We start from the raw sequence: 122,006 nt of genomic DNA, 5'->3' as shown, positions 1-122,006 counted from the left end.
AATAAACTATTTCCAGCAGTGCAATATGAGTCCTAAGCATCCCAGAAACGACACAGAAAGTCAAACATAACTTTTAAAAACACCAGTATAGGCTCATAAGTTAAAAATTATTGCACTAGCTTACATGGTTGCAGAGCTACCGGGATTTAAAAATAGTTACGCAAAACAGAGTGTGCCCGCTCCTACCGGCTTTAAAGGGTTAACCAAAAACGTGCTTTTATTGTGGATGACAATGTTCAGAACACAAACTTAACAAAATTCAAAAAAGCACTGGATAAAAAAAGACACCAACACAGTAACATGCAACAAACAAATGCAAAATTACACAAGGTAATGAGGGAAGTGGAAACAGGAGGGAAACTAAACACAGCTGAACACAATAAAGGTGAACAGACAGGAAATCAGACCTCAATCAGGATTTTGTTCTTAAGTATTTTTATTCATCTTTAGGCATGAAAAAAAAAAAAGATTTTTGAACTTTATTTTTTAAAAAACTTTTCAAAAGTGTATTTTTTACATGTCCACTTAGATGGATAACATCACCTTTGGAGTGGGTGGCAGGGTATGGAGTGACACATCAGTGTCCAATGTAGTGGTGTGTGCAAGTATACCATCGATACTGACACAAATACAAGAAAACAGCCTTTGAATAGCTGTTCACTGTAGTGACCACTATGCGTAATAAGTGATAATTAATCATTCAGCAAGTTCAATTCAGACCTTGGAAAAGTGTCACACAAAAACGTTTGAGTTTGGAGTTTAACTAGAGACAAAATGTTTGATACTGTATTGTATTAACCAAAAACATTTGAGCAGGCTGTAGCTGCATGCAGGAAAACAGCGTGAAGTCCGATATTTGAGAAAACAAACATCTGTCTTGTAGGTTTTCTTCATTTTTTTTCCAGTTAAACTTAATCAGAACACTGAAACTATAAGTTGGCCATGATGTTTGCACACAGTACCAAGTTATTTTACTGTAAACATTCTCTTCCTCTTATTTATGGTAAATCAGATAGTTGTGTCAAATGCTGCTGCATTAACAAAACAGGAAACCTGACACACTGTGTATCAGAAAACAACATGGTTGACTGAGCTAACCACACGTTAAGTTATCACAAAATCTTAAATAAGCACAGAAAGAGGTAGCCCCTCCTTTCTTTTGTGTTTCATCTTTGTTGGACTAAATTTGATCAGATAGAGAACATTTTAAACTCATATGGCAAAACACTGATTGCAAAATAACTTCCTGTTGACTTTGAAAGGTTGGGAGTTCAGCTTGAATAACAACTTTGATTTCCTTTGTTTTCAGCATCACTGAGGTCATTTAAGACCTTGATGATGCTGACTTGCTGCACCCATCTGTTCCATCTCTGTCTGTCTGTCTGTTTGCTTTTTAAAAAATTCACTGATGTACATTTGTCTTTTAAAACAAATTTAATCTTATTATATAATATTTGTTTTATTAAATATCATAATATTTGAAACACCATAGAGAAGTAAACACACATAAATGCACAATTTTAGAGCTAGAGTTTAGAGTTTTTGTAGTAGAATTTTTAGACACACACAAAAACACACACTCACACACTCAAACATTACGTTACTTTTAACTGTTAGCTTTAATGTTGTGTTTATACTACGGTGCAAAGTCACTGACAGTTATTGTTTTATAGAAAGAATGCAGTACCATAAATGAGTTCTGTTGTGCTGTCATTGACCCTTGAAGCACATTGTAGCACAAGCAAGTGTTTTAATAAAGAGCTCCCCCTACCAGCTTAGGGTTGAACACCAAGCTCCCAACTCTGTGGAGCTTCTTTGCTAACGTTCCTCTACATGCCGCTATATATATATATATATATATATATATATATATATATATATATATATATATATATATATAAACAGATGAAATAGTAACTGTAAAAGTTGGTAACTTCAACTCTGGAAATGAATACACTATGAGCCATTAAAAACACAACAATATTTTTGTATATATTTGATAAGATTTAATGGAGTATGGAAGACACACACACACTGCAGGCATCAGAGGTTTGGAGTTTCACAGTTCGACTTCCTTTAACATCAGTAGTGTGCGTGTCTAGTTTTGACTGCTAGGAGTGCCTGGACCCTGTGTGGCCTTGAGGTCACCACTTTGTTGATCCTCTAAGGCAGGGGTGTCAAACTCCAGGCCTCGAGGGCCGGCGTCCTGCAGGTTTTAGATCTCACCCAAAGTCAACACACCTGAATCAAATGATTAGTTCATTAACAGGCTTCTGGAGAACTTCAAGACATGTTGAGGAGGTAATTTAGCCGTTTAAATCAGCTGTCTTGGATCAAGGACACATCTAAAACCTGCAGGACACTGGCCCTCTAGGCCTGGACTTCGACACCTGTGCTCTAAGGAATCTGATCCCACATGGCAGATACTGTATGTTATTGCACATGGTGAATACTGGGTGGGTGATCATACTGGCCAATGTGCAAAACCAGAATGTCCTGAAGGTGCACTATAGTATTCATTTTAGGCGAGTAAGGAGGCTGGTCTAATGGCCCGTTATTGTTTAGACAGTTGTAGGGCCATGGGAAGTTAACTAAAATACTGTTCCCGTGTATTTTCATATGTCTTATTTAATATTTGTTAGGTAAATTTTCACAGTCTTTAAACCTTGTGTTCAGTGGTGAGCCATAAATCTACAACTACCTTCTCTTTTCTGCAGATTCTGTCAGTTCTTCTCAAATGTCACAAAGAAAGCAAAATATTATATCTCACAGATATCATATCATCAATCTACAACTATCTGAAAGATTTTTCAAACATTCTTGAACATTTGAATAAAATGTCTTCTTGGAAAAAAAAGTGCCAGTACTATGGGGAAGTTTGCTACTTGCAGAGAGTGCAAGGGAACATTCGGGAAATGTTCTGTGACTGTTTGCTGAGGGTTGACTGAATGTTCAATCAACCCCCATCAAAAAATAAAATAAAATAAATAAATAATGAAAATAATAAAATAAAATAAATAGTGGCATAGCTTATGTATCTATTAATTTCTCTTAGTAGTACACCCTTTTTTGTTTCAGCCTAACACAACAAAAGGAGGATGGCACCACCTAGTGGCGCTATTCTGCAACTGTAATTGACAAGGAGGCATACAACTACGTTTTCTGTGATGTTATGTCAAAAACTGCATGTTCAACTGTTTAATACGACTTTTTAAGGCAGAATGAGATGGTGGGTCACTGTGGTGTCCAGTCTGGCCTCAGTCCAACACAAGAGACAAGAAGAGACCAATCTTTTCTTTTATATATTCTGTGATCATGACCTCCTGTCTTTCATAGTGAATGATTGGAAGTCAGTGGAAAAAATGGAAGTCAAATTAGAATGATTGAAAGTCAGCCACCTCCTCTTCCTGTGTCTCCACTGCTCTTCCAGTGTCCTCTCCTTCTTATTTGAGAAGGAAACGGCGCTTTCTCACCTCTACCAGAATCTGTGGCTCCATCTGTGGCCCATTCCGGAGCATCAGAATACTGCTCTGGGGTAAGTGACAACAACTTTTCTCCTTATTATCTCCCCAAGCTGGAGAAAATGAAAAGAAAGACTGTTGATGTTTCCCAGCCTGCTAACCCAGAAACTCTCAACTCTTAAGGTCATTACATTTGCTTTGCTTGACTCACTTACAAAGACTGCTTATTATGTTCCCAAGCTCTCCACTTCTGAGGCTGTTGGAAGTGCTGCTAACCTGGTTCTGCCAGAGACTGAAACTATGTAATGGCCTACACAGAGACTTAGTTTGAGGCTCCAGCCAACCACCGGCACTCTGAGGGCTGTGGACCAGTGTTGCCTCCTGCATCAACTGGGAGCTCAGCCGTGCCACCCCAGCCTCCTGTGTCAGCTTGTTTCCTGGTGTCTGCTGAGTTCTCAACGCTGCCACCTGCTGTGGGCTCCACACTGCCAGCGTCTTTGTTCGAGACTATGCTTGCTCTCTTGTGCTGAGAATCAGCCACCACCAGAGCCTGCTGTGTGCCCTGCGCAGCCCCACCCTGAGCCAGATTTTAGTGGGACCATATTTTTGGTCTTTTAGTACCAAACAGAATTGAAATCAATTAATCAGTGCACACTCTTGTACATGTGCATTCGAATGTGCACGTGAAACTGGTCGCATGACACCCAATGCACACAATCACCACTCTGGTTCTTCTCATCAGTGCAGGTGAAACCTTAACTTTCCATGACTGGGGAGGATGGGGTAAAAAACCTCTCAGTGGTAGCACGGTGCATTTAAACATGCCTAAATCATTTTCAGCACTTTCAAAATTTTTGTACATACATAAATCTGTATATCTGCTGTGCATACAGATTTATGGAAAAAATGGGCCCTTTAAAACTTGACTTTTAATTCCTACAGTAAAACCCATCACCCATGCTGAGAACCTATTTATTTACTTCTAGGCTGGAAATTGTAATCCACTATTATTATGTTCTTCTAAAAGCTCACTGAAAAGCCTTCATTTGATCCAGAATTGTAGTGAGAGTACTGATGAAGTAGAAAAATGTGCTTTATTTTCCATATTAGCTTAATTTCTTTCCCTTGGACTCTACAGACAGAGGACTCTGCCAGTAGTCCTTGGTTAAATCCAGAGTTGTGAAAAAAATAGCAGTGCCTAACTGGTCAATGAGCTTATTGGCCCGGGGAATGGGATAAGCATTAAATCTCATTTACCTTGCGGTAGTAGACATAGAAATGTATAGACCCATTTTTCTTCATCACAAGAACTATGGGGCTACACCAAGCCCTGTGTAACTCTTTTATTACCCCCATTTTCAGCATTTTAGCCAATTCTCTCTGAACAGTTTTCTCTCTGAACAATTTCCCACAGGCACAGCCCTACAGACCCTACAGTTTAGACCAGGGGTCTCCATCTCCAGTCCTTGAGAGCTATTGTCCTGCAGCTTTTAGACGCATCCCTACTCCAACCAAGCTGAATCAAATGGTTGAATTAGCTCTTTGGAATGCCATCAAGTTTGGCAAAGGCCTGGTAACAAGCCATTCATTTGATTCAGGTGTATTGTAACAAGGATGCATCCAAAAGCTGCAGGACAGTAGCTCTCTTGAACTGGAGTTGGAGACCTCTGGTCTAGACTCTCTGTTGTACAGCCGCTGCTGACATTCTTGGGCCTGCAGCAAATTTTATTGTGACAACATCCCCAAAGTGTGTGGCTTTGCTCTCATGTCCACAAGGTATTGAGTCTCATTTTTTGCTGAGCTTAAACCTTCCTCCCAGGTTTCTTTAATTCGGTCCTACAACCCTTGCTGCTTCTGGCCAAACATTAACTCAAAGGGAGAAAATCCCATGGAGGCCTGGGGAACCTCCCGCATTGCAAACAACAGAGGGTCTAACCAGCCATCCCAATTGCGTTTGTCCTCGTGAATGAATTTATGAATCATGGACTTTAAATTCTGATTCAGCTGCTCCAACAGCCCATCCTCTGTGGTCTTCTTTACCATGATATCCAGGCCAGATGGTGGCAGTGGACCCATTCCGGTGTCTGCCAGGAGCCCTTCCACAAGCACTGCCATATCCAGCAGACGAGCTTCTCACTCTGTGGGACCGGGCTGCAGCCACCTGGCCACTGTGTTGTGCAGCTGCCTGGTGTAGGCAAAGGGCAGATCCTCTGACCCCATCCAATCTCCCTGGAAATTGCGGCAGTGGTCCGCTGGGGACACCCCCAGCCGTCTTAAACACCGGCCCTTGCTGTTGCCGGGAGGTTGAAGGCCACTACCATGAAACCAACCAATTTACATTAAGTCAACCAATTCTGCATAAAAGAGTGGTCAAATATCAAACCACAATTATGACAGAAGGCTGGTGATGTTGCTCTTTTAGCACATAATACATGAATAAGAAAATCAGACACAGAATAATTATTAAAATGTATTTCATTATAAACAGTGTATATAGTATTTTTTTCATTAAACATTTCTGGATGTCTTTAAATGTTTGCAGCATATCGTCTGCTCATACTGTTGTTCCTGAACTGAAATTTAACCACACAGAATCAAAGCCGGTTTCTCACAAATACTTCTTTGTGGTACTTTGCAGGAATTATCAAACCAATACATTGGCCCCATCCCCACACAGTCGTCTCCATCGGGATCTTCTCCACTCAAATCATCTGCCTTTTGATCCTTCCAAAATGTCAACCTAAGGGATGAAGAACAAAAAGAGCAGTCACAGTAAAACGGGGTCACCCAAATGTCGCTAATAGATTGTCTGATTGTTGGATATCTTAGTGTCTTTTCCTTACACTATAAAGCACCTTTAAGGTGACTGTTATTGTGAATCTATCTATCTATCTATCTATCTATCTATCTATCTGAAATGTAATATATAATATAATGTAATTGGATTGAATCAAACCTTTCGTTCAGTGGTGAGCCGTCCACCCACAACCATTTGCCCTCTTCTGCTGAGCCTGTCAGGCCGATCCAGAAAAGGTCGTCATATCCCGCCGTTTTTTGTTGAACATTTTCCCCAAGAAACTCTAAATGAAAAAAAAAAGATTCAATTATTTTGTAAAACTTTCTGTTCTGGGATGACGAAACATGAGGGTGAGAACATGAACCTGCAGCAGTATTTAATACCTGCTCCTCGCTGCTGTCTATCTTAACCAGGCCTCCTCCTTTAGTGCTACATTCAGTTTTGCTCTGATCCCAGGATGATTTTCTTGTGGAGAAATAATAGCACTTTCCTCTGTGTTGCTCCCAGCCATCTTCACATTTGTAATATGGTTCAACTTTGAAGAAATTACATCAAAGACAGGCAGGTGGAAGAAATCATGTTTATGGTTGTAAGTATGAAAATATTTCCTGCTTAGGATGTTGTGAAAAAAAAAACAATGAGCAAAGTTTAATAATACTAATATTTTGTGTTGTGTGATTAAATTCCAGAGGTCACAAACAAACAAAGGTTTAGTACAATAAGCAGGAGTCTCATATTCTTACCTGTGACATCAGTTTTTACAGTTACCTGCTTCAGTTCAAGGTTTCTGAGCATTTCCCTGGTTTTCAAAAGCTCAAACACTTATAAAAAAATACAAAAAGAAAAAATGCAAATCAGTCAGTAACATTTTTGGTTTCATTAGCATTTAAGTTTGCAGAGTCTATAGCCAAGGAGAAGATCTTTGTTACTAGAACTTCTCTTATGTCAGTAAACTTGTCCCAATTTTGATCACATCTATATAAACAGAGAGTAGAGTAACATGGCTACTGAACTGAACCCACAGCACAACCATTTAAAAACTGTTTCATGAACTGTATAGTAAAATGATGATTATTTCTAATTAAATATAGTTGTTATATATATGTAGTATACTGAAAAGTCATATATTTAATTTGTTTAAAAACAAATGTCAGATATTCTTCTTCCACTGACGGCGACAGCACACTAAGACTTATAAAGAAGAATATCTGAGCTGCAGTTTAATTATGATTTTTAATTTCTAGGTTACAAATAAAAATAATCAATTACATATATTTAACTTATGAATTACAAAAAAACCCATTGTGTTAAAATGCATAGTTCCACCTCAGAGTAAAACACATTTATGAATGACTTTCCCATACATCCAATTTATTAATGATGTTATAACTCAAAATTATGTAATGTTATGGATTTATTAACCTTAAATAAATAAATAATTAACTGTAATAAAGTGCACGTGTTGGTTAAGATGCAGGTGATTAAGCAGGTGATTGTATAGCTCACTGGACTTTAACAGCTAAATTACTGTTAAAATTTATTTTCTTTTCAATTAAAATTCTGGAAAATTTGTCCTGAAGCCTGGATTTTAAAATAAAAGGATTAAATATGATGCAGATTAATTAAAAAGTCACAAGTTAAGGTTTTCTTCACAATTTTATAGTAAACATTCTGATAATCAATTTACAGTAGATCAGACACTTATCAGTAAAGCTACATGAATAGAACTACAAACTCACAGAGATAAATTACCACGAGAGCCGATACCAGGAGAACACAGACAACCAGCACGGCCACTCTGAGCTTTAACGCATTGTTTGATTTTGCATGTTGGGAGTGAAGAGCTTCACCTGATTCAGAGGAGACAGAAAGTGAACACACAAGTACGTAAACATTTAATAAATAGTGCTAACTGTAGTGCAGTTGAGGAATGCTGTAAAGATATGTGTTTGTGTTTGTCTTGTTTAAAAAGATTTTTTTTTAAACAGGTGAGAATCAGAGCTGGATTAGACCAATGAGAAACATGACACAGTTTATGTTACATAACAATATGGTTGACTTTCTTATTCTTTTTCTTCATAAATGAGGTTTTTATATTTTTCTGTGATAAAACCCAGAATACAGACTTAAGATATTTCACCTAAAAGAGTATTGTTTAATTTCAGAACACGTTGTTCTATGAAAACAGCATTGTTCATAAAAAGTGTAGATTTTCTCCTCCCTGTTGATTTACCACCCCATTAATGTTCTTACCTTCTATGTATTTCTGTGGACGGCTCATCATGCTGAGGCTTCAAGCTCCCGACTTCAGAGTTAGTCCACCTGTGTCTGAATCACAATAACAAAACAGCAAACTGGTGCGAATCATTTAATCAATTCCTTCAATATCTATAGAAAATTAAGCATCAAGCTTCACCTCTGCGACCCTCACCTCAGGCTTTTCAAAAAGAAATGAAGCACAACACCTTTCACAGCTCTCTGTTAAAAAAAATCAAACTTCCTGGTGACTTTAAAGGATGGGGAGGAGGGTCTATCTACAGCGCAGCTCATCTATTTCAAGACAAATTCAAAATTGTATCAGTGGTATTCAGCCATCTTTTATTTTTCTATAAAGAAAGAAAAAAACTGAAACACAAAACAAAGCTGTTGGTCAGTCTTGACTAACTCTGTAAAATCACTGTTGGTTCTCATCAACTTTGTTACCTGTGATCTCATCATTAACCCCTGATGGTTTCATTTAATTTCACTTGAAAATATATAAAGTGAAACAGGAGAGTAGTTTCTGTATGTTTAACAATAAGAGTACATTTTATGGCTGTTGTTGAAAACATGTTTCTGTCTTTCTTGTTTAGCACTATACACACATTTAATATATTCCTAACATACTGTAGCGTTGTGCAGCTGCAAGGACATTAACCCTTGTGTCATACTAGGGTTGTGTTTTTCAAGTATTACAATTTTTCTCACATTATCGCATAGCAGTTTCTCACAATACCAAATGTGAGAACCACAGCCACAGGAAACAAGACCTTTTATAGATAAAGACCAAATGTGAAAATATCACCTAATCTAACAGGTGGTTCCTCCTTTTTTTTCCTTTCTTCTTTTTTGGGTTAAATATTATCACATTCACTGCTATGTCGAAAAATTGAATGTGGCTTTAAGTTTTAGGTTCAGTGTTGTTTTATTCCTGCATTAATTTAACACCACACTGATATTCATACCTTATGTGTAGCTCTGCAGACGGCTCATCATGCAGATGTGATATCATGAAAATATTTATTCTGCAAATATTCATGTTTTGAGCTTTAAAAAAAATGGCAGAAAAACATCCTTCTGTGGTATTTTCTGGATATTTCATGAAAGTCTAGTAGACAGTCTCTTTAAAAAAACATTTATTTAGTAAATAATTTAATAAATAAATGTTTTTACTGTTTTCTAATAAATTAACTTCCTGTTAAATGTAATAGGATGAGGATTTTTCAGTAACAGTTTTATTTTCTTTCATTTAAAACGATGAAACTAATTATTTTCAGTATCACTGAGCTCACCTAAGCTATGCTAGTCCCATATTTAGTTAGTCTGATTTCATACAGATGAGATCTCAAATGCTGGTTTGCTTAAATAACTTGCTCATCTGTGCTATCTGTGTATCTTTTTGGGGGAGTTTTGAATGTTTTATTAATCTGTGTTTGTCCCTTATTTTTTTTAAATAGATGTATGTTTTTCATTATTATTATTTTAGACATCTTTAATTTCAATAGACTCAGGGCAGGAAAAAATTATCACAGTGTTCACCATAATTTCTCAAACTGCACATCTCCAGCTCACAGTTGTATCCATGACCTTTCTGGAAGTTTGCATACACAATTTACAAATATTGTTCACAATTATTTTATTATATTTAATTTATTTTTATTAAACAGTTTTGGAAGGAAGGTTTAAATGCACTACTCAACTTATTTTACAGTTTGAACTGACTTTTAGGCACATACAGATTTATGATGTCCAATTACTGCTGATTTACCACAAATACTTCCTTTTTCAGACTTTATAATTTTGCAAAAAGCATTTTTTCCAGACATGGGGTTGAAGTGACTACTCAAATCTGAATGAAGCTCCCTCTTCTTCAGGTTCCTGTTGATTTATCACCACATTAATGTTCGTACCTTGTATGAAGCTCTGTGGATGGCTCATATTGCAGAAGCTTCAATATCCTGACTTCGAAGGTAATCCAGATGTTTCTGCACCACAAAACATTTATTCTGTAAACATTCATGTTTAAATTACGCTTTGACAAACAGCAGAAAAAATATCTTTGCATTATTTAAAAGAGATTCCTCAAAAGTCTTCATCATCACTTCATTTTAAATAGCAGTCTTATTTTTTATTTTATTTAACATTTGCTGCCAAACTGCTGTGAAAGCTCAAGGCATGAGCTCCACTAGACCCCTGAAATTTTGCTGTGGTCTCTGTCACCAAGATGGTAACAACAGCTAAATTGGGAGGCGGATCCTCCATGCATTGGACTTAATGGTCCAGCACATCCAACAAATGCTTGATTAAATTGAGATCTGGGGAATTCGGAGGCCACGTCCACCTCGAATTCATTTTTGTGCTTTTAAAATCTTTGCTGAACTATTTTGGCTTTATATCAGGGCACATTATCCTGTAGAAAGAAGTCACAGAAGTTTCATTAAAGAGTGTACATGGTCTGCAGCTGTACTTAGGTAGGTGGTATGTGTCACAGTATCACCCACATGGATGGCGGGAGCCACGGTGTCCCAGTAGATCAAAGCATCACACTGCCTCTGCTGGTTTGCATTCTTCCCATAGTGAATCCTGGTGCCACATGTTCCCCAGGTAGGCGATACACTTGATGTAAAAGAAAATGTGGTTCATCATTCACCTTTTTCCAGTGCTCTGTGGTCCAGTTTTGAAGCTCACATACCCATTGTTGGTGCTTTAAGTGGATAGCGATCAGCATGGGTACCCTGACTGGTCTGTGACTATCCAGATCCAAACAAAACAAACTGCAATGCACTCTGTATTCTGACACCTTAGTATCGGAACCAGCATGCAACCTACAAGAGCTGCAGTTTGGAGATGTAGTCATCTAGCCATCTTGCCCATTTTTCCTGCTTCTAAATGCATGTTGTCATGTGTCAGTTGACCACCTGTCTGGCCATAACATTATGCCTGATCAGTGCACATTCCCTTTAAACATGGACACAACATCCTTCAACATATTTATCCTTGTTTGACGTATTTATCCTCGTGAGCCAAATGGCCGACTTACTCACACGAAACAAAAACGGAGTATCTTCCTTCCTCCTGGGCACACTGGTCTCTGCATAGAGGTCTCAACAGGAAAAACACAAACAACAAAAACCCTGATCCTCCCACACAGAACCTTAAGTTTTAAAACATGCATTTCCCTGATTGCAAAAAACAAGAGAATATACCCTCATCCCATTCCGTACCAGTTCTAAAGCAGTAGGTATGCCACATTGTCTTAAGAGTTTGGTGGAAGTACTCTAGTGCCTCCTGGCTTTCTGGATGATATGCACTAAAGACTTGATGCTTCACAGCCAGGAGCTTCAGTATCTAATCAGATACTTCAGACATAAAGTCAGTACCTTGGTCTGTTTGAGTAATCTTGGGCAAACCGAAACACTGATAACACAACGATGATGAGTTATGGCAGTAACGATGACGCTGGCACAGCTGAACGTGGAGCCGGAGTCTGTTTACACACCGTGAAGAGCAAAGAGGCGGACCCTTACCGAGACGCTGAGCTCAGGCTGAGTGAAAGAAAACGTGTTTTTAGCGTCCAAAACAGCAGCGCTGTTCCTGTAATCATCATTTAAATCTTTACTGACAAAACCCGAGCGTGAGTCCTCCATCAAAGCGCCTGATCAACACACTCCGACGCAAAGAAAAGCGAACTTTGCAGCTGCTCCATCCACCGCCGTTTGTTTTATATAGAGAAAAATCTGCAGCAAGTCTCCCGAAGTTGTAATAAAATATGCAGGTGAACTGTTAACTGATACGAGACTGGTTAAATTATACAGCTCGCTAAAGGCTGAGGCAGCCGTCCTATTTTACATGGAAGTGATACCTGCAGCAAACAGGGGTGAGTCTAAAGGGGGGCATGGGGTGTACTAGGCCATATTAACTTCAAGGGTTTTGTAACATGTTTTGAATTGAATGTGAAATAATAAAATAATATAAAGTATTTTATTAATTAAATTGCATTAATATTTTAAAGTATAAAAATAAAAGCTTTTTTCACAAGCCAGTAAAAATGTAAATGGGCCATTAAAACTCTGAGCCACTGACCTGAAGGCTGTTAAGTTGGACACTGAATTATTATTAATATTAATTAATGTCTGCACCATTATAACATCTTTTTTTTTTTAGCAGCATAAAAACCTCCTATCAATATCAGAAAGCCTTCCAAGAAGACAGAGTTAGTTTAGGTTGCTTATGCATTTTATTTAATTTGACTTTGACTTTTGACTGTACTTTAGATTATTTATATATTTTTGCATTTCAGAAAATGTTTTCTTTAAAAAAAATAATTTCAGTATAGCATGTACATACAATCGAAGGGTTTAGTTTTTGTTTTTTGTTTTTTGACAGATGTTGTATGCAGTTAAACTTTAAACACTGCAATTTCTAAAATGGAAACCAATGAGCAGTTCATTTTGAAAGACTTGTGTTTTTGCCCATTTGAATATTTATTATTGGCGCATTGGCATGACCATGGGCAGCTAGGTATACACAGTAGCTGTAACAGGCCTGCGATTGGTTGAGATTTGCTCTTACTTCTTGTGCAAACTGAGCATTCTGGATTGTGTTCCTTTATAACCTTGCCAATTGAGGATGAAAGAATGTGGCTTACTCCTGGATGGCAGGTAAAGTTGATGGTGTGGACCTAGTGGATAACTTGTGAGTGGACTGAAGACAGGACATACAGTTGGTTTGTGAAGCTGATTCTGGAATCATGTTCATTCTGCTGAGCCTGTTGAATGACATCTTCATTTTCCCAGGTCAGCTCTACAGAAATACAGGAACCAGAACGGTAAGTCATTGAATTTGCCAAAGAATATTACAGTCTAGGTTGCCTGGAATTGAGATGTTGTAGGTGACTGAAGATATGACAAATTTGGATGATTCTTCGAAAGCTAGTTGAACTGCTAGCAGATCACTATGAGTAGAATGTGCAGAATGTGCACGAGTGTAGTTTACTTTCTTCTTACAGTACGGTACTGTAAGAAGATTGCCCCCACCCCAGAGTCTGAAGCGTTGACCTTTACAACAAACTATTAATGGGGGTGAAGGCTTGGGGTGAAGGTTTTCTCCTGAAAACCTTCTTGAAACAGAAGTAAGGTGATATAGATCCTTGAAAACAATCATAGTATTGTCAAGGTAAAACAAAAACAAAAAACAACCACATTCAGGAAATTTCTGAAGACCTCATTAAATAAGGCTTAGAATACTGCAGCCACATTTGTTAGACCAAAAGATATTACCAAGTACTCAAAGTGTCCTCGTGTTTATCAAAAACGTCTTTTCACTTCTTGTTCCTCTAGTGATCTGATTTAGTCAAATACATGGTCTAAGAGTTTTATCTTTCTACTCAACAAAAAGCCAGCTATTGGGCATGGTCCTGCTGAGGATCAGAGAAAGATTAGGTGACTCACATTCAGCAGGCCCAGAGACTGAGTTAGCAGGGCTCATTGTAAGCGGTTTGACTGGAAAAACAAACTTCAACTTAGTTCTTTCTTCCGACCAACTTATATGTGGGTTGTGTCCTTCTAGCCAGGGATTTTCTAGGATCAGATTTGTGAGGTGCAGAAAAAACAAAGAACTCTGCGTACTCAGGGTGGTTTCCATAGATAATGAAATGAATTGGCTCAGTCTGATGTGTAATGGTAGCCAGCTGTTGTCTGTTTAGGGCAAAGATTGAAAGATGAGTGGTTAATAGTTTGGTGGAGATTCCCAGTTGATGAGCTAGCTTTGTTCTACACCAGAGTCAGCAAGGACTTCAGAGAGAGTGCTCTGCTTAAAGTAGATAGTTGCAGGCAGTGATCAGCGAAGAAATAACTTAGCCCTGGGAACACCAACAAGTATCCCAACTTCTACTGCAGACTGTTCTGTTTTGGCTGCACTGGAAAGCTGTCCACAGTAAAGCAACACCTTAGCCTCAAACCATCTGTCTCTCTGCAAGGGATAGTTTTGCTCAGTTGAGCTACATCAACACATCTGGATTTTCTCCCAGGAAGACAGAGAGGAAGAAGCAGGGTGACTGAAAAAGCAGTGGTCGTTGTTCAGGATTTACTTTTTGTTTTCTTTTCACAGGCTCTTACCCTAAGATGACTGACAGCTTTAAATGCTAGGGAAAATAATGCAACTATAAAAGATGGTTCATCACAAGTAACTGAGCCTGAGATCTCTGGATTGGGTGAGTTCTTTTAAAAAGAAAGTAAAAACTCATCTTTTTAACCTTTTGGCTGACTTTTTGTTTTGATGTTTTAGCATTTTTATTGTGAAGCATTTTGTAATATTTATTCTGAAAGCTCTATATGTAATTTACCTTTACTTTAATCAATGTTTCTTTAACCATAATAAGAAAAAACAAATGTTGTATAATTCTCAATCATGGTTACTTCGGGAAGCTGTGAACATGTGGGCTTTATCATGTTGCATAGTTAATTTCACTCTCTATTAAAATAAAGTAAAAAAAAAAAAAAAAGAGTAAACAACAAAGTTCTTTAAATCAGTCATTCAGCAAGAACATAAAAATGTGTAACAAATTTTTTTGACAAGATACAGCAAGCATGGCATGGTAACAACAACTGTGTGCCATCAGAGTAGATGTACTGATAATCCAAATTTAATTCAACTTTGCAGTATATGAGTCTCCTATCCTTACCTGTGACATTGCCTTATGTGATTTTCCACCTTAATTCAAATTATTTGAGTGTTTCCTAAAACTACAACAACAAAAACAACAATAAGGCAGTCTGTTTATTTGTAAATGTTATCTTAATTAATAATAAAACAAAGCACACTAAAAGTGAGGGCTTGACATTAATTGACATTGTTATAGTTATGTAATTTTTAAAAAAAACCTTTCTCTTTAGATGCCACAGTCACAGTTGAAACAGTCGCCCATCGTTTTTGTATAAGCAGTATTCACAGTCATACTGAAAACATTCTCCTCCTCTAATTTATGGTAAATTAGATAGCTGTGGGAACCGCAGCTGCATTAACCAAACAGGAAACACAGCAAACTGTGTATCAGACAACAACGTGGTTGACGGAAAAAACCACACAGGAAATTATCACAAAATCTAAGCGTCAACCCCCCACTGTTCTTGTTTGTTTCTTCTTTGTTGGACTAAGTATTACCAAATACACTCATGTGTTAAAGCATTTAGTCTGGTCTAAAGTTTTGTTTTAACTTAGGTTTAGATAATATTGTTTTATCCTTGCATACCTGTTTCAATCTGCAAAAAGCTGTTTTGTTTTTTCAGATTTGACTGCATCTCCCTCTTTATCACCACATGAATATTCTTACAGTCTATGTACCTCTATGAACACAGAGGCTTCAACATCCTGACCTCAGCCAGTCCTGCTGTTTTGCATCACAAACACACCCATTTTATTCTTTATTATTTATTAGCATTTAATACTTTGGCAAACAGCAGAATTTTTTGGTATTATCTGCAAATATTTCTTTGGCTGTTGGTGGGCAGATAAGCCTTAAAACTGTCTCATTGCTTTTCTTAGAAGAAACACTTGTGACAGCTTCCTTTTTTACAGGTTTACATTAAAAGAACTTTCTCTTAAATTTTAATGGATTACACTTTATCATAACTTTATGTTTATGGTTTAAAAAAAACACATGTATATGTAAATTCCCCTCACCCCTACAGGCGGTCTATCTGTCAAGCTCGGGTCCTCTACTAGAGGCCTGGGAGCTTGAGGGTCCTGCGCAGTATCTTAGCTGTTCCTAGGACTGCGCTCCTCTGACAGAGATCTCAGATGTTGTTCCTGGGATCTGCTGGAGTCACTCGCCTAGCTTGGGAGATTTTTGAAAGGGAGCTTTAATTGTTTGTGACTTTAGCTTTATAAAAGTAGCCTTACTGTACTCCCTGTACTCTCAACTTATTTTATATTTGACTTTCAGAAACATACAGATTTATGGGGTACTTTGCAGGATATATCAAGCTAACACTTTCTGACTGGAGGATATATTTCTAACATTTCCTCCACCCAATCATCTGGTTTATCGCCTCTCAAAAATGTAAAACTAAGAGATGAAAGATATCGTCACAACAAATCACTGTTCATGTTTTTACAACTTTACATTACATCAAAATCCAGTCTGCTGAAAAAGACTAGAGGTTAAAAAAAATTTGACTTTGTTGTGGCAGACAATGTTCAGAACTACAAAAAAAAAGGAAAATCAAAAAAGAACTGGAGAAAAAAGAGAGGAACACAGTTTGATGCAACACGACAGACAAATTGAGACTATAAAGTCACATGACGTAATGAAGGAATTAGAAACAGGAGGGAAACTAAACACAGTTGAACACAACAAAGGTGAACAACAGTCAGGAAATAAAACTAAACACAATGCATGGGAGACCAATAAAAAAAGGAACTAAACAAAAACAATGAAGATCAGTGAACTTAACACAGGATAAAGAGATCAAATAAACTCTAATGCAAGTAGAAGCTGGAACTAAGAGCTAAAGACTAAAAATACTAAAGAAAACACTTCAATATAAAGTAGTACGTTCACTCTGTTAAAATAAAGGATAAGCTCAATCATGGTGATGTCATCCTGGGGAAGAATAGGTTGTTTTTTGTTTTTGCATGACTTTTTCAATCTTTGACAGTAGAGTCATTTATCTTTTATATTGTGCTTTTAATTTTTTATAGCTATTAGTGTTATTGCATGCTTTTATTGTGAATTTTGTTTTTAGTTTATGTTCCCCCAGACCCCCCCCCCCATTACTAATTTTCCTCTCCTGGGAGAGGTCATGCCATGGAATGAACCCGCCATTAACCAATCAGGGTGAGCCTTTCAACCACCAAAGACCAATAAGAGGGTCTGGCGGTACGGATGGTCATAGCAGCCATGAAAACAGCAGTAATGGACAGAAAGAATCAACCATGATGATGATGATGATGATGATGATGATGATGATGACGATGACGTGGCCATGGAGACACAGGCAGATGTTATTGAGGGAGGTGAAGCAGAGGGACACCTTTGAGTGGAGCGTCTGGATGTGCCAGGAGATCGTTTTGGTTTCGGCTAGTGTTGCGAAAAGCTAACGGCTGCTGACAAGTGACGAACAGTGGCAGGCAGAGTTCTGAGCTCTGTACCAACTACTGACTAAATCTCAATTGTCGGGTCAAGTACCGACCCAGCCAGACAATTTTTATATTTTGTTCCTGTATATTAATTTTTATGCCCCCTGGTCATGGCTGTTTTTAATTGTTTTTATTGTAAATAAATACATTTTTTAGCTTTCTTAAAAAGCGCCTCTATTGCTTCTTGGTTAAACACTGCTCTCCACTCAGTCACAAGGATCTTCCTTCTTATTGGGACTTTTCCTTCTACATGAAATTGAAATCAAGACAAATACAAAGGAGTTGGTAACATTTTGGTGTCACTTTATCTTTTTAAAAAGACATTTCTATAAATTTGGAGTTTACCTGGGGATTTTTAGTACCGTTCTAGTTTCTGTTTTCATTCTGCCTGTAGTGCTAATTTTATTCACCAGTAACATTTGAAAAGGTTGTGGTTGCATTCAGGGAAACGCTATGAAGTATGATATTTGAAAAAAACACCATCACAAAAACCCAACGCTATTTTCTGACAACATTTTGTGAATTCAGTCAGCTTTGACTGAATTTACTATATTTAACAAACGATTTTCTTTATTTTAAAAAAGTAAATCACTTTAAATCCAACATTTGTATCTTCAACTCCAGTAAATCTAAACCTTTCACAGAAAACTATAACAAAAAAGGCAATCTTTTAATTATAAATGAGGTCTTAAGTCATCATAAAACAGAATCTCTTTATATCATTGCGGGGGGGGGGGTTAGAAATGACTGAAAGATTATTAGGCTCTGTTTTGACTTTTGTTCAAAAAAGAATGACTTCATATAGGGAAATATATCACATATACAGGACACCTTAAACTAGTTTTTTAATTAAGCAGCAAGGCAGAACAAAGTCAGGGCTGCATCAAGACACACGGACTAAACCCCAATTCAACCAGACCCAGAACTGATCCAGAATTAAAACAGGACTACTTTAGGACTTAACCAAGACAGAAGCAGAATCATAACTAGATGATAGTAGCACTAAAAATCATCATAGACCTGCACTACACTTATTTTTTTAATTCTACCAAAGTACACTATTTAGATTTAGAAAAGTTTATATAATTATTTAGCCTTGTTGTGCAAACAAGCCTGCATAACTTAATAAATATAGAATTTGAAAAATAACAAACCTAAAAAGAAACACTAGGTACATGAGATACATGAGGACCTATGATACGGTGATACTTTTGGTAAACAACCATTTGACTAACATGTGTGTCTCACCTGCTCTTGTTCCCTCTCTGTTCCTCTCTCTCCCTCTTTGTGCTGACAATCATCAAATATACAGTTGAAACCAGATATTTACATACTCTTCAGATAAAAACACAAACACTTTTTTAATTGTAACATCAAATCAGACTAAATGTTTATTTTTTTTAGGTTGATAAATATAAAAAACACATTTGTTAACTTTAAGAGTAAAGAGAGAAACTATCTGTATTTCTTAATTGTAAATGGCACCAAATTGTATTCAAAATTTTGCCACACTTATGGAGCTCCACAGTTCTTTTCCTGGTGTTTTGGTTGACATCTCTTGATTTTCCCATTTCAAAAAAACAGGCTCTATGTTTTGTCTTATATGCATCCACAGGTGTGCCACCAATTTACTCACATGGACTCTACTAACCTATCAGAAGCTTCTTCAGCTCAGAATAGAATCGTCTGCAGTTTTCTTATTAATTAACAATAAACTTAGTGTATATGTACTCCTACATTTGATGAAAGTGATAAAAAATAGACAGCTCTGTCTCCCGTTATTCTGACATTTAACTAATTCAAAAGATATTTCAATATTTATCTAAAACAAAAGTTTACTCTAAATTGATGTTGTACAGTAAAAAAAAAAGTTCTTGTGTTTTCCATAAAGTGTATGTAAATATCTGGTTTCAACTGTGAATATACTGCTGTGTATTGAAATTCCTCTTGTTTTGCATAGAAATATACTAAACAACATACAAAGCATAATCAATAAAATAACATCTACCAGAGTTTTTTCTTTGAAAGAAGCCCCTTATGTCCATTCTTGTATATCAGTGCATTACTGAAACCGATTTATTTAGCTGTGGAGGGAAACACCTGAAAATATGAAATAAACACACATCAAAAAAACTAAGACTCTCTAAAAAACAGTATTGTTGTTGTTCAGCTTTTCATTTCGCCATTTGTTGATTCACTCAAAGAGCAAGTAACGTAATATGGGTCAAGTGATCAGTTTGATATCAATCTTTCGTGATTCACCGTCATATTTACATTATTTGTACAGTACGAATGATTTGCTTTGGTACCTGCTCAAACTTCAGTTCTCCTCTGTCTGCCTGGCTGCGTTTCTCCAACAGCGCACTTGCAGGCAGCAGCTCCTCCCGCCCCCTCGCTCAGTTGCTTGTTGTGTGAGCTCGGATCATACCAATATTAGGGGGAATTTAAGCACAGTCGTAAATTCCCACCGTGTGCACTATGTGCTTCGAATATTGTGTGTAGTTTTTGTTTTATACAGTTGTCAGTCAGGCATCTAACTATGAAACAAATTGCACTCCAAAAGACCCCGGGCTTCTGAAAAAACAACCTGGGCTTAAGTCCAGGAAGCCACCCCCCCCTCCGCCACTGCTGAAACTGTTTTTCCAAATAAACATATAAAGAGACCATGATTTTTCAGGGAATACATTTTGTAAATTCAAGATCAGAAAAACAAGAGATTTCACTGGTTATGTTGCTGTCTTAGCACAATTATATTTTATTTGTCAGATTCAGATTTCTGTAAGGGAGTTTCAAATGTAGATAGATTTAGAAACGCTACCTTTTAAAAATAGCATCATTTAAGCCCATGTGTCTCCTTGTAATTGTGTTCTAGGCTATGGCTCAGCTGAAAGTGTACAGTCACTTCTGATTTGTCAAGCAACATAGCTTGCTAACCTATTAATCTCTTAGTAGTACACTCTTAGGGTCTCCAGCTTAACACAACAAAAATGAAGAGGGCACCACCTTGTGGCGCTTTTCTGCAATTGTGCTTTAATTCACAAAGGAAGGAGGTGCTGATAGGGGAGAACCTAGTGAGAAATTCTAATGGGGATTTGGAAAAAATTCTGGGATGTTTTCACTGAAGTTGGAATTAAGTTAATGCTGCAGAAATATTTAGACGGAAATGGTGAATGAAATGGGTGACTTTGGTTTGGGTTTGATGGTGCCTGTCCAGATGTGCTAGCTACCAATTTCATAGGCACTAATTCACTTCCAATCCTATCAGAGATGCAAACGTTTGAACTGAGTACTGATAAAAAGCTAGATAGTCATTGTCATATTTAGATCATGGACATCCAATATTGATTTTCAGCTTTGTGCTTTCAGCACAGAGATTGCTTAAGTTTATCCAATTTGTTTTAATGATAATATATACTTTACCAAGGTCTTCTGAATTTAACATTGAGGAACTTTATTCTCAAATTGTTTCACAATCTGTAGATAGGTTATTAACGTAACATGGCAGTTTCACTACCTCACAAGATCAAAATCTTGATTGTTCTCATTTAAAATGATGTAAATGGTTCTATATTTCTTTTTTCTACATGGTTCTGTTTTAAAAACTGACTTGACATTCATTTTTTAAAAAACTTACTGCCAAATCATAATTGTCCTTTGGTCTAACTGTCTCAAACATGATTCAATAAATATTACCTTTTATAAAAATAAAGAAAGCTAATAAATATTGCTAAACACCTGAGCATAATTGTGTAAATGTCTATCAGTCACATTTATCCCTGTACATACATTCTAGAAGTGTATCATGTAAGTCTTGATACAGTTTGTAAAAACTGTGTTGTGGTGTGATGCTGTATTGTGTTTTCAAATTAGGCAAATCCTTTGTATGAAATACAATACTAAATATCAGTGGTGCATAGATGAGGGTAGATGTATGCATGAAATTGAAAACAATAGTGATCGTCCGTTTGAAGCTGAAGTTCTGGCATGTAACAAAAGAAAAAACAAGGCTTGGCTTGACTAAACAGTTATGTGATCTGTGACAGCCGAAGCATCATTCAGTACATCACTGCCTCAGTACCTGATTCAGTGGTTTACATAAGGAAGTGAATAGTCTGTGTGATATGGGTTTTTGTTGTTGTTGTTGTTTTTAAAAACATTTTTTTTGGTGATTTTGTGCGAGAGAGTGAACAACTGTAGAACATCTTTAGAGACATGGAGCCAGTGAGGAAGAGAGGGTGTCCTACCTACGCCCAATTTTTCCAGTTTTTCTTTTTTAAATTGAAAATGCAGTTTAATGTCTTATTGCACTCTGAAATAAATGCATAGTACAAATAAGCAATTGGGGTCAATAACCCCCCCTGAAAACAAATACACCTGAGCACACCAGTTATTAGCAGTTGGTGTGGTTTCTCTGGTGTGGTGTCATGGATTTGCTTCCTTTTTCAGCACAGGTAGGCGGGGCGGTGTGTCACGGGATGCTGGCACACTGGCGGTACATCATACATCATTTGATGGAGCGTTATTTAGGAGCAGCGCGACAGATGTCTTGTGTCGGAGTATTGTCGCCTCCCTGAGTGCCAGATCCATCACCCGCTTGCCTGTCAGCTGCTGGTGAAGCCGTATTTCCGGGATCACTGCAGAGATAAATCGCATCTTTACCTTCGCATCCCGGAGGTTCTCCCCCGAGCCTGTACTACCAGTGTGACAAATCCACCCTGCGTGCGCCGATTACCCCTTTCACTCCGAGTGCGTGTCAGCCCTCTTCCCTGGTTTCCCTCTTGTTTGTTTATCACTGTACACAATCTCCCACCCTGTGTAAATAATCCAGACATTGTAAATAAAGAGCACTTTCTGCATTCCCTGCGTTTCTGTGTGCTCTGCCATAGAGTCCGTTCGTTGAGCCTAACACCCGTGGCATTCTTTCTACAATAGAAATCAAATATTCTTCAGAAAGTGCTTCGCATATCTGTTGCAGAAGTTCCCATAAATGTGTGGCACTTGTAGGTTGCTTTGCCTTTACTCTTCTGTCCAGTTCATCCCAAACCAGCTCGATGGGGTTTAAGTCTGGAGACTTTGCTGGCCACTCCATGTTTTCAAGCTTAACATCTGGTTCTTTTTTCCCGAGGTAGTTCTGGCATAGCTTGGACTTATGTTTTGGGTCATTATCTTGCTGTAGGATAAGCCCCCGATCAACTAGATGCATACCAGAGGGTATTGCATGACGCAGAATGCTTCAGGGTTCAGGGTGCCTCTCGCTCTGTACAAGTCACTGACCACACTTCCTCCTACATGTTTGACATGCTTGCTTACTACGACCACTATAGGGCTTTGGAGTTGACGTCACGCCGCAATGCATTGTGGGAGCGCAGCTCCATTTTCGGGGTCTACGAATCAAAACAAACACACTGTGTTGGAACGACGACGACAAGAAACATGCTTAAAAGCAGCTCAAAAGAAAACGGACGGTATAGAGACCGATTGCGTCCAGAGGCGAAGCAGCGGTACTTGAAAAAAAATAGAGTGCATCGCAAATCTGGACCCATTTGAAATACGGCAGTGGAGTAAAGACCCAGACGACTTACCGCCACTGTCCTACCCCGATATCTTCACGTATCTTGTTTGTGGAGTAAGCGCTTACACAGCGAACCAGTTTCGTAATTACAAGTCACTGGAGGCGCACATCCAATTTACAAATGGCTGGGTGCAAGATTTGGCTATTTTCAAGCCGCCAAACTCTGAGTACGTCGTCAAAGTAAGTCAGCTGGAGTGCACCGAGTGAAATAGCCATTTTCCACCCCCACCATAATTAATGTTACACATTTATCATTTAACTGCTAAAATATCGTTATCATATTATATGCCCATAATTGTAAAGTACATGCAAGTTAACACATTGATAATCGGGTAAATTATTAACGCCAATTTGTGTCCTTCCTGTCTCATTTCATTTATTGTCTTTACATCAACCAATCAAGTCACTCCATTCTATGTTTGATCGCAATTTCTATAACTTCTGAGACCACCAACGATGATATTATTCAGCTATAAAGTGTGATGTGAACATATTTAGAACTTACCGGAATGAAAATGTCTTGAACACACCAACTGATATCTGGAGACGTAACAGAACTTGATATCAGCTCGTCTCACGGCTGCTATCCAGGCTAGACGCCTTCGTTTGGTAATATCCGATACATGAGCTCCTTCATGTTGCTTCCAGGTTGGGAAAGCATAAAAAGACAATCCAAACTTATTCCCGTGCCGGTCGTAAGATCGAACATTGCAGCCGACCGCACAGCAAGTACGAACCATGGCTATGCTTTCGCTCCTTACTTAGACCCCCAAAATGGCGGATCGGGCCAAAATCCTTTCCACGCCCACCCCCGTGACATCACGCTCCAAAGCCCTATTAAGCTGTGCGTGAAGCTGTTGTACTTTGAGCCGCCTATGCTGTTAACTCTCAATTGTTAATTACTACTTGCTCAATGGAATAAGCTTATAGCAGGGATTTAAGGGTTTGATGGAAGCGTTCAATGGCACTCTGACTCTGGATGAGGAGTGACTGGGCATGTTTTACCTGAAGCTGTTCCAAAATCTCACTAAACATGGGGAAGGAAGTCTGTTCTTTGATCATTCTTGAGAATGCCGAAAACAGACATAAACTGGGTCAGTGCTTAAAACCGAGCCGACAGGCTTGCAGATGACTCCGGCAAGACCAGAGGTGGAGGTTTGTGCATTTATATTAACAATGCTTGGTGCATGAACTCCACTACTACTGAGAGTCACTGCTCACCTAATGCGGAGTTTTTAATGGTCAAATGCAGACCTTATTATCTCCCCAGAGAACTCACTTCGATCATACTCACTGCCGTGTATATACCCCCCGACGCTAATGCTAGGTTGGCCATGAAAGAACTTTCTGCAGCCATTAACAAACACCAGAATAAACACCCCGAGGCTGCTTTTATTGTTGCTGGCGACTTCAACCACACCAACTTAAAGACAGTCCTCCCCAGATTCCACCAACATGTCTCCTGCCACACCAGAGGAGACAAGACTTTAGACCATGTGTATTCCAACCTGGCTGGAGCCTACAAAGCCACACCCCTCCCCCACATTGGACAATCGGACCATCTCTCCCTGTTCCTCACACCTAGGTATTCACCACTCATCCAACGTGTGAAACCTGCTGTGAGGACAATTAAAGTGTGGCCTGAGGGGACAGACGCAGTGCTCCAGGACAGATTTAAAAACACAGACTGGAATATGTTCACCCACACAGACCTGGACCAGTACGCCTCATCTGTACTGGATTACATCTCCGAAACCACAGACAGTGTCACCACCCAGAAACGGATCACCATGTACCCCAACCAGAAGCCTTGGATGAACCGGGATGTTCGTCTCCTCCTGAAGGCCCGCAACACCGCCTTAGGTCAGGAGATGCACACGCCTACAGTATAGCCAGGGCTAATCTAAAGAAGGGCATCAAAAAAGCCAAACACCATTACAAAAAGAAGGTAGAAGAACACTTCTCCAACTCCAACCCCCGACGCATGTGGCAAGGACTCCAGACCATTACAGACTACAGGACCACCAAACCCTCCCCCGCATCCTCTGATGTCTCCTTCCTCAACGAGCTCAACAACTTTTATGCTCGTTTTGAGCAAGGGAACCCCACAACCACAACCAAAGCAGACATGACGCCAGACCACCAACCTCTGACTCTCTCCCCCACCGATGTAGGAGCGGTGCTGAGCAGGATCAATGTCCACAAGGCTGCAGGCCCTGATGGCATCCCCGGGCGTGTTCTCAGAGCGTGTTCTGGGGAGCTTGCAGGAGTACTCACAGACATATTCAATCTGTCCTTGGCCCACGCTGTGGTACCGGCCTGCTTCAAATCCACCTCCATCGTCCCGATACCCAAAAACTCCAACCCATCTTGCCTCAATGATTACCGCCCAGTAGCACTCACCCCCATCATCACAAAGTGCTTAGAGCAGCTGGTCCTAGCACACTTCAAATCCTGTCTCCCCCCCACCCTGGACCCCCACCAATTTGCATACCGCCAGAACAGGAGCACAGAGGATGCAGTCTCCATCGCACTGCACTCTGTCCTCTCACACCTGGACAACAACAACACCTACGCCAGAATGCTGTTTATAGACTTCAGTTCAGCATTCAATACAATCCACCCCTCACAACTCATCAGGAAACTGACAGACCTGGGCATCAGTTCCATCATCTGCAAATGGTTACTGGACTTCCTGACCAACCGCCCCCAACATGTCCGGCTGGATAACCACTGCTCATCTACCATCACAATGAACACCGGTGTACCACAAGGCTGTGTGATGAGCCCTTTCCTCTACTTCCTCTTCACCCACGACTGCAGACCTGCTGATGGTTCCAACACCATCATTAAGTTTGCAGATGACACCACGGTGATTGGCCTCATCAGTGACAACGATGAGGCCGCCTACAGGGAGGAGGTGGATCATCTGGCTGAGTGGTGCGACAGAAACAACCTGCTGCTTAACACCGAGGAGACCAAGGAGCTCATCGTGGACTACAGGAGGAATGCTGACCCACATCCACCCATCCACATTAAGGGGACGGCTGTGGAGCGTGTGAGCAGCTTCAAGTTCCTGGGAGTCCACATCTCCGAGGATCTCACCTGGACGACCAACTGCTCCAAGCTGGTCAAGAAGGCTCACCAGCGCCTCTTCTTCTTGAGGACTCTGAGGAAGAACCACCTGTCCTCAGACATCCTGGTGAACTTCTATCGTTGCACCATCGAGAGCATCCTGACCAACTGTATAACAGTCTGGTACGGGAACTGCTCTGCCTCGGACCGGAAGGCGTTGCAGAGGGTCGTGAAAACTGCCCAGTGCATCGCCGGAGCACCACTTCCTGCCATAAAAGACATCTACAGGAAGCGGTGTCTGAAAAGGGCTGGGAAAATCATCAAAGACCCCAGTCACCCATCACATGGACTCTTCACCCTCCTGCCCTCTGGGAGGCGCCACAGGAGCCTCCGGACTAAGACCACCAGGTACCGGAACAGCTTCTTCCCCACAGCTGTCAGACTCCTGAACTCTGCCTCCTGACATCTGACCCACGTTAAACTCATGGACTGAACATACACACACCCACAATGGACAACTGTACCCTCAAACACACAATAATAACATGGACTGAACCACCACTCACAACCACTAGCACTTTATATAGCCTCTGTAGAAACTATCTATACCCTCACTTATCTTAACTGCACTACTGTATAGCTCTGTGTAAATAATCATTCTGTACATTCGATAATCTTTAATCCTACAACTTGCATAGTTCTCATTTCTGTATAGCTGTATATCTCAGATTCTGTAAAGTTATTTATTTCATATTCTGTATAGTTTTTCATATTTATATCCTGTTCATAATAATAATAATAATGGATTGGATTTATATAGCGCTTTTCAAGGCACCCAAAGCACTTTACAATACCACTATTCATTCACTCTCACATTCATACACTGGTGGAGGCAAGCTACAGTTGTAGCCACAGCTGCCCTGGGGCAGACTGACAGAAGCGAGGCTGCCATATCGCACCATCGGCCCCTCTGGCCAACACCAGTAGGCAAGTAGGGTAAAGTGTCTTGCCCAGGGACACAACAACCAGGACAGAGAGCCCGGGGATCGAACCGGTGACCTTTCGGTTACAGATGCGATTCCCAACCCCCTGAGCCACGGTCGCCCACAAGCCTCATAGCCTGTACATAGCTTGTACTCACTACAGCCTGTACATACTTATAGTTATAGAATATTCACAACATACTTCATACCGTGTACATTATAACATACCATAATAGACCCATTTCTGTAATATACTCACATATCTATATTATTGCTAATATATATTGTAATATATCTATATCATTAAAGCACTTCTGGATGGATGCAAACTGCATTTCGTTGCCCTGTACCTGTGCATGTGCAATGACAATAAAGTTGAATTCTATTCTATTCTATTCTAAAAGTCTCCAAATTACCACGACATTCATGCCCCTGATGAGTGTATGCAAACTTGACCATAACTATGTCTACAAATTCTGAAAAGAAGTCTTGGCATGATGAGCTCTTGTCTATCTTTATGATTTCAGTAAGAAATAATTACAAGAACTTCCTTAACTTCAAAGTTTTGTGCAAAATTTTAAAGGATAAATAGAAGACTTTATCTTTAATGTAAACTGCATGCTTTAAAATGAGTTGCATTGTAATTGGATTCACTTAAAACTACTTATTTTGAATAATATTGAAATCTCGCTATGCAGTTTAATTTTTTGACAAGCAAATTTTTTGATGTCGACATGCAGCACCCTCTATTTGTGTTTCTGTTTTACTCAATTTTTTCATTTGTCTTTAGGTGTAGTACTTTTCTTTATTATTTATACACAAAATATCTACAGTTTCAAAAGATCATGCAGCAGGTAAAGGTATAATAACATCCCTGTAACTATTTAAGCGGCACAGAAAAACAGACTGAGGTCTTTTTTTTCTTCACACATTTTCCAGGAAATTGTTTTTGTAAATTCTTAAAGATTATGAATAAAGAGAAAAAAATAAGGAATTCACAGGTATCATTGGTGCTTTAACCCATAATACATGAATAAGAAGACCAGGCACAAAAAAGCATTTCACATTTATTTATTTGCAAACAGTATAGATAGATAGATAGATATAGTTTTTTCATTAAACATTTCTTAATGGAAACTTTAAATGTTTGCAGCATTAGCTTTAGAAAAATAGCTCATTGTGTCCTCTACTCTCACTGTTGTTCCTGAACTGAAGTGAGGACACACAGCAGCAGCTGGTTTCTCACAAATACTTCCTCCACGTGCTTTGCATGATTTATCAAACCAATACATTGGCCCCATCCTCGCACAGTCCTCTCCATCAGAATCTTCCTCAGTCCAATCATCTGGCTCATGAAAGAACCAGAATGTCAACCTAATCGATTAAGAACAGAAAGAACAGCAACAGTGAAAGCTGGTAACTTTGATTGTGAAAATGAATAAAAAAAATTTCAGAATTTGTTCAATTTTTTAATATGCCACTACTGCATGTCATGAAACGTGTCTCTTCTTTCCCACTGTTTGTGTTCCCCCCCCCCCCCCTGTCTCTCTGCCCTTCTTCTCTCTCTTCTTTTCTCTCCTCTCTTTTCTCCTACCTCCTCACTGTCACTGGCGGATAGAGGAGGTGGCTGATATCCAGAAATCCTACTAGTGGCTGGATAAAGCTGGACTGAAAGACAGCACAGAGGCACTAATCATAGCAGCACAGGAACAAGCTCTGAGCACAAGATCCATAGAGGCTGGGGTCTACCAAACCAGGGCTGGAAAGTCCCAAGGTCAAAATGGGAGACGCCCCCTAGGATGGTCGAGAAGGCAAGTGGCTCCAAGTGGAGATCCAGAAGAGCGCAGTCCTAGGATCAGCTAAGATACTGGGCATGACCCTCAAGCTCCCAGGCCTCTGGTAGAGGAACTGAGGTCGAAGGATAGACTGCCCGCATGGGCGAGTGGGGATTTTTAAAAAATATATATAATACATATAATATAATATAATATATAATACATTTTTTGAGTAATTTTGCACTTTTTTGTTTACTACATAATTTCTACTTTTTTTCTACTTCTGCTGAGTCTGTCAGTCCGATCCAGAAATAAATAACAGGGGTTATTTGTTGAATGGTTGTCCTCAAGAAACTCTAAACAGGAACATTTGATTAACTTACTTTGTGAAACTTCCCATCTTTGGATGAAATATGAGTTTGAGATCATGAACCTGCATAAATGTTTTATACCTGCTCCTCACTGCTGTCTATCTTAACCAGGTCTCCTCCTTGAGTTCTACATACAGTTCTGCTTGCATCCCAGGATGATTTTCTTGTGGAGAAAAAATAGCAATTTTCTCCATGTTGCTTCCAGCCATCTTCACATTCATAACATGGATCATCTTTGAGGGGAATACATTAAAGACTTCAGTCATGTGGAAGAAAACATGTTCATTTTTATGTATTAGGACAGCAGTCTCCAACCTTTTTTGCGCCACGGACCAGTTTATGCCCGACAATATTTTCATGGACCGGCCTTTAAGGTGTTGCGGATAAATACAACAAAATAAAACTAGTACCGGTACCGAAAAAAAGAAGATTTATTCATAACACACGTGAAAAGACCCAGGAAAACCGAGTAAACGATAAAAACGATAACAAAATAACGCTGAAGACCGATAAAAACCCTGAAAACTATACATTTCACACCTGAGCCTCAACTCTCGCGGCCCGGTACCGGTCCGAGGCCCGGGGTTGGGGACCGCTGTATTAGGAGACTGGCCTGCAGTTGAAATCTAACATACTGATTCTGTCAGTCCATCATTGTTTCTTTAATCAGAGGATTAACAAAAACATTTCAGTGGCAAAATATAAAACTTACTCGTAGTTATTTCAGAAGGTTGTGGGGTTGTAGTCGGTATCATGGTGTATGATTGTGTTACTGGTATGGATAAGAGATAAAAACATTTTTGTAAAAATTTCAGCAACATCATCTATTTTTTTTATTTGGCTGCAAGACAATTCTCCTTTTATCCCGTTTCCTTAATCAGAGGATAAAACAATGTGTCAAAAACAAAACAAAATCTAAAACTTACTGGTGGTTATTTCAGTAGGTTGTGGGGTTGTAGGCTGTATTATGTTGCACGGTTGTGTTACTGTTTTGAAAAAGAAATTAAAAAATAATTGATTTTCATTAAGTTTTCAGCATGCTGCTCCTTGGGTCCTGAAGCTATATATTTTTATATATTATATATAATTTCATATTTGTATTTATTTGCTTATTAAATCTCTTTTGGCAATTCATAACGTACTAATTTTTACTTCAGGCTCTGGACATGTGGGCTGCACTGTACTACATGGTTTGATTTCAGGCAGTCTCTCTAAAAAAACAATACAAAGAGAAAGATTAGGATTAAAAAAAAAGAATAGCAATTATTCATCAGGATCAATAACAAGTATGAAAATGTTTCCTGCTTAAAATCTTAGGAAAAAACAATAAGCAAAATTTAATAATATTATATGTGTTACGTGATTAAATGAAAGAGTTTAGTATAAAATTATATTACTGGAGTCTTATATTCTTACCTGTGACATCGGCTTTTATGGTTTTCTGCTTCAGTTCAAGATTTATGAGATTTTCCCTGGTTTTCAAAAGCTCAAACACTTATTAAAAAAATAAAATAAGAAAAAATTAAAATAGTCAGTAATATTTTTGGTTTCACTTAATCTCTATGAAGTGTATTTGCATTTGTATCTGTAGAGTCTATAGCCAATGAGAAGATCTTCGTTACCAGAACCTTTCTGATGTCATTGTGAAATGAATGCATAGCGCGACCACTTATAAAGTGTTTTATGATTTAACTGAAAAGTAAAACAATGCTTTTAAATGCTTTCTTTTTAATTGAATATAATTTCATTAAAAATCATAATAAAATCATAAAATCATAATTAATCTGCAAGTAATCAACTAATATATAGATATGTGTATCACAATAAAATAAAGCATTAAAAAGCATAGTTCCACCTCAGAGTAAAACACATTGATGAATGACTTTGCCATTCATCCAATTATTTATTATGTCATTACTCAAATTATGACATGTTATGAATTTATATCAGGTTTTCTTAACCATAATAAATCAATAATTGACTGCTATAAACTGACTGCATGTGTTGCATAAGACAGAAGCAAGGACTCGACACTGAGTGTTATAGGAAAGCAGGTGATAATATAGCTCACTGACCTTTGTTAAGAGCTAAAATACTTTCAAAAATTCTTTTTATATTTAGTTAAAGTAGTGGACAGATTTGTTCTGAAGCCTGTTAGAACTTTAAAATATAAGTATTTCATATGATGCAGATGAATTAAAAGGTCATAAGTTGAGTTTCTTTTAAAAAAATTTAATATAAACATTCTGATTCTCATTTAATTTATGATAAATCAGACGCTTATTTAAGTAAAGACATATATATAAAACTACAAACTCGCAGAGATAAGTTACCACGAGAGCCGATACCAGGAGAACACAGACAACCAGCACGGCCACTCTGAGCTTTAACGCATTGTTTGATTTTGCATGTTGAGAGTGAAGAGCTTCACCTGATTCAGAGGAGACAGAAAGTGAACACACGAGTACATAAACGTTTAATAAATAGTTCAAACTCTAGTGCAGTTGAGGACAGATGTAAAGATATTTCACCGCTTAATATAATTTCACTGTTTGTCTACTATATAAGTTTAAAACAGGTGAGAACCACAGCTGGATTAGACCAATGGGAAACATGACACACTGTATATTAGACAGCAAAATGGCTGACAAATTTTTTTCTTCATAAATTTCTTCATAAGGTTTTTCATAATTTCATGTGACAAAGCCCTGCTTGAGATATTTTAACTATAAGAGTATTGTTTAATTTCAGGAGCTGTTACATTCTATGAAAACAGCATTGTTCACAAAAAGTGTAGCTTTTTCTCCTCCCTGTTGATTTACCACCACATTCTTACCTTCTATGTATTTCTGTGGACGGCTCATCATGCTGAAGCTTCAAGCTCCTGACTTCAGAGTTAGTCCACCTGTGTTTCACAATAAAAAAAAACAAAAAGAAACTGGTGCTTATTATTTAATCAATTCCTTCAATATTTACTGAAAATTTAGCATCAAGATTCACCTCTGCGACCCTCACCTCAGGCTTTTCAAAAAGAAGTGAGGCACTTTTCACAGTTCTCTGTTAAAAAAAACCTAACTTCCTGATGACTTTAAAGGATGGGAGGGTCGCAGCTTATCTATTTCAAGACAAATTCAAACAGATACTAGAGTAGAAAAAAAATATTACCGTCAATGACGCTTCTCAAACAGCAGTTAAAAAACCTGCTTAAAAGTAATGAGCTGTACAAAAACTCATTTCAAACATTTGTTTAGCTACAAGTATTAGAAATATTATCATTAACACATCAATAGTTGTGTTTATTTACCTTAAATACAACATTAAAATGTAAAAAACAAAGTGGAACAGAAGACCAGTTACTGTATATTTAACAATAAGAACAAATGTTATATTAGGAACTTTTAAGCCTTTCATGCAGAATGGCTTAGATTGTTGGATATTAGTGTAATATAAGATGCTAAACATTTTCTTGTGCATGAAACAAGTTGTGTTTGGATTTTTGACAGAAATTTTGAATTTTAGTTTTTCAAAATACTCTTTCAAATGTTTTTGAAAACATAATTTGTCATGCTTGTTTACTATTTTATCCTATCCTCTCCTATTTATTCCTAACACAGTGTAGCTTTGTTCAGCTACAAGGACATTACATATGTTTGTCAATTATAGCGATTTCTCTCACTGCACTTTATCTGCACTCCATGTTTCAAAAACAATTTAATTTGTCTTTCATTTAAAATTATAAAGCTAATTATTTTCAGTATCATCGAGGTCACCTAAGCTCTGCTGGTCCATTTTTAGTTAATATAAGATAAGATAAGATAAGATAACCTTTATTAGTCCCACACGTGGGAAATTTGTTTTGTCACAGCAGGAAGTGGACAGTGCAAAAGTTATGACGCAAAAATTAGAATACAATAAGAATAAATACAGTACACAGCTGTACAGAATAGAATAAAATAATATACTATATACAGTAGAATAAAATAGAATAAAAATATACAATAAGATAAAAATAGAATACGAATGCTATATACAACTGAGTAAAAATACAACGATGCCAGAAAAGATTATTGCACTTAGTGTTATTGCACATGTGTGGATGTGTGTGTTTGTTCAGTTAAAGTCTTTGTTGTGGAGTCTGACAGCAGTGGGGAGGAAAGACCTGCGAAATCTCTCCGTCCCACACCGTGGGTGCCGCAGTCTCCCACTGAAGGAGCTGCTCAGTGCTGTCACAGTCTGCTGCATGGGGTGGGAGATGTTGTCCAACAGGGATGACAGCTTAGCCGCCATTCTCCTGTCACTCACCACCTCCACTGGGTCCAGAGGGCATCCTAGAACAGAGCTGGCCCTTCGGATCACCCTGTTCAGTCTCTTCCTGTCCCCAGCAGAGATGCTGCCGCCCCAGCAGACCACACCATAAAAGATAGCAGAAGCCACCACAGAGTCATAGAAGGTCTTCAGGAGTGGGCCCTCCACCCCAAACGACCTGAGTCTCCGCAGCAGGTACAGCCTGCTCTGCCCTTTCCTGTAGAGGGTGTCTGAGTTATGAGTCCAGTCCAGTCTGTTGTTCAGATGAACACCAAGGTACCTGTAGCTGTCCACAGCCTCAATGTCCATACCCTGGATGTTCAGTGGTTGCAGTGGAGAATGCTTGTGCCTGCGGAAGTCTACCACCAGCTCCTTGGTTTTACTGGCGTTGATCTGGAGGTAGTTCAGCTGGCACCAGTCCACAAAGTCTTGAGTCAGTCCTCTGTACTCCTTGTCGTCCCCATCAGTGATGAGGCCGACTATTGCAGAGTCATCAGAGAACTTCTGCAGGAAGCACTGGGTGGAATTGTGGGAGAAGTCTGCAGTGTAGATGGTGAAGAGGAACGGAGCCAGAACCGTTCCCTGTGGGGCCCCCGTACTGCAGACGACCCTGTCCGACACACAGCCCTGAGTCCTCACATACTGTGGTCGGTCGGTGAGGTAGTCCAAAATCCAGGTAGTGAGGTGATGGTCCACTCCAGAGTTCTCCAGCTTGTCCTTCAGAACCGAGGGAAGAATAGTGTTGAAGGCACTGGAGAAATCAAAGAACATGATTCTCACAGTGCTTCCAGCGGTCTCCAGGTGAGCGAGGGAACGATGTAGGAGGTGAATGACGGCATCATCCGCTCCAATGCCAGGCTGGTAGGCAAACTGAAGTGGGTCCAGTGATGAGCTTGTTAGGCGCCGAAGCTGAGCCAGGACCAACCGCTCCAAGGTCTTCATCAGGTGGGATGTCAGAGCCACCGGCCTGTAGCTGTTGAGGTCCTTGGGGCGTGAAGTCTTTGGCACTGGTACAACACAGGAGGTTTTCCAGAGCTGTGGGACTCTTCCCAACCTCAGGCTCAGGTTGAAGAGGTGCTCCATCACCCCACACAGTTGGTCCGCGCAGGACCTGACGACCCTCGAATATGATTTAATAAAGGCAAGATCTCAAATGTTAATTTAAATAACTTGCTCATCTGTGCCATCTGTTTTCATCTATTTTTAGGAGCTTTGAATGTTTTATTAATGTGCATTTGAATCTTAATTTTTCTTCTTCTTTTTTAATAGATAATAGTTTTAGACACACCACATCATTAATTTCAATAAAAAATTCACAGTGTTCACTGTAACATCTCAAACTGCACATCTACGGCTCACAGTAATAACCATGACTTTTCTGGCAGTTGTTTGCATATAAAATTCACAACATATTGTTTCCATTTATTTTAGGATATTTTATTTTTTTATTAAACATTTTTGGAAGGAAGCTTGACATGTTTTTGGTGTTAGCTTAATAAAAGTAGCCTCACTGCACCCTCTGTTCAACTTATTTTATAGTTTGAACTGACTTTTAGACACATACAGATTTATGTCCAATCACTGCTGGTTTCCTACAAATACTTTTATGAGGTGTTTTGCAGGATCTATCACCATTATGTCTGGAGCATAAACGGATGTTTGTTTAGACTCCTTCTCTCTAATTGATCTTTCTTAGTTCATTTCAGTAATCCCTTTCTCCAAACCATCCCTCTGTCTTTTAGATCCCATTCCTACAAGACAGCTCAAAAATGTCCTATCATTAATTTAAGCTTCAATCTGAAATATGATCTATCTCTGTTAATGAGCTATGTACCATAGGTCTCTACGGTTGCAGTAATTAAACCATTACTTTAAAAGCAATGACTTAAACCAGCTATCTGGTTTAAGTTAATTATAGACCAAACCCCACCTTTCCTTTTATTTCAAAGAGTATTTGTAAAAAAAGCTAACTGATCTTCAACAGAAGAATGCTTTGTTTGAAGAGATCTCTGTGCAGTGTTTGAGACTATATAGACACACACCAACTACTTAAACTGCAGGAATGTCTTAACAATATACAGGCCTAGATAATCTCTAATTTCCTGCTTCTAAATTCATATATAACTGAGGTTAATCTGGAATGTATTACCTTGGTCTCCAGTAACACTGTGAAGACTAATGTGCACATTAATCAAATATTTAGGCTTAGACAGATTAGGCTTAAAACTTTTCTTTTGATAAAGCTTGTAGATAAGGCTGGATTAGGTGAGTTTGAACCCTCCCATACTTATGCTGCTATAGCCCTATAGGTTGCTGGGGGCTTTCAATGATTCACAATGTTTTTTTCTTCACTGTTATGTTTCTTCGCTCAAAAATCTGTCAAAAAATGTTTTAGTACGACTTTGGTAAACTACGAAGCTGCACTGCTTGATGGTTTGTCGGAGCATTACAGCTACCGTAGTCAGGAGCCTCGCGGCGTAATCTGGGTCCAAAACTCTGTCTATTTCAGGTCCCAAAGTCAAACAAACACTGAGAGGTAAAAACTGTCTGAATTCTTTCATCTATGATAAAATGATCAGCATTGCTGCTTTACGAGGTGTAACAATTAAGTTTAACATCCAGGCATCAATGAAAATAGAATTTATTAAATTTAACAGAGGTAACAGAAAGTTTGCTTGCTAGTTTCCTCCTAAACATGATATACCATGTTCTGACTGAGAGATTTCTGAAAAAATTAAAACGTACAGCTCTGCTATCACTTCCAGCATAAATGAAGACAGAAAACTAAACAGCAGTGACGTTTGTAGGGTTACTCAAGTTGGACTAGCTGGTATATAATGATGTGCTATGTGATTGCTAGCTACACAGCTATGTTAGCATAACAAACAGTGAAGCAGGAGGATGCTCCATCAGGAACCTCCAGATCTCAGGTTAGCCATTCTACACCGTTCAGCTCACTCCGGATTCACGTCAACCGTCCCCATGGCTTACTGCCTCCACCTGCAAGTAAGAAAAGTTATACAGTATACTCACCATCTACAGAGCTCCTCTCTACTACCTCCCTAACTCAGATGTCGTCTCTCCTCAATGTGACTGCTTAACTGCCACGTTCCAGTCTGCATCTCTGGGCCAATTCCCCCCTCAATCCACGTCCACCGAGCCATGTTAACTAGGCCTCACCAGGTCAAGTTCTGTGTTTTGTTGCCTTTGTTCTTATCACACTTTGAAGTTTTGAGTTTCACAAATGAACATTGTAAAATGTTCCACTGTCTCTGCTCTGGGTTCCTGCACTCGAGTCCAGTTTTTGTACCAGTCTTTTGGTTCTGTGAAACACAGAAGTTAACAGAACTAACTTACGTGACAAACCACTGACACTTCCCCAACATCTCTCTCCCCCTCTTTTGCAGTGACTTTGAGCACACCCACCTGAACCACAACCTACACCCCAGATTCCCCTTTAGCTCCCGGTTCATGTCCACCACTCCTAGAGTCTGATATCCACCATAGCTCACAGCTCATCTTTGGTATTCTAAGCATTAAATCATTGTATGTAAATAAAGCATTGTTGTCATATTTAAATCAGTGCCTCCGACTGTATCTGCGTTTGGGTTCACTCTCTCGGCCTGGCCACACGCTGTACCATTCACATGCCCATTGGTGGCGCTTTAAGCAGTGGATAGGGATTAACACGGGTACCCTGACTGCAGACCCATATACAACAAACCTTGCTATCAGAACCAGCATGCATTTTTTGGCAGCTTGTTTATTGGATCACCCACATGGGCCAGCTTTCCCTCCCCATGTACATTGGTGAACATTGGCTACCCATGACACAGTTCCTGGTTCACCTTGGACCACTTATTATAAATAATAACCACTACAGACTGCGAACACCCCTCAAGAGGTGGAGATGATCTGACCCAGTTGTCTAGCCAAAACTTAGACCTTGTCAAACTTACTCAAATGCTTATGGTTGCCTATTTGTCTTGCTTCCTGCTTCTGTTGTTCAGCTTCTGTCTAATATATCCCGCCCTGGGTGCTCCAGGCAGGAGGTGAATTTCGCATTCATAAGGATGATGCTATAGGTTACGGCACTCCTTAGGAATGAGAGAAAGATTAGGTGAACAACACTCAGCAGATTTAGAGACTGAGTTGGCAGGGAAGATTGTAAACAATTCGACAGGCAAAACAAACTTATACTTTTAGTTCTTTCTTCCGACCAGCTTATGTGTGGGTTGTCTTTATGTTAAGATGAGTGTGTTAATGGTTTGGTGGAGAGTCACAGTTGCTGATTTAGCTTTGTACTACACCAGAGTCAACAAGGAGCTCTTTTGGAAGGAGATAGTTGTAGGCAACGATAAGCAGGGCTTGACACTGATTGACATTTTTAGTTATATTTGTCTTGTAGGCTGTCTTAACCGTTTGAGTTAAAGTTTTGCATTTGTCACAGTTGTGAGCCATACCTTTGGGTACACAATAATTTTACAGCCTTACTGTAAACATTCCCCTCCTCCTTTAATTTATGGTAAATTAGATAGCTACATCAACCAAACAGGAAACGCAGCACACTGTGTATCAGACAACAACATGGTTGGTTGAAGAAACCACACGTCAACTTATCGCATAGTCTAAGAGTTAACCCCTCCTTTTTCTTGTTTGTTTCTTCTTTGTTGTACTAAATATTACCAAATACACTAAAAGGTTAAAAGATTCAATGTGGTCTAAGTTTTGTTTTAGCTTGGCTGCAGATAATATTGTTTCGGGGTATGCATCTCTGCATACCTGGAACAACTGCAAAAACTTTTGTTTTGCAGATTTGACAGCATCTCCCTGTTTTTCACCACACAAATGTTTGTAATGTCTGTGTAACTCTGTGAACCGCTCATCATGCAGAGGCTTCAACATCCTGACCTTAGTTAGTCCCGCTGTTGGTGCATCACAAAAACACTTTCTTCAAAAATGATTTATTATTTATTAACATCTAATGCTTTGACAGTCAGCAGAAAAACATCTGTTCTTACTGTCTTATTGTATCTATCTATCTATCTATCTATCTATCTATCTATCTATCTATCTATCTATCTATCTATCTATCTATCTATCTATCTATCTATCTATCTATCTATCTATCTATCTATCTATCTATCTATCTATCTATCTATCTATCTATCTATTCACAAAAAATCATCTGTCAGTCCATTTGTTTTTGTAATTATCACAGGATATAAACATTTTAAGTGGAAGCTGGAACTAAGAACTAAAGTCTGAAAATACTAAAGAAACACTTTAATATAAATTGAACTAATAGGTTCACTCTCTGTTCAAATAAAGGATAAACAAAATATATGTATTTTGTTTATCCTTTATTCAGTAAGATGAATTCAGAACTTGGAAATGTGACACACAAAACAGAATAAGCAAGTGCAAACAATAATAATTGTTGTGTGTCACCAGATTCAATTACGCCAATGGTCCAAGTTTAATCCAATTGTGCAACATAAGAGTTTCCCAGTCTTACTGGTGAGAATGCTATTTACAATTTTTCACCTCACTTCAATCTTCTTATCTGTTTCTGTGATTTTCATAAGCTCAACCATGTGAAATTGAAATCCAGACAAATTCAAATTAGTAACTTTTAGTAACTGTTTATAAATTTGGAGTTTACCGAGGGACAATTTTTTTTAGTACTTTTTTAGTTTCTATTTTCATTCTGCCTCTAGTGCTAATTTTATTCACCAATAACATTTGCACAGGTTGTGTTTGCATTCAGGAAAATGGTACAAAGTATAATATTTGAAAAAACGGCATCTTAAAACCAGCCACTATCCTCTGACATTTTGTGAATTCAGTCAGTTTTGATTGAATTCACTATATCCAACAAACAATTTGCTTTATAAAAAAAAAAGTTAATAATTTTACCTTCAACATTTTCAGACATGTGTACCATCAACTCCAGTAAATTGAAAGTATAAAACTATAATAATAACAACAGGGCAAACCTTTGATTATAAATTAGATCTTAACTAATGAGACTAACAACACTACAAGGAGGGGCTTGGCAAATATTGCAATGTAAACTCAGATAATAGTAGATATATATTTTTATCTTAATTTAGATGCTGGATTCATCTGTCTTGTAGCTTGTTTTTTCCTCTCATTGGAATTAAAGTTGTGCCAACTGATTTAAAACAAAGAAGTCATAAGCTGGCCATGATGTTTATGCACACAGTATTTCACAACTTTACCGTAAACATTCACTTCCTCTTATTTATGGTAAATCAGATAGCTGTGACAAACACAGCTGCATGAACCAAACAGGAAACAGAGCACACTGTGTACCAGACAACAACGTGGGTGACTGAGGAAACCACAAGTTAAATTATCACATAATCTAAGAATTAGCCACTCCTTTCCTTGTTTGTTTTTTCTTTGCTGTACTAAATGTTCAGATACACTGAACGCGATCTCAAGTTTTGTTTTAATTTGTGTGCGGATAATATTTTATCCCTGCATACCAGCAAAAAGCAATACCCTGCAGCATTGTCCAGATTAGTGGTTGTTTGATGATCAGTCCATTTTGACTAAAGTGTCGTCTTCTTCAGCTGTCAGTTGATTTTTCACCACATGAATTTTATTACCTCCTGTGTAGCTCATCTTGGATGGCTCATCATGCCAGGCTTTGACATCCTGATATCAGAACTGGACAAAAACCTTTATTCTGTAGAATTCATGTTTTACTCAAGCTTTGACAAACTATAGAAACAAAACACTTTGTATTAGAGAGTATTTAAAATTCAGGGAATTTAAAATAGAAAGTAGCTCGTCCACAGAAGGACTGGTAGCTCCCCTTACGATAAGGGTTCAGATCGCGCGAACAGGTGTGAATGTGAATGTGTGTGTTTAGTTAGTTTGTTTGTTTGCTTGTTTTAATCAATTTTAAATCATGCTTTTTATTTGTTTTTGTTTCTAATGTCTCTGTAAAGCACTTTGAATCACCTTGTTGTTGAATTGTGCTATACAAATAAATTTGCCTTGCCTTGCCTTGCCTATTATTGCAGATAATTATTTTGGTAGACAGATGAGCCTTAAGACTGACTTTAAATATTTGTCAGTTTTAATATAAGGTTCTTTATGTAAAATAGCTTTCTGTTAAATGTTAAACATGAAGATTTGACTTGAAGAACACTTTCTGTTTCCTTTCATTTGAAACGATGAAACTATAAATATAACTTTTAACATCACCAAGGTCACTGAAGATATGCTGGTCGACTTTTAGTCCAGAGCCAAATTTGGAAAAATCAACTTTCTGCACCTCTCTGTTCCATTTCTGTGTTTTTTGTCATTTTGAAATGTTAAGTGAACACTTGCACCTTAAAACACATATTTTATAGATGTATTTTCCATGGATTGTGCAGTAGGAAAAAAAGTATAAGATTCAAGATCCTTTATTTGTCACATGCGTAGTTATACAAGTACAACATGCAGTGAAATGTGTCCAATAAAAGGCCGCGGGTCGGACTCGAACCAGCCACTCTCAGCTATGCGCCATACGATTGCATGCTCATCCATCTGAGCAAAACTTGCTTTCAGTTTGAGAAATAAACAATTTCTCAAACTATATAATAAAATATTTGAACTGCCAACTGTGGTAGAATCAAATATAAATAGTAGACAGCAGAAATAAATAGCAATAATAAGAGACACATACATTAGAGAATGAGTTGCAAAGGGCTCATGAGTAAAGACTTGGTCTGAATAGAGTCCGCGTGTGAGTGGTCTGGGTTATGAGGGTCACAGACTTGCTCCTGTAACATCTATGAGAGATTTCAATCTGGTTTTCGCTCATGTCACAGTACCGAAACTGCTCTACTTAAAGTCACTAACGATCTCTTAATCGGAGCTGACTCTGGTCTTCTCACCATTCTCGTCCTTTTAGATCTGAGCTCAGCCTTTGACACCATTTCTCACTCTGTCCTTCTAAGCAGACTTTCCTCTCTCGGCATCTCTGACACACCCCTCGCCTGGTTTCAATCATATCTCCTCGACTGTTCCCAGTTTATTCAACTAAGATCATTCCGCTCTCGTCTATTCCCCGTCACCTCTGGTGTACCCCAAGGCTCAGTTTTAGGCCCTCTTCTCTTTATAATATACATCCTCCCTCTAGGTACCATCTTCCGCAAATTTGATCTTCAGTTTCACTGTTTTGCTGATGACACCCAGTTATATCTCTCTTGCAAACCTGATTCCTCCCTCCCACCTTCTTCCCTTACAGAATGTCTATCCGAGTTAAAATCCTGGTTTACCTCTAATTTTCTAAAGCTCAATGAGGATAAAACTGAGATCCTCCTTATTGGCACCAAATCCAACCTTTTGAAGGCAAACCATTTCTCACTCACCATCGATAACTCCACAGTTCTCCCTTCTTCTCAGGTTAAGAGCCTTGGTGTCATCCTAGACAGTTCACTTTCTTATAAATCACACATCAATAACCTCACCCGTTCTGCCTACTTCCATCTACGTAACATTAACAGATTGCTTCCTTCTCTTTCCACCCAGTCTACGTCCATTCTTGTACATAGTCTTGTTACCTCCCGTATTGACTACTGCAATTCTCTTCTGCATGGTCTCCCCCAAAAATCCCTCCATAAGCTTCAACTGGTTCAGAACTCTGCTGCTCGCATTATCACCAGAACCCCCTCCTACCAGCACATCACCCCTGTTCTTCAGGAACTTCACTGGCTCCCTGTGAAATTCCGGATAATTTTCAAACTTCTTCTGCTCACCTTCAAGGCCCTTCATAACCTTCTTACCTTTCTGACCTGTTAACCACCACTTGTTCTGCCCGTTCACTTCGTTCTTCTTCTTCTGTCCAGCTTACTGTACCTTCCTTCCGCCTCACCACCATGGGAAGCAGAGCTTTCAGCTGCTCTGCTCCCAGGTTGTGGAATTCTCTGCCCCCTGAAATAAGAAATATTGGTTCTCTCCCCCAGTTTAAATCCCAACTCAAAACTCATCTGTTCAAATCTGCATATTCACTGTGAATCCACTGTTTGTTCATTTTATCTTGTGCTTTATTTTATTGTTCTTATTCTGCCATTGTTTTACTAAGTGTTTTATCCTATTGTAAAGTGTCCTTGGGTGACTTGAAAGGCGCTCATAAATAAAATTTATTATTATTATTATTATCTCATCCTTTACTCAAACCATGGCTCAGATTAGTGAGGGTGGTGGGCAGGGTGGTGTATGGGAAAACAGTGTTTATTGACAGTCTGAATGGCACAGGGGAAGAAGCTGTTTGTGAGTCTGGAGGTGTAGGACATATAACACCGTTGCTTATGCAGTTACATTGGCTTCCTGTTGAATTTAGAGTCCAGTTTAAGATTTTGGTTTTAACTTTTAAGGCTCTTCAACAACAAGCACCACCATATATTATTGAACTTTTACAGCCCTATGCCCCTAGTAGGTCTCTGAGGTCGAGTAGTCAGGGCCTACTTGTCATTCAGTATACGAGACTGAAAACTAGGGGTGATAGAGCTTTTGCTACTGTGGCCGCCAGACTGTGGAATTCCCTTCCTCAGGACTTACGATCCGCTGATTCATTGATTACTTTTAAAAAACAGCTAAAAACACATCTTTTTAAAACTGCCTTTTGCTAACTTTGTTTGTATTTTGTCTTTTTAATCTGTTATATCTTGTAAAGCACTTTGTGATCTCTATCTAGAAATGTGCTATATAAATAAAATTTTACTTACTTACTTACTAGGACCTGATTGACCTGAGGCACCGACCACAGGGCAGCGGGTCAAACAGGTGGTGGGCAGATTGCAAGGAGTCACCTGTGATGGGCCTGGTTTTCCTGTGACAGAAGGATCTGGTGATGGCGGTGCTAATTACCCTCAGCGCAGCCTTCCTATTCTCAGTAGTGGCCCCTGAGTACCAACCACCCAGGCAGTAGGAGAGCATGCGCTCCACTGAGGAGCAGTTGAAGGCTAGCAGCTTCTGGTCCTGGTTATTCTTCTTCAGGACAGGGAGGAATCCAGCCGCTGCTGAGCCTTCTTTAAGCAACTGGCTATATGGCCTTTAACAAGAGGTGAAATTGCTCAATTTTGAATGGAATTTTTCAAATAAACCATTGATTTACAGTTGATCAGTTACATGTTTTTACGTTTTTACAACTTCTCTATCCACCCATCCGCCTGTTCGTCCATCTGTCCGTCCAGGGGAACATGGAAGCTTTCTCAGGCTAGCCAACAGATATAATCTCCCCAGTGTGTCCTGGGTCTAACCACTGGCCTCCTCCAGGTAGGACATGCCCAGAATACCTCACCCAAGGGGTGTCCTGATCAGATGCCTGAAACACCTCAACTGTCTCCTTTTAACGAGAAGGAGTAGCGGCTCTATTCTGAGCCCACCTCGAATGTCTGATCTCCTCACCCCGTCTGTGAGGGAGAGGCCAGCCACCCTTCAGAGAAAGCTAATTTCTGCTGCTTATATCCACAATCTCATTCTTTCCGTCACTATCCAGAACTCGTCACTGTAGGTCAGCAGTATCAGTTCCAGCATCACAGCAGCTGTGACCACTCCCACTCCAAACTTCCCTCATTTGTGAAGAAGATCCCAAGAAACTCCTCCACATGGGGCAGTAACTTCTTCATGACCCAGAGTGGGTGCTCCACCCTTTTTCAGCTGAGGGCCATTCCTTCAGACCTACATGGCTAGACAACTCACAATCCTGGAGCACCCTCGACAGGATACCTTGAGGCATGCGGTTGAATGTCTTTTTCAATTCCACAAACTGTATTTTGTGGACTTGAACAAGGCATTGAACCCTGTTTGGCAAACTCTCACCCATGCTTTGCGACCTGGAAGAAAACCCCATTGTTCCTCTTAGATTTAAGGTTCAACTAATGAACAAACTCTTTCCAGTACCTGTGAGTAGACATCCTCAGGATGCTCAGGAGTGTGATCCCCTAAAGATGGAGCACACCTCTTCTTAAAGATGGGAACTAATACCCCAATTTGCCAGTCCAGTGGCACCACCCCAGATCTTTATGCGAGATTGCAGAAGCATGTCAACCAAGACTGCTCCACAACATCTAGATCACAGGTGTCGAACTTCAGGCCTTGAAGGCCGGTGATCCAACGCAGCTGAATTAAATGGCTAAATTACCTCCTCATCATGTCTTAAAGTTCTCCAGAATCCTGGCAATGAACTAATCATTTGATTCAGGTGTATTGAAACAGGGTGATATCTAAAACCTGCAGGACACTGGACCTCAAGGCCTGGAGTTGGACACCCCTGATCTAGATCATTTCAGGAACTCAGGGACTGTAGCTCATCCCCTTCATGGGGCCTGCCACAAAGGAGCTAGGTGGGGAAGTCAAAACCTCCCCACCTGCAGTATACACTGTGTGAGTAGAGCACTACTTTCCCCTCCTGAGTTGATTGAGTAATATTGAAGTCTGTTTATGTAGTTTAAAAGTTTCAGATGTCGACATGCAGCACATAATATTTATTCACATTTATTTTATTATACACGATACAGAATTTGTTTTTTCATTGAGCATAAATACATGAAAATACATGCTGACCTGAATTTTAGACACATACAAATATATGGTGTCCGACCACTGCTGATTTCTCACAAATACTTCTACGAGATCTTTTGCAGGAGTTATCATACCAATACACTGGCCCCATCCTACCACAGTCCTCTCCATCAGGATCTTTCCCTTTCCAATCATCTGGCTCAAAAAACCTCCAAAATGTCAAACTAAAGGATGAAAAACAGAAAGAATGTTAAGAGTCAAGTAAAGTAAGTAAGTAAAAGCTGAACTATGATTCTGGAAATGAACAAAAGTGTTTTTGTAATGTGTTCAGTCTTTTTTTACGCCACTATTGGATGTCATAAAATTTGTCTTCTCTTTCCCTGTGTTTGTGTTCTGTCCTGGTCTCTGTGTGTGTTTCCTCTCTTTCTTCACTTTCCACTTACCTCCTCACTCACTTTAATAAAATGCTACTGGGATTGTCTGATTTTTGCGGTCCCTTTTTTCCTCACAGTATAATGCACCTTAAGGTGACTATATATGTATATATTAGGGGTGCAACAATACTCGTATTGATATTGAACCGTTCGATACAGTGCTTTCGGTTCGGTATGCATATGTATCGAACAATACAAGATTTTTTATTTATTTTATCAACTTTTCTTTTGACGATGCTGTCTGTGTTGAGCGCTCAGTGGATCTGCGTTCGACTACTCCGCCTAGGCTGCACTGTCGAGTGCAGATCCACTGAGTGCAGCGCAAGCTAGCAAGACAGAAGCTAAGCTTGTTGCAACATGGCAACTGCCCCAACGCTATCCAAAATTGAACCTCCCCACCCTCATTCAGATCTGGCGTTTGGAACTATCTTGGTTTTCATGTGAAGCATGACCCTGATGGTAAGCGCATCATGGACAAAAGTAAAACAGTATGTCGGATGTACCACGCAATGCTCAATTGGTGGGGACTAGTGCGTTAGCGCAGTTAGCTTGTTAACGTGTTGACGCCGTCCAGCCCCATGCACGGGGCGATGCGCGGTAACTCGTTAACGGAGATTTGCGGCGTTATGGCGTTAATGTAATTTTAACGAGATTAACGCTGACAGCACTAGTGGGAACACAACGAATATGACTGCACATTTACGCCGAAAAAATATCGAACCGTATCGAACCGAACCGTGAATTCTGTGAATTGTTGCACCCCTAATATATACATATATATCGATACTTTGGTGTCACGGTTCAATATTTTTTCGATACAAAAAAATGTTCATGCCTTTTTAATTTGTCATTTATTAAAATTATAAATATATATTTTAACTCAAAAGTACAATTTTTAAATTTAATGTTGCTGAAAGAACAAAAATAATAAAAATAATTAAATCTATCTGATCGAGGAATCACTCATCTTTGGAAAAGAGAGTTTATTACAGAGAAATGTCTCTTTCCAAAATAAAAGCTATACTATACGCTTCTTCTGGGCTATATTCTCAGCAGCATATTAAACATATCAGGTCCCCATAAGGAGAATCATGTGCTAACGGCTGTCTAAATGACTCGGGTAAAGTTTGTATCATGCGTGCTTGTTGTTTTTGTCTGCTTCAACTTGTCTGTGCACTAGGATGATGTTGGCGTTTATATAGATCTATCTATCTATCGATCGATATATAGATATATAGATATATAGATATATATATGTGTGTGTGTGTGTGTGTGTGTGTGTGTGTGTGTAATGTTGTATAATCTAATTAGATTGAATTAAACCTTTCATTTAGTGGGGAGCCATCCACCCACAACCATCTGCCCTCTTCTGCTAAGTCTGTCAGTCCGATCCAGAAAGGGATGTCATGTATCTCCATTTTTTGTTGAACATTTTTCCTCAAGAAATTCTAAACAGGAACATTTGATTAAATTATTTTGGGAATCTTTCAGTCCTGTGATACTGAAACATCAGGATGAGAACATGAACCTGCAGAAATGTTTTATACCTGCTCTTCTTCGCTGTCTATTTTAACCAGGTCTCCTCCTTTAGTTTTACATACAGTTCTGCTCTCATTCCAGGAGGATGAATTGGTGGAGAAGTAATAGCAATTTCCTCCATGTTCCTTCCAGTCATCCTCACATTTATAACATGGTTCATCTTTGAAGAGATTACAGGAAGATATTTCTTCAGGTGGAACAAATCATGTTTATGTTTGTGAGATTTGGAGGCAGAAGGAGGTGCCTCTGTGCTGCAGTTACAGTTTATCTTATCATTTCTGTCAGTCCATCAACTTTATTTCAATCACAGGATAAAAACATTGTCAAAGACAAAATCTAAAACTTACTCATGTTTACTTCAGGACGTTGTGAGGTTGTGGTTGTAGGCTTTATTGTGCTGTAAGGTTGTGTTACTGTTATGAAAAAGAAATTTAAAAAAGTTTACTCAATAAATTTTTCATCACAATCGTCTCTTTGTAGCAGGATGCTCTTTTGATCCTGTATATGTTTTTATTCCATCTCTTTCTGCAGATACAAGTCATGGCGAAAAGTTAATAACTTACTTATTTTCATTTCAGGCTGCAATGGACATGTGGGCGTCACTGTATTGCATGGTTTGATTTCAGCCAATTTCTCTGAAAAAAAAATAAAACAAAAACAAAACAAACAAAAAAACAGAATAGAAAATGAATGTTGGGAAAGTAAAGTAAAAGTTTAGGAGAAATGTTGTGTTATGTGATTGAATTCCAGAGGTCATAAACAAAATTGAAAGTCCACAATTGCAGTGTAGGAGTCTCATTTTCTTACCTGTGACATGAATTTTAACAGTTTCCCGCTCCAGTTCAATTTTTCTGAGCATTTCCTTGGTTTTCAAAAGCTCAAACACTTAAATAAGAAAAAAAATGTAACTCAGTCAGTACTGTTTTTGGCTTCACTTAATCTCTGTAAAGAATATCTGCCTTTGATTTTCCAGAGTCAATAGCCAAGGAGAAGGTCTTGTTACTAGAACTGCTATTATTTCAGCAAACTTGTAGTCACGATTTTGTTCACACATGAGCAGGCTTTGGTAGCATGCAGGTAAACAATATACCCATATAAACAGAGAGTAGAGTAACTTGGCTGATTTTGGTTCAGCTTAAAATCTTCTTTTTTTTAATTGATGTGTTTATTTTTGTCTTGGACATCACTGATATGTGACAAAGAAGGTGTGAATTCCTTCAGATTTGGTCTGAGTGTGATAAAGAATATTTAACAAAACATCCTGTCAAAATTACATTCATGAGGTTGCACTAAAGCCGGTAATAAATTTCTGACATATTTTGATTATGTCATAACCTATTATAGATATGTTATAACACAATTTTCATCTTTTTTTAGTTATGAATTGATATTTCATTAACTGAATGCAGTATGAATCAAGTATTTTATTATATAACTGTATGGTAAAATCATATGTTTTAAATGTTATATAATTAGTATGTTTATGCTAATATTAAAAATTAATATAATTAATATGTTAAAATAAATGGCAAGTCAGACATTTAGTCAGACAACTTTCACTGATGGCTAGTGTGTTGCCTGAGACTCATGAAGAAGAATGTCTGAGTTGAAGTTAGATTATTTTTAACATGTCAATTACAAATAAAAATAACAAGTTAAATATGTTAACATAAATTACTATAAAAATAATTTAATGTAAAGTAAAACATTATGACTGACTATTTCTGACAGGTTTTAATAACTTTAATAAATACAAATTTGACTGTATATGTTGCTTCTGTAGCGCTACAGGAGCAAGAACTTGATGCTTATTGTGGAAATTAGGTGATAGTATAGTTCACTGGACATTATTAACAGCTAAATTACTGTTAAAAATGTTTTTATTTTAATTAAAATACAGGACAAATGTGTCCTGAAGCCTTTTAGAATTTTAAAATAAAAGTATGATGTAGATTAATTAAAAAGTCATAAATCACAATTTTTTTTTAAAGATCCTGATTCTCATGTAAATTTATGATAAACCAGACACATGAAAAGCTACATAATGCTACATGAATAAAACTACAAACTCACAGAGATAAGTTACCACGAGAGCCGATACCAGGAGAACACAGACAACCAGCACGGCCACTCTGAGCTTTAACGCATTGTTTGATTTTGCATGTTGAGAATCAAGAGCTTGACCTGATTTAGAGGAGACAGAAAGTGAACACACGAGTACATAAACATTTAATAAATAGTGCTAACTCAACGCAACGGGAATCTTGACACACTGTATATTAGACATCAACACACTTTCTTATTTTTTTCATAAATTGATAAAACCCTGAACACAGGCTTAAAATATTTTAGCTACATTGGGATCATTTTCCACTACATATCACATTGTATGAAAACAGCATTGTTCATACAAAGTGTAGATTTTTCTCCTCCCTATTGATTTACCACCACATTAATGTTCTTACCTTCTTTGTATTTCTGTGGACGGCTCATCATGCTGATGCTTCAAACTCCTGACCTCAGAGTTAGTCCAACCGTGTCTGAATCACAAAAACAAAACAGCAAACTTGTGCTAATATGGAATCAGTTCCTTCTATATTTAAAAGAAAGATTAGCATCAAGATTCACCTCCGCGACCCTCACTTCAGGTTTTTCAAGTGAACCACAACACCTTTCACAGCTCTCTGTAAAAAAACCAACTTCCTGATAGGTAGGGAGGAGGGTCTTTCTACTGCTTACTTCAACTATTTTGAAACAAATAAATAATACGTCTTTGTACATTTATTAATACAGCAAGTTTGATAATAATACAGTAATTATTTTTAGTTTCTATGCCTGACGTTACATTAGTGTATTATGACATGCTAAAGGTTTTCTCTTGCGTGAGTCAAGTTTTATTTTGCTGCACAGACTTGTAATTTTAGTTTTTTTACAATAAACTACCAAATATTTTTTAAAACATGTTTCACTCTTGCTTGTTTAACACTATACAAACATTTCAGTAAGGACAGATCATTCAAAGGAATAAACATGATTCATTGATGAACAAAATATAGATAAATGTTTGGCGGTTTGCCCGTCTCAGCCGAACGGAACCCCAGCTGTGAAAGGGATTAGAGCAGGACCCGAGCCTATACGCTGATGGTGATGATGAAGGTGGCTTGAGAGATGAGAGGTGGAGATGGGGAGGAGGTGGGTTGCACAAAAGCATCTGCAAAGGAGAAAGACAGATGCGCAGTGAGATATAAAGTACGTGGCATGAGTGCTGATTGGCCTGGAAAAGGCCGGGATAAGGTGATTGGACTACACCAGTGATGACACAAACAGCTTGACAGTGTGGCAAAGTGGAAGTGATAAAGCTTATATTTAGCTGGCATAATCAAACTTTATCAAAATTTATTTTATTGCATTCGTGTTGACTTGGTAAAGTAAAACTGTGAATACGTTTGCTTTAAAGGGTATTTTACAAGCTGAAGAATAAACTTTTGTTTGTATCTTTTCACATTGGATTTTACTGATTTGATTCTGATTCAGTTTTGACTCAGACAGTCAGAAATATTATAATTTTGATCATTTATCAGTACATATCCATATTTTTATATAAAAACAAAGCTGACACTTGTGAGACTTCATCAGAGGTGTGAGCATCACAGCAGACACCTTTGTGTCAACGTAACTGAGGAGAAAACAGAAAAACATGAAGGAGATTTTCCTGGCCTGTTTTTTTTATAGCAGATAAAATATTCTGCAGTTGTTAAAAAATGGAAGAAAACCATGAAACAACATATGAACATTACCTGATGCTGCTGAGAGCAAATTTACAGAGGTTTTGTTGGAGACCCAGCTAAGTGTTTTGCAATTTGGTATAGTTTGTAAAAGTTTTCTTCATACTGAACAGCAGAAATTAGGCTTTCTTGTCAGAGGTCATTTTTGAAAAAAAAAACAACAACCCCTAAACAGTGGCCTACAGCGCTGTAAACAATGGTAGACTGGTGCGCAATAAGCAAGCAAATAATTCAGAAAACAGAGATTTGAGATGGGAAACTGTTCTTGAAGTACACTGAGAGAGAGAGGGAGAGAGGGAGAGAGAGAGAGGGAGAGGGCGAGAGAGAGAGAGCTGTGCAGGAAGTGCCATTTTATTGTGGTGAAAACAATAAAATCACAAAACAGACAAAGTAGGAAGTGTACTTTTCATCCTCTTTTGCTGCTGGTTCAGTGAATTCTGGTTGGAGAGTGACGAAACCTACAGCTTCAGAATCTGTGAGATGTTGGATTCCAACACCCAACGGCATGTATATGTACGTGTCGTCGGGTGAACGGAGGGATGTGTTTGTGTCTGTGTTCACATCTTTGTGGAGAATCTGTTTACTTGCTCTCATTTGCTGTTTTAGCTGTTTGGTGGTTGTTGAAATGGTTTTGTGAGTTTTAACCTGAGATTCTGGGGTTTGTGGCAAAATACATTTATATTTAAAAATCGATTCAGGATTTAATGAATCAATATCACGTTATTTAAGCTAAAATTGATTTTAATCGGAAAATAAATTTTTTAAACCCACCCTTAGGCGCACCCCCTAGGGTTGTTGAGAATGACTTCCAGACAGATGGACAAACCGATGGTGACTAACCAACCGGACAAAGAACACGACCACAGTGATAGATGTAGCTATACCGAGTGATAGCAACATCAGGTAAAAGGAGCACAAGAGCTCAAGAAGTACCAAGGGCTGAGAGAAGAGCTTGAACTGTCTCTGTCCAGAAGAGCACAGTCCTAGGAGTCTCTCCCAGGCCTCTGGTAGAGGACCTGAGCTTGAAGGATAAAAGACCGCCTGCAGGGTGAGAGGGGATTAAAAAAAAATTGAAGCTGTAAACAGCGATGAGAGGGCCCCTGCACTACCAGACCCGCTTAGGTTGTTCTGTGCTGTGGTCGACTTGACTTGCAGCTTGGGTGTGCTGTGGGTCAGCAGAGTGAACACCTCTTATGCCCACTAGGTGGCAATGGAGAACACCCACTAACTGTGTGCCCTGATTTATATCATGCCTCAAACCACCAACTGAGCCAATTTTACACAGGTATCTGTACTGCTACCTAAGTAAAGAATGCCTGGTCTTTTGCCACCTCTGCATTTGCCAATGTTATGGGAATGTTCCCGACTAGCGGAGAGTGCAAAGGAACATTAGCAAAATAGCATGCTAACCCATTAATCTCTTTTAGTAGTACAGCCTTATGCTCCAGCTTAACACAACTAAAAGGAAGGGGGCACCATCTTGTGGCAGTATTATGCAATTGTGCTTTAATTCACAAAGAGGCAGACAATTTCTTCTTCTATGGCATTATGAAAGTAATAGTGGGTCAATGTAGTGTCCAGTCTGGCCTCAGTCTAACATAAAAAGAAGAAGAGAGAAAACTTTTCTTTTTTACAGACTGTGATCATGACCTCTTGTCAATTATACTGAAAGAGTTGAAGCCAGTGAAATAATAAACACAAATATGTTGCTAAACTGATGTATTTTAGTAAACATGTCATTTAATGTCCCTTCTCTGAACAGCTGCGTATACACCCACAGTAAATGAACAATGATGAGCCTGATTCCCTGAATGTGATTTTGTTAGATGTTATGAGAGTGTTTTTCTTACTTACTAAATTATTCTGTCATCATCCACTTTAGTTTTATCTTCTGTGGGCTTTCAGGTCCTCTGGTGTTGCTGAAATGACAAGTTCATTCAACTTATCAGGCATGCTTTAGCTGCTCCTTGTGTACCTTGCTCCCCCAGAGTACTAATATCATCTCTCCTTGTTTTCCCAGTGTGGATCCCTCCTTTGGCCACAAGAAGTGGATCCCTGTTCATCATTACCTCACCTGCTGCTGCAAGAGCTAGTTGCTTTTCTTGGGGTGGCTGTGGCTCAGGAGGTAGAGCAGCTCACCTACTAATCAGAAGGCTGGTGGGTTGATCCCTGTCTACAAGGCAATTATATTTGAGCAAGATACTAATTCCAGTGCATCCACCAGAGTGTGAATGTTAGAAAGCACTTACATAGAAACAGTATGAAAAAGCCTGTGCCTCCCCTAGTCCTGAAAATCCCCATTGGTTCTCATTGCTGTTACCTGTAATCATTTTGTTAAATTACAACAACTTTAGAAACGAATCATGGTCAACATACAACGCATACAAATCAAATCAAATCACTTTTATTGTCACATCACATGTGCAGGTACATTGGTACAGCACATGTGAGTGAAATTCTTGTGTGCGAGCGTCACAAGCAACAGAGTTGTGCAAAATACAATAATGTAAACAAGCAAAATACAAGAATGGCTACATCTGAAACTAATAAATATATGTACAATATATAACATCTAATGTGAATTGCAGAAGCATCAAGTGAGGATTGATTTCTTTTTTGTGGATTATTTTTTAAGTATATATGTTTTTTTCCCTTATTTTTAACAGGCTTTAGGTGCATAAATGTAAACAGTCATTGTGCAGCATAAAAGAGGAACTTAGTGGCCAAAATACAATTGTTCACTATCTATGGAGCATGACTTAGCTTTTTCTTAACTTTTCAAAATGTATCAGTGTTTGTGAACAATGACCTGTATCGACCTTTAGCATTGTTGGTGGCTTTCCAGATGTACACACACATTCAAGACAAGCTGGATGATCGCTCTCATCTTTAGTCCAAAGGATGTGGGGTTCATGTTTTCCAAATATAACTTTAGATTTCAGTTTGTCTGATTATAGAACAGTTTTCCACTTTGCCTCAGTCAACTTTAAATGGGCTTTAACCCAAAGAAGATGGTGGTGTTTCTGGTTTCTGGGTTATGGTGCCATCATCATGGCATCATCTCTACATGACAGAGCTTTGACCTGCATTTGCGGATAGCACAGTTAGCTGTTTTTACAGACAGTGATTTCTGGAAGGGTTCCTGAGTCCATGCATGGATTTTCAGGTTTGCCACTTGTGGACAGAGTTTGTTCAAGATTGTCTGAATCGTTTGATTTATGTACTGTAGATAAGATATTGAAAATCTTCTCAATTTTTCACTGAGGAACTCTGAAATTGTTCAATTTGTAGACGGGTCATTGATGTGACATGGCAATTTCACTGTCTTACCAGACAAAAACGAAGCTTATACGTAAGTTCATTAAGGAAGATCTGTAGTCACACATCGATCTGCTTCCTGGATGATTTGGATGCTTTGCATCACTTTCATGCTGTTAAGCTCACATCCAATCATCTTTCTGCCTGCCTTCTTCAGGCCAATCAGACTCCACTTGGCATGCTTTAAATCTCACTGCTCATCTGTCACTCTCCCTTGCAGTCGCCTCCCTGCAACCCACCTCCTCTCCCATGTTACTCAGGCTCCATCCAAACCTCCATCTTCATCGCCATCACTAGCGTCTAGACTGTGGGAAGTACTTCCCTAATTCTTATCACCACTGGGATTCAATTTTGCTGTCATGGCCCATCTGAATCTAATCACCAAATAGTTTAATTAATTTCTGTATATCAATAAATCATGTTCAGTTGCTTCTAATGATCTCTGCTTATTGAAATGTTAGTTAATATTGTCCTCATTTAAAATGCTGCAAATGGTTCAAAATTTATGTTTTACATGGACGTGTTAAAAAAATACTTTATTTTTTAAAAACTTTGTGCCAAATACTTGGCCCTGTGTGAAAAATTCAGCCTTTGTCTCGTCAGTTCATTTTTCTTTAGATGTTGTTCTGGCTTCTTTTGTGAGCTCATGCATGAGTCGTTGATGTCTTCTTGGAGTAATTTTGGTAAGTTGGCCCCTAATTGAAAGATTCCCCACTGCTTTCTTCATTTGTGTATAATGACTCTCACTGTGGTCACTGGAGTCCCAAAGCCGAAGAAGTGGCTTTGTAACCATTTCCAGACTGATAGATGTCAATGGCTTTAAGTGATTTTCTTGATTCAACAGGTCTGACAGCAATCAGTAACCACATTATTTTCAAATATTGAAAACACAATGACAAGAAGTCAGCAGACTGGAGGTGTTTATTTCCATCAAGCACAATAGTTTTTTCTGGATCAGTGTCATTCAAACTCTTCCAGGAAATAGTTTTTGCAAAAGCTTAAAAAAATAGAAAAAAACAAAATAAATGGTTGGAAACTGTTTCACAGAAAGCACGAGAACAGCGGCTCATAATAACAATGTGAATGAAGACAAAAGATATAAGACACGAAATATTATTCAAGTATATATCTGGCATGTAACTGGTGACCTGTTGAGGGCGTACTCCTCCGCTCGCCTTCTGACACTTGGGACTACACCCCTCCCCCTCCTTCTCCCCCCACCAAAATGTTTAACCTGATTAAGCAGGTAAAGCAATTAGAAGGATAGGTTTTCCATGTTATATTATTCAACACTTCTCTTTAAGTTTGTCCTTGTAGTTTCTTTTAAGAGTTGGTGACATCAGAGTTGAAAAGTGTCATTTCACTATCTTTACCCTGTACTTAGATTGTTTTGTACGCTGAACTTGATGTAAACTGAATACAAACTATCCAGTTAAGTTATTTCTTTGAGGTATAGTGCACCATTTATCAAACCAACACTTCAGGCCAGGAGCGCCACCTTTTACCTCCGTCCTGTCACAGACTTCCCCATCAGGATTTTCCTCATACCAGTTGCTGGTATGAGGAACCAGTTGTCTGGTTCTTTGTTGTTCCAGTAAATCACCCTAAGAGATAAAAACAAACAAACAATAATTGCTTCAGTGAAAACTGGTATTTTTAATTCCGGGAATAAAAAACTATTTTAATAACAGTGAAACTTATTTATTAGTGATGAGCTGCTCACCCACAACCATGCACCCTCTTTTGTAGTTAAGTGTTCTTTTCTAAACACTAATATAGACTTAAGTGTCACCTCAGCTGGTACAATCCAACTTTTATTATGCACAAGTATTGGTTAGCATTGCTGCCTCACAGCAATTTCAATTCCACCATTAGTACTTCACAGCACTAATGTACAGTAGTTTACAATTTCACAGATAGTGACAGAAGTTCATGTTACAGATAGAGACCATTGTGCATTAATGCATTCATCAGAACAAATGAAAAACCCATAGTGGTAGTATATCACTTTTATCCAGATCAGTAGATGTTTAAAGCGTGGAGACTGATTCATGCTGTTTTTATAATATACTGCAGGGGTGCAGGGGAAGGTAGGACTGAGTCCCCAGGAGGGGCAATTGCAAGCCTTGAATGAAAATGTGTTTTTGTTTTTTTGCATTTTTTTTTTAAATTTCTTGTAATATGTATCATAATTGAGACAAATGATGCAAAATGGTTATGCCCACCCTGCACTTGGACTCAGTCACCTACACAGAATAACTGCATTAGCAACTTTCTGTCAAAAGAAATGTGCGCAGACACAATGAACAGGCTAAGAATGATTTAGCAATAAGCAGAATCAGTGACACAATCGAAATAACTCACACAGCTTAACACCATCAAATCCTTTAACTTCAAAAAGAGCCAGAGAGAGTGAAGCAGCAGCAGGTCTGTCTCCAAATGATGTGACTCAAACTGAGATCATGTAGCACCAACCAAACGTTATTCCAAGCGATCCCTCATTCACCTGTAAGCTTATCAACACTAACACCAAATGACATTAAGCTTTATTGTATGTTGGCCCAGTGGTTCTTAACGGGTGTGCCATGAGGTAAGCAAGACATTTTGAGGAAGTAGGTGTTCTTCAGGGAGATGAAACAGCATTTTAAAATGCCACAATGAAAAAAAAAGAAAAATGTAGGGAGTCACATATATTGTCTATAACAATTTTTGTTGCTAGTTTTAATTAAATGTGAGCTGCAAGCCTACACTCTTGCCAATGTTTTCATGTCTTGTGTGTGTGTGAATTGTCTTGTGTATTGACTTTCAAGTATCTTTCATGTCAGATGTGATTTTGTATTTGATGAGCGCGAAATCGTCTCTTCACAGACTTCCTGTGGCTGCAATAAAGTGCTGAAGTCAGAAGATGGCCAGTGCATTTGTGAGCTGACAGCACATATAAATTCTGTTTCTTTGGTAATTTAAAGCAGATCAGAAATGTTATTGATTTTAAATAAAGTTTATGAATAAAAGTGTTTAAACTCACAGAAGTAGAACGTCAAAAAGACAGCAGTTGCCAGGAGAACACAGACAACCACCACCGCCCCTATTTTTGTGGTGACCATTGACCCTCTGTTTACTTGTTCATGTTGAGGTTCAAAAACTTCGTCTGTTGAATATTTAGAGGAGACAGAGGGTGGAATAATTAAATAACACAAAATAGTGTAGCTGTGTACAGGTAAAAGGACTGTAATATGATCTAGTATTTATGAGTTATAGCATTTAAAGGTTGCAGGACCACAGCTGCAAAGAAACACTGACATGCTAAATAAGGGATAACTACATGTTGAATACATCACAAGCCCCAATCGTTCCTGTTTTTATCATTTTCTAAGTTACTTTAAACTTACAATTAAATGTCTGTCTTGGCATTTTCTCCTATCAATAAAACTTAACAAAGTCTGAATGCTTGTATTTTGCAAATGTGCAAAGTAAATATCATCATCTAGACTTGCAGCATGATGATAGATTTTAAGATATGTGCAGATGATCCTGTTTTTATTCCAGAATAAACATATTATGTTCAAATAGCTTTTATACAGAACAAAAGAAGAGTCGTCTTTACCTTCCCCCACATCGCTGTCTGAATGGCTCATCGTTTCAGGCTTAAAGATCCTGAGTTCAGCGTTAGTCCAGCTGTCTCTGAATAATAGAAGTACTTTAATAAAGATTTATGTTTTACTGAAGCTTTTGACAAAAGCAGAAAAACACAAGTACTTGGCGATATTTCTCCTGAAGCTATGTTTGCTCTTACCTCTCTTTAGGCTGTTCAAAAGAAACACTGTACCTAATTTTCATGTTTCACAACTTTTTCATGAATCATGATAACAGGGAGGAGACTTTCACCACAGTCTACTTCCTCATATTTGAATAACACTTTTCACAAAATCCATTTTTATACATTTCATGGAAACTACTGTTCTTTTGTAAATTAATAAAAATAGCACAAGGACCACAGCCCTGCAGGCGCTGCAATCTTCTCCAGAGTTTGATTGCAGGACTCACAACCTTCATCTCTTTTCCCCTTCCTCTTTCCAGTTGTTCAGCACCAAGAGCTCAGACAAAAAACTGACATCACCAGGAATTAGGCAGAGAGCTACTAAATCCAAAATATAACCTCACAGTGGATAAGGAACAAAAAGAAAAAGTAGCCTTCAAAATAAAACAGGAAAAACTCAGAAGACAAAAACCATATAATCATTTTCCAGAGAGGACTCTCTTTTAACTTGTGGATTTTACATTTTAATCAACTATACATGCATGCATGGTTGATAACCCACTATCTTCTTCAGGTCATCTTCTACCTTTACTGGTCTTGTGGTCTCAGCGAAAGCTCAAGAGAGACAGAGTATTCTGAACTCTTGTCTTTCCTCTTTCACTACTAGCTGTCAATCTCACTCACACTGCATCCTGTAGTCATGAAGTCACAACTGCTCTCCAAAGTTTTCTTTTTACCATTACATTGTTGTCTGCGTATGACAACAATGAACTTGAGTGACATCCCATTTTCATCTGAAAGGTGTTTTATTGAGTTCAGGTCAAGACTCTGTCAGTCTTCCACACCAAACTCACTTATAAATGTCTATATGGACCTTGCTTTGTGCACTGGCAGCAGTCATGTTGGAACAGGAAGGGCCAGCCACAAACTCTTCCCACAAAGAGCATTAAATTGTACAAAATATCTTGGTATGCTGAAACGTTAAGAGTTCCTTTCACTAGAACTAAGGGCCCGGGCCCAGCTCCTGAAAAAACAATCCCATTAATGTACAAACTGTAGCTGCTGCCTCTGTCCTCTAGATGGAGCTTTAATAACTGAATCAAGACCATCTGCTGGATTAAAATAGGAGGCTAGAGGCAGAGATAAGGTGCAGACTAACCAGGCTTTTATTCACCAAGATTAACAGAAAGCAAAACATAAGAAAAACTAAAACAATACAGCACAGAGATGTAGCAGGACAGTTATCCAAAGTGTAAGTCACTTGTTTTCCAGCCATAGGACCTGAGCACCTTGCAGTCATTGTTTAAACCATGAACTTCTCTGTACACCAAAGTATTCAAGAGTCAAATGTAACGCAGAGAGAACAATGATCCCAGGAACAGCAGCAAATCTGCAAAACAATTCTGAAAAGGAAAATAGTCAACATGTTGCAATGGCCCAGCCAAACTACACACTTCAGCAGGGCCGTGCAGAGAGGTTTAAAGGGGCGGGTGCTCAAAGTTAAAAAGGGGCACATTGAACCAGGCTGAATAACAACAACACACATTCATCAAGAATCTAATATGGGCAACAAGGCAAAGCAAACGTAGCCAATGTTTTAGCTGTTGAGGGGTTGCTGCTGATAGTGCTGGAGGGCAGGGCTGTGTTGATCTGAGACTGTAGACAGTAAAAAGTCCATAGGAGAGATGGTAGCTGATTAAACAAGTATCATGAGATAATAACAAAATGCAAGGATTGGTGACAGCGCTTGGAACCATAAGGCAACAAAAAACTGTGAGAAATAAATTAGGCTCTGCCTGTGAATCACTCTTTGCTTCTCTTCTTCCTTCCATCCCATCATTTCATATATCACTCTCCACTTGCTGTCTATGTGAGAACAAGGAACAACTTGCTATTGCAATAAACTATAATTTAATTATCCACACTTAACAACTCCAGCACTTAATCTATAATAAAATGATGACAGAAAAATGTTATAGCACTGCCTTTAGTAGCCTCACACAGCTCCTACTGTTTCCTCCTCATGTCCTTACCAGGCATGTCTGGACAATGTTATATCATGAGTAATATTTTTTTTTAAAAATCCATCTAAATAAAACACACACATGCACGCACACACAGTGACATTTTAGACCTTCTTCAGAATACTGTATATACTATGGGCATCATGGTGCTGATCCAGAATCTTTTTTTTATTATTATTTATTACTAGAGCTACAATAATAAAGCAATGAGGAGGGGGAAGTAATAAATATGAAATAATGTATTTATGATGATTCCATTTGTTTCACACAAAGCTTATTACATATTTAAACTGTAGAGATACAATAATTTTACTGCTGTAAAATCCAAATTTTGTCTTATTTAAAATATAAATCTAATATAATCTGCTTCTTAATGTATGTTCTTTAAAATACAGCGTGTGTTTTTAATATATTATAATTATAATAATGCATAATTATGTGGACATGCATATTAGATCATTTTTTAGTGAAATATAATCCCTCCAGAAAGGCCGGAAAAGCCCGGAAACTTACTTTAAAACTAAATATGCTCCTAAAACAGTGACAGAGCTACAGACCCATGACAGCCTTACACAGGTAGCCAGCAGCTATGACCAGCACTACTTGTGCAGTTAATAAAAGGACAGGTAATGTTTGTCGCGCTGTTGCACACACAGCACGCTCGTTTGTTTCAGTTCATCAGTTGCAACAAGACAACTTACCAACGTGTACGTAATAAGCTAATACTCCTGTGTGCTACACACTACAGTGTACGCTGTACACCTACTTACTGGTTTTGTCGCATCAGTCTGTGTCTCTGAGTTAACTTGTGTTTCTCCTACAGCTCCGTGTGGTGTTATCTGTTTAAGTATATCCGGTTTTATGGTGGAAGTGTTTTGGGTACCGGAAGTGAGAAAATAAAGGTTGAAGTTGTTTGCTCTACAAGGTGTCGTCTCTTTCCCTACCGAAAACCACGACATGGTGTCAGAAGTGGGATCGTTGTAAGTGCCTTATCATCGGGGAGTGACAGCAAGCGACTTTGGGAGTGGTAAAGAGTTTTCTCGAGACGAAAGATGTCGGACGAAGAAGCGGGAGCTAGCGCAACAGTTATGCGGCCTCGCACGCCACCGCTCCACCAGCGAGCTAACGGCGGCTACAATGCTAACGCTAACCTACCGCCGAATGCCACTTTCACCATCCAGCCCCCCGAGATGTTCGATTTCTCGAAGCCACAGCATTGGGAAAAATGGATACGGAGGTTTGAAAGGTTTGGACTCGCAAGCAACCTACACCTTAGCTCCGAGGCTAACCAGGTGAACACTCTCATCTACTGCATGGGGGATGAAGCAGATGATATCCTCCGAGGACAAGCGTTATCTGACATACAGAGACAGCAGTATCAAGCAGTAAGAGACACTTTGGAGATGTACTTTGTTCCCAGGAAAAACATTATCTATGAGAGAGCCCGCTTTAATCAGAGAACACAGCAAGCTAATGAGACTGTAGACTCGTTTGCCACTGCACTTTGCGCTTTAGCTGAAAACTGCAGTTATGGTGCGCTGCACGATGAGTTAATAAGAGATCGCCTCGTCGTGGGTCTGAAGGACATCAGCCTAGCGGAGAGACTTCAAATGGACAAAGATTTGACGTTAGAGAAAGCGGTTAACCAAGCCAGGCAGTCAGAAGCCATCAAGAAGCAGCAGTCGGACATCAGAGGGGAAAATAAAATGGAAATAGATGCTGTGTCAGCTAAGCACAAGGAACAAAGGCATTCAACGTTCAAACCCCGTGGAGATCGCAAATACACATCAAAGGACAAAACATCTAATGGGAGATCATGCTACAGGTGTGGGAAAACCCCTGCACATGGTAAAGATCAATGCCGAGCGAAAGATGTATCTTGTCACTCATGTGGTAAAAGAGGTCATTTCAGTAAAGTGTGTAAATCTGTTAAGTCTGTGCATGTGATAGAAGCCGAAGAAAGCGATGTTACACCCGTGTTTCTTGGTTCTGTAGACGTAGGCTCAGATCCTTGGTATGCAGATCTCACTATCAGAAACCACAAGGTCAGATTTAAGATAGACACAGGAGCTGACGTATCTGTTATCCCTGCCCAGACGTTTTACAGCATAAACCAGAACGAGACAGGGTTATGCAAACCAGATAGACCGTTGTTTGGTCCGAGTGGTTCCCCACTTGACGTGTTGGGTATGAGCAGAGAAACACTTTGCAAAGGTGAACAGGGAATACAGGAAAATGTGTACATTATCAAAGATTTGCACGTAGCACTGTTAAGCAGGCCGGCAAGCGTCAAGCTGAACCTAGTGTGTAGAGCCGACAGTATCGACATGAATGTGCTGCACGGAAAATACCCGAAACTGTGTCAGGGTTTAGGCTTAATGCAACAACCTTATTCAATCAAGTTGAAGCCTGAGGCTGTGCCTTTTTCCCTGGCCACACCAAGACGGGTCCCCATCCCTTTGTTAGGAAAGGTGAAACGGGAACTGGAAAGAATGGAGTCCATGGGAGTAATCAGCAGAGTTGAAGAACCAACAGAATGGTGTGCAGGTATGGTCCCAGTGCCAACAAAAAACGACTCTGTGCGTATTTGTGTTGACCTCACTCACCTCAATGAAGTAGTGTGCAGAGAAAAGTACATCCTGCCTTCGGTTGAACAGACTCTAGGTTCTCTGGCGGGAGCTAAAGTCTTCAGCAAGTTGGATGCAAACAGAGGCTTCTGGCAGGTCCCATTGTCACCAGAGTCAGCACACTACACGACATTCATTACACCCTTTGGGCGCTTCTACTTCAACAGACTTCCTTTTGGAATAGCGTCTGCCCCAGAACATTTTCAGCGTAGAATGTCAGTAATCCTTAATGGGCTGCCAGGCGTGGTCTGTCACATGGATGATATTCTCATTTGGGGACAGGATCAGCAGGAGCACAACGCCAGACTGCACACAGTGCTCAATAAACTACAAGAGGCCGGTGTCACACTAAACCTGGAGAAATGTGACCTGAGCAAACAGGAAGTGAAGTTTCTTGGACACATCTTGTCTGCGGACGGAGTACAGCCAGACCCAGACAAAATTAGAGCAATTTCAGAAATGAAAGAGCCATCAAATGTCAGTGAAATGCACAGCTTTCTTGGGATGGTAAACCAATTAGGCAAATTTATCCCAGGACTTGCTGAAAAAGATAAGCCCCTAAGAGACCTGCTCTCGAAGAAAAATCAGTAGGTTTGGAGCTGCGCACAGCAAAAAGCATTCAGGCAGCTGAAAGGCGATCTGACGTCAACTCCCATTCTTGCACTCTATGACCCAAACAAAGAGTTAAAACTGTCTGCAGATGCTTCCTCCTATGGACTGGGAGCAGTCCTATTTCAAAAAGAGGGAGAGCAATGGAGACCTGTTGCATATGCGTCTCGTTCTTTAACGGAAACAGAACAGAGGTATGCACAGGTGGAGAAGGAGGCGCTTGGACTAACATGGGGTTGTGAAAGATTCAAAGATTTCCTCATCGGGAGACACTTCTCCTTAGAGACTGACCACAAGCCACTCATCAGCCTGTTAGGCCAGCAAGCCCTAACCGAGCTTCCACCCAGGATCCAACGATTCCGCCTAAGGCTTATGAGGTACAGCTACACCATCTCACACACTCCTGGTAAAGCACTCCATACGGCAGATGCGTTGTCACGTGCACCTGTTAACCAAGACCCTGATTCAAAAGCTACAGCTGAATTTCTGGAAGACACAAATATTTATGTGGATGAAATTGTCAAATGCATGCCTGCTACCTCGACATACATCACACAGGTAAAAGAACAGCTAAAAACCGACAGCATATGTTCAGAGGTCATGACTTTTTGTCAGAGCAGCTGGCCAGAATACAGCCATCTCGTAGGCCCAATCAAAGCATATTGGCCACACAGAGAGACCTTAACTGTACATGACAATCTGCTACTGAAAGGCACCAGACTAGTAATCCCCACTGCTATGCGCCACTCTGTCCTAAGTGCCCTACATGAGGGGCACCAGGGAATGTCTAGATGCAGAGAGAGAGCCAGAGAGGCAGTGTGGTGGCCTGGTCTGAGTGGGCAAATAAACGAACTTGTGAAAAACTGCACCATTTGCATCAAAGAGCGTACTAACCCAGTACAACCTTTAATGCCAAGCCAACTCCCGGAGAGGCCATGGCAAAAAGTTGGTGCAGACCTTTTTACACTCAATGACAGCAACTATGTGCTTTTGGTGGACTACTACTCGAAATTTGTGGAAGTAGCCAAACTTACCCCCACCAGATTGGAAGATGTTATAGTACACCTAAAATCTGTCTTTTCCAGACATGGAATTCCAGAGCTTTTCTACACAGACAACGGACCTCAGTTTTCAGGACAACAGTTCAAAGACTTTGCAGCAACGTATGGGTTCAGACATGTAACAAGCAGTCCTAGATTTGCACAGAGCAATGGCGAGGCTGAGCGTCATGTCCAAACTGTGAAAAACCTGCTAAAGAAGGCAAAAGACCCATATCTTGCACTTCTAGCTTACAGAGCAACACCATTGGCTAACGGATATAGCCCGGCGCAACTACTGATGGGACGGAGACTGCGCACGCCAGTTCCCCAGCTTCCTTCCCTGCTCAATCCCAGCCTGCCCAATAAGAATACAGTGTTGGCAAAAGCGAGAGAGAGAAGGGCGAGGGACATCGGGCGACTGAACTTCCTCCACTCGCACCGGGGCAACCAGTGTGGATTACAGACACTAGGCGTGAAGGGACTGTCATAGAGTAGCTATGTTTCTGCAGTAGGTTCTAAGAAGTAACGAAAGTACAGTTTCCCATATGCAGTAAATGTTTCAATAAGTTGTTGTTTTCTGCGAAAGGAGGATGTGGTGTTATCTGTTTAAGTATATCCGGTTTTATGGTGGAAGTGTGTTGGGTACCGGAAGTGAGAAAATAAAGGTTGAAGTTGTTTGCTCTACAAGGTGTCGTCTCTTTCCCTACCGAAAACCACGACACTCCGGACCGCTAAAAATGTTCGTGCTCTTTGTGAGCTCGTTCCCGGCTCGTAACCAGCGCGTTCTGCCGTCAAGGGCGATCATTGGTTAAATATGATCATGTGACTGATGCAAGCCAGATCCTTTTATTTAGCAAAACTGTGATTAATATAGTTAAATATTATTGTTGAGGGGCACAGACAGGACTCCGCACGCACACACACATTAAAATTTTTTTTTTTTTTTTTAAAGTTGCCTCAACAAAAGGGCACTTTGGGCACCCATCAGGAAAGGGGCGGGTGCTCAAGCCCCTCTAGCCCCCCCCCCCTCTGCACGTGCCTGCTCAGCTTGTGGTACTGTGGTGAGAGATTAATGAGCGGAGTGAGACTGATGGTCATACTGCTGCTTCTACTACTGCTAATATACTACTAATAATGAGGTTATTGCTTCTAAAGGTGATAATCTTTGCTGCTAATCTGCTAATCTGGAACAGTATAGTTTGACATATTCAAGTCATCAGGACTTTTTTACTTCCAGTTTTGTTTTGTTATTTTCTGAATGAATGTGAATCCCAGGCCCACATCACAGGTGTAGGTGTAAACAAAGGGAAGGTCTAATTGTAGGTGTCCTAGAATGGGTGAAAAGAGCAGATGAGTCTGGAGATCTTCAAAAGTAATCTTACACTCAGGTGTTAGCTTAAATTTGGCCGCATGTTTATGTTTTAGTGGATTCAACAGTTTGGAAAGTTGGGAGAAATTTGTGGCAAGCTAGCACAGGCAGTGTGGTAAATTTAGCCAAAATAAAGTAATTGAAATTTACTCAGTAGATATTCATCATGATAAAAGAGGATCTTTGTAAACCAGTTCGACCAGGAACTCGGACATTACATACAAATGGAAGATACTTCCAGGGATGAACAGCTGGGCTGATGTTTGGTGAAGAAGTTTGGGATCGAACCGAAAAAAAGACAGAATTAATAAATGTCAATTGCTGAGAGGCTGCCACGACCACTTGGGACAGCTTGACCTAATAGCACGGCGTTTCTTTTTGTTAATGTTAATTATGATAATGTAAGAATACAAACCTGTAAGTAATGTTTTATATTGCATTCATTTCTCTCATCTTAGAAATAATATTAGTTTATTTTGAACTCAAAGATGAAATTCATGTCAATGTCGGTTTCCCTAATATTTAATCAATGAAAGTTAATTTGAGGCTTTACAGAGAAAAGATAAGTGAAGCTTTGCATCCCTCATCTAAAAGATACAACTGCAGTTAGCTATAAGATATCGGGAATTTGATTTTCAAAACTTTAAATGCTGACATTTTTTGCTACTAAAGCAATACTGCGTGATACATGAATAGTATACGTGTCAAGTTTTACATTGATAGTAAACATTTATCTGCTCTGGGTTTCATGGTCTGGAAACATTTACCACAAATGTGTAATGGAAACATTTTGTTATCTGATCATGTGACGTGAGAAAAAGTCAGTCCCTTCACTGCTGCTTTTAGTTTAGATAAAACTTTATTAATCCCTCGGGTGGGTTACTCCGGGAAATTCAGTTCAGTTCACTTTTCGCCTCATTATTAACACTTGACTGGTTCTATTCTTTCTTTAAATTTCACCAAGTATTCTTAAAACACTGAAAGTGGCCTCAAGTTTGCTGGTACTTAAATAAAACTTCCTAGTCTCACTGACAAAAAAATTTAAATAAAATTGTACAGAAAGCAAATTCATAGAATCAGTGGCTAATCCTCGTACATGTCTTAGGATTGTGGAGGAAGAGAAAATGCAAATTTCACAGTGAAAGGCCCAGGAAGGTTTGAGCCCAGAATGTTGTTGATGTGAGGCAACAGTGCTAAACACTGCACCACCATGCCAACTAAGTTTTATGCAGATAAAAATATTTTACTCCAGGATACATGTTTTTCTTCTATTCTGGGAAGTTTTGTTCAGACTAGTGGTTGTTTGATGATCAACCCTCACGTCTCACTGGAGCTCTGTTTTTCTTCACCTTCGTGTTGATGAATTTAAAGGACTGAGAGTTCCTCGTGCTTAAATAGTTAAATTTTCCTTAAATTCACATCAATGAAACATTCTGTCATTTTAGGATATAGATAATTTGTTGGTCAATAAGCTGATATCTTTTAGACATCTGGTATATTTAGCTTAGATTTAGAGCAGGGATCGTTTACTGAGAAAAGTATGACAGTGTTCACTGAAACCACACAGTAAATCATCTTCGTATGAACTGTTCTGGAAACGTGTGAGAGTAACACCAACAAGATGAAAGTATTTATTACTCAAAAATACAGTACAACTAATATATATTATATGAGTTAGTTATATTATATTTATAAAGCATAAAACTTGGATAAATGGTAACCAAACTCTTCCATTAAACTGAAGTTTTTGTATTTTTTTATAAATTTCTTAACGAAAAAATGAGGCAAATTTTTCATTTCCACAGCAGCAACGCCGCTGTACACCACAACAATACTGTTAATAAAAACAAATCACCAAAATATGTTATTCAGATTTATTCAAGTATATTTTATTTTTTACTAAAAGCAAATCTAGAAGAGATATACAGTTTAGATATTAACTTTGTAAACAAATCGCAACTCCAACGTCTGTATCTTTTACTGACACTCTTTTATAGACTGACTGAACTTTAGACAGTTGCACATTTACAATGTTCAGTCACTGTTTGTTTCTCACAAATACTTCTATGACGTGTTTTGCAGAACAAAAGCTTAGCTCCACCTTTTGCCTCCAGCCTTAAACAGCTTTGCTCATCAGGATTTGGCCTTTTTGTCCCATTCTTACTGTCTTGATCTTTGTTTTTCCAAAAGGTCAAACTAAGAATTAAAACAAAACAGAAGATGTTCAGTAAAAAATGGTGACTTTCATTCTGGAAATGAATACAAATATTTTCACAATAATTGAACCTTGTGTTCAGCGGTGATCCGTCCGTCCAAACCCATGTGTTGTTTTTAGCTAAGTATATCAGTCCGATCCAGAACTTATCATCAGAGTTATTGGTTCCTTTTATTTTACTCTCCAGGAATTCCTGAAAGAATTTGTATTCAAATTATTCTGAGATGTTTCTGTTATGAGATGATGAAACAGCAGGATGTGATAAAATACATGAGAACATGAATCTGCAGCAGTGTGTTATACCTGCTCCTCCTTGCTGTTTATCTTAACCAGATCTCCTTTTTTAGCTCCACATTCACCTCTGCTCTCGTTCCAGGAGGTTTTAGCGATGGAGAAATAATAGCACTTTCCTTTATGTTTCTCCCAGCCATCTTCACATTTACAACCCGTCTGATCTTTGAAGAGATTACAACAACAACTTCAGTCTGGCGGAAAACGTCATTGTTCATGTTTTGTCCTCTTTCTGTCACTCCAACAGTCAATGTTTCTTTAAGCATCATCAGAGGATAAAAGTAATAAAAAGAAAATATAAAAATATAAATGTAAAAAATACTTGAAAATTTACTTTTTGCATCAGGACATTGTGAACATGTAGGCTGCACCGTGCTCCATGGTTTTGGTTCTATTTTGGGGAAAAAAGGGGATCGGACTGTCATCCGTCTGATTTAAACTCGTCTTCGTGTGGTTTGGGAGCAGCAGGAGGCTTCTTCTGTCCTCCGTTTATATTCTAACTTCCTCTTTCTGTCAGTCCATCAATGTTTATTTAATCATCATCAGAGGGTACAAATATGTCAAAGACAAAATTCAAAACTTACTTTTCATTTCAGGAGACTGTGGACATGTGGACTATACTGTATTGTATAGCACCTTAGCACAATTTTTTTTAAATTAATCTCTTGTTCATCAAGAATGTCTCTGTTTTTCAAATACTGAACAGAAATTAACAAAAGTCTTATACTACAGCCAAAACAGGGTTTGGATATTCATGTAAGATCAGCTGTTGTGAACGTTGTAAATGAGAGTTTAGATGTCTGAAAAAATCCACCTTCGATCCAGCATTGCAGCTTTGGAGTTTCACATGCTTACCTTTCTGTTTGTTTCTTCCCTCTCTGTGATGTCCTTGCTTGAATGCTGATTTAAAAAAGTGTAAGACAAAAAACAAAGAAATCAGTCAACAGCAAACTAAAAGACATGTAGATTTTTGAATTCCTTAAATTAAAAAAAGTATTTTATGACATGAGCCCTAAAAAGTTAAAACAAGTAAACACATCCACTTGAGAAATGTTAAACAGAAAGATTATCACTTTGCCCTCATTTAATTTTTTTTAGAACACTATCCTTGTAAATATTATGAAAGAAAATTAAAATTGTAGCGCTCACAGGTAACACACAGAGCAATGACAGCAGCAGCCAGGAGAGCAATGACAACCAGCAGGACCGCTCTCTCTGAGAGTAGCTTCGAATGTCCGCTCAGCTCTGCTTGTTGAGGAAGCTCTGAAGAGTTAGCAAAGACAGAGATGTCACAGATATGAGAGATAAACGTGTACAGATTGCTGTCACAACAACGTGAGTTTAGAATATACAAGGTGTGATCAAGAATTTCTGACTCAGAAGAGTCACAAATAAGATGCTTCTTACAGCTGGCAGTTTAGAAAATAAAACACAATAACCCAGGTAATTTTATGTCGCTGATATTAGATATAAAGACTGTAGTCCTTCATGTGGACTTTCATTGAGCTGCAGTTTACTGGTTCTCTAAGTACCACCCAGGAAGACATGAAATAACTTTAGCTGAGAACTCCTCAACCAAACAACCTCAAACACAACGCTTCACTTCCTGTGGTTTCCAGCATTGCTCCTACTTTAGCATCAGATTAAGAGTTATTGAGAAATGTTAAAAGAACACAAGAAAACCTCTGAGTAAATGTTTGATTTTGTTTTTAATATTTTTATGATCCACTTTGTGATTTTGATCCTGAAAGCTCCTGTATATTTATATTTTACCTTTACTCACTGCTTGAAGTGAGATGAAACTCCTTTAAAGATACTTTCTCAGTTTCCTTTTTTCTGGCCTTTTTCTGGCTTTATAAAATAGGCGAAGTGAAGAGTGACAGGAAAGTGGAGGGAGAGAGAGGGTAAGACATGTGGCAAGGCCTGTGATGAGCAGACGATTGGCAGCTCATTCCAGTGAGCTAAACCAGCACCCACTTAAATGAAAATTAGACACCAGTATATCTCGATGCTTTATACATATATATACATATATATATGTATGTTTATAGTTACATGTAGACAATATCCATATCAATTTTATTTCCATCATTTTAACACTGACAGTCTACGACACCACCGTAAGTTTGTTAGTGAACAAATGCACATCTTTTTTTCCTTTTACGGGAACGCTGTCCATTGAATAAAATTCTGTCCATGTAATTTCTCTTTAACTTAATAAGGATATTTATTACCTTCTATTACCTTATTATACTTTAGATTAAAAAAAACTTTCTGTTTTTTCAGTACTACTTTTAATGTTTGAAGCCGATTGGCAAATTGCTCCCTTCTTCTGGGTTCTTCCTTGTAGAGTCTTTATTGATTGTTGGGGCTGTTTTTGTGAAATGCTGCCATATAAATAAAACTAAATGGAATTTAACTGATCTATTTGGTGCACACATTAACTGTAAAAATGCTATATACAGTAACATACAGCAAGATTTTTGGAGAGATTCAAATTAATTCATCCCCCCCCCCCTTTTTTTTTCATTGATTCACTCTCTTTGTTTCCAAAGTCAGCGCTCTGTGTGACTTAAGAACATGTTTTTATTTTTAAGTAAAAAATACAAAATAGATTTATCTGATGGCTGTTTGCTTCCTGATCGATACTGAGTGCTGTTCAAAGTTCATCCTCCTGTTAAATAAAACCTCGTCTGTACCTACCAGACACATCTGTCGTGGACGGCTGAGTCCTTGAAATATTGACTTGAGAGAAAGTGGGATTAGCCGCTGGAGAAGCTCTTTCTACAACACAAAACATGAAACCAGACTCTTAGTTAGTTAGAAATTCTTGTCTGTTGATAAATTTTATTTTAAAAATTCCCTACAAGGTTGTACTTAAAAAATAAAACAAGAAAACCACAAGAAACTGCTATTTTGAGTTTTTTTTCTGAGAAATCTTATTACTTATTAGAAAGATGAATATACAGACTCACCATTGGTCTCCCTCTTTGCTTTTATAAACCTCACATTAGAATAAAGCACTTCTTCTTCAGGCATTTTAATGCTTTGTGCTACCATCAGTGAGACTGAAAGAGAAGTTACACAACACACAGACAACATGAAAAACAACTTCCTGTAAAACGGAAGAAAGGGGAGGGCTTTATAAACCACAACTCCACAATATCTGACTTTTTCAATCTCATGTCATTTTCAAAAGAAATGTTTCACATCCATTTTTTGTGTGGATAAAATAAATAAATAATAAATATATAAAAAACGAAGAGGTAATTGAGATGACCAGACCGAATAACTGTTCGTAAGCACAAAGAAGTTGTAAATAATTCTCTTCATGTGTAATGAATCAGTGTGCAATGCTTTCCTTTAAAAGTTAAGATCTTAAAATGTCGAAATGTCTTTTGTTATGACCTAAGATAATCTGTTGCCTCGAAGGTGTGTGTGTGTGTTGGTGGAGCTGCTGATTGGTTTGTAAAAGTTCCTGTGGCTGGATTGGATAATTGAATGGACCTGAGCATCTTAAACACCAGCTGACAGCCACCTCTGTCCACTCCTTGTCGCGTCTACAAAGAACAAAGAACCAAGCAGTTGCAAGTAGCACCAAATAGTTGTATGAGAAGACTGAACAGAAGTCCATTAGGGAATTTTGTGAGCTAAGTTGTGTTTCTGATATGCTGTTAGTTAAGAGTGTTTTGTAGAGAAATGTAAATACTTATCCACTGCATATATTGAGCACTGCAGCAGTAGCAGGAGTGAGACGAGTGTTTGTGTTGAAATCCATTTTGGTTATTGGTTAGAAACATTGGTTCAATAATTGTTTTTTGTTTTCCTTTTATTGTTGCTTAGAGAACAGTAGGGATTACTGGATGCTTTTATTTGTTGACATGGCACTGCTAACCTCCAAAGCAGATAAACTGCTGCTTAGCATCTTCAGCTGTTCTGTGTTGCTAGCCTTTTCTGGGAGTGGCAGGAGTGAGGAGTTGTGCGTCATGTTATGTCGAGGGTACCCCTAGACCACTAGGCAAAGTAACACTTTCCTGTTCTAGGCAAACAGATAATTTGTTATTACATAAAATAAGCTGTAAAATCTTTTAATTCTTTTTATTTAGCAAGTGTAACTCGTGGCAAAACCTGCAACAGACAGCCCATCATGTCCATTTCAGGCTTTGCCTCTCCAAAGCATGAAAAGCACACACATGCAGAAGTTGCAGTAACAACAGATACAGATATTTTATTTCAAGGCAACATAAAAATAATCACCGGAAAGTGATTAAACAGACATTATTAACACATTTACATATTAGCATCTACAGCACCTGGGAATGTACTTCATATGTTTGTTTTTTATTCACTAGCAAATTCTTGGCTTTAAATATTCTCTCCCCCTGCTGGTAATGAAACTTCTGCATGCATATCCTTTCACATTTTGGGAAGGCAAAGCATTTTGAGCACACCCCACCTCCATTTTGACCTATTTTTGATGGTTTGAAGTCAACAAGTCATTTATAGCAGCTTAAATTCCTGCCATAATTTTTTAAGTACCAGAAATCACTTTTGGCAAGCGATCACTTTTTGGCACTGGCACATGAAACAAGCATTCCTCAAGCTGCTGGGTAAGGTGCTCGTAGCTTTGCTCATTTGAGTCAGGGAAAAAAGTCCCTCGCATGAGTGCGGCTTGAACCGTGGTGTCCCAAGTGCACTGTCTCTCGATGAGGATGTGGTCCCCTGCGACCAACCCAAATGCATCAGTGGCATCATCATCATCGTTGTTGTCATCGGCACCATCGGCAGTGTCGCCAACAACATCAGCAGCAGTAGGACCGAGGACTGAAGGACACAAAACGTGTGTCGGAAGGTGCAGCAAGTACATATGTAGGGGTTGTACTGTGCTGTACTGTCCCATGTGTGCAAGCTGGGTCTAGGCAGGTAAGCATTGTAAGTTGGTGTGTAGGTAGGTGGATAGAGAGCAAGTGGTTTCAGGGACACAGAAGAACAAGATCAAGAACCTCATGGTGGGTCTGAATGACTCTTCTGTTTTGTTGCAGGTCAGACTGACCCATCTTAAAATTAAATAATCTAAATTAAGTACAAGAGCAAAACAAAGAGTCAATGCCGCAATCAGTTGCAAAAGCACTAGCGTCTAAATGAATGTTGTCTCTGTTGTCATGAGTAAATGGACACTCGCCCTGCAACGCCTCTGTGTGTGTATCGGGTACTTGTCACCGTTTTATTTTCTGGAAGGCACCATGTGGTTCACTTGAGTGCTGAACTCAGTCCTGTTGCGTCTCCAAAGACAACATCCCACCCCCAACAAAACTCACACCCAAACACCCAAATAGTGATAACACTTATACACCCACCCAAATCCATCAAGTGAATGCTGGTGTGATACACTTTTAATCTTGCAACCACGCAATTTAAACAGAGCTTTAAAGTCAACATTTGGCATTACAGTCTTTGTTCTTCAACAAAGGCTGAACTCTCGTGAAACGCTTTCATGTTATTTCTTTAAGTAGTCTCCAGGACCAGTTCTCCAGGCTTCTTAAATGACATTCAAAGCGCTTCTTTATATGTTTGCTGTCATCTGTTACTTTAAATAAATTTGGTGATTTGCAGTACAAAATGTATAAATGGTCAAACTGACTGTAAAGTTTCATCCATTTATTTTACATTTTCAAAAGTTTTTATATTTTAACAGGTGAAAATATTTAATAATGAAATGTGTTAAAAGAATGTGAAACTATAAAAGTCAAAGTTTTTGTGAACAAAGCGCCATCTGTAGATGACACTCTGCAATTGCATTAAAGTGACGTATGTGCCGTGGAAAGTGCATACCAGTGGCAATTCTAGGTGGCTGTATCTGTGAACAGTAAACATTTTTCTTTTTAAAGAAAAGAATTCAAAGTGCCAAAAAAAGACGTGTTATCACCCCGGGATCATGATATATGTGTTGTATTTAGTATTTAGTATTTATTTATTTATTGTCATTGTCAAGAACAATGAAATTGCGTTTGGGGCTTCCATACAACCCCCCAAAAAAGAAGAAAATAATAAATACCCCTTAAAACCCAAGTGTACATATTTAACCCAGTGTGACTCCAATGCAATAAGACAATCCTTAGCAATAATGTTCGTAGAAATTCAGACAAAGACCTGAGAAACATGACAAAATACAACAATGCAACCCATTCAATATTATTGTACTGTGAGATATGATATCAGATATGATAGTTATCTATTTAAGAAAGAGGGGGGGGGGGGGCAGGAGGGGGAAGAGAATAAAGATATGATGCACCAATGCAGACCAGTTCATTGCTATTAAGAAGTTGGATATGGTTATTGTCCGTGAGAGGGGGGCAGAGAGTTCAGGAGCCTCACAGCCTGTGGATACAGGCTGTTGGCCAGTCTGGATGTTCTGGCCTGTACAGACCTGTACCTTCTCCCTGAGGGCAGCAGATGGAAAAGGTGGCGCGCAGGGTGATGTTGGTCCCGCAGGATACTGTGCACCCTCCTCAGACAGCGAGTGGGGAAGATATTACTGATCTCTGGCAGACTTGTGCAGTGATAGTGCAGCAGAAAATGTTAGCGGTAAAATCGTGTGGATACAAGTACCAAATCAATTTTTACAACCATTCATCATACTCTTTTCATGAAATCCATTAGTCAGGCTAAATTTAAAAAATGGCAACCATTTTCAAGATGGCCACCAACCGGTAAGAACATTTAGAGACAAATTCAACAAGACTGGGCTTTGTGAGTGTCTTCATGCTTAGTCTTGTAAAAGTTGAGTTTAGAAGTCTAAAAGTAATCAAAAGCTATATAAAGGTACTTTTGACTTTTTGTTATGTAGATGACCTTCCTGATGCAACCCTACCATGTATCCGGCTTTGGTATCACCACAAGGATGCCACCAGCTTGTGATATCCTGAAGATTCTTTTTTTGTCATTTCTTTACCTTCTTCACATGTTTTGCATGTAATAAGCGCATATTCTGGCCTGTGAGACTCATTCAGACACTCAGACACCCAATATCATTAAAATGAAGACACAAGATACTCATTTTACATTTTCGCTTGTTTGTTCACTCTTTCCCAACATGCTTGCATTTAAACCGAGTCCCCTGTCTCCGCTATGATACCCGTCTCTCTTTGTATGTAATTTGCTGTTCCCATTAAGTCCAATCCCTGCCTTTATGAATTCTTGGCAGAGCTGAAGATTTGGCTCCCACATAGCCACGGGCCAATAATAACCAACATATGAAATTATCTGGGAGGCTAGTATAACGTCCTCAGCCTAGGGGTAATTTGGGCATAACAAGAAATGTGACCGGAAGAGAGGACGCTCTGCTTATTCCTAAATAAAAACCAGTTAAACTAATCAATTAATCAATCAATATTTATTTCTATAGCACATTTAAAAAGGACAGTGTCCATGCAAGTGCTTCATATAAGGTAGCAAAGCAGATTACAACAAAAGGCAACAATAACAGTTTAAAACAATTACAGTGACAGTTAAACAGCACAAATGCAGACCAGGTGGAAGTCTGAACTAATTTGCTTCAAAGGCAAGATGGAACAAGTGAGGTTTAAGTGTGATTTGAACGATTGAATGGATTCTGACATGCGGACATTTATAGGAAGATTATTCCAGAGTTTAGGTGCGGCAATTGCAAAAGCTCGGTCCCCTCTAGTCTTTCGTCGGGGCCTTTGTTACACCAAGAGCAGTTGGTTAGAGGATCTGAGCGCTCTCTTGGGGCTATACACGTCAAGAAGGTCTGTTAGGTAACTGGGTGCCAAGTTATTTAAAATTTTAAAAGTATACAAAAGGATTTTGTATAGGGAACTGAGGACACTTGTTTGTCTAATTTGAGAGAGCTGTCAAGGACAACTTCAAGATTTCTAACGGTATAAGAGAGATGGCTGGCATAGGACCCCAGTGTATCAGTTAAACCCTTTTTCAGTACAAGCTTCAATGCATGAGAACGCTTCATTGGGCCATCGCTAGGTCTCATCTTAGAACCAGAAACACAACTCGATTTATATTCAATAACGCAATGTTTGGCTAAGATTTTCACACAGAAACACTAAAAGCAATGAGCAGAACCACAGGCTGTTTATTGGGTGGTGAAGCCCAGGACAGAGGGGCGAGGTGGCTGTCATCTGGTAGTTCACAGCTTGCTGTCCAACCAATTATCTAATCCTGGAACAGGAATAAATTCAACCCAACCACTCAGCAAGCCTTTGACTCGATCAAGACACACAAGGAGGGAACAGAGAGAAAAACCCACAACCATCCTCTGGTCGGAGGAGGCGGACATATGAACACACATGACCAACATGATGTTAGGACACCAGATGCAGTTGTACTGCGGGCCACCGTACATTTGACAGCCCTGCTCTAGGTATAAAACAAACACCCATCCATTATATATTCTGCAAAAAAAGAGCGATAAGGATAGTAAATAAAGTAAAGTAAATAAAGCCACTTCAAAAGAACCATCAAATCCTTTTTTGAAAATTAAATTTGGTATTCTTAAGTTTAAGATTTGGTTGACCTCAGAACTGCACAAATAATGCTTAAGGCCGCAAAAACATCTTTGCCTCACAACTTTCAGAACTTGTGCCATTTAAAACCAAATCATCTTAATTGTCCTTATTACTGGCTGTTCAGCAAGCCAGTAATAAGGACAAATATAAAATACCAGCATTACAGTCACAGGAGTTAGTTTGTGGAAGAACTCTATAGAGGAATTAAAAAAAAAAAAAAGTACATCGATGCATAACTTCATACCTTTTTTTAAAAAAACAAACAAACAATAAATTCCATGAATATAGTCATTGAGAAGTCTCACTGTATTCTAATGAAGCCCTGTCTTCATTTTTGTTGATTAGAGCGAGAGTAACCCAAGATTAAAGTATTCATTAGGATATGTGTTACAGAAATACACTTTCATATTAAACATGTACAACCAGAACTCAGTTTTTAAACAGAGAATAAAGATTTTTTTTTATTACAAGGCACAGAGATTTAGAAGTGTGTTAATAACAGGGTGTATAGCTCAAAGTAAAAATGTAGTTTGCCTTTTTAGTTTGTAAACTTATATTGTTTTATGTGTGTATTTTGCATGTGAATAGACTAGGATCAAATGGTGTAAATTTCATCCTACTACTTTTTGAGCATCTAAGTGGTACACACAGATATTCATGACCACTCAATATCTTTTACAATGCATTCTCTTGTTAGTTCAGTTATATTTATATGTTTGAAATAAAACAGTCAGTCAATCTGTTTTTACCCATTTTTCGCATATGCTCTTATTAGGAGCTTTGCAAAACTTATCATACCAAGTCTTCAGGGGTTCTTCTCCTTCTTCTCCCCCCAGCCTTACACAATGCTCTCCATCAGGATTTTCATGAGTCCAGTTGTCCGGCTCATGGTCAGCCCAAAAAGACAAACTATTGGATGAAGGCCGAAAAGAAATGATCACGTTAACTTCCAAACAGCATATTGTAAATGGAAAAAAAAATGTTTATGATAATCAAACCTTGTGTTTAGTGGTGAGCCATCCAACCACAACCATCTGCCCTCTTCCACTGCATCTGTCAGGCCAATCCAGAACATGTCGTCAAAGTTCTCCATTTTCCCATTCAATCTGGTTCTTAGAAAAATCTGAAAAGGAGATGTTTGAGTGTTATTGATATAACACTGATCTGTTTTGAGAGAAAGATCTTCTAAAGCACATTTTAAAATTTAAAGATGTGAAACAAATGAATGATGAATGAAATGAAAATTATGTGATTTATACCTGCTCACACCAGTTATCTATCTTAACCAGGTCGCCTCCTTTAGCCCTACATTCATCTCTGCTCTCTGTCCAGGATGATTTATTGGTGGAGAAGTAATAACACTTTCCTCCATGTTCATCCCAGCCTTCATCACATGCACATGGCCCGTCTTTGAAGAATTACAGAAAAGACTTTAGTCAAGTGGAAAATATTGTACAATTCCAACTTTACAGTCATTAGTGGATATCAATTAGAGAAACACAAAATCCATAACTTACTTATATTTACTTTAGGAATTTCAGGACACGTGAGATGCTTATTGCTGCATGATTTTACTTCTATAAAAAAATAATATATATATCATCTGATGTGTCTTTGATTTAAGAAAAGCAGTTTGAATGGTCACAGAATACATTCTATTAAGTTGTGTTACTGGGAAAGATTTGTTTCCCGTTTTGTTTGTTTGTGTACATTAATGCAAAACTCAGTTGAAGAGGCTCCTGTCAGTCTGCTACTGTCAGCAGCATAAAGAGGAATTCACACAGGAAGAGACGAGCAGCTATGCAGAAATGAGAAATCACAGGTTTGGTATGGGGCTAGAAGTTAAATATATCTCAACTTTGAAATGAGCAACTAAAGCAACAACCAATGGCAGCAAAATATACAACTGAAAGACATGATGATATGCACTTAAATGCTTCTCTTACTTTAGACTCACACTGCCCTAACAATGTCAAATAAGAAGAAGCACTAATGCTAGTTCTTCAAACAATAGTTAGGTTGAATACTATTTTCAGAGCAGCTGAATAACATTGAATCTTTTAGAGTTTCTCTCACCCGTGAGAGTTTTCCTCAAAGCTGCATTCTCTTCATTCAGTGTTTGGAGATTTTTTCTGCTAAGCCAGTTTTCAACAGCTGATTTCATAACAAGAGAAAAGTAGTTAGAGTAACACTTTTTGGTTTCACTAAAATGGGACAAAGATTTGTCCTTTCAGATCTTTTCATGACAAGATTTTAAAACAATGCCTTTGAAGTAAAAAAAATGGAGGAAAACATCAAGGGAACATTTCTTTTTTAAAGTCAAACTTATATATATATACACCTGTGCACACAATAGCTGAAACTGTTCATGAAAAAAAGACTGTCCCTTTTGGTTTGTTTATCTCGGTTTCAGATGTGTGTGTTGTTCGATTCAGGACATACACAAAAAAGCCTTGCACCAGTAATGAAGGGCAGAAATGTCGAGTGTCTACTGCAGCAACCAAGTCATGGGAAAAATGAAAAACGGTAAAGACAAAGCAGGCCCAGCGATACAGGATGTGCCAGTAGCAGCATCATTTCCATCTCCTGTTTGGGCCCGCTTTGGAGTTAGTGCTACCTAAGATGATGGCAGTAAGAAATTGATTAATTAAAATCCAAAAGTGTGCAAGCACTGTGCATGTTGCTTATGCCAGCTGCAACAAGTCCAATATCTATAGAGATGTCACCCCAATGTCTCAACTTTTAAACAGTCTCTCAGTGAAAATGTAAAACAAAAGGACTGGCAGGTTTCATAGATAAAGATATCCAGGCTTATGTCATAGTAGAGGTGACAGAGTCAGTCATTTTAGTCATTATGTTTTGAACATGCAGAAAGGTCTTGAGGACGGCAGGATCATTGCATTTTTAGCATCAAGAAAAAACAGTCTTTTAGTTAAAACGCGATGGTGGATTATTAGTTATGCACTTGCATAATTTAAGTAAACCCTTTAAAAAAAATTTTTGACAAACAAATGAAAAGCATTTTTAAAGCATCAGTGTCTCCAGTTTTACTTTAACCTAACTTTAACATAAGAATGTGACAATGACATCCATTCCAGGCTGCTTCATTCTTTCAGTTTTGCATGACTGCATGGCACGTCCTCAGTATGCGTCCTTGCATTTTAAACACTATAAATGGTATATGAATGGCTTCTTATATTGCACTTTTCTACTCTGAGCACTCAAAGCACTTTACACAACTTCCCTCATTCACCCATTCATGCAAGCACTTTTTTCTTTGTTCTATGTATTTGGCAAGCAGACTGGAGGGATCGAACTACCAACCTTACGATTAGCAGATGACCTGTATACATGTCCTAATATATATTACCTGATACCAATAGATTTACCAAATTGAACCAAAAAAAACATTCCACCCCTTGTGCACACACAAAAAAAACTTACAGAGACGGTAAATAACAATGACAGCTGCTGCCAGGAGAACACTGAAAACGGACAGGGCTATTCTCTCTGAGGTGACCTTTGACCCTTTGGTTGATTTTGCATGTTGAGCGTCAGGAGCTTCATCTGATGAATCACATAAAGAAGACAGAAAGTGGACACATAATAAATGGTTCTAACAAAGTCTACGTAGTGTAGTTAAGGGCAAATAGAGAAACATTTAACTGTTTACGAATGTTCAGCCTTTGTCTGGTAAAGGCTGGTTTGTCTGGTTCATCAAGCTGCCAACTCTGAGAACCACAGTTAGATTAGACAAGATGCATGTGAAATGTGACACATTTTCAGATCCTCATTTTAATTCTGACTTGAAGTCTACTTTTATATATCAAGTTAGTTTATATATCAGTGTGGGTTTATTCCAGTTAACTTCAAACTGCTGGTTCTACCCTTCTCCTTTCTGTTGAATTAACATAATATTCTTACCTTCTGTGCAGCTCTGTGGACTGTTCATCTTGCAGTCTTCAAGGTTCTGACTTCAGAATTAGTCCAGCTGTCTCTAAATCACAAAATCTAAATAACAAAAACTAAAACTATTTGTGCTTTTCTCATTTTTGTGATTTTTTTTTAGATTCAGTTACATTTAAATGACAGATTAGCAATGAGACTCACCATAAATGTTTCCTTGACCTCGCCTTAGCCTTTTAAAAAGGAAATGCTAAAAAAACCCCCAACAACTTCATGTTATCAAAAAACAGCTTCCTGTGAATTAAAGAAGAAGGAGGAGACTTCAACTACAGTTCGTACTGTTTTCATTTTGACTGAGACAAAGTTTTCTTGTGTGTGGAAATGCTGCACACATGTTTGCCATCACTGAATATTTTATTCATGTGCATTTGTTTGTGATTAAAAAACACATTGTTTTTAACACTGTTTATTCTTTTAACTCTTTTATTATTTGATGTCTATGTTTGAGTTCCTTCATTTTCCCTGATAAAATAATTACTAATTTTCAGTATTTTTTAAATTAATTTCATTTATTTTGCCATCTGTCTTGGTTGGTGAGAGAAAAATGACCAGACAGCGTTCCTCCCTGGCCAAGATGTGTGTCTTTGCAGTCTATTTACACCTACAGGCCAGTGGACACTCTTTCAATGATGAGGATGTTCACATCTTGGACAGGGAGGAACGCTGATTTGAGCGTGGAGTCAAGGAGGCCATTTATGTGAAAAGGGAAAGACCATCTCTGAATCGAGGAGGAGGCCTAAGGGTACATCGTTCGCCATCTTACAATGCTGTGATTGCAGCCATTCCCCAACTCTCTGTGAATGGTAGTCATGGCCATTGATCAGTGGTCTTTGATCAGGGGGTTTTGGTCAATGGTTGTTGATCAATGGTCATGAGAAGCCCATTGTTCCTTCAGTGGGCTGGTTTCAGTCATTATGCAAATGTACTGTTTATAAGATTTGGGGAAACCTGCAGTCAGCTGAGGCTGAAGAAGTCACTTGGATGAGAGACGAAACGTTTCTCCCACAAAACGCTACGTCCAGATGATCAGAATCAACTTTTGGAAATTTACTTTCCTGGATGATTGAGAATGCATCAAGAAGATTATGTATGAATGATTTTCCCTGGGTTGTGTGAAATCCCAGAAAAGAAATAAACCCATACAAACCGAATCGGTGCACTAAGGTGTAGGTCTGTTAGGGGATGGGTGTTGACACTGGAGTGCAAAATTAACACCAATGGAAGATAGGCATGAAAAGGTCAAAGGGAGGGAGTGTTTGCCCAGGGCACGAAACAGGCTAGGACCACTCCTGTGATCATGTGACTCAGATAAAGACATGAGAAAACGTCAGTCCCTTCACTGCTGCTTTTTGCCTCATTATTAACATGTGACTGTTCTAATCTTTCTTTACATTTCAGAATGTATTCTTAAAACACTACAGGGCCGTCCAATTTGCTGGCATATAAATAAAACTTGCTAGTCTCACTGTCAAAAAAAATATAAAGAAATCAAATTCATGAATCAATGGTTAACCTATGTACATGTCTTTGGATTGTGGAGGCAGAGAAAATGCAAATTTCACAGTGAGAGCCACAGGAAAGTTTAAACCCAGAACGCTCTTGATGTGAGGCAACAGTGCTAAACACTGCACCACCATGTCAACTAAGTTTTATGCAGGTAAAAATATTACATGTTTTTCTTCTATTCTGGGAAGTTTTGTTCAGACTGGTGGTTGTTTGATGATGAACACTCACGTCTCACTGAAGCTCTGTTTTTCTTCACCTTCGTGTTGTTGAATTTAAAGGACTGAGAGTTCATCATGCTTAAATATTTTCCTTAAATTCAGATCAATGAAACATTTGTATTCTGTCATTTTTAGGATACAGACAATTTGTTGGTCAATAAGCTGATATCTTTTAGACATCTGGTATATTTAGCTTAAATTTATAAGACAGAGCGGGAATCTTTTAATGAAAAAAGCATGAGAGTGTGCCCTGAAACCACACAGTACATAATCTTCGTCTGCACTGTTTGTGTGGAAAAATGTGTGAAAGTAACATCAACAAGAAGTCAACAGACTGAAAGTGTTTATTACTCAAAAACACAGCACATCTAATATATGATGTTAGTTAGTTACACTATATTTATAGTCAAAGGAGCTTGTAAAGAAAAGTGTCTGGACTTCTTTAAGTTGCTTGAAGACGTTTCACCTCTCATCCGAGAAGCTTCTTCAGTTCTAAGGTCAAATGGTGGGGAGTCCCAGATATAAACCTAGTGAGAGTATCCCCCCGCAGAGGGACAAAAGGACCCCCTGATGATCCTCTAATCGCCTGAGCCAAGGTGGGAAACTGGGTGTGGGTCCCAATCAGCCAGAGTTTTGGGTGAGCTCATTGTGAAACCTGGCACCACCTTATCATGCGAATTCCTGAGGTCAGATGGCCCAGGATGTGAGTGGGCGTTAAGGCGTCTGGGGAGGGATCTCAAAACTGGATTATAGATGTCAGACAGTTGGTGTCGTAAACCAGCGGTCCCCAACCCCCGGGCCTCGGACCGGTACCGGTCCGTGAGTCGTTTGGTACCGTGAGAGTTGAGGCTCAGGTGTGAAATGTATGGTTTTCAGGGTTTTTATCGGTTTTCAGCGTTATTTTGTTATCGTTTTTATCGTTAACTCGGTTTTCCTGGGTCTTTTCACATGTGTTATGAATAAATCTTCTTTTTTTCGGTACCGGTACTAGTTTTATTTTGTTGTATTTATCCGCGACACCTTGAAGGCCGGTCCGTGAAAATATTGTCGGGCATAAACCGGTCTGTGGTGCAAAAAAGGTTGGGGACCGCTGTCGTAAACCACTGCCTCTGTTCAAAGATGGTCGCTCACAGTGGACATAGATGGCTTCTTTCACTCCTCTTTCAAACCATCCTAATCGAAGGCTCCTTCCTGCCAATAAAGACTAAAACTTACAACGATCTTTTTTATGTACAGATTCAAATTGGGCTTTAATTTCTGTCTACCTTCTGTTTTGTTGCATCTACAACCAAGACCAACTGAGTTTCACCAGTTGACCTAAAAGGTGTGTTTTTGGACTGAAGGGAGAAGCTGGAGTACCCAGAGGAAACAAATACAGTATATACACAAGACAAAATGCTTTTTCTGTGTTGTTCTGTGGACAGCTCAAAGTGTCAAGTTAGTCCAACTGAATCATAAAAACATTTATTTTGTGACTATTCATATTTTACTCAAGGTTTGATAACAGCGTAAGAACTGTTTGTAGTGCTTAGAGCTGGTACAAAGATACTAGCACTAAATATAATATTTTCCTCCTCCCATCTTCTCAAAATAAATACGCTATGTCATCTTCATGTTTCACACCATCGTGTTAGAAAAAACCTCTTCCTGTTAGATTTAAAAATGGAGAAGAGACTTTATCTACAGCCCACTTTATGTTTAATGAAATGTTTTTCTTTCCTTGTATTTTTCTTGATAACAGATAAACCAAATCATTACTTTCTTCAATTTTAACCTGGAGTTACACATAATATTTTGATGCATTTTATTTATTTTATCCTTCATTTCATTTTGGAACTCAGGCAGATGTGAATAAGTTGCTAAATGAGCTGTGGTTGTTTTTTTCTACCTGTGGTTTGCTAACATGCAAATGTCCACTGAAACTTGTCAAACCACACAACGACTAAACCTCTCCTACATGTCCTGTCTGTATAAAAAGCACACATGTAAGTTAAGTACCAGATGTGTTATAATGAGTACTCAGCTATAACTGAAGCTCCCCTTTTCTTTACTTTTCTGTTGATTTACCCACATTAATGCTTTTACTGTCTACGTAGCTCAGTGTTCTTATGTAGTGGATCTCAAAGTGTCTCAGTGTAGAAGAGTGTTGAAAAAGGTGGTAGGTAAGCAGACTCGGCAGACATTTCAGGTTCCCAGAGATGAGCAATTTATTTACAGTTACCTCCATTATACATAAAACTTAACCAAAACTTTAACATATTTCAAGACCCAAGAAAAGTTTTGCTGCATGCTAACAGTATTTACATGATCAAGTTCTTACCTTCTGTGTAGCTCTGTGGACGGCTCATCACACTGAGGCTTCAAGATCTCAACTTCAGAATTACTACAAGTGTCTCTGCAACACAAACAAACCCTTTTACTCTATAAATATTAACATCTGCTCAAGCTTTAACATACAACAGAAAAATATATCTTCGTAATTTGTAAAGAAATGTTTTGTTAGCTAGATAAGCACTGAGACTCACTGTATACGCTTGCTTGCTACTATTTGCTGAGACTTCTTTGAAAGAGCTACTATACAACACTTGCATGATTCACACATTTGTCAGAAACTTCCTGTTCAGTTTAAATAATGAGGGGGGGGGGGGGGGGGGGGCTTCATCTACAGTGTACTACTTCAACTGTTTTCACTTCATTTCACTCAGTAACACTGAGGATAATCTAATTTATTTTGCAATAGAATGCCTCCTTTATTGTCACTATACAGATGTACAATGAGATACACAGCAAACATGGTGGGGTGGGGTGTTGGGGGGGGCACAGTTTCTGCAGCTCTATATGCATATGGACAGTATTTACGGAAAGAAAAATATAAAATGTGCAAGTGTACAATTGGGTTAAAAAAAGGAAATGAAATATCTAAATAAATAGTATATACAGTTTGGATTATTGCACTTGTTGGTTTATAGAGGGAATCCTTGGATTGAGGGAGAGTGGCACTGTGTTTATCAGTGCACGTGTGAGTTGAGGGTGGTTACGGCTTTTGGAAAGAAACTGTTCTTGAGTCTGTGGGTCTTTGTGCTGATAACTGAGGGGAGCAGGTTGAAAAAGTTGGGAACTGTCTTTGATGATGTCTGTGAAGGTTCTCAGTCATCCAGGTCATCGTAGTCAAAGGAGCTTGCAAAGAAAAGTGTCTGGACTTCTTTAAGTTGCTTGAAGACGTTTCACCTCTCATCCAAGAAGCTTCTTCAGTTCTAAGGTCAAATGGTGGGGAGTCCCAGATTTAAACCTAGTGGGAGTTTCCCCCCACAGAGGGACAAAAGGACCCCCTGATGATTCTCTAATCGCCTGAGCCAAGGTGGGAAACTGGGTGTGGGTCCCAATCAGCCAGGGTTTCGGGTGAGCTCATTGTGAAACCTGGCCCCATCTTATCATGCGAATTCCTGAGGTCAGATGGCCCAGGATGTGAGTGGGCGTTAAGGCGTCTGGGGAGGGATCTCAAAACTGGATTATAGATGGCAGAGAGTTGGTGTCGTAAACCACCGCCTCTGTTCAAAGATGGTCGCTCACAGTGGACATAGATAGCTTCTTTCACTCCTCTTTCAAACCGTCTGTCCTCTCTGTCCAAAATGTGAACATTGGCATCCTCGAAAGAGTGTCCTTTATCCTTAAGATGCAGATGGACTGCTGAGTCTTGTCCTGTGGAGGTGGCTCTTCTGTGTTGTGCCATGCGCTTGTGAAGTGGCTGTTTGGTCTCTCCAATGTAGAGGTCTGGGCATTCCTCGCTGCACTGTACAGCATACACCTGTATGCTGCTGCACAGTGCCATCTGACCTCAGGAATTCGCATGATAAGGTGGGGCCAGGTTTCACAATGAGCTCACCCGAAACCCTGGCTGATTGGGACCCACACCCAGTTTCACACCTTGGCTCAGGCGATTAGAGGATCATCAGGGGTCCTTTTGTCCCTCTGCGGGGGGAAACTCCCACTAGGTTTAAATCTGGGACTCCCCACCATTTGACCTTAGAACTGAAGAAGCTTCTCGGATGAGAGGTGAAACGTCTTCAAGCAACTTAAAGAAGTCCAGACGCTTTTCTTTACAAGCTCCTTTGACTGTCTTTGATGATGTTTGTTACTCTGTTGAGGCAGTGGGAGGAATAAATGTACATCAGGGAGGGGAGAGGGCAGGTGATGATCTTCTGTGCTACCTTGACTACACTCTGAAACCTCGCTTTATCTGCCTTAGTGCAGCTGCCGTACCATACTGTGATGTAGTATGTCAGCAGGCTCTCAATGGACGAATGGTAGAAGGTCAGCAACAGGTTGAAGTTCAGTTTGTTCTTTCTGAGGACCCTCAGGAGAAGGCCCCTGTTGGGTCTTCGTGATGACCACTGTAATGTTGTCTGTCCAGGAGATGTCAGAGGAGATGAGGACACCAAGGAACCCGAAGGTGCGGACCCTCTCCACACACTCCCCGGTGATGTATAAGGAGGCTAAGTCAGTGCTGTGCCCCCTGAAGTTGACAATGACCTCGGGTTTTCTTGGTGTTCAGTGCCAGGTTGTTCTCTGAACACCATGCTGCCAAATTCAGGACTTCCTCTCTGTAGGCTGCCTCGTCTCCGTTTGAGATGAGTCTGACTACCATGGTGTCATCAGCAAACTTGATGATGAGATTGTTGTTGTGGGTCAAACAGGACGTACAAACTAAACAAAAGGAGTACCGAGACTGAGAGCCGTAAGCCACTGCAACAGTGTGCGCCGCCATCTTGAACATGACCTTCCTTTTATGAAGGAAACAGAGATCTGTATGTGCTGTGTACCTTTTATGTTTGTATTGTTTAATTTTAGTATCTTTCTCCCTGAGTTATTTAATTCATGTGAATTCTACATCAGGAGCTAAAGTCTAGTAAGCAGTTTTGATCTTCTTATCATTCTTTAACCTGTTTATTTTGTTTTTAGTATCAGGGGCTTTATATGATCTGTGAGATACAGGGGATACAGATACAGAGTTCAGAAAAAGTGAGTTATTGAGGTCAAAGACAATATTGTAATTGTTTAAATGTTTGATTTTGTCTTCATAGATCAAAAATTTCCAACAGATAAGCGTGGGCTGCCCTCCTGTGGTTTAGTTTATGTTTGTCGAATTAGGACTGCATTTTTTCCACTCAGTATTTTACTCATGTGCATGGTTTTTGATAAAAGTAATACATAAAAAAAATATCAAACTTTGTATTGTATTAATTTTTAGTTTTGTTGTAATCAATTGTGCTGCAGAAAAAAAGATTAATTTGTCTCAAACACAAATACAATCTGTAGTTTGTGTAGAAACATGTAAATAAATGAATTTTGGTAACATATTATTGCTCAGTAATAACATGGCAGAATCAGGACTAGGGATGGGTACCGGTGTCCGGTGCCATGATGGCACCGGTTCTGACATAAACGATAGTAACCAGACCGAAAAGCAGCGCATATTTCAGTGCTTTATTTCGGTGCTTTTTTTTTTCCTGAGATGTGATACACTTTAGATTCTAGCCAATCATTTTACGTTTCCGAGGATAGTAGGCGGGTCCAGGTACGTACGTTCTTTTAGAGCAGAGCTACAGATTAAAAACACCCAAGGCGAAGCGGTCAAAAGTCTGGCTGTACTTCACAGCAAAATATGCAAACTCAGCTGCCTGCAACAAGTGCTTTAAGCTGATACTGTGATACTGTCAAAGGAGGTAACACCTCAAATCCGATTACACACCTGGCGACGCATAGCGTTTTTTTTAAAAGCCGAGATATGCGCCGTATTTGATAGCTTGCTGCGAGACCTCACACCGTGCACATCTACTGCGGGTGTGGTGCCTGTTATCGGACCCGGAGTTAGCAACATCCCCCAAAAACCCGAAGAGTAGAGTCCTGGCCCCTAGCCCTGCCAGTGTAGCAGAAATGATGGTAAATGGTAAATGGCCTGTATTTATATAGCGCTTTACTAGTCCCTAAGGACCCCAAAGCGCTTTACACATCCAGTCATCCACCCATTCACACACACATTCACACACTGGTGATGGCAAGCTACATTGTAGCCACAGCCACCCTGGGGCGCACTGACAGAGGCGAGGCTGCCGGACACTGGCGCCACCGGGCCCTCTGACCACCACCAGTAGGCAACGGGTGAAGTGTCTTGCCCAAGGACACAACGACCGAGACTGTCCAAGCCGGGGCTCGAACCGGCAACCTTCCGATTACAAGGCGAACTCCCAACTCTTAAGCCACGATCGCTCGTTATCTCCATGATGACGGATGATGATGCAGCAGCAGCCGTTCTTCTCTGCGTGAGTAGCTTAATGTTGTTCGTGTGTAATTTACGTACGTTGAGTAGGCTAACCACGTTATTACATTAATGCAGTAAGGTGAACTAGCAAACATCATCATAGCTACACGCGGCTGTCTTCTTGTTTGATGGCAGATGCTCCCTTCACCCTGGCCAAAAAGGCTAAAATGACCAAAGAAAAAGTGGAAAACAGTTAAACATGAGGGGTTTTTGGACAAAGTTTGTGTTTTTTCCATTGATTAAGCACTGCTTCCAGCCAAGAGTGATACCATATATGCCCCATAGCTGCAGAAAAGGCTAACATTGTTATCTTTTTACAAAAAAACAGCTGAACATGAGAGGTTTTTTGACCAATTTTGTGTTCTCCATTCTTTAAGCACCGGTTTGAGCACCGTTTAAGCACCGGCATCGGATAAAACCTAAACGATACCCAGCCCTAATCAGGACAATAATGTGGAAATAAAGAGGTAAAGATGGATGATTGTGCAATTTCCAAAAATAATAACAGAGCAATAGCTTGAAATCAACTGTATTTAGTAACATTAGATTAATGCTTATGTAATGATGTATAAAGGGAGCAGAAACTACGGTTAATAAAGTGGAAACAAATATGAAGATGCTATGAACAAATTAGAAGTGGAGAGTGCTCTCCAGGTGACAAACTATGCAGCATCATAACATGATTACAGGATGCTTCTTCCATCTCCTCACCATGTTCTTCATTTGCATTTACATGCAGGGCTGTACTGATAATCTGGCATATTGGGCATGTTTCTGATGGGCCGACCTGAAGGGCCACTGGGAACCGCCCCTTCCTCAAACGATGCTGTGCGCTCATGTGGCTTGTAAAAAGAAAAAGTTTGGTGTGGAAGAAGTGGTGAAAACATGCTTCTGGGGCTTCTGCACCGTGAAGCCATCAACAAGAGTAACCAGGCCTCACTGCCACAGGCAGCTGCTACTACTAGAACCAGCTGTGGAGAAGTGAGAAAGATATGGAGGAAGGTGAAATTATTGTGGTTAGAAATTAGATGGAGGGACATAATTAGGAAGGGAGTGTCACTGTGACCCAAATGCAGGACTCTGAGGTGGAGTATTTAACATAATAATAATAATAATAATAATAATAATAATAATAATAATAATAATAACTAGAAAAATTTGCATTTCCTGCGAAAATGCAGTGTGGATGCTTAAAGCTGAAGCTGTATGCAAAAAGTAGCTGAAAAAGCTGAAAAGTTGCAGAAATTGTAAAAACTTTGCAGAAGCAAAGGAACTTTGCTAAAATGGAATAACTTAGCAGAACTGCAATCACTTAGAGGAAACTGTAAAGCTGAAGCTGTCTGCTGAAAATAGTTGAAAATAGCTGAAGAAGCTGAAGAAATCAAAGTCAGCGTTTAAAAAGTTGTTGAAATTTTAATAACTTTGCAGAAGAACATCAAGTTAGCAAAAATGTAATAACTTAGCAGAAATGCAATAACTTAGAAGAAACATAACAATTCAGCAGAAATGTTGTAGTTTACCAGAAGCTACAACTTAGCAGAAATGTAATAATTTATTAAAAAATTAATAACTTGGCAGAAATATTACAACTTACCAGAACTGCTATAATTTTGCAGAAATGTAATTATTAGGAAAAAAATGTATACAGATAACAGCTGAAAACGATGACGTAACCTCAAAGTTACTTGTTTAACTGTGAAAAATGACCAGAAACATTAGAAAAGAAAGAAAACCAATTCAATTCAATTTATATAGCAACAAATCACAACAAAAGTCGCCTTAAGGCGCTTCATAGATACAGAGAAAAACCCAACAATCATATGACATATGACCCCCTATGAGCAAGCACTTTGGCGACAGTGGGAAGGAAAAACTCCCTTTTAACAGGAAGAAACCTCCAGCAGAACCAGGCTCAGGGAGGGGCGGCCATCTGCTGCGACCGGTTGGGGTGAGAGAAGGAAGACAGGAATACCAGCCAGCAGATAAACTGATGTGAAACAAAACCAAGGTAAAATTGCAGAATTTACACAGTTGGTGAAAGGTAAAAATGGCAACAAAAAAAACCCAAACAAACAAACAAAAAAAACAAACAAACAACATTTAGTTAATAAGTGCACAAGATGATTCGATGATAAATATGGTACCAATCTACAAAATACTGTCGAAATGAAGTCCACATTGTGATATATTTCAGGTGTGGAGAGTCACAGAGCTAAACAATCGATGTGCATATTTAAAGAATCAAATAAAGAACATTGTTGTTGAATAAATTACAGTGAATAATAATCACTGCCCTGCGTTAGAGAGTGACTTATGATGATGTATTAATTGGCTTAACTTTACCTCTAACAGCTTTTCACATAGTGCTGTGACCAGGGTGAAATCCATCATAAAGTAACTGTAAACAGTAGAACCATTAGCATGAATGTTATGGTTCTACTCTGATCAAAACTCAAGTCAGCTGTGTGACCTGATATAAAATGATAAAGAGGAACACATATAAATGACCTTTATGAACTTTTCAAAATGACTATATATGTCTGACCCATTATCTATATATATTAGAGCAGATGTGGAAAACCACTGTTAGACCTACTCTATACTAACACAAACACAGTCAAAAATTCATTGCTAGTGTGACATGTGGTCCTTTTTGCCTTTGACCAATGATATGCTGGTTACTTGGACCAGTTTAGTATTTGCTGTCACAGAGGAATGTTAACCATAAATCCAAAAGACAAAACTGAAAAAATATGTTAATTGCAAACATGTTTTTGCTTAGTAAGAGGATTGAAATTACATGGAAACTGTCACCTTAAAGCCTCATTGTAAATATCATCACAAACAGATGTTTTCCACACGGTTAACAAAGCTCCACCACATCCAATCACTGCATATAAATCTAAAAGAAAACAACAACAAATAAAATGTAATTAACACAAGTGAAGTCTAAGGAGCTTGGAAAGAAAAGCGTCTGGACTTCTTTGAGTTCCTTGAAGACGTTTCACCTCTCATCCGAGAAGCTTCTTCAGTTCTAAGGGTCAATGGTGGAGAGTCCCAGATTTAAACCCAGTGGGAGTTTCCCCCCAAAGAGGGACAAAGAACCCCCTGATGATCCTCTACCTAATCACATGAGCCAAGGTGTGAAAGTGGGTGTGGGTCCCAATCAGCCAGGGTTTCGGGTGAGCTCATTGTGAAACCTGGCCCCACCCTATCATGTGATTTCCCGAGGTCAGGAAATCACCCACGCCCACTCCCAGGATGTGAGTGGACGTTACGGTGTCTGGGGAGGGAACTCAAAACTGGATTATAGATGGCAGACAGTTGGTGTCGTAAACCACCGCCTCTGTTTAAAGATGGTCGCTCACAGTGGACGTAAATGGCTTCTTTCACTCCTCCATCTGTCCAAAATGTGAACATTGGCATCCTCAAAGACTGACCTTTGTCCTTTAGATGCAGATGGACTGCTGAGTCTTGTCCTGTGGAGGTGGCTCTTCTATGTTGTGCCATGTGCTTGTGAAGTGGCTGTTTGGTCTCTCCGATGTAGAAGTCTGGGCATTCCTCGCTGCACTGTACAGCGTACACCACATTGTTAAGTTTGTGTTTAGGAGTTTTGTCTTTCGGGTGAACCAGTTTCTGTCTGAGTGTGTTACTGGGTCTGAAGTACACTGGGATGTCGTATTTGGAGAAAACTCTCCTGAGTTTTTCTGATACACCGGCTACATAGGGGATGACAATGTTGTTGTGTCTGTCTTTCTTATCCTCCCTCGCTGGTGTCTGATGTTCTTTTCTGTGAAGCTGGAATGCAGGCACACTGGACGAGCTTATTCTAAAAAATACAGAAAAAGGAACATTTTAGTTGTGTTAAGGCCTAAAAACTACAAATAAGTTATACAATGAACAATATTGAAATACCTTATAGGTGCTGCAGGCCATATAACCAGAATCCAGAGCAATCTCACACTCACATGATGGTGAGGAAAGACATGAGCTCTGCAGTGAGGTTTGAATGTCTCAGTTGGAACACTGAAGAACTCAGAAGACAGCAATACCTGCACAGAGAGACAGAGTAGAAAAAGCATAGATTTGTAATCCATAATGTGAATTAAAACTCAAAAAGTGTCAACAAGTATAATCATTTGAGTGTGGAATTATTTATGCAATAAACAGGATTTAAATTAATTAATTGAATTAAAAAACACTGACATGTGTCCTAATTACTCCAAGTTTGTGTTCCAGAGGGTGATGGGAGTCAAAGAGGAGGTACTGGTCCGTGTGTGTGGGCTTCCGGTAAACTTTGATGTTGAGTTTGCCGTTCTCTTCAATGTGCATAGCGCAGTCCAGGAAAAGCAAACAGTCGTCCTTTGTGTCTTCCCTGGTGAACTTGATGTTTTTATCCACGGTGTTAATGTGCGCAGTGAAGGATTCCACTTCTTGCCTTTTGATTTTGACCCAGGTGTCATCTACATATCTGTACCAGTGGCTGGGTACTCTTCCTTTGAAAGAGCCAAGAGCCTTCCTTTCCACTTCCTCCATGTAAAGGTTGGCTACAACAGGTGACACAGGGGAACCCATGGCACAGCCATGTTTTTGTCTGTAGAAACCCTCGTTGTATTTGAAATATGTAGTGGTGAGGCAGAGGTCTAACAGTGTGCACATCTGATCGGGTGTGAAGTTGGTCCTGTCTTCCAAGGAGCTGTCTTCTTGCAGTCGTTTTCTGACAGTCTCCACTGCCTCTGTAGTGGGTATGCAAGTGAAGAGAGAGACTACATCAAAGGACATCATGAGAACCTTCACAGACATGACACAAGGGAAGACTTTTGATTTAATAACTAAGCTTAAAACAAGTGTTACCTTTGAATATTTGTGGGAAAAATCTGATGCTAACCCAAGAATACAAAGCCACACTGGAAATGATGACAGGCTTGCAGCCCTCTGTCTTCCTGGAGTGAGGTGCCCGATCAGTAGAAGTGAATTGACAGAAGTCAGTGTCTGTAAGAGTGGCCAAACACTGATACTCTGTCCACTTGCGTAGAGTCTAAGAAGCTGGAATGCAGGCACACTGGACGAGCTTGTTCTAAAAAATACAGAAAAAGGAACATTTTTTTTGTCTGTAGAAACCCTAAAAACTACAAATAAGTTATACAATGAACAATGTTGAAATACCTTATAGGTGCTGCAGGCCACATAACCAGAATCCAGAGCAATCTCACACTCACATGATGGTGAGGAAAGACATGAGCTCTGCAATGAGGTTTGAAGGCCTCAGTTGGGACACGGAAGAACTCAGAAGACAGCAATACCTGCACAGAGAGACAGAGTAGAAAAAGCATAGATTTGTAATCCATAATGTGAATTAAAACTCAAAAAGTGTCAACAAGTATAATCATTTGAGTGTGGAATTATTTATGCAATAAACAGGATTTTAATTAATTAATTGAATTAAAAACACTGACATTTTTTTTTATCAAAGATAAAGAATGATACCTCTCTCTGCTCTGAGGATCACTGAGCATCTCTGACAGGAAATACAGTTTCCTCAGTATGAGTCATCATTGATGGTCTCAGAGGTGTGTAGTGTGGTAGCATGATGATGGTCTCCAGATCAGGCAGGAGGTCAGGTGATGGGTGTGTCATCTTCTCCATTGAAGACACACTGGTATGGCAATTCATAACACAGCAGTCTCCTTGTGGCATGTAGTTATCTGTGGATCAGGTTTGGCTCAGCAGTTCATGAAGATGGTGTCTGAAAAAATATATCTAACAAAACACGTGCTTATAACACCACCCACCCAGCTCAGCCCCCAAGTGTCTATGTAATGCTGGTATGGGGTGTCGGTTACTAAGTCTAATTAGTGCATCAGAAAGCGGGGGCTACACCTAAAGCCCACACTTTTTGATGTCTTTGTTTATTAGCAGCTTTTTCCAGCTGCTCAGAGAATTCTGACTTGGCCTTTATCCACCCAAACCCAAACCCACCCGGATAAAGGCCAAGTCAAACTCACACACCATACCAGCATTACATAGACACTTGGGGGCTGATCTGGGTGGGTGGTGTTAAACTGTAGTCGGGAACTTTCAGAAAACTATCCATTTACTTCTAAATCAGTTTTTATACATATTCTGTAAGCTGTACTAATGTTTTTCTCTACATAATGTATCATTATAGACATCTCTGGTAGCGTAAAGATAGTTTATAACTTTTGACATTTTTTACCTGTAAAACATGATAAGCAAAAACTCATTCATCACAAAAACTTTTGATTCTACAAAAGCTACTATAATCAAGAAAATATAATTGTCTGTATTTATTCATGTGAGCCATAATAAATACCTGCATTTATGTGGGATTTATTTATTTACTATTTCATATTTTCAAGCCCTTGGAGGGGAAGATCTCGTTTGTTGAGCTACATACGTCACAGTAAAAAGATTTAGTCATTTAAAACATGAGAATAAAAGAAATGATGTTGGTTTAATAAATGTTGCAGCACATTTCAGATCAGAGGTGCATGATAGCAGATGTTCTCTGCTCTGCATGAAGTTCAGCAATGATTTGGTGAAATGATTAATAACATTGCAATAAGAAAGGGTCTTCTGACAGACAGAGTAGGGAAGACCCTTTTTTCAATGAAAAATCTTTTTCATGCTCTACAATCAGTAAACTCTGTAACAAACATGATCTGTAATTGTTTCAAAACTCACCAGACGACTTCATGATTGGCTCGAGGACAGGACACAAAAGACAGGGTTGTGGTAACTGTAATATGATCTCAGAACACCTGAATACAGACATTTCTGTGGCTGAGAAATAAAAATGAGGTCAAGCAGGGTGTTCTTGTCTGTAGTGGCAGAAGTGATCAGCTGTGAATACCCTCTCGACTGAAACTGCTCCAGAATCTGTTTTCTTCCACTCTGCAACTGGTTCTCATTAAAATCTCCACACACAATGATTGGGTGACAGTCCATTATTTCAAGTGAATCTAAAAGACTTACCAGGTTTTGCATGAATGGTGTCAAACTGTAGTCAGGGGGTCTGTACACAACAGCAATGAGTGCAGGGAATGGAGCCTGAACCTTCAACACTAAAAACTCAAGATCAGTGACATTATGCAGATACTGTTTTACCTGAACCTGAAAATGATTCCTCAAATACACAACAACTCCCCCACCACTTCTGCTGGCCATGTGAGGAAAGTTTGTGTAGGACACATGTCTGTTGCGTTTGAACATGGTGTAGCCGTCCAAATGAAGACTGTCTGCAACAAAGGAGCCTTGAAGGTGAGACTCAGTGAGACACAAAACATCTGCTAAACACATTTCATGATGACTCTTGATGTCACTGATGTGAGATGGCAAACCCTCCGTATTGTGATGGATCAGTGTAAGAGTGTCAAGTCTGCTGGCTGTTTCTCTGACCTGAAGAAGAGGCATCATTTCCTCAACACTGGCTTGTCTCATGGTTTGGAGCGCTGCAGTTACCTCGGGATTGGCGTAAATCTTTTTCTCATCCAAGTCCTGCAAATAGAGTCCACTGAGAGACGTCACCCTGCTGAGAGCAACGTAAGCCATACCTGGTTCAAAAATGTTCTTCATTGAAACTACAGCTGTCTGTGTTGTAAGACCCTGAGTTTTGTGAATTGTGCAAGCGAATGCTAGCTTTACAGGAAACTGTCTGCGTACTGCTCCTTTAAACTTCAGACTCTCCTCTGCTCTCTCAATGTAAACCAGATCATCAGATGCTGCATTAGCACTGCGGTTGTGTCTCATAGGCTGCCGGTTGTCCATCCTGAGCCCCAGTTTAATTATGTGTCCATCATTTTCAGATCTCACCACCTTTACCAGTATACCAAAAGCACCGTTGACTAAACCGTTTAGTGTGTCCAAGTTTCTGGTCAGCATGACTCGAGCTCCTTCAGCAACATTCAGAGTGTCAGGTAAATCATTTCGCCCACCTGTAAATGGTTTGTCTCTTCGTTCCATTCTGCCTGTACATTTATCCTTCTGGAAATCGTCTGCATTGATGATTATGATGTTTGAATGAAGCTTCTTCAGGGTATCTGTGTTATGGGATTCCACATTCTTGTTGGTGGCATAAATGTGTAAGACCTCAGTTGGACATTCTTCTGGTGCAGTCACAGCCTGTGACAACAAATCTCTGTCGCACTGAGAAAGCTCATCTGTCTTTTCTTTGACTCTAATCCTGTTCAGCATCTCTGCAAAGGCCACATCATCTTTCTGACGCATGATCTCGGTTAGAGTGATCATCTGAAAATGCTCCTGCCATAGGTCAATCTGTTCTGGATCGTAAACACAGAGAGGTTTAGACTGTCGCACTGGTGGCAGCTGGTAAAAATCTCCAACAGCTAAAACTGACATTCCACCAAAAGGTCTCTGAGTGCCTTTGATTTGTTTCAGTCTTGCATCCACATAAGCAAAAAGGGGTTTTGAAACCATTGAAATCTCATCAATAACAATAATTTCAGCATTCATCAGCTCAGATCTGACTTCATCCAGTTGGTTACCAAGTCCTTGAATGGGTGGTTTCAGACTCCTGGGTAGTTTCAGTAGAGAATGTAATGTAGAGCCATTGATAGAAAAAGCTGCTGTACCGGTAAATGAAGTCAGTAAAACAGTTGGATTTGATATGTCAGCTTCTTCTGCATTAGCAGGCAGTCTGCTCAGGATCTTTGATGCTTCAGAATGAATACACTTAATCAGATGTGACTTTCCAGTTCCTGCACCACCGTTGATATAGAAGAAAAATGGATCTGGGTTCAAACCACAAACTCGCTGAATACACCAGTCTCTTATGGCATAGAACACGCAGGCCTGCTTCTGGTTCAGATTCTGATACATTACACGTACCACGGCTGGATCTACTGCAGGTTGTTCTCTGACGGCTCTGATCTTTGTTACAGCATCAGACTGACGACTGTAGTCGGGAACATTCTCCTGTTCGTTCTCATCATCAGAATGTCTCTCAGGAAGATTCTCATCGCATTGCAGCCTCACAACTTCAGATTCAGGAGCAAGATTACACCATTCATCAATCACAACATCCCTATTTTGTTCAAACTCTTCCAGTGCACTCTCAATATCCTCAGAGTTCTTCTCATACTTGTCTTTATTTCTTTTCACAACCCTTTTCACAGACTCACTGTGGTCTGAACATGGAAGTCGTACAAAACCTGAGTTGTAGAAGGACTGATAGGTTTGGAACCCTTGTGGTTTCAGTTCCTGCTCTGATCTGTGTGGAAGGTAAAGTCTCAACAGTCGACCATAATATTGCTCAGGATCTTTTTCCTGTGAACAGTGGTAATATCTGATTATAGCTGGTTTATCATTCTTTCGCCTTTGTACAAATCCAAGCTGGTTTAGAAGAGGAAGCACATCTTTTCCTTCATTTGGACCACTCACCAACCTGCACAAGGCAGCAAAATCAGCCAGTGACATTTCCTCATATTCTGGGGTCTCAGGTCTGCATTTGTATTTATCACTCAAACTTGTCATCCAAATATTACAACTGTCGTGTGTTGTGCTTTCCAGGAAGCTCATGGGCCGACTCATTTTTACTGGGTTATCATCCGTTGGTACAAATACAACACTGCGGGAACATTTTTTCATTTTTAGGCCACAGACTCGAGTCACACACTCCTGTGCGCTGATTTCTCTCTTTTTTGAGTAAGCCTGCATCACAGCTCTCATTTCATCACATTCATTGACGGTGTTCTTATCAGAGTTGTCAATAACTGTCTTCAGGTATTCAGAGAGGCCAGATTCTTTCTTTGTTATATATTTACAGAGGTATTCTATACATGAATAGGCATTCAAAATGAATGAGACATCTAAATTAGAGTTCCAGGCTTCAAGCAGGTCTGGGTTGTAATTGTTGATCCAACACTCATTTGGGTCACGTTTCAGAATCAGAGCTGTTTTCTTGTTTATGTCTTGGAGGCATTGTTCATACTCATTCATTGTTAAGTTGCATCGTGACAGAATCTGCTCTATGGTGAGGGAAGCAGCTTCAGGTTCCTTCAGCAGGTTCAACAAAGGTCTGAGTTTGGCTTTTGCAGCTTCAGTGTCTGAATCCTCATCCTGTCTCACAATCATTGTTCTTGTGGCTGGTGGTTTGGGAAACCCAAATCTACAACCAGAGTTCACACTCTTAAAGCATGTCTTTGTGTGGTTTTTGCTGTGCTTTTGTAGCTCAGTGACTTTTTTGTGCAGTTCAGGTTGTTTTTCTGGATCAGGGAGTTGAGCTGAGATGTATCTGTCCACAAAGTCACAGACAGTTTGGTCATCATCCACATCTGCTTCTACCTTTTCTCGAATCCACAGCAACATGTGTATATGTGGACTACCTCTGTGCTGGAACTCAACTCTGTAAAAGTAATCAATGATCTCACCAAGGGGCTGTGCAGGAGAAAAAAGCAAATCTCTGAACAAAGCCTCAACACGTTTATCAAACATTCGCATGGTGGTTACTGGATTTGATCTTAGAATTTCACACTTTTCTGACCAGTCCAGGGCTTCAAAATCAACCTCTTCACCTTGCTGTCTCTTTATTGCTTGAATCACTTCAGGCCATCTCATCTCAGCAGCAGAGAAAGTGACAAAGAACTGAGGTGTTCCTATTTGGCGAACCATGCTGAATAGATCTCTGGTAGTTTTCTGCCAGTAAGCTGGAGTTCCTCTGAGTGGCTGCATAAATCTGATTGCATCTTTATTTCTTACCAGCTTCTCTACTTCTGTCTTACTTTGTAACATTCCTGATGTGATTTTGCGTCCATCTTTGGTCATAGTTTTACCTTTCCTTAGCTGTATCGTCATACTGGAATTAGCCAAGTGTATTTCAGTGACAAACTGTGAGAAAAACAGGTAATTTGTGTCTTTAGCAAATCTTGCATCAATGTTAAAAAGCCTTGACTTGAAGTAAGCACTTGGTGTGAGCTTGAGACGTCTCTTTTCATCCAGTGTATTCTGACCAGTAGGAAACTGCACAGGAAATGCCATGGCTTCCAAATGAGGAGTTCTGAAGAAGCTAACAGGATTGTTTCTTTCTGCAGGAGCCACACAATATGTGTTATCAGTGAAACAGAGAATCTCTTCTGAAATGTCTACAGGCTGCAGACAACTTTCTAGAGCAAAACCTCCATTGTTCAAATCACTTTCTGGTTCATCTGGATTTTGTTCCTCTGGTTGTTCATCACAGGATTGCATATTAATATCTTGGTCACTTTGAGACTCACTTTCGCACAAAAGGGCATCTTTTTCATAGTTGTCAATTTCCATTAAATCTGCTTCATTATAATCATCACTTGCCATGCTGGCTTCATCACTGCTGTCATCATCAGGTAACGTTGGATCACAAAGCAATGCATCATCTCTGATAACAATATCTGTGTACTGTGGATGAATTTGTTTCAGTTTACGCAGAGCTTGAATGAGTTTAGACCAGGTGACAGTCTGGAACAGCTGATGGCCTTTGTAGCACAGTCGTCTTTTCAGCTTTATCCTCATGATCTGTGATTGGCTTCTGATCCTCGGTAAACTGTCAACTGTTTGTTGGACCTCAGATGGTACACATACCACATTACCACGTATAAGTCTCTGTCTCCCCTTTGGAAGAGGAATAATCTTAGCAAATGGTATGCATTTGGCAATCAGATGTCTCTCCAGAATGTTGAGATCACAAAGTTCAGCTGGAATATCCTGCAGTTCTAAACCATTAACAGCAGCAAGCCTGGGCATGCATCCACTTTTGAGGGAACTGTGACATGTGTGACAGATATACTCTTTTTTTCTCTCAACAGGAAAGCTGCAGTGATCATGACATGCTTCATCACACACATGAACATATTTACCAGTTAGACACTGATGAGCTACAGTCTGGTGTTTTGAGTAATTTTGTCTTTTGCAGATCTTCACCTGATTAGGAAAAGAAGCTTTTAGACAAACAGTACAAACATAAGATGGTGCTGACTTAATGTTTGATCTGAAACGAGATATGGCCTCATTCATTAAAGTGTTCTCTGGATGACACTGTAAAGTCTCAGCTGGTCGATGCATCTGGCGATATTTCCGTTTTATATTCATTGCACATCTGATATTATGCATCTGTCTGAAAGAAAAACCGTTCCAATATTTTACTCTCATTCGTTCTCTCATATTGTCCTTGTGTTGTTGCTGAAATCGTCTCTCTTCTCCATAACGCTTAGTCATGTAAGATAGTTTTTTCTTTTTAAATTCTTCACTTTCTTTATATAGGTTATATACATATGACCTCATGTAAGCTTTATGTTTTTCTCTGAATTCAGCACAAGTTCTGTATATTCTTCTTATACGCTCTTTCTGCTTATCTCTGAATATGGGAGACTCTCTATATGTTCTTGTTACACGTTCCTTCTGCTTTTCTCTGAATATGGGAGACTCTCTATATGTTCTTGTTACACGTTCCTTCTGCTTTTCTCTGAATATGGGAGACTCTCTATATGTTCTTGTTATACGTTCCTTCTGCTTTTCTCTGAATATAGGAGACTCTCTATATGTTCTTGTTACACGTTCCTTCTGCTTATCTCTGAATATGGGAGACTCTCTATACGTTCTTGTTATACGTTCCTTCTGCTTTTCTCTGAATAGGGGATTGTCTCTATATGTCCTTATGACACGTTCTCTTTTTCTCTCTCTAATTTTAGCACTTTCTCTATACATCTTTCTCAAATGTTCTCTGTGTTTCTCCTTATAGGTAGCATTTAATTTATACAGCTCATTTTTGTACAGACTCCTTTTATGTCTGTGATCAGGATCATTACACTTCTTAGTTGAGTTTTTTTTCTTTGTCTTGAAGCTTTCATCAAACCTGTACATCTGCCTTTCTTTCGTCTTCTGATTTTCCTTTCGTTGTGGTAGCTTTTGTTGGGCTAATAATCTTCTCCTCATTTTTTGCCTTTCCTGTTTATTACGTTTCAGCAGTTTATCTGAGAGTTCCTCTGTTATCTTAGTTGAACTGGAGGCACTGTTTGAATCATTCTGAGGAACAGAATCTGGTGTTACCGGAGTTTCTCTCACAGAACATGCAGAGGTTTTCTTTTCAAAATAATCAGAAGGATGTTTTTTTCCGGGAGCAGCTGTCTCATTTGAAGAATCAACTCTGGATGACATTACTTCACTGGTTAAATCTTTGGTCACAGGTTTCCGTGTCTGCTCAGTGTATATTTCAGAGTTTAATTCATGAACACGTTCATTTAAAGCTGGTGCTGGTGCACTTGTAGCTGTTTGTCTGTATTCGGTGGTTTGATTAGCATCTCTTTGGTCAGCAGCGTTTTCACTGTGAAACTCGATGGGCTGTAGTTCATAAGTACAGCTTGGTGCGATGCTAAACATTCTGTACAAACGTTTGATCCTGTCAATCATGTCATTAAGACGTGTGAATTTCAACATAACTGCAGTTCCACCACTTACACTTAGCGACAATGGCATACCAGTAGACTTACGTGGGTGAGGGTCAAAATATCCATATTCACCTGAAGTCAGCCTGCTAACAGCGATGACTGTTCCTCCCATGACTAGCAAAGCGTAGCGAACGTCTGAAGCCAAACACTGTAATCCCTGTTCAAGGCTCGGAAAGTGATCTGTACCATCAAATGTGCCGTAATGAGCAAACTGAGACATGTCGACTTGATACTCGTGTCTGCGGCTGGTGACCACTGAGGGAAGTTCATCGCAGGCTAGAAACACGCTGTTCACAAACCTCAGTCTGGCATCTGAATAGACGGCATGGCCTTTGTCCAACACACGGTTTAGATCTGCTCTGGTAATAAATTCATCCTCGTGTAAGAATGACAGGAAAACCAAACTGTTAGCCATGCATTGCTGATTCCGGTACTTTCCATACCTAGGAGAAGCCTGGCTTCGGGAAGCACAGACGCTACTCACTCGTGGACTTTCACTGTTTGTAACCTGTACATGAGACTGTCCTGGAGCTTGTCCATCATGCTGTGTTTGTGCAGTTAGCTGGGGTTCAGTCTGGATTACCTGCATAACTTCAGGCTCTGGGACAGACACTGAGGGAACACCTTTCTTTACCACATCTGCATAAGACACTGTGGCTGTCTCTCCATCATGCTGTGTTTGTACAGTTAGCTGGGGTTCAGTCTGGATTACCTGCATAACTCCAGGCTCTGGGACAGACACTGAGGGAACACTTCTCTTTACCACATCTGCATAAGACACTGTGGCTGTCTGAACACTGCTCTGCACTTCTGTGCTGGGAAAAGTTGAAACACACACCTTTACCTGCTCACTGCTCTGAGAAACATTCACCTGTTCTTTCTGCTTTTGCCATCTAAGCTTCTGGGACTGCGACCTTTGACTTTTTCTTGGCATTTTGCTGAAGTACAATCTGGAACTTATATGTGGTTATACACAAATATAAACAAAACTGAACCTTGAAACAGAAAAACTTATAACTCCTCAAGTTACTGTTAAATCTGAGAAATGTACTATTATACTATAAAATGTTTTTATGAATATATGAATAGATGTTAAAAAGCTGATTTGTACTCCAAACTCAAAAAATAAAGGAAATTCAAAGTTCTCTGGAAACAATTTGGTGCGTTTTATTGTAGCTCTTTTAGAAACGGGGTTTCTTCAGCTGGATGTTCTGCAGCAGTCAGGAAACAGGAAGTCTGGGTCCTCAGGCACTTCTCGATGACAATACTAACTGAATACTTACACCGAGTGACAAAATGGGTTTGTCCTTAAATAATAGTACTATAAACTTGCAGTCAAATGTTATAGCCAATGAAACAGACTAACAGACTGGATCTAATTTATTATTTATCTGAATGTATGTATTACAAAATAACCAGATTATCTTATTACAAATAAACTTATAAAAAGGTGATATTTTATACAATTGATCAAAGTAAGCCAAACTAGCAGTCCAAACTAAAGTCTAATGCAAAATTAAAATGACAAATGTAGGGCTGTGTAAGTAGTTTCTACTATAAGTTCTACTGTACTGTAATTCTACTACTGTATATTCAACTTGTAATTTCCAGCAAAATGACTGAATGTGAGAGAGTTTAAAGACAGGAAAGAAAGAGCAGTGAGAGCAGAGATCTCTCAGAATTCTGTAACAGATAGATCAAGTTCTGGTAACTTGGATTTCTGAAAATTGGATTCTGAAAGGATTCTCAAAACTTGGATTCTCAAATTAGATAGAGCAGTAGAGATAGAGGGATACAAGATGGAATGGCTTTCAAATTAGATAGAGCAGTAGGGATAGAGGGATACAAGATAGAATGGCTTTCAAATTAGATAGAGCAGTAGGGATAGAGGGATACAAGATAGAATGGCTTTCAAATTAGATAGAGCAGTAGGGATAGAGGGATACAAGATAGAATGGCTTTCAAATTAGATAGAGTTGGGAGAGTGATAGGATAGACAGAATTGCTTATAATGATAGAGAGAGAGAGAGGATCTTCTGCAGCAGGTCACCTGTAAGACACAAAAGGCATGGAATTAGTCATATTTCCAACATGCTTGGATTTACCATATTCTTCAGACTATATGGCACACCTAAAATCCTGTCATTATCTCAAAAACATACAATGTGCCTAGCGTATCGATTCTGGTTATGCTTACTGACCTCAAACGGGATTTCTGTGGTACACAGCGCTCAAAATTCTGTCAAATATTTTAGTAAGACTTCGTAAGCTACAAAGCTGTGCTGCTTGATGTATTGTCAGAGCATTATGGCTACCATAGTCAGGACCCTCGCAGAGTAATTCGTACGGTGCTTCAACATAACATTATGGTGTGTGTACAAGGACCTGGCACGTGCTAAGAGACATGCTTAAGAAGCAGATTTCAAACTGATCAACCCATGAAGAGTTTGATGGATTTGTGGATGAGGAATGAACTGAAAGAGTGTATTGTTCTGTATTTTATGTGTTACAACTGAACAGTGTTGAGAGTTGTTTGTGAATGACTCGAATAAAGTTTGACTTATCTGACTGTTTGTTTGGCTTAATCTGCCTTAAAAACAGGCTTGTTTATTGACATTATGCCTTATAATCTCAAAAATACAATACATGTAGGGCTTTAAATACTAAAGAGTTCTACAGTAAATTATTGGACTGAACAGAATGACAATGTTTAACAAATGATGGTGGAACTGTTATAAGGACATTTTTACATTCTATTAAAACAATAAACTAAGTCTATAAACTCAAACTAAGACGTGCTGCTACAGTAACTTACTGTAAATATTAAATGGTCCAACAAAACCAACACACTGAGGTTACAGCACAGTTTCAGGTCACTCTGTATGAATTTTGGCAAAATGAGAAATTTGGAGACAGCTAGTTTCTACACAGCAGTTTCTACATATTTCAGTCACATTTGGGGCATGTTTGATACACAGCAATAAGCACTACACTAAATCTATAATAAACTTATCATAGCTGATATAAAGGCCTAATTAGCAAAATTTAGTATGATGATCATTTCTTTGTAGATCATTTCATGATAAAAAGAACAGAAGTGAGTGCTGTATCTGAGCTGTTGCATGTAAGATCTTTGCTGGAGATTCCCACATTTCTTAAACAAACAAACAAACAAACATGACTTTCAGACAGTTCATCTTTTGTAAATTAGGGCAGGATTATATTCAAAAAACAGCCTTGATAAAAATATCAGGCCACTATAAAATGTCTTATGTTTATGTTTTCATCCCACCTATATTTTGCAAGTCATTATGACAAATTACAAAAAGCATTTTTTTAGGCAGTGATTTAAGGGAAGAAGCTTTTGAAATCCACAATGCCCTACCACCAGTGGTCTCAAACTCTGGTCGTTAAGGCCTGGTGTCCAGAAACTTTTCTATGTGTCCCTGTTGCAACACACCTGAATAACATTAGTAGGTCATTAGCAAAACTCTACAGAACGTGACTGCATGCTGAGGTGGTAATTCAGCCATTTGATTCATGTTATAGCAGCTCATGAGTGAATGAACATGATGCAATGAAAGTACTTTTAGAAGTACATTTTTCCAAACACTTAAATTACTTAAATTTGAACAGTCTTCGGGGATGCCACTTCAACACAGTCAAATTCTATACTCTCACTAATGACCTACAAATGTTATTCAGGTGTTCTGTAACAGGGACACGTGGAAAAGCTTCAGGACACCGGCCCTTGAAGAGTGGAGTTTGAGACCCCTGCCCTATGTGAATATTTAATTGTCCCTAAACTGCTAGTCGTGAGCTGCTCTAATGTGAAACAAACACATATAGTTCTGTAAAGGTTTACAAAGAGATTTCTAAGGATCTGGAGACCCCAGAAAACAGAAACCCTCCCAGACGTTTTTGCCTGTTCAGCTACAACAAGTTGCCTAATAATATCTCGATGATAACCAAGAGCTGTGCTGACTAACTGCACTAAACTGAATCATCTATAGTGAGAGAAAAACACCAGCATTAAAGTCAAACATGGTGCTGTTACTGTGATGTCCCAGAGTTCCTTTACTACTTCAGGACCTACATCAACTCATCAGGTCCTGGGCTTAAGTTTAATCACACTTAGGATCTGAAGCACACAAGCAAGTCCAATTGAATGAATGAAACAAAACACTTGGTGTAAACGAATCAGTCTGGACTTTAATGAAATTAAGATACTTGGTATGACTTGAAAACCCTATCCATCCATCCATCCATCCATCCATTCGCTTCCGCTTATCCTTTTCAGGGGGCACTGGAGCCTATCCCACCTGTCATAGGGCGAGAGGCAGGGTACATCCTGGACAGGTCGCCAGTCTGTCGCAGGGCCAACACACAGGGACAGACAACCATTCGCACTCACATTCATTCGCAGATACACACCTAGTGACAATTTGGATTATTCAATTAACCTATCCCCACAAGCTGCATGTCTTTGGACGGTGGGAGGAAGTCGGAGTACCCGGAGGGAACCCACGCAAACACTGGGAGAACATGCAAACTCCACACAGAAAGACCCCAGCCTGATGTTGGAATTAAACTCAGGACCTTCTTGCTGTGCGGCAACAGTGCTAACCACCGTGGTACTTGGTATGACTTGAAAACCCTATATTGGGCCTTAATTAAGACTTTTTTCTTTTCTTTTTTTGCCTGTCCTGTTTGGATCTAATTAAGACAATTCTGAAATTATAGTGGACCAAAATCAACCAGTGATGTAAACCAGTCATTACCAGTTACTGTAAATGCTTGATGGTAATTGTTGCTATCAGGGCATCCACAGCTGGGTATTAGAGACCAATATGTTTTTACATTAGACCAGGTTGTTCTGGTTCAAAAATGAAATCATCACTTTAAAACTGCTTTTTGTATTTATCCAGGTCATCCTTGTTAGATGATTTGAAACATGTGAAAAAAAGCATAAACAAAATAAATCTGCAAGGAAGAAAGACCTTTCTCAGCACTGTACTGCAGACAAAACCTATACTTACCAGACTTGCGACGATCAGATCAGTATCCTAGAGAAAGGAAACAACACATCAGATCACTGTTTAATGACTTACACTGTTGAACCTCTTCACACACAATCCAATTTACTGTGACATGAAATAACTAGTAAGATCCTCAATTTCTTCAAGCCTTTATGAACTCACTGTAGTCTAAAGAGGACAAACTTTAGTTACAGAGTCTCACATGACGATAACATGTGTAATAAAGGCATGCATACTACAGAAGTGCAAAGAAGAGGCACCAATATTTGTTGGTACAGATTATGGCTTTTTAGCTCCATCATTTTCTATCACAAGTCAGTGCTTAATAAAGTGTGGAAAAACCACAACTGTTAGAATCAACGGAAAACCTCATTAGGTTTTAGTTCTGATCTGAATATGTAAATCCTAAAATACATGTAAATTCTGACATGTTATAGTAACAACAGTGGCACGCCATTTTTGCAATTAATTTCTTAAAAATTATAATAAAAAGTCCTTCCATTGTACCTGTTGGCAGGAATCTTTTTGTATTTTTCAATATTTCCCTTTTATATATAATTTTCAAACACATTGTATCAAGCAACTTATTAAGAAACTGATTTAAACTTAGTGTACATAAATTACACACAGGCTTTAACATACACAACATTGCCTACTCACAACTCTGGTTCTCTTAGTCTTTTATTATTGCTTAAATGTTTAACGTACCACTTCTGTTCACTCAGGCAAAAATACTTCTATAGTGGTCTGACTTTAATGTAATACATAAGCAGAATATGAGTGAAGATATAAATCAACAACTGTGGTGCTCTTAAGTGTTTAAGCTACCACTTACACTAACTCACCTAAAATGCGTTCATAGTTATGTCTGCTAGGTAAATCCATAAACAAACGGAGAACATGAACAACTGTATAAAAACAGTTGTTTGTGTTCAAACATAAAAATCAGACACAAATGGCCTGTTAAACTTCAGGGACAGTCAGAGGTCATGTGTGGGGCCTTTGCTGCTACAAGGTATAAATTCTGACCATTTGTTTTTGCCCATCAGTAAATGGTAATGTCACAAAAACCAAACTACGTTAGGTAAGTTGCTAAACATGTTACACAGTGACAATGTCATATTACTGCAGTTACAATTGCTGCTTACTTACCAGCAAAGGCAAAACCGAAGTTCTGTTTCACTCTGTAACAAAAGAACAAAAATACAGAATCAGACAACTGAAATCAGCATCAGAGTCAATACTGCATCACAATCTGTAGTGGGAAAAAAAATCTGTTAAATTCTTTGTTTACAACAGCTTTACTATAAACACCCCATCTTCTCTTTCTGCACCTTATTAAAGATTTCTGTCTTTATTAAGGTGATGTGTCGTTTTATCCATCTGCAATAAGCCACAGAAATTCCTCATGAACGTAAAGCTCTAATACTTTGGTGCTATTACATAACACAGCAGATACCACAAGCAATGATTTGCTTGCACTGCACACTTGATCAAATGATAACATCACAGTTTCAAAGCGTGCAACAATCACAAATAATACTTGATACTATAAATGCTTGATGGTAGTTCTTCGTATCAGGGCTTCCACAGCTGGGTATTAGAGACCAGCATGTTCTCACATTAGAACAGATAGCTCTGGTTTGGTTTTCTCTGCTTCATACGTGAAATCATCACTTTAAAATGCTTTTTTGTATTTATTCAAATCATCCCTGTTAGATGATTTGAAACATGTGACAAAAAAGCATGAACAAAATAAATCTGCAAGGAAGAAAGACTTTTCCCAGCACTGTACCTCAGACAAAATGAACTCACTTTAGTCTAAAGAGGGCAAAATTTAATTGCAGAGTCTCAAATGGCCTTAACATGTGTAATAAAAACAATAATTACTACAGAAATGCTTTGATAAGCCTTTAAAATTAGACATAAATGGCCTATTAAACTTCAGGGACATTTTTAGGGACACTCAGAGATCTAGGGGGGGGGGCTTTACTGCTTATAAATCCTAAATGTGTTTTTGCCCATGAGCAAATGGCAAGATATCACAAAAAGCCAAACTATTGTATGTAAATTGCTAAAAATGTTACACAATCCCAATTTCATATTGCTTCAGTTACAATCACGGTTTACTTACCAGCAAAGGCAAAACCAAGCTTTATTTCACTCTGTGTAACAAAAGACAAAGAACAAAAATACAGGATCAGAAAACTCAAATCAGCATCAATACTGCATCACTCTCTGTTGTCAAAAAGATTCACTAAACTTCTTTGTTTACTACAGCTGGAATACAAACAACAACTCTCCTCTGTTTTCTTTGGTCTACATCTCATTTAAGATTGCAAAACACTCATACATGAAAAACTGCACGACATATTTTTAAGGCTTTAATATTTGAGGTGGTCTGCATTCAAATTCTACTTCCTAAAATATTACCAACTGCACATAGTATCATAGTAAATATGCTGTAGTTTTAAAATAAATATCTATGTACCATACTAATAATAATATACTGCCATATTTTATTTATGTGAAGGTGGGCTGTTGTTTATTTCATTAATTTCCCACAAAGTGAGAATTTAAACTGTGCTGCAGATTTAGGTTGGCACAAACAAGCCTTTGTTAAACAGTTCTTAAAAATTAAAGTCTACATATTAGGAGTTCTTATTATTCTTGGGCTATGTCCACACGTACACAGGTACTTTTGAAAATGGAGATTTTTCTATGCGTTTGCACCTTTCGTCCACACTTAAACGGCGTTTTCGGTCACTGAAAAACTAAAAACGCTTGCCAGAATATTTTCGAAAACTCCGTTTTTGCATTTATGTGTGGACAGGGAAACAGAGAAAACGCAGCGCCTTTTTTGACGTCACACTGTGCGCCACGTTATTGTTTCGGTGAAATGCATTTCTACAATACGGTTACTGTTAATTGTTCTCTCTGCAGTGTTTAAATGCTTACATATGCGCACACAGTTACTGTCCCCCCACAGATATGACTCGGTTCTGCTTCTATGCCCCATCTTTGTTTACCATTTCCCACCGAGGCTTCTAGACTTCTGATTGGCCAACATTTCTACACGGTTAGGAATATAGCGCCACCTGCTGCTTTGGCGTGTTCCTAGCAGCGTTCTCCTTCATTTCTGCATTTATGTGTGGACGGGATTGTTTTTTAAAACAGAAACGGAAAATCTCCGTTTTCAAAAATACCCGTGTATGTGGGGACATAGCCTATGTTTAATCCTCAGTTTCTCCCCCCCTCCTTTGTCTTAATTAACCCACAAGACCTGCACACACGTGACTCTTTCTCCCGTGTTCGGTCAGAGGCGGTAAAATGGCTCCTTTGATCTTGCCGACAGCTGACACTGAATCTAAGATGGCGGTTCATTAAAAACTTTACAGCATAAAGAATGAGGCTGTTTTAACCAACTGATTTGTGAAGAGAACTAACTGCACCTTATGTAACAGACTGACAAACACACCAAATGTAATTAATAAAACAACACAATAACCGTGGTTCACAGTCAAATTTTCATTTCACACTGGGCTCAAAGGAGCGCTAGGCATTAGCATCGGGTTGTTAGCTCATCAAACACTCCTTTTACATACAAAAATGACAAAGTTTCACTAAGAAAAAGCAACCACTGTGTTACTCTAATATGAGTTATACCTCGGTTGGCTTTATAAATCACTAAAAGAACTCGTTAAATCGCACAAACAGACTATAAACATTTAGGAGAGAAGAGGAGAAGCAGAGCAGCAGCACTCACCCAGAGCGGACTCAGCGAAGTGTGCGGAAAGGCGGATGTCCGGCAGTCAGGTAAAAGATGAGGCGTTCACGGGTAGTAGGAAATTCCAGTATTACACACAATGGGCATTGTAAACATCAAAAATGTAGGTGATTTTAAATATTCTATACAATATTTATTTGCTACAGAAAAAACTCGCAGAACTTTAAATCTATAACTTGAATAAATATTATTAGAAGGCTCTACTCCTGAACACCAACACCAAAGAGCTGAGTTCACCAGACCTGAAAAAAAAAAACAACAACAACCAGTCCAGGACAGTCAGTCTGCAAAGATGTTTTAAAGACAAATATATATATATAAACATTATCCATTAAGGATTCCCCTCAAAACAAATGACTATAATTTCCTAACCGTAAGGGCTAGAACGGTCACTGCACCGTTTTGTTCAGAAGAGATGGGGGAATCTTCAAGTGTTGACAATTTATCATTAAAATGTGAATTTTTAGAGATATATGACATGGATGACTTGTTGACTTAGAAGCCACGAATTCCCCAATATGCAAATAGTATGATTAAGCATAAATACTACATTTAGTAGAAATACTATGTTTTAGCACAAATAGTATAAAAAGCAGAAATACTGTAATTTAGCAGAAATACTATATTAGGCACAAATTCTATGAAAAGCATAAATAGTATGATTTAGCAGAATAGTAATATATAGAAATAGTATGATTAAGCATAAATACTACATTTAGTAGAAATACTATGTTTTAGCACAAATCCTATAAAAAGCAGAAATACTATAATTTAGCAGAAATACTATATTAAAATTAAAAATGCAAAAGACAATAAATGTCCCTAAGGACCTCTGAAGGTTAAACACAAATCCTATAAAAAGCAGAAATACTATATTAGGCACAAACAGTATAAAAAGCAGAAATACTATAATTTAGCAGAAATACTATGTTAGGCACAAATAGTATAAAAAGCAGAAATACAATTATATAGCAGAAATGCTGTATTTAGAAAGAAAAATATAACATAGTAGAAATAGTATGATTTGGCAGAAATACTATATTTAGCACATATACTGTAACATGACAGAAATTCCTCCAATTAGTAGTAATACTTTAACATAACACAAATGTTATGATTTGGCACAAAAATCATGATTTGGCAAAAATACTATGATTTAGCAGAAATACTATGATTGAGCAGAAGTACTAAGATGTAGTAAAAGTACTTTGATTGAACAGAAATACAATTATGGAGGAGTAATACTTTAAAATGGGAGAAATATTGATACACACACACACATACACAGAGCCTAAAGGGAAGAGTATTTGTGCCATTGAGTGTTAACAAGAATGTGAGGTCCATAATATCAAAAGCTGGTAAAATCATAAAAGTTTGCAGAATTGTAATAAATGATGAATATGAATTACTGGTCTGTGACAGTGTATTAATTTGTAGGGAAAAAAAACATGTTGACCAAGGTGGAATCGAACCCACGATCTTTGGCTTGCAGAGCCGTGTCATTACCAACTGCGCCACTGGGAAAGAGAGCGGCCACTTTGGAAAAACAGGCTGATGAGGAGTCAGAATTAGATCGCGGTGAGAGGCGAAAAACACCGTTTTTTGGAGTTACAAAACGTTGTGTAACTCAAAAACTAGGTGGACTAGAAGCATAATTCGTCTACTGGCTGAATCAGCGGACTTTGGTGTACTTTGACTGCGATTTTCATTGCTCTCTGTACATCTGTCGCTGAGATATGACGAGAGAGGAAACGGGAGACCTCAGATATGATTGGCTGGCTGGGAGGCCGTGCAGGCTGTGATCTGTATACTTGAATGTCTGAGTCCTCACAGAGGATTGGCTGCCTGGGGACCTGGCAGAAATATATAGAAATAGTATGATTAAGCATAAATTCTATAAAAAGCAGAAATAGTATATTAAGCACAAATCCTATAAAAAGCAGAACTAGTATATTAAGCAGAAATCTTATGAAATAGCAGAAATTGTATGATTTAGCACAATAGTAATAAGTTAAACAGAAAAATTGGAAAAGCAAAATGGACAGCTGAAAAAATGCTGAACATGCTGAGGGCCCTCAAATATACTTGTTAAATGAAAAAAATCGGCAAAAAAAATATAACAGCCACACAATCACAAATATGGACACATAAGGAAACACACATGCACAGAGAGAGACACACACAAGATCCAATTCAGTCAACCAGTCTAAATATATTGAATTTGAATCTTACAATGAGATCATCCCATTAAAAGGCTTTCGCTTTCTCTCTCTCTCTCTCTCTCTCTCTCTCTCTCTCTCTCTCTGTCACACACAGACACACACACACACACACAGGGAGAGAGAAGTAAGTTTCTAGGTCAGCCTGGGAGCTGCTGAATTTGAATCCACCAATCAGAGAGCCTGTGCACTTTTCCCCACCAAAACGGGTGCTTCTGTTTACACACGCAGCACAGAGACAGACACTGGATTATTGCAGTCTATTTCTCATAGTGACGACTCCCCTCAAACAAATGACCATAATTTCCTAACCGTAGGGGCTAGAACGGTCATTCTTACACCGTTTTGTTCAGAAGAGATGGGGGAATCTTCAAGTGTTGACAATTTATCATTAAAATATGAATTTTTAGAGATATATGACATGGATGACTTGTTGACTTAGAAGCCACGAATTCCCCAATATGCAAATTTGAATGCCTGAGGCCACATATATGATTGGCTGGCTGGGAAGCCATGCAGGCCCTGATTTGTGGATTTGAATTCCTCAGCCCTCAGATATGATTGGCTGGCTTAGAAGCCATGAAGGCCCCAATATGCAAATTTGAATGCCTCAGGACACTTATATGATTGGCTGGGAAACTGTGTAGGCCCTGATTTGAAAATTTGAATGTCTCAGTCCTCACAGAGGATTGGCTGCCTGGGGACCTGGCAGAAATATATAGAAATAGTATGATTAAGCATAAATACTACATTTAGTAGAAATACTATGTTTTAGCACAAATACTATAAAAAGCAGAAATACTATAATTTAGCAGAAATACCATATTAAGCACAAATCATATAAAAAGCAGAAATACTATATTAAGCACAAATTCTATAAAAAGCAGAAATACTATATTAAGCACAAATTCTATAAAAAGCAGAAATACTATATTAAGCACAAATCCTATTAAAAGCAGAAATACTATAGTAAGCACAAATCTTATGAACTAGCAGAAACAGTATGATTTAGCACAATAGTAATAAGTTAAACAGAAAAATTAGAAAAGCAAAATGGACAGCTGAAAAAATGCTGAACATGCTGAGAGTCCCTCAAATATACTTGTTAAATGAAAAAATCAGCAAAAAAATGCACAGGGAGAGAGAAGTAAGTTTCTAGGTCAGCCTGGGAGCTGCTGAATTTGAATCCACCAATCAGAGAGCCTGTGTACTTTTTCCCGCCAAAACAGGTGCATCTTTTTACACACGCAGCAGAGAGAGGCACAGGATTATTGCAGCCTATTTCTCATAGTGAGGACTCCTCTCAAACAAATGACCATAATTTCCAAACCGTAGGGGCTAGAGCGGTCATTCTTACACCGTTTTGTTCAGAAGAGATGGGGGAATCTTCCAGTGTTAACAATTTATCATTAAAATGTGAATTTTTAGAGATATACGACATGGATGACTTGTTGACTTAGAAGCCACGAATTCCCCCAATATGCAAATTTGAATGCCTGAGGCCACATATATGATTGGCTGCCTGGGAAGCCGTGCAGGCCCTGATTTGTGGATTTGAATTCCTCAGCCCTCAGATATGATTGGCTGGCTTAGAAGCCATGAAGGCCCCAATATGCAAATTTGAATGCCTCAGGACACATATATGATTGGCTGGGAAACCGTGCAGGCCCTGATTTGAAAATTTGAATGTCTAAGTCCTCACAGAGGATTGGCTGCCTGGGGACCTGGCAGAAATATATAGAAATACTATGATTAAGCATAAATACTACATTTAGTAGAAATACTATGTTTTAGCACAAATAGTATAAAAAGCAGAAATATTATAATTTAGCACAAATAGTATAAAAAGCAGAAATATTATAATTTAGCACAAATAGTATAAAAAGCAGAAATATTATAATTTAGCACAAATAGTATAAAAAGCAGAAATACTACATTTAGTAGAAATACTATGTTTTAGCACAAATAGTATAAAAAGCAGAAATATTATAATTTAGCACAAATAGTATAAAAAGCAGAAATATTATAATTTAGCACAAATAGTATAAAAAGCAGAAATATTATAATTTAGCACAAATAGTATAAAAAGCAGAAATACTACATTTAGTAGAAATACTATGTTTTAGCACAAATAGTATAAAAAGCAGAAATATTATAATTTAGCACAAATAGTATAAAAAGCAGAAATATTATAATTTAGCACAAATAGTATAAAAAGCAGAAATACTACATTTAGTAGAAATACTATGTTTTAGCACAAATAGTATAATAAAGCAGAAATACTATAATTTAGCAGAAATACTGTATTTAGCACAAGTACCGAAAAGTACCAGAAATACTATGATTTAGCAGAATAGCAATAACTTACAAAATTACAAATATGGAGGCATATTGAAACACAAATGCACAGAGGGACACACAAACACAGGCTCTAATCCAGTCAATCAGTCTAACTATATTCAATTTAAATCCTACAATGACATGCTGCCAAATAAGGGTAGGGTTCTCTCTCTCCCATTAAACACACACACACACACACACACACACACACACACACACACACACACACAGAGGGAGAGAGCTGCCGAATTTAAATCCACCAATCAGAGTGGCTGTTTACGTTTTCCCGCCAAAAAAGGTGCATCTTTTTACACACGCAGCAGAGAGAGGCACAGGATTATTGCAGTCTATTTCTCATAGTGACGACTCCCCTCAAACAAATGACCATAATTTCCTAACCGTAGGGGCTAGAACGGTCATTCTTACACCGTTTTGTTCAGAAGACATGGGGGAATCTTCCAGTGTTAACAATTTATCATTAAAATATGAATTATTAAAGATATTTGACTTCTAATGCACCATAACTGAGTAGAGCGAAGCAAAAACTGCCTTGACTTGCCCTCAAACAACGCTTTCTAACTCTAAATCTATTTGGAGTATCGATATCATTCTTTCACCGTAAGAGACAGCAGGGTTTGGTGAACAATCATGGAAATTTTCAGGTCTCTGTGGAAATCCAACAAAAAGTTATGACGAGAGAAAAAAGTGATTCATTTCCACAGTTTGAAATCTGAAGAAATCTGAGCGAAGGACAAATTTCCTACCCTCAAACAAGTCCAACTCATTTCAGAACGGTAATAGGTGAGAAAATAATTCTTGAATTGTGAGCGTCACGAGTGTCTGAAGATATACCGGGACAAGCCTCATGTCTTAACTTTGCTTCGTTAAGGAGATATGACGATTCGAATATGCCTCTCATTACAGAAATGCAGCGGTGATTTTGAACAAACTCTCCATTGACTTTATATGGAGAGTTTTCTGACCTTGTGTTAGTCTGAGGAGATTTGCCAAAATTATATAAATCCCACAACAATGATGGTGACATTTTCTGAAAGCCAGCAAAAATACCTACGTTTTGATGTATAATTTGTGGAAGTTGAGTGAAAATTGAGCAAGTAGCAGGAAGTTGTTCGGACATGAAGTGAAAATTGCAAAACCTTCAGTGGCACACTGGAAGCCAAGAGCATAGCAACCATAACAACACATGTATTTTGTGAAAAATCACAATTTTGCAACTCAAAACTTTAAGAGGCATAAAAGTAAAACAGTAGAAGATTTGAAAAAGCTGAATCATACCTGAATAGCCCAATAATTTGTGAACATTTTAAAATTTGAATGGTTGTTCTAGGTGAAAATATGAGGAAGTAGTTATGTTTCAAAAACAAGCAAATTTTAGCAGAATTGCAGAAGTTTCCCATTCATTTCAATGGGACAAATTAAAGGAAAAAAGCTTAATATTTTAAAAAGTATAATAGTTAAAAATAGCAAAAGTCATAGCCGGAAAGAGCAAAAATAGCTGAATAGTTTAAAATTTGAACGGTGAAAATCGGCTGAAAATTGTGGAAGTAGTTTAATGGCGAAAAGTGTACGGAAGTCCTAAGAATAATAATAATAACTAGAAAAATTTGCATTTCCTGCGAAAATGCAGTGTGGATGCTTAAAGCTGAAGCTGTATGCAAAAAGTAGCTGAAAAAGCTGAAAAGTTGCAGAAATTGTAAAAACTTTGCAGAAGCAAAAGAACTTTGCTAAAATGGAATAACTTAGCAGAACTGCAATATCTTAGAGGAAACATAATACTTGGCAGAAATACAATAGCATAGCAGAATTTAGCAGAAATATTGTAACTTACCAGAAACATGATAACTTCTCAAAAATACAAGAATTTAGGAGAAATAGTATAAGATAACAGAAAGAATATATTTAGCCAAAAACACTTAAACATTACAGAAACACTATGATTTAGAAAAATAGTACAACAGAGCAGAAATATTGTGATTTACCAGAGACACTGTGATGAACTATGAATCTTGTAATTTTAAATTGAGACTATGTTTTAGCACAAATATTATAATTTGGCAGAAATACTATAATTTAGCAGAAATACTATATTAAGCACAAATCCTATAAAAAGCAGAAATGGCATGATTAAGCACAAATACTACATTTAGTAGAAATACTTTGTTTTAGCACAAATCCCATAAAAAGCAGAAATACTGTACTATGATTTAGTAGAAAAACTATAATTAATCAGAAATACTAAATTTAGCAGAAATACTATATTAAGCACAAATACTATGAAAAGCAGAAATAGTATATTAAGCACAAATCTTATAAAATAGCAGAAATGCTATGATTTAGCACAATAGTAATAAGTTAAACAGAAAAATTGGAAAAGCAAAATGGACAGCTGAAAAAATGCTGAACATGCTGAGGGTCCCTCAAATATACTTGTTAAATGACAAAAATCTGCAAAAAAATTTATTACAGCCACACAATCACAAATATGTACACATGAGGAAACACACATGCACATAGAGACCCACACACAAGATCCAATTCAGTCAACCAGTCTAAATATATTGAATTTAAATCTTAGAATGAGATCATCCCATTAAAAGCCTCTCTCTCTCTCTCTCTCTCTCTCTCTCTCTCTCTCTCTCTCTGTCACAGACACACACACACACACACACACACACACACACACACACACGCGCTTCACACCGATTAGCTGAAACCACCTAGCTGCATGATCAGTGTAAAGTAGCTTTTACTTTGGCCTTTAGGAGGATCTATTACCGGTTCTGTGAGTATGTAAATGATTTTTTTTTTTTTTTTCACACACACACACACACACACACACACACAGGGAGAGAGGACTAAGTTTCTAGGTCAGCCTGGGAACTGCTGAATTTGAATCCACCAATCAGAGAGCCTGTGCACTTTTCCCCACCAAAACAGGTGCATCTGTTTACACACGCAGCAGCACAGAGAGACACAGGATTTTTGCAGTCTATTTCTCATAGTGACGACTCCCTCAAACAAATGACCGTAATTTCCTAACCGTAGGGGCTAGAACGGTCATTCTTACACCGTTTTGTTCAGAAGAGGTGGGGGAATCTTCAAGTGTTGACAATTTAATATTAAAATATGAATTTTTAGAGATATATGACATGGATGACTTGTTGACTTAGAAGCCACGAATTCCCCAATATGCAAATTTGAATGCCTGAGACCACATATGTGATTGGCTGGCTGGGAAGCCGTGCAGGCCCTGATTTGTGGATTTGAATTCCTCAGCCCTCATATATGATTGGCTGGCTTAGAAGCCACGAAGGCCCCAATATGCAAATTTGAATGCCTCAGGACACTTATTTGATTGGCTGGGAAACTGTGCAGGCCCTGATTTGAAAATTTGAATGTCTCAGTCCTCACAGAGGATTGGCTGCCTGGGGACCTGGCAGAAATATATAGAAATACTATTATTAAGCATAAATACTACATTTAGTAGAAATACTATGTTTTAGCACAAATACTATAAAAAGAAGAAAAACTATAATTTAGCAGAAATACTATATTAAGCACAAATCCTATAAAAAGCAGAAATACTATAATTTAGCAGAAATACTATGTTAGGCACAAATCCTATAAAAAGCAGAAATACTATAATTTAGCAGAAATACTATGTTAGGCACAAATCCTATAAAAATCAGAAATACTATAATTTAGAACAAATAGTATAAAAAGCAGAAATACTATAATTTAGCAGAAATACTATGTTAGGCACAAATCCTATAAAAAGCAGAAATACTATAATTTAGCAGAAATACTATGTTAGGCACAAATCCTATAAAAATCAGAAATACTATAATTTAGCAGAAATACTATATTAGGCATAAATCCTATGAAAAGCAGAAATACTATGATTTAGCAGAATAGTAATAACTTATTGAAACACAAATGCACAGAGGGACACACAAACACAGGCTCTAATCCAGTCAACCAGTCTAACTATGTTCAATTTAAATCCTACAATGACATGCTGCCAAATAAGGGCAGGGTCCTCTCTCTCCCACTAAACACACACACACACACACAGGGAGAGAGGACTAAGTTTCTAGGTCAGCCTGGGAACTGCTGAATTTGAATCCACCAATCAGAGAGGCTGTTTACGTTTTCCCGCCAAAACAGGTGCATCTTTTTACACACGCAGCACAGAGACATAGACCTGCTTCTTTCAGTTTATTTCACATAGTGAGGATTCCCCTCAAACAAATGACCATAATTTCCTAACCATAGGGGCTAGAGCGGTCATTCTTATACCGTTTTGTTCAGAAGAGATGGGGGAATCTTCAAGTGTTGACAATTTATCATTAAAATATGAATTTTTAGAGATATTTGACATGGATGACTTGTTGACTTAGAAGCCACGAATTCCCCAATATGCAAATTTGAATACCTGGAGCCCACATACATGATTGGCTGGCTGGGAAGCTGTGCAGGCCCTGATTTGTGGATTTGAATTCCTCAGCCCTCAGATATGATTGGCTGGCTTAGAAGCCATGAAGGCCCCAATATGCAAATTTGAATGCCTCAGGACACATATATGATTGGCTGGGAAACCGTGCAGGCCCTGATTTGAAAATTTGAATGTCTAAGTCCTCACAGAGGATTGGCTGCCTGGGGACCTGGCAGAAATATATAGAAATATATAGAAATACTATGATTAAGCATAAATACTACATTTAGTAGAAATACTATGTTTTAGCACAAATACTATAAAAAGCAGAAATACTATAATTTAGCAGAAATACTATATTAAGCACAAATCCTATAAAAAGCAGAAATGGTATGATTAAGCATAAATACTACATTTAGTAGAAATACTTTGTTTTAGCACAAATCCCATAAAAAGCAGAAATACTGTACTATGATTTAGTAGAAAGACTATAATTAATCAGAAATACTAAATTTAGCAGAAATACTATATTAAGCACAAATACTATAAAAGCAGAAATAGTATATTAAGCACAAATCTTATAAAATAGCAGAAATAGTGTGATTTAGCACAATAGTAATAACTTAAACAGAAAAATTGGAAAAGCAAAATGGACAGCTGAAAAAATGCTGAACATGCTGAGGTTCCCTCAAATATACTTGTTAAATGACAAAAATCAGCAAAAAAATTTATGACTGCCACACAATTACAAATATGTACACATGAGGAAACACACATGCACAGAGAGACCCACACACAAGATCCAATTCAGTCAACCAGTCTAAATATATTGAATTTGAATCTTACAATGGGATCATCCCATTAAAAGGCTTTCTCTCTCTCTCTCTCTCTCTCTGTCACACACAAACACACACACACACACACACACACACACACACACACACACACAGGGAGAGAGAAGTAAGTTTCTAGGTCAGCCTGGGAGCTGGTGAATTTGAATCCACCAATCAGAGAGGCTGTGCACTTTTCCCCACCAAAACAGGTGCATCTGTTTACACACGCAGCAGCACACAGAGACACAGGATTTTTGCAGTCTATTTCTCATAGTGACGACTCCCCTCAAACAAATGACCGTAATTTCCTAACCGTAGGGGCTAGAAGGGTCATTCTTACACCGTTTTGTTCAGAAGAGATGGGGGAATCTTCAAGTGTTGACAATTTAATATTAAAATATGAATTTTTAGAGATATATGACATGGATGACTTGTTGACTTAGAAGCCACGAATTCCCCAATATGCAAATTTGAATGCCTGAGACCACATATGTGATTGGCTGGCTGGGAAGCCGTGCAGGCCCTGATTTGTGGATTTGAATTCCTCAGCCCTCAGATATGATTGGCTGGCTTAGAAGCCACGAAGGCCCCAATATGCAAATTTGAATGCCTCAGGACACTTATTTGATTGGCTGGGAAACTGTGCAGGCCCTGATTTGAAAATTTGAATGTCTCAGTCCTCACAGAGGATTGGCTGCCTGGGGACCTGGCAGAAATATATAGAAATACTATTATTAAGCATAAATACTACATTTAGTAGAAATACTATGTTTTAGCACAAATACTATAAAAAGCAGAAATACTATAATTTAGCAGAAATACTATATTAAGCACAAATCCTATAAAAAGCAGAAATAGGATGATTAAGCATAAACACTACATTTAGTAGAAATATTATGTTTGAGCAAAAATCCTATAAAAAGCAGAAATACTATATTAGGCACAAATCCCATAAAAAGCAGAAATAGTATGATTAAGCATAAATACTACATTTAGTAGAAATACTATGTTTTAGCACAAATAGTATAAAAA

The 122,006-nt window shown here is 38.8% G+C and overlaps 7 protein-coding genes and 1 long non-coding RNA gene across 17 annotated transcripts; 1 reads left to right on the top strand and 7 right to left on the bottom strand.

Moving 5' to 3' along the window:
• Positions 1–5,956: 5,956 nt before the first annotated feature.
• LOC146548780 (C-type lectin domain family 7 member A-like) lies at positions 5,957–11,921 on the bottom strand. Its single transcript, XM_085263111.1, has 10 exons — positions 11,562–11,921; positions 11,019–11,133; positions 10,428–10,502; positions 8,690–8,808; positions 8,512–8,612; positions 7,998–8,108; positions 7,002–7,079; positions 6,642–6,793; positions 6,418–6,539; positions 5,957–6,201 (listed from the first exon to the last, which is right to left on the bottom strand). The coding sequence occupies exons 5-10, from the start codon at positions 8,540–8,542 to the stop codon at positions 6,042–6,044; spliced, it is 654 nt and encodes a 217-aa protein (XP_085119237.1). The 5' UTR covers positions 8,543–8,612; positions 8,690–8,808; positions 10,428–10,502; positions 11,019–11,133; positions 11,562–11,921; the 3' UTR covers positions 5,957–6,041.
• Positions 11,757–17,767, top strand: LOC146548779 (uncharacterized). Of its 3 annotated transcripts, none has more exons than XR_014890513.1 (4): positions 11,757–12,394; positions 13,179–13,345; positions 14,626–14,728; positions 17,262–17,767. It is a non-coding gene; the product is annotated as an uncharacterized LOC146548779 (long non-coding RNA). The 3 variants fall into 3 exon arrangements; XR_014890512.1 differs by having other exon boundaries at positions 15,804–17,767; XR_014890511.1 differs by having other exon boundaries at positions 14,626–17,767.
• A 10,656-nt stretch (positions 17,768–28,423) lies between these two features.
• Positions 28,424–41,907, bottom strand: LOC146548778 (uncharacterized). The gene is made up of 10 exons (XM_085263404.1): positions 41,836–41,907; positions 31,752–31,926; positions 30,848–30,925; positions 30,574–30,642; positions 30,358–30,417; positions 30,144–30,203; positions 29,513–29,664; positions 29,342–29,416; positions 28,880–28,953; positions 28,424–28,659 (listed from the first exon to the last, which is right to left on the bottom strand). The coding sequence occupies exons 1-10, from the start codon at positions 41,905–41,907 to the stop codon at positions 28,425–28,427; spliced, it is 1,050 nt and encodes a 349-aa protein (XP_085119530.1). The 3' UTR covers position 28,424.
• A 1,588-nt stretch (positions 41,908–43,495) lies between these two features.
• LOC146548777 (uncharacterized) lies at positions 43,496–49,755 on the bottom strand. The gene is made up of 10 exons (XM_085263403.1): positions 49,725–49,755; positions 49,333–49,443; positions 48,067–48,144; positions 47,823–47,894; positions 47,607–47,672; positions 47,268–47,419; positions 47,044–47,168; positions 45,366–45,510; positions 44,666–44,706; positions 43,496–43,814 (listed from the first exon to the last, which is right to left on the bottom strand). Exons 1-10 carry the CDS (start codon positions 49,753–49,755, stop codon positions 43,496–43,498), a joined length of 1,140 nt encoding a protein of 379 aa, XP_085119529.1.
• A 17,900-nt stretch (positions 49,756–67,655) lies between these two features.
• Positions 67,656–71,357, bottom strand: LOC146548776 (C-type lectin domain family 6 member A-like). Of its 2 annotated transcripts, XM_085262560.1 has the most exons (8): positions 71,270–71,357; positions 70,998–71,078; positions 69,444–69,557; positions 69,150–69,194; positions 68,629–68,685; positions 68,307–68,458; positions 68,075–68,196; positions 67,656–67,984 (listed from the first exon to the last, which is right to left on the bottom strand). In XM_085262560.1, the coding sequence occupies exons 1-8, from the start codon at positions 71,352–71,354 to the stop codon at positions 67,798–67,800; spliced, it is 843 nt and encodes a 280-aa protein (XP_085118686.1). In that variant the 5' UTR covers positions 71,355–71,357; the 3' UTR covers positions 67,656–67,797. The 2 variants fall into 2 exon arrangements, with proteins under 2 accessions (XP_085118686.1, XP_085118687.1); XM_085262561.1 differs by lacking the exon at positions 68,629–68,685.
• Positions 71,358–75,653: 4,296 nt separating this feature from the next.
• On the bottom strand, positions 75,654–80,980 carry LOC146548775 (galactose-specific lectin nattectin-like). Of its 3 annotated transcripts, none has more exons than XM_085263163.1 (8): positions 80,948–80,980; positions 80,762–80,848; positions 80,282–80,404; positions 78,914–78,991; positions 78,355–78,414; positions 78,097–78,245; positions 77,836–77,960; positions 75,654–77,746 (listed from the first exon to the last, which is right to left on the bottom strand). In XM_085263163.1, the coding sequence occupies exons 2-8, from the start codon at positions 80,787–80,789 to the stop codon at positions 77,572–77,574; spliced, it is 738 nt and encodes a 245-aa protein (XP_085119289.1). In that variant the 5' UTR covers positions 80,790–80,848; positions 80,948–80,980; the 3' UTR covers positions 75,654–77,571. The 3 variants fall into 3 exon arrangements, with proteins under 3 accessions (XP_085119289.1, XP_085119290.1, XP_085119288.1); XM_085263164.1 differs by having other exon boundaries at positions 80,762–80,834; positions 80,948–80,966; XM_085263162.1 differs by having other exon boundaries at positions 80,762–80,974.
• Positions 80,981–90,242: 9,262 nt separating this feature from the next.
• On the bottom strand, positions 90,243–94,483 carry LOC146548774 (uncharacterized). Its single transcript, XM_085263402.1, has 6 exons — positions 94,370–94,483; positions 94,066–94,149; positions 93,701–93,884; positions 93,053–93,582; positions 92,762–92,898; positions 90,243–92,675 (listed from the first exon to the last, which is right to left on the bottom strand). Exons 1-6 carry the CDS (start codon positions 94,481–94,483, stop codon positions 92,087–92,089), a joined length of 1,638 nt encoding a protein of 545 aa, XP_085119528.1. The 3' UTR covers positions 90,243–92,086.
• LOC146548773 (uncharacterized) lies at positions 93,785–111,668 on the bottom strand. 5 transcript variants are annotated; one of them, XR_014890343.1, is made up of 7 exons: positions 111,106–111,668; positions 109,474–109,504; positions 108,492–108,523; positions 107,340–107,366; positions 103,172–104,350; positions 96,266–96,364; positions 96,070–96,105 (listed from the first exon to the last, which is right to left on the bottom strand). XR_014890343.1 is itself a non-coding variant. In XM_085261546.1 (3 exons), exons 1-2 carry the CDS (start codon positions 100,598–100,600, stop codon positions 95,995–95,997), a joined length of 4,446 nt encoding a protein of 1,481 aa, XP_085117672.1. In that variant the 5' UTR covers positions 100,601–100,719; the 3' UTR covers positions 95,757–95,882; positions 95,975–95,994. The 5 variants fall into 5 exon arrangements, 3 of the variants coding, with proteins under 3 accessions (XP_085117672.1, XP_085117669.1, XP_085117671.1); XR_014890342.1 differs by lacking the exons at positions 103,172–104,350; positions 107,340–107,366; positions 108,492–108,523; positions 109,474–109,504; positions 111,106–111,668 and adding exons at positions 93,785–93,923; positions 94,013–94,149 and having other exon boundaries at positions 94,334–100,717; XM_085261546.1 differs by lacking the exons at positions 103,172–104,350; positions 107,340–107,366; positions 108,492–108,523; positions 109,474–109,504; positions 111,106–111,668 and adding an exon at positions 95,757–95,882 and having other exon boundaries at positions 95,975–96,105; positions 96,266–100,719.
• Positions 111,669–122,006: the final 10,338 nt, after the last annotated feature.

Source organism: Mchenga conophoros, linkage group LG22 (genome assembly GCF_057382185.1).
Source record: "Mchenga conophoros isolate Kocher_MC1m ecotype Shallow Benthic linkage group LG22, M_conophoros_male_GT1.1, whole genome shotgun sequence".
Lineage (NCBI taxonomy): Eukaryota > Metazoa > Chordata > Actinopteri > Cichliformes > Cichlidae > Mchenga > Mchenga conophoros.
The sequence above is the reverse complement of the archived record's forward strand: the minus strand, read 5'-3'. Positions and strand labels throughout refer to the sequence as shown.

Coding starts and splice junctions, on each gene's coding strand:
- LOC146548774 (XM_085263402.1), bottom strand. CDS start 94,483: ATGACACACCCATCACCTGACCTCCTGCCTGATCTGGAGACCATCATC. Junction 93,885..94,065: donor ATGTCTTTCCTCACCATCAT/GTGAGTGTGAGA, acceptor CCAGCTTCTTAG/ACTCTACGCAAGTGGACAGA. Junction 92,899..93,052: donor TTGGAGTAATTAGGACACAT/GTCAGTGTTTTT, acceptor CTCTCTGTGCAG/GTATTGCTGTCTTCTGAGTT.
- LOC146548780 (XM_085263111.1), bottom strand. CDS start 8,542: ATGATGAGCCGTCCACAGAAATACATAGAAG. Junction 6,794..7,001: donor TGTAAAAACTGATGTCACAG/GTAAGAATATGA, acceptor ATTTCTTCAAAG/TTGAACCATATTACAAATGT. Junction 6,202..6,417: donor GGCTCACCACTGAACGAAAG/GTTTGATTCAAT, acceptor TTCATCCCTTAG/GTTGACATTTTGGAAGGATC.
- LOC146548778 (XM_085263404.1), bottom strand. CDS start 41,907: ATGGTACCTAGAGGGAGGATGTATATTATAAAGAGAAGAGGGCCTAAA. Junction 31,927..41,835: donor AGCCTTGGGGTACACCAGAG/GTGACGGGGAAT, acceptor CAACTGCACTAG/AGTTTGAACTATTTATTAAA. Junction 30,926..31,751: donor TCTCGTGGTAACTTATCTCT/GCGAGTTTGTAG, acceptor TTTTTTAATAAG/TGTTTGAGCTTTTGAAAACC.
- LOC146548776 (XM_085262560.1), bottom strand. CDS start 71,354: ATGGTAGCACAAAGCATTAAAATGCCTGAAGAAGAAGTGCTTTATTCT. Junction 68,686..69,149: donor GGGAAGAAACAAACAGAAAG/GTAAGCATGTGA, acceptor TCCCCAAAATAG/AACCAAAACCATGGAGCACG. Junction 68,197..68,306: donor TAAACAGCAAGGAGGAGCAG/GTATAACACACT, acceptor AAATTCTTTCAG/GAATTCCTGGAGAGTAAAAT.
- LOC146548775 (XM_085263163.1), bottom strand. CDS start 80,789: ATGAACAGTCCACAGAGCTGCACAGAAG. Junction 78,992..80,281: donor CATTGTTATTTACCGTCTCT/GTAAGTTTTTTT, acceptor TTATGAAATCAG/CTGTTGAAAACTGGCTTAGC. Junction 78,246..78,354: donor AATTCCTAAAGTAAATATAA/GTAAGTTATGGA, acceptor AATTCTTCAAAG/ACGGGCCATGTGCATGTGAT.
- LOC146548773 (XM_085261543.1), bottom strand. CDS start 100,600: ATGCCCAGGCTTGCTGCTGTTAATGGTTTAGAACTGCAGGATATTCCA.
- LOC146548777 (XM_085263403.1), bottom strand. CDS start 49,755: ATGATGAGCCGTCCACAGAAATACAAAGAAG. Junction 49,444..49,724: donor TCCACAGAAATACAAAGAAG/GTAAGAACATTA, acceptor CCTCTAAATCAG/GTCAAGCTCTTGATTCTCAA. Junction 47,169..47,267: donor TAGACAGCGAAGAAGAGCAG/GTATAAAACATT, acceptor GTTCCTGTTTAG/AATTTCTTGAGGAAAAATGT.